The sequence below is a fragment of the Pristiophorus japonicus genome, chromosome 1 (genome assembly GCF_044704955.1).
Source record: "Pristiophorus japonicus isolate sPriJap1 chromosome 1, sPriJap1.hap1, whole genome shotgun sequence".
NCBI lineage: Eukaryota > Metazoa > Chordata > Chondrichthyes > Pristiophoridae > Pristiophorus > Pristiophorus japonicus.
Window position 1 is genome coordinate 43,214,020 of NC_091977.1, and position 144,179 is coordinate 43,358,198.

General features: G+C 46.6%; 1 pseudogene; it reads right to left on the bottom strand.

Moving 5' to 3' along the window:
• Window positions 1-1,594: 1,594 nt before the first annotated feature.
• Window positions 1,595-110,847, bottom strand: LOC139234928 (organic cation/carnitine transporter 2-like; annotated as a pseudogene).
• Window positions 110,848-144,179: the final 33,332 nt, after the last annotated feature.

The window sequence follows — 144,179 nt, forward strand, 5'->3', positions numbered from 1 at the left end:
GTTCGATGACAGAGGATGGGATGACCTTGGGTCTAGCCTGCCCTCAGTCAGGAGCTGAAGCCTGTGAGAGAGAAGCATTACCTCAAATCTCTCACCCCACTTTTCAGGTCTCGGATCTCTCACCACCTCACCGAAGGGCGCTGCTCAGCGCCGAGCTTACGGCTCGTATCCCGCCATAGGTAACTAGGCTCATACAGCAATGCCTGGCTTCCAGTCATCTTGGACCCCCTTGCCACTGGACTAAGACCTTGCTCTGCCAAGCCCGTGTGGCAATGGCCACCCCACGGTAAAAGAACTCATGCACAGGCATTTTCCACTCCTCAAAATGAAGTTCAGGACCTGGAATGTCAGGACCCTCATGGACAACCCCAACAGTGACAGATCGGGAACTCAGACGCTTCGACGTCAACATCGCCGTCCTAAGCGAGACCCAGTGGGCAGGGGAAGGCCAGCTCAAAGAACAAGGTGGAGGTTACACCTTTTTTTGGAAAGGAAGAACGCTACCTCCATGGAGCTGGCTTCGCCATCAAGAACGAGCTGGTCAGCCACCTCAGAGACTCCCCTGCAGAATTAGTGAACGCCTCATGATTCTCTGGTTCACCCTATCCCAGAACCAGTGCGCCACAGTCACCAGTACGCCCCAATACTCGCCACAACAGATGAGGCCTGTTATGTATGCAGCCCTATGTAACCAGTATTTTACCGCCATCAGAGGGCGTACCCATTGGCATCCCAAGGGATCCCAGCATCCCTTGGGAGCACTGTATATAAGCAGGCCTCCCATGCTGTACCAGCAATCTGGAGTTAGAATGAAGGAATGAAGGTCACACTTACTCACGTCTGCAATACTCAGTTACATTACTCTATCATGAACATAACAAGGCCAAAGAGGAATTCTACTCCAGCCTCGAACAATCCCTATCCCGAGTCTCTACGGATGACAACCTGATCCTCCTCGGCGACTTCAATGCCAGAGTCGGTAAGGACACAGAAACTTTGGGGAGACATGATCGGCAAAGAAGGGGTAGGGAAGACCAACTCCAGCGGTACCCTGCTCCTGACAAAATGCCTAGAACATGACCTTGTCATCACCAACACCTTGTTCCGCCAGAGGGACAAGTACAAGGCAATATTGGCAACACCCTCGCTCCAAACACTGGCACCTGCTCGACTTGTGACCAGCCATTCGGAGAGCATCACCAGTCAGCCACAGAGTGTGAAATTAGAGTCAGCTGAAGGCCAGGCGAGGAAGAAGTGGCAGATTCCTTTTCTAAATGACATTTACTGATTCTGTTATTCTCCCTCCTCCTGCCCCACCCAACCCCCACCACATTTATTCAAATTCAATGTCATAATTTGAACTCACCGCCTTTGGATTACAGGCCCACAACCACAACCACAACCATCGCCACCCGCGCTGTCCTTTAACTGTTTTAATCTGCAGCTCTCTAATTTTACACCAGTTCTCCCTTGGCTGCGTCTCTTGTGTGCCTGTGCAATTGGGTGGCTTCTCCTGTCCAGCTAATGTTTCTCTGCTCTGCCTTGCCTTCCGCTTCGTTCACTGAAGCGTCTTTCTGTTTTATATCACCATGCTTCAATGGCTGCCGGGCCGCCTTTTGTTTTTGAGGACCGCTCCCTCTTCTCTCATGGCCAGCTTCACAGCCTTCCCCGAGCCGGCAGTCTGTTGGGAAAACTTTTTCCAAAGTCGCAAAATAAGTCTTCTGAAGCCTTTCGTGCACACGGGCCTGGATCATGATAATCAGAAAAGCCCCAGGGTATGATCCATGTTCTAATGCCATGTTAGCTGATCTGTGTTCTGGGCAATGGTGGATACTTTTTTTAAAATTTCAAAATATACTTTATTCATAAAAAAATCTGTACAGTACATTCAAAGGCATTTCAATACTTTTAGCTGTGGTCAGCATTCCCATACACTATTATTTGAGTGCTGACGGCAGTTCCGTTCGTTACATTTCCTTGTTTTCCAGTTCAAGTGCAACTCGGTCCAATACGGGATACCTTGTAGTACATGCAAAGAGGAAATTAATGCATTAGTAAGGAAGGACATTGGCTTGGATGATGTGGAATCGGTATGGGTGGAGGTGCGGAATACCAAAGGGCATAAAACGCTGGTGGGAGTTGTGTACAGACCACCAAACAGTAGTAGTGAGGTTGGGACAGCATCAAACAAGAAATAAGGGATGTGTGCAATAAAGGTGCAGCAGTTATCATGGGCGATTTTAATCTACATATTGAGTGGGCTAACCAAACTGGTAGCAATGCGGTGGAGGAGGATTTCCTGGAGTGTATTAGGGATGGTTTTCTCGACCAATATGTCGAGAGAGCTGGCCATCCTACACTGGGTGATATGTAATGAGAAGGGACTAATTAGCAATCTTGTTGTGCGAGTCCCCTTGGGGAAAAGTGACCATAATATGGTAGAATTCTTTATTAAGATGGAGAGGGACACAGTTAATTCGAAAACTAGGGTCCTGAACTTAAGGAAACTTAAGGAACTTAACTTCAACGGCATGAGGCGTGAATTGGCTAAAATAGACTGGCAAAGGATACTTAAAGGGTTGACGGTGGATAGGCAATGGCAAACATTTATAGATCACATGGATGAACTTCAACAAGTGTACATCCCTGTGTGGAGTAAAAACAAAACCGGGAAGGTGGCTCAACAAGGAAATTTAAGGATAGTGTTAAAACCAAGGAAGAGGCATATAAATTGGCCAGAAAAAGCAGCAAACCTGAGGACTGGGATAAATTTAGAATTCAGCAGAGGAGGACAAAGGCTTTAATTAGGAGGGGACATAAAAATCGACTGCAAAAGCTTCTATACATATGTGAAGAGAAAAAGATTAGTGAAGACAAAAGTAGGTCCCTTGCAGTCAGACTCAGGTGAAATTATAATGGGGAACAAAGAAATGGCAGACCAATTGAACAAATACTTTGGTTCTGTCTTCATGAAGGAAGACACAAATAACCTTCCGGAAATACTAGGGGACCGATGGTCTCGTGAGAAGGAGGAACTGAAGGATATCCTTATTAGGCAGGAAATTGTGTTGGGGAAATGATGGGATTGAAGGCTGATAAATCCCCGGGGCCTGATTGTCTGCATCCCAGAGTACTTAGGGAAGTGGCCCGAGAAATAGTGGATGCATTGATGATCATTTTCCAACAGTCTATCGATTCTGGATCAGTTCCCTTTGGACTGGAGGGTAGCTAATGTAACACCACTTTTTAAAAAAGGAGGGAGAGAGAAAACGGGTAATTATAGACCAGTTAGCCTGACATCAGTAATGGGGAAAATGTTGGAATCAATTATTAAAGATGAAATAACAACGCATTTGCAGAGCAGTGACAGGATTCTGAAAGGGAAATCCTGCTTGACAAATCTTCCTGAAATCTTTGAGGATGTAACTAGTAGAGTGGACAAGAGAGAACCAGTGGATGTGGTGTATTTGGACTTTTAAAAGACCTTTGACAAGGTCCCACATAAGATATTGGTGTGCAAAATCAAAGCACATGGTATTGGGGGTAATGTTCTGGCGTGGATAGAGAATTGGTTGGCAGGCAGGAAGCAGAGAGTCTGGATAAACGGGTCCTTTTCGCAATGGGAGGCAGTGACTAGTGGAGCGCCGCAGGGATCAGTGCTGGGACCCCAGCTCTTACAATATATATTAATGATTTGGATGAAGGAATTGAGTGTAATATCTCCAAGTTTGCAGATGACACTAAACTGGGTGGTGGTATGAACTGTGAGGAGGATGCTAAGAGACTGCAGGGCGATTTGGACAGGTTAGGTGAGTGGGCAAATGCATGGCAGATGCAGTATAATGTGGATAAATGTGAGGTTATCCACTTTGGTGGCAAAAACACGAAGGCAGAATATTATCTGAAGGGCGGATTAGGAAAAGGGGAGGTGCAACGAGACTTGGGTGTCATGGTTTATCAGTCATTGAAAGTTGGCATGCAGTTGCAGCAGGCGGTGAAGAAGGCAAATGGCATGTAGGCCTTCATAGCTAGGGGATTTGAGTATAGGAGCAGGGAGGTCTTACTGCAATTGTACAGGGCCTTGGTGAGGCCTCATCTGGAATAGTGTTCAGTTTTGGTCTCCTAATCTGAGGAAGGACGTTCTTGCTATTGAGGGAGTTCAGCGAAGGTTCACCAGACTGATTCCAGGGATGGCTGGACTGATATATGAGGAGAGACTGGATCAACTAGGCCTTTATACACTGGAGTTTAGAATGATGAGAGGGGATCTCATAGAAACGTATAAGATTCTGACGGGATGGGACAGGTTAGATGCGGAAAGAATGCTCCCGAAGTTGGGGAAGTCCAGAACCAGGGGAGATAGTCTTAGGATAAGGGGTAGGCCATTTAGTACTGAGGTGAGGAGAAACTTGTTCACTCAGAGAGTTGTTAACCTGTGGAATTCCCTGCCGCAGAGAGTTGTTGATGCCAGTTCATTGGATATATTCAAGAAGGAGTTAGATATGGCCCTTATGGCTAAAGGGATCAAGGGGTATGGAGATTAAGCAGGAAAGGGGTACTGAGGTGAATGATCAGCCATGATCTTATTGAATGGCGGTGCAGGCTTGAAGGGCCGAATGGCCTACTCCTGCACCTATTTTCTATGTTTCTATGTTTCTATCTTTACCTGACACCTGTTGTGTATCTGTAAAGCATGCACTCCCATATTCCTCCACCAGGGAGCTCATCCCCTGAAGTCCCAATGAATCCCAGCATCCCTTGGGAGCACTGTATATAAGCTGGCCCCTAAGGCCTGTTCCTCAATCTGGAGTGTCTTATTAAAGACTGAGGTCACTGTTACTTTAACCTCTCTGTGTGCCGCCTCATCTGTGTTCGGAACACAATAACTGGCGACGAGAATACGAATCCAGCGCAAAGATGCAGCAAACTGGACATCCTGGAGAAGTTCTCGGAGGGTGAGGACTGGGAAGCCTATGTCGAATGGCTAGACCAGTATTTTATACCTAACGAGCTGGACGGAGAAGGAAGCGCTGTAAAAAGGAGAGCGGTCCTCCTCACCGACCTACAGCCTCATGAAGAATCTTCTGGCTCCGGTGAAACCCACAGGTAAGTCGTATGAGGAGCTGTGTACACTGGTTCGGGAGTATTTTAACCCGAGGGAGAGTGTGCTGATGGCGAGGTATCAGTTCTTCACGTGCCAGTGATCTGAAAGTCAGGAAGTGGCGAGCTACGTCGCTGAGCTAAGGCGACTTGCAGGACAATGTGAGTTTGATGGCTACCTGGAGTAAATACTCAGAGACTTTTTTGTACTGGGCATTGGCCATGAGACCATCCTACGAAAACTTTTGACTGTAGAGACACCGACCCTCAGTAAGGCCATTGCGATAGCACAGACGTTTATGTCCACCAGTGAAAACACCAAACAAATCTCTCAGCACACAATGCTCATAAATTAACTGGAACTGTGTTTGCGAGCAGAAATGTACAGGGCAGAACCCACGAGTCTGCAACTGCCAGCAGGCCTCAGGTGACCCAGATGATTCAGAGTCCCCAACAAAGGATGAATGCAAGGCAATTCACACCTTGTTGGCATTGTGGAGGCTTCCATTCAGCCTATTCATGCCGCTTCAAAGGGTATGTTTGCAAGAGCTATGGAACAATAGGGCACCTCCAACGAGCTTGAAAACGAGCTGCAAGCTCTGCAAAACCTGCTAACCACCACGTGGCAGAGGAAGATCGGTCCATGGTGGATCAAAGCAATTTCAAGCCTGAGAGAGAGGAGGCAGATGCTGAAGTACTTGGGGTGCATACATTTTTGATGAAATGTCCACCTATAATGCTAAACGTAAAATTGAATGGCTTACCCGTAGCCATGGAACTGGACACTGGCGCTAGCCAGTCCATCATGAGTAAAAAGATGTTTGAGAGACTGTGGTGCGACAAGGCATTCAGACCAGCCCTGAGTCCCATCCACACAAAACTGAGAGCGTACACCAAAGAGCTTTTCACTGCCCTGGGCAGCGCCATGGTCAAGGTCACCTATGAGGGCACGGTGCACGAACTGCCACTCTGGATTGTCCCGGACGATGGCCCCACGCTGCTTGGAAGGAGCTGGCTGGGCAAAATCCGCTGGAACTGGGATGACATCCGAGCGCTATCACATGTCGATGGTTCTTAACAAATTTCCTTCCCTTTTTGAGCCAGGCATTGGAAACTTTTCCGGGGCGAAGGTACGGATCCATTTGGTCCCAGAGGCACGACCCATTCACACAAGGCGCAAGCGGTACCTCACATGATGAGGGAGAGCGTGGAAATCGAGCTAGACAGGTTGCAACGCGAGGGCATCATCTCCCCAGTGGAATTCAGCGAGTGGGCCAGCCCAATTGTTCCAGTACTCAAAAGTGATGGCACGGTCAGGATTTGTGGCGATTATAAAGTAACTATTAATCGTTTCTCGCTACAGGACCAATACCCGCTACCTAAGGCAGATGACCTATTTGCAACGCTGGCAGGAGGCAAGACGTTCACCAAGCTCGACCTGACTTTGGCCTACATGACGCAGGAGCTGGAGGAGTCTTCGACGGGCCTCACCTGCATCAACACGCACAAGGGACTGTTCATCTACAACAGATGCCCGTTTGGAATTCGGTCGGCTGCAGCGATCTTCCAGAGAAACAGGGAGAGCCGACTCAAGTCGGTATCACATAGAAACATAAAAAATAGGTGAAGAAATAGGCCATCCGGCTGTTTGAGCCTGCACCACCATTCAATAAGATCATGGCTGATCATTCCTTCAGTACCCCGTTCCTGCTTTCTCTCCATATCTCTTGATCCCTTTAGCCGCAAGGGCCATATCTAACTCCCTCTTGAATATATCCAATGAACTGGCATGAACAACTCTCTGCGGTAGGGAATTCCATAGGTTAACAACTCGCTGAGTGAAGAAGTTCCTCCTCATCTCAGTCCTAAATGGCTTACCCCTTAGCCTAAGACTATGTCCTCTGGTTCTGGACTTCCCCAACATCGGGAACATTCTTCCTGCATCTAACAAGTCCAGTCCCGTCAGAATTTTATATGTTTCTATGAGATCCCCTCTCATCCTTCTGAACTCCAGTGAATACAGGCCCAGTCGATCCAGTCTCTCCTCATATGTCAGTCCTGCCATTACAGGAATCAGTCTGGTGAACCTTCGCTGCACTCCCTCAATAGCAAGAACATCTCTCCTCAGATTAGGCGACCAAAACTGAACACAATATTCCATGTGGGGCCTCACCAAGGCCCTGTACAACTGCAGTATGACTTCCATGCTCCTATACTCAAATCCCCTTGCTATGAAGGCCAACATACCATTTGCCTTCTTCACCGCCTGCTGTACCTGCAAGCCAACCTTAAATGACTGATGAATCATGACACCCAGGTCTCGCTGCACCTCCCCTTTTCCTAATCTGCCGCCATTCAGATAATATTCTGCCTTTGTGTTTTTGCCCCCAATGTGGATAACCTCACATTTATCCACATTATACTGCATCTGCCATGTATTTGCCCACTCGCCTAACCTGCCCAAATCACCCTGCAGCCTCTTAGCGTCCTCCTCACAGCTCACACCGCCACCCAGTTTAGTGTCATCTGCAAACTTGAAGATATTAGACTCAATTCCATCATCCAAATCATTAATATATATTGTAAAGAGCTGGGGTCCCAACACTGAGCCCTGCGGCACTCCACTAGTCACTCTGAAAAGGAACCGTTAATCCCGACTTTCTGCTTCCTGTCTGCCAACCAGTTCTCCAATACCATGTGCTTTGATTTTGCACACCAATCTCTTGTGTGAGACCTTGTCAAAAGCCTTTTGAAAGTCGAAATACACCACATCCACTGCGTCTCCCCTGTCTACTCTGCTAGCTACATCCTCAAAATATTCCAGAAATTTTGTCAAGCATGATATCCCCTTCATAAATCCATGCTGACTTGGACCGATCCTGTCACTGCTTTCCAAATGTGCTGCCATTTCATCCTTAATGATTGATTCCAACATTTTCCCCACTACTGATGTCAGGCTAACTGGTCTATAATTACCCGTTTTCTCTCTCCCTCCTTTTTAAAAAAGTGGTGTTACATTAGCAACCCTCCAGTCCATAGGAACTGATCCAGAGTCGATAGACTGTTGGAAAATTATCACCAATGCATCCACTATTTCTCGGGTCACTTCCTTAAGTACTCTGGGATGTAGACTATCACACAAGGTGGTCTTTCAGGACGACATATTAGTCACGGGCCGGGACACCGCCGAGCACCTACAAAACCTGGAGGAGGTCCTCCAGCGACTGGATCGCGTAGGGCTGCTGCTGAAGAGGTCGAAATGCATCTTCATGGCAACAGAAGTGGAATTTTTGGGGAGAAAGATCGCAGCGGATGGCATTCGGCCCACAGACGCCAAGACCGAGGCTATCAGGAACGCGCCCAAGCCACAGAACGTCACAGAGCTGCGGTCGTTCCTGGTATTCCTCAACTATTTTGGTAACTTCCTACCGAGGTTAAGCACCCTTTTAGAGCCCCGACATGTGTTATTGCGCAAAGGTGAGAACTGGGTATGGGGAAAAAAACAAGTAATTGCTTTTGAGAAAGCCAGAAACATTTTATGCTCCAACAAGCTGCTTGTATTGTATAACCCGTGTAAAAGACTTGTGCTAGCACGTGATGCGTCGTCGTACGGAGTCGGGTGTGTATTACAACAAGCTAACATTGCGGGGAAGTTGCAATCTGTCGCCTATGCTTCCAGGAGCTTGTCTAAGGCCGAGAGGGGCTACAGCATGATTGAGAAAGAGGCATTAGCGTGTGTGTTCGGGATAAAGAAAATGCATCAGTACCTGTTTGGCCTCAAATTTGAGCCCCTCACATCCCTGTTCGCTGAAAACAAGGGGATAAATACTCATGCCTCAGCCCGCATACAAAGGTGGGCACTCGCGCTATCAGCGTTTAACTATACCATCCGCCACAGGCCAGGCACCGAGAACTGTGCGGATGCTCTCAGTCGGCTACCATTGCCCACCACGGGGGTGGAAATGGCGCAGCCTGCAAACTTGTTGATGGTGGCGCAGCCCGCAGACTTGTTGATGGTCATGGAAGCGTTTAAAAATGATAAATCACCTGTCACGGCCCACCAGATTAGGACTTGGACCAGACAAGATCCTCTGCTGTACCTAGTAAAACACTGTGTACTGCATGGGCACTGGGCCAGCATCCCCATTGAAATGCAAGAGCCAATCAAGCCGTTCCAGCGGCGAAAGGACAAGCTGTCCATTCAGGCAGACTGCCAGATGTGGGGTAACCGCGTAGTACTACCAAAAAAGAGCACTCGGATCTCCACAGCACACACCCGGGTATAGTAATGATGAAAGCGATAGCCAGATCCGACGTGTGGTGGCCCGGTATCAACTCTGACTTAGAGTCCTGTGTGCGGCAATGCAGCGTATGTGCTCAGTTGAGCAACGCCTCCAGAGAGGCACCACTAAGTTTGTGGTCCTGGCCCTCCAGACCATGGTCGAGGATCCATGTAGACTATGCGGGCCCGTTTGTAGGTAAAATGTTCCTGGTGGTGGTGAATGCTTTTTCAAAATGGATTGAATGTGAAATAATGTCAGGAAGCACCGCCACCGCCACCATTGAAAGCCTGAGGGCCATGTTTGCCACCCACGGCCTGCCTGACATACTGGTCAGTGACAACGGCCATGTTTCACCAGTGCCGAATTTAAAGAATTCATGACCCGCAATGGGATCAAACATGTCACCTCGGCCCCATTTAAACCAGCCTCCAATGGGCAGGCAGAGCGGGCAGTACAAACCATCAAACAGAGCCTTAAACGAGTCACAGAAGGCTCACCAAACCCGCCTGTCCCGAGTACTGCTCAGCTACCGCACGAGACCCCACTCACTCACAGGGGTGCCCCCGGCTGAGCTACTCATGAAAAGGACACTTAAAATCAGACTCTCGCTGGTTCACCCCAACCTGCATGATCAGGTAGAGAGCAGGCGGCAGCAACAAAATGTAAACGATGGTCGCACCACTCTGTCACGGGAAAATGATCTGAATGACCCTGTGTATGTGCTAAACTATGGACATGATCCCAAGTGGATCGTGGGCACGGTGATAGCTAAAGAAGGAAATAGGGTGTTTGTAGTCAAACTAAACAATGGACAAATTTGCAGAAAGCACCTGGACCAAACGAGGCTGCAGTTCACAGACTGCCCTGAACAACCCACAGCAGACACCACCTTTATCGAGCCCACAACACACACCCAAAGGATCAACGACACCATGCCGGACCAGGAAATCGAACCCATCACGCCCAACAGCCCAGCAAGGCCAGGCTCACCCAGCAGTCCTGCAGGGCCAACAGCACACCAGCTCAGCGAGGGCACATCCAACACACCAGAACAGACATTTGTACCGAAGCGGTCCATCAGGGAAAGAAAGGCTCCCGACCGCCTCACCTTGTAAATAGTTTTCACTTTGACTTTGGGAGAGGAATGGCGTTGTGTATCTGTAAAGCATGCACTCCCATGTTCCGCCACGAGGGAGCTCATCCACTTAAGTCCGAAGGGATCCCAGCATCCTTGGGAGCACTGTGTATAAGCCTGTTCCTCATTCTGGAGTGTCTTATTAAAGACTGAGGTCACTGTTACTTTAACCTCTCTGTGTGCAGCCTCATCTGTGTTAGGAACACAATAACACCCACTTTCATTTGCTTTTTTCTTTGCCAATATATATTTTTAAAGGAGACAGCGAACTTGTCGTGATGATGTTCGTTGTTATGTTTTAGTGATTTACTTGAGCGTGGATCTTTCTTTGTTTAAATTCAGGTGTAAATGCTGTTCATCTGTAACTTGCCCCTCTCCATTTTATTTCTTCTTTTCCAGATGAAGAATGTTTTGATAAGTGTTTTCTATCAGTGATTCCACCAGTAATGGTCACACGGTGGAAATGTTATCATCTAGGCAGCGTTTATTTACTTCTACAATTTTGGTTTTGGTTTAATTTCATTAGCATTAAAATCAGAAATTACAATTTAAAAAATCTGTTTTGGATATAATCCTTCATATCTTTAATAACTGTGCTCCAAAATATGAACCATAGTTGTTATGCTATTGTGGTTAATTCTTACAGATTGATTTTTATTGTTGTTGATGAATCATCAAGGCAAAAGCTGTTAATGCTGATGAAATGGAACACTTCCCACTTCAGGCACCTGGTGTGAGAACAAACACTTCCAGGTCAGCTACAGTATTGCTGGATAAAGGCCCGACCTTGGAGGCACAGCCCCTACTGTGACATCTCTGTTTTCCACACCAGACATCCTCGAATTCTGAGAGAGGTAGTTCTTGGTTAAAAGAAAGTAGCAGTCTGCATTACTAAAGCTTATTTGCATAGAGGTAAATGTACAATAAAAGTGATTTTGTTCAGGCTTAATTTCTACATTAAGCAAGGAATGGTAATCTCTATGTGTGTGTGTATAGGAACAAGAGTCGGCCATTCAGCCCCTCGAGCCTGTATTTTTCTCTTCTTCTCCCTTCCTGTTATTCTTACATAGATTACAGCACAGAAACAGGCCATTCGGCCCATCTAGTCTGTGCTGGTGTTTATACTCTACATGAGTCTCCCCCTATTCCATGTACCTTATCTCAGACTTTCAGCATATCTTTCTATTCTATTTCTCTCATGTGCTCATCTAGTTTCCTTTTGAAAGCATCTAAGCTATTTGCCTCAACCATTTCCTGTCTAAGCAAATTCCAAATTCTAACCACTTCACTCTCCGAGTAATGAAATTTCTCCTTATTTCCCTATTGGATTTATTAGTAACTATCCTGTATTTATGGCCTCAGTTTTGGATTCTCCCACAAATGGAAACATTCTCTCCATATCTACCCTGTCCAATCCATTCATCGTTCTATCAGGTCTCCTCTAAGTCTTCTCTTTTCTAAAGACAAAAGCCTCAACTTGTTTAATTTTGCCCGATAGTTGTAATCTCTCAGTTCTGGTAAATCCTTCTAAATATTCTTTGTACTTTCTCTAGTGCTTCTATGTCCTTTTTATTGTATGGATTTTTAGTGTAAGGCCCATGCTTTCGGTACGCCTCGGTGAAGATGTTGACTATGATTTGGAGTTCAGCCTCCGAATGTGCGCAGACGCAAGCATTGTCCGCATAGTGTAGTTTGACGACGGAGGATGGGACGGTCTTGGATCTGGCCTGGAGGCGACAAAGGTTGAACAGGTTCCCACTGGTTCTATAGTTTAGTTCCACTCCAGCGGGGAGATTGTTGAGTGGGAGATGGAGCATTGCAGCGAAGAAGATCGAGAAGAGGGTTGGCGCGATGACGCAGCCCTGCTTGACCCCGGTCCAGACATGGATTAAATCTGCGGTGGATCCATTGGTCAGGATCACGGCTTGCATGTCATTGTGGAGCAGGCAGAGGATGCCAACATCCCCAGCATCGAAGCACTGGCCACACTCGACCAGCTCCATTGGGCAGGCCACACTGTTCGCATGCCTGACACAAGATTCCTAAAGCAAGCACTCCACTCGGAACACCTACATGGCAAGTGAGCCGCAGGTGGGCAGTGGCAATGTTTCAAGGACACCCTCAAAGCCTCCTTGATAAAATGCAACATCCCCACCGACACCTGTGAGTCCCTGGCCCAAGACCGCCCTAAGTGGAGGAACAGTATCTGGGAAGACACTGAGCACCTCGAGTCTCCTCACCGATGGCATGCAGAAAGCAAGCTCAGGCAACGGAAGGAGCGTGCTGCAAACCAGACTCCCCACCCACCCTTTCCTTCAACCACTGTCTGTCCCACCTGTGACAGAGACTGTAATTCCCGTTTTGGACTGTTCAGTAACCTCAGAACTCACTTTTAGAGTGGAAGCAAGTCTTCCTCGATTTTGAGGGACTGCCTATGAAGATGATTGTATGGAAACCAGAACTATGCACTGAACTCCAAGTGAAGCCTGTCCAGGGTTCTATACAAGTTATCTTTACTATCTTTGAATTCTATACCCCTAGCAATAAATGCCAGTGTTTTGTTAGCATTTTTAATTGCTTTGCTGATCTGCGATGCTGCTTTTAATGATTTGTTCACCTCTATCCTTAGATCCCTTTGCTCTTCTACGCCATTCAGTTTCTTATTTTGTAAGGTGTAGGTGATGTTTCTATTTTTCCTACCAAAGTTCACCACCTCACATTTATCTATGTTAAAGTTCATTTGCCAATTAATTGCCCAGTGTACAAGTTTTCTAAAGTCCTCATATATTTTATTGCATTTTTCCTCAATGTTAGCTATACCTCCAGTTTGGTATCATCTGATCATTTAAATATTGAGTTATTTATTACTAAATACAAATCATTAATGTAAATTTGGAATAACAGCAGTCCCAGCACTGATCCTTGTGGAACACTGCTTTCTACTTTCCTCCAATATGAATAACTACCCTTTACCACGACTCGCTGCTTCCTATTTTTTAGCCAATTTTCTATCCATTCAGCTATTTGACCCTGACTCCACATGTCCTAACCTTTGTCATGAGCCTACTGTGTGGTAGGCTATCGAAGGTCTTTTGAAAATCGAAGTACATATATATAAATATATTAAGCATAAAGTAGCCTTTCGGAAACCATGCTGACTATTTTTTAAATAATATTTTCTGTCTCTAGATGCTCTCCTATCACTTCTTCTAGTATAGTTTCATGTATCTACACTATTCCATTCCTTTGTAAATGTTGTTCATCTGTAATTTCTTCCAGTTTTGATGACGGGTTCATATTGCCTCAGGCCTCATTTCAATGGAGCCAATGTGGAAGGTACAGCGGGTGAGCGAAGAGTAAACCAAGGTCGGGCCTGCGGCTCACGTGAACAAGGGGCAGCTGCCTCCAACCTTCCCAAATGTTCTGCTGGTCCTTTTCTCTCAATTTTGCACTCACTGAACCAGAATATATTTTTTCCTATTGCCCTATTTTCACTATTCGCATGAATACAGCTTCCTATCCAGCCCATCTAAAAAGCCATCTTAAAGGCTGTCAAGCCTAAAATAGCTTTAGTTTCAAGAAAACTTATCGAAACACCATTCTTCACACCATAGACTTACCAACTCGTTGGACGCATTTGCTGAATTGTCTCCGGGAGAGGCTGGTCATGGGTTTCAGGCAGCAATAAGGTAAATAATCCAGATGTTCCCATTAAAGTGCCCATTAAAATGAAGGCCAAATTATCATGGTACGAAGCTAAAAAACAGAATGAGACAATATTAGAACTAAGGTGAAGCTACAGTATGCTGCTTTCTGAATTCTGTTTGCTCAATCATAATATAACAAGTTCATGATATAATCACAGAAAGTACAGTGCAGAGGGAAATAAAATATTCACCTTGATCTAAGAGATCTATTCTGAAATAATTGTACAATAACACATATAGCCAGGGGCATAGATTTAAAGTAATTGGTAGGAGGTTTAGAGGGGATTTGAGGGGATTTTTTTCACCCAGAGAGTGGTGAGGTTCTGGAACTCACTGCCTGAAAAGTTGGTAGAGGCAGAAACCCTCACCACATTTAAAAAGTACTTGGGATGTGCAACTGAAGTGCCGTAACATACAGGGCTATGGACCAAGAGCTGGAAAGTGGGATTAGGCTGGATAGCTCTTGGTCGGCCAGCGGGACCCGATGGGCCAAAATAGTCTCCTTCCGTGCTGTAAATTTTTATGGTTCTATGATTATACATGAACGCAACCCACCCAAAAATGACCTTATATAATTTCTCCATTGCCTCAAGTCTGTTATCAATTGGAATGAAAATGAAAAGTGCCAATGACTGGCACATCCTGTGCTGTCCAACAACTGTAGGGGTATATTTGGGATTTGGAAAGAGCACGATCCTGAGCTGGTGTCTGACTCAACAGGCTGCAGCAAGGACCCATCTGCATGGAGCTCAGAAAAACTGGTGGCATATACTGAACAAGTTCAATGAAGAATTTTTATTACGATGTTGCTATTAATTTTAAATTTGATTCACAAAGGGTTAGTCTACAGAAACACACAAGTTATCTGGGATGGCATTTAGAGCAGATTAACTGGAATGCCAGCCATCTCAGAACAAATAGAGCTGGAGCGCGGACCCTGGAACACGTGGGCTGCCCGACCTGTGTGAGAACACCACCGCAGGTCGGGGCTATGAATAGAGCTGGAGCGCCAGGCCCTGGAACATCGTGGGCAAAGGTCCGGCAAATGAGGATATGGGGTCTAGAAGAGCAGAGGGCCATGGGGCAGCACGGGCCTGCCCACACTGCGATATGTGTGTGCACTAGGTCCGTGCAGCAGAGGTCTCCAGTTGTCTTGGTTCAACCCTTGCCACTGGATGGCTGATGTGCAACAGTCACCACACGTTAAAAAAAATTCACGCACAGGCATCTTCCACCCCCTCAATTGGAATTTAGGACAGGAACATCGGGTCCTTCATTGAAACATCTGTGAACTCTTGTGGAAGCAAGTCATCCTCATTTGAAGGACCGCCTATGATGATGATGATCAGTTTGAGATCATGGTAGAAAAGGTCATTAGCACATTCCATTGATGTTTACACCTCATCGTGGCTGAAATTCGGTGGGTGATCATGGCGGAGTTTCGGCGAATATTTGGTGTGGGGCTGCGGTGGGAGATTGTGGCGGAGGTGCAGCGAGTGTTTTGTGGCGGAGGAGTGGTGAGAGATCAAGGTGGAGGTGCGACAATTGTTTTGTGGCAGAGAAGCACTGAGAGATCGTGGCGGAGGTGCGGCGAATGTTTGTGGCGGAGGAATGGCGAGAGATCATGATGGAGGTGTGGCAAATGAGGGCACCGGGCCCAGAAGAGCTGAGGGCCCAGGGGCAGCATGGGCCAGCCCACACTGCGATATGTGTGCTCTCGGTCTGTGCAGCAGAGCAGGTCTCCAATCATCCTGGTTAACCCTTGCCACTGGATAAAAGCCTCACTCTGTCAAGCCCGTGTGGTGGCACACGTTAAAAAAATCCACGCACAGGCATCTTCCACCCTTTCAACTGGAGCTCAGGACTGGAATATTGGGTCCTTCATTGAAACATCTGTGAACTCATGTGGAAGCAAGTCATCCTCGTTTGAAGGACCACCTATGATGAAGACACCTTAATAATGTATTGGTTTTATTCATTGAACACAGCAGGAAGCCCAAGCCATAGAAACAATGTAGTTGCCAAGCTTCCCAGGAGAGTAGGTTCCATTGCCTATGACCCTGCAATCTCTCTCAGTGCCCGGGCCCCCCTCCATCCCGATTGCCAGTCCGGTTTCCCCCCACTTATGCCCCATGATCACTCCCTGCCCCCTTCCCTCGTGTTTGTTGGTCCGACCCCTCCACCAAAGTCTGATCTTTCCCTATCCTTCTACCGCTGTCTTTCCCACCTAGTGTAAAATAAAATGATAATGAGGTCCTGCCATTGGCAGGACCTCCGTGTTCCCAGTATTTCCATGTTTCCCACTTGCAGCCATGCTCCCCCGCTCCCTCCCCATCTCCCTGTAAATATCGGGGCCTAAGTCTGTCTGTATTTCTTTCTTTCTTTCTTTTATTTCTTTTCCATAAGATTGAGAGGTGGTGCAAGCAGACGCCCGATTTTTTCATGGTGTAGTGTTCTGACAGATTGGTCACATTTATAAAAGACATGTTTCTTCCATGTTTGGGACCATTTGTTCCACTTTTACATTCCTCCCTGTGGCTAGTCCAATGCAGTAGGACAGGTCGCCCGTCCACCTTTCTGGTTGAAATAGGTATGTCATCTTAGAAGGAGTAGTAAGGTTTGGAAATTGGGAGGAAAGATAGTGACGCACGATTCTAAGGCTTTCATATTTCATTTTAAATAAAAACTTAAAGTGATTGTCAATTTAAAAGAACATTTCTGTCTTCTACATTTCTATTTTCATGAGAGAGGCTGATTCTATGCATTGTGCAATGTGATTATTTATCATAGACTTTATTAGAAAGGTGTCAGCCTTGGGTCAATGGTAGATCTTTTGCCTCTGTATCAGAAGGTTGTGGGTTTAAGTCCCAGTCCAGAGACTTGAGTATATAATCCAGAGAGACACCTCAGAGCCATATTGAGGGAGCGCTGCACTGTCAGAGGTGCCGTCTTTCAGTTGAGACAATGAACTGAGGCCTTTATGCTCTCTCGGGTGGATGTAAGATTTCCTGGCAATAATTGAAGAAGAGCAGGGGAGTTCTCCCCAATGTCTTGACCAATATTTATCCTCCAACCAACATCACGAAAAAACAGATTATTTGGTCATTGATTTCATTGCTGTTTGTGGGACCTTTCTGTGCAGATTTTTTTTCATTCACAGGATGTAGGCATCGCCGTCAAGGCCAGCATTTATTGCCCACCCCTAATTGCTCTTGAGCAGGTGGTAGTGACTCATCTTCTTGGCAACTGAGTGGCTTGCTAGGCCATTTCAGAGGGCAGTTAAGAGTCATTGGTGTGGGTTTGGAATCACATATAGGTCAGACCAGGTAAGGATGGCAAATTTCCTTCCCTAAAGGACATTAGTGAACCAGATGGGTTTTTCCAGCACTCCGCTAGTTATATGGGGCCCAGGTTTCCGGTTCTGGCGAAAACGGCGCACCTCTGAGACTTACGTGACATGCCTGGGCTCGAAGGTGTGCCGGAATCTTCTTCAGCAATTCTCCGGTCCTCCTGGAGCGTGGCATGGCGCAGCGTAGTCTCCCTGGGGCGGAGCAAGCCGATCGCAGCCTTCAGGGGGGCGGGGCTAGGGATCATGCCTTCTTGTCAGTGCCAGCAGCGTTGCACAGGCGCGTTGGAGCATGTGCGCCTGCGCAATGGCTCGGGGGAGCGTAGGTACCGGGGGGGGAGAAGCGTGGGTACCGGGGAGGGGGAGCATGGGTACCGGGGAGGGGGGTGGGGAGCGTGGGTATCAGGGAGGGGGGAGTGTGGGTGGGGGGGAGGGAGAGCGTGGGTACCGGGGAGGCAGGGGTACCGGGGAGTGGGTGCGTGGGTACCGGGGAGGGGGGAGAGTGTGTACCGGGGGCAGGGGGATTGTGGGTGGGGGGGGGGAGAGCGTGGGTACCGGGGAGGGGGGGAATGTGGGTACCGGGAGGGGGGGAGCGTGGGTACAGGGGAGGGAGGGGGAGCATGGGTACCGGGGGGGTCGTGGGTACCAGGGTGAGAGGGGGAACGTGGCAACAGGGCTGGAGGAGCGTGGGTTTGGGGGGGCACTCAAAATGACCGAAGGGCCGGAGGAGAGAGCAGGGGTGCCTCCTTCCAGCCTCCCCCCCGCCCTCCACACACACCCCCTCCATACACACCCCCACACACACACACACCCCCACACACACACACACCCCCCCTCCCCCCCCACACACACACACCCCCACACACACACACACACCCACACACACACACACCCCCCCTCCCCCCCCCCCACACACACACACCCACACACACACACACCCCCCCTCCCCCCCCCCCACACACACACACACACACACACACACACCCTCCCACCCCCTCACACCACCCCCCCACACACAGCCCCCCCTCACACACAACCCCCCCCCCCCCACCCCTCACTGTCAGATACAGAGAGAGAGACACACACTGCAGAGAGAGACACTGACAGAGACACCTTCCCTTCACATAAAGATAGGACTTCTATTTTTTATTGATTGATTGCTTATTACTTTGGTCTTGGTGCTTTAGGTGCAGGTTCCTTCTATTTTTTATTAATTAATTGCTTATTACTTTTTGAGCTTCGTTTAGTGCTTGATGCTTTAAATGTATTGCTTTGTTTAGTGCTTAGTGCTTTAAATGTACTTTGCTTCTTTAATGTTGTTGTGAAGGTGTTTATGGAAAATCCTCTAACTTCCCTTACCCCCCCCCCCCCGCTGTTGTGATGTTGATGTGTCCTTTGTGTTTAATGCTTCCCACCCGCCGTCTCTGGCTGTGCCTGCACTAAACTTAACTCTAGGTCAGGTTTTTCAGAACTTACAAAAGTGGACACTTACTCCATCCTCAGTTAGTTTGTAGTAAGTTTTCACTGCCGAAACTTGCAAAACAGGCCTGAGTGGCTGGACACACCCCCTTTTGAAAAAAAAATACCGTACCTAAAGCCAACCTAAACTAACTCACAAGAACTAGAGCAAACTAATATCCAAGAATTGCAATTTCTAACATACTCCAAACTAAACTAGTTGCTCCAAAAAACTAGGAGCAACTCCACCTGAAACTTGGGCCCTTGGGCCATTACAGACACTAAGCTTTTTATTCCAGATTGTTTTTTAATTAACTAAATTTGAATTCCCTAGCTGCCATTTGAACTTGTGTCACTGGATCATTCGTCCAGGGCTCTGGATTACTAGACCACTATGCTACCATACTCTTAGCTGCCGCCTTTCCTACGTTACAACAGTGGCTGCACTTCTAAAATATTTATTGACTCTATAGTGCTTTGGGAATTCCTGAAGTCATGAAAGGCGCTATATAAATGCAAGTTCTTTCTTTTGAAAATTATTTTTGTGTTGTCACAATTAGATTTGCCAGCTTGGAGGCATCTCAGTCAGCTTTCTTGAACAGTCCTTTCTGATTATTTCCTGCAGTAAACTAATTGTGATATCCTGATATGCCTCTGCTCTTTTGTTTGTGTTCAGATACTGTTGCATTTCGGGCAGCTCCATTATAAGAACGTGTAAAGAAAATAAGTTTATTATGGATGGATTTAGTTGCCTAAGGCACATAATATGCAGGCAAACCAATTCAGCTGAACTGATTTAAGCAAACTCTGCAATTAATATTATTATTTAGTTTATAGCTTCAAAAAATAGAATACATCCCACTATACTTCAGTTATTTTTAATGGCTGAATGTCAAGAATAAATATTTAAACATTGGTAATTCTAGAAGGATTATCTCTTCATCATTCAGTGAATTCAACCTTGTCAAATGAATAATAGGGACTAAGCCTGATTAATGATAGATGTGCTGTAGCACTCACCAAAAGGTGTCAGGTAACTAAAAGATAAGGGAAGAGATAGGGTAATTCAGGCCTAGCTCTGTACCATGCCACAAAATTGAACAGATCCAGTTCAGTGATCTAGTCATCAGGCCACTGGAGATAGAAGTGTAAGATCAGCTCCAAATTTCACAGTTCTCAGAGCAAATCCAAACAGGGACACAGGCAACAACTTTAGAAGCTTACTGCACAAAGTAAAAGTTCACGGGGTTGGGGATAATATATTAGCATGGATAGAGGATTGACTAACTAACAGAGAACAGAGAGTCAGGATAAATGGTTCATTCTCTGGTTGGCAATCAGTAACTAGTGGGGTGCTGCAGGGATCAGTGCTGGGACCCCAACTATTTACAATCTATATTAACGACTTGGAAAAAGGGACTGAGTGTAACGTAACCAACTTTGCTGACGATACAAAGATGGGCGGAAAAGCAATGAGTGAGGAGGACACAAAAAATCTGCAAAAGGACATAGACAGGCTAAGTGAGTGGGCAAAAAATTTGACAGATGGAGTATAATGTTGGAAAGTGTGAGGTCATGCACTTTGGCAGAAAAAAATGAAAGAGCAAGTTATTATTTAAATGAAGAAAGATTGCAAAGTGCCGCAGTATAGCGGGACCTGGGGGTACTTGTGCATGAAACACAAAAGGATAGTATGTAGGTACAGCAAGTGATCAGGAAGGCCAATGGTATCTTGGCCTTTATTGCAAAGGGAATGGAATATAAAAGCAGGGAAATCTTGCTACAGCTATATAAGGTATTGGTGAGGCCACATCTGGAATACTGCGTGCAGTTTTGGTTTCCATATTTACGAAAGGATATACTTGCTTTGGAGGAAATTCAGAGAAGGTTCACTAGGTTGATTCCGGGGGTAAGGGGGTTGACTTATGAGGAAAGGTTGAGTAGGTTGGGTCTCTACTCATTGAAATTCAGAAGAGTGAGAGATGATCTTATCGAAACGTATAAAATTATGAGGGGGCTTGACAAGTTGGATGCAGAGAGGATGTTTCCACTGATGGGGGAGACTAGAACTAGAGGGCATGATCTTAGAATAAAGGGCTGCCCAGTTAAAACTGAGATGAGGAGAAATTTCTTCTCTCAGAGGGTTGTAAATCTGTGTAATTCGCTGCCTCAGAGAGCTATGTGTGATATATTCACAGAGCACAGCACACACAGCTTCCTAACATGGCAGGCAGCTCTCTCGGAAGTCTTTGGAAATCTGCCTAGTTCTTTATTAACCCTGCACTTGCAGTACACAATACGTCCACATCCACAGTGTGGAGCTACAAACATTACAAGTTTACAGACATTACATTTCTTCCTCCTTAATGAAGAAGCCATCATAACAAATATCATACATAACTTTCATGTTTATACATAACACAGGATATAAACCTTTTTTTTATATTTACAAATTTAACTTTACCACTTGTTTTCAGTTTCGAAGAGGATACCTTCGCTCTCGAACAGAACCTTCCAAACATGGTGTCGATTTCACACTCATTCGAGGCTCGTCCTGAGGAACATTTTCCTCCACGGAATTTCCTTGATTTTCATTTGAACTCACTCTAACTTCAGGCTCTTTGTTTTCCTGACTCGGACTCAGACTTTAATTCTGATTCTCTCCTGGATTTGTTTCCAGTACATTGGATTTAGGATTTGCTACTGGTATATCAAAACTATCTGATGTCAGAAATAATTGAATCATTCCCACCTTCAACTCCTTCCATGTCTGTAGGCAAAATATGATCAATATGAACAAACCTAACCTGTCCATTATCAAACATCTTCACCAAATATGTGCGAGGACCACATATCTTCACCACTCTTCCTGGTAATCACCTTAACCATTTATGGTGATGGTTCTTCACTCTCACCTTCTGGTTTAATTTCACACTTCTCTCTTTTACTCTACCTTTATCATGATTCTCTTTCTGTCTGAATTGTGTCTCTTCTACGGACTGTGCCAAATTTGGCTTTAACAACGAGAATCTGGTTCGTGGCTGTCGTTTGAGAAACAACTCTGCTGGTGTCCTACCAGTAGTTGTATGAGGAGTATTTCGATATGTAATCAAAAAATTAGCCAATTTGTGATCCAATGACAACTGTAATTTCCTTGGATTTGGATCTAACATTTGTTTTATGAGGGCACGTTTTACAATTTGTACAGTGTGCTCTGCTGCACTATTCGAAGCAGGATGGTATGGTGGAACCTTGGTATGTTTCACAGCATTTTTGCTCATGAATTGTGCAAATTCTTCTGAACAAAATTGTGGTCCATTATCTGAAACAATTTCTTCAGGGAGGCCAAATGAAGAAAATAATTTCGTAAAATGTCCAATATTTTACTTGTTGTTATTTTCCACATTGGAAACACCTCAACCCACTTCGAATGGCTATCAATCACAATAAACAATTGTTGTCCTTCTAACTCAGCAAAATCAATATGTAGCCTTTGCCACACCCTGGGAGGCCATTTCCATGGCTGTAATGGTACTGATGGTGGTTGCTTGCTTACCGATTGACATGTCATACACTGACTAACGATGTACTCGATATCTTTATCAAGACCTGGCCACCATAAATAACTGCGTGCAAAACTCTTGGTCAAGCATATTCCCAGGCGCTGGTCATGGAGGTCTCCTAATAATTTGGACCTGAATTTATTTGGTATAACCACTCTTGCACCCCACATGATACAATCTTTATTGACTGATAATTCATTCCTACGAATGAAGAATGGATGTGTATCTTTGTCTGTTACCTGGTTTGGCCATCCATTTGCAATATACTCATACACCTTTGACATCACTGGGTCATGTTTGGTTGCTCTACCAATCTCTTCAGCTGTGACTGGCAGTTCATCAATGTATGAAAAATAAAACACTTCTTCCCTATCGGGTGTAACTTGTGATGGGGAAGGCAATCTAGTCATTGCATCAGCATTACTGTGATCAGCTGATCGTCTGTATTCAATATCATATGTATATGCTGACAAAATCAAAGCCCATTCGGCATTCGGGCTGCAGCTAATGCTGGAACTGGGGACTTTGGATGGAGGATTGCTGTTTGGGGCTTATGGTCCGTAACGATGGTAAACTTACGACCATACAAGTATTTGTGAAAATTTTGACCCCAAAAATTAATGCCAAAGCTTCCATTTCAATTTGCGCATAATTACTTTCACTGGCACTGAGAGTGCGTGAAGCAAAAGCAATTGGTCTCTCCTCCCTACTACTTAATACATGAGAGATTACTGCCCCAACTCCATACGGAGAGGCATCACATGCTAGCTTAATCTCCTTAGATATGTCATAGTGAACTAACATGGTGCTCTCTACCAATTTGATTTTACACTCCTTGAATGCTGTATCGCATTGTTTTGACCACTTCCAATGGACCTGTTTTTTCAAAAGTTCATTCAGTGGATGTAATACTGTAGCCAAATTTGGTAGGAACTTCCCATAATAGTTCAAAAGACCCAAGAATGAACGAAGTTCAATGACATTCCTGGGAATGGGTGCATTTCTAATTGCATCCAATTTTTCCATAGTTGTATGTAAACCATCTTTGTCTACTCTGTACCCTAAGTACTCCACTGAGTTTTTAAATAACTCACACTTATGAGCAGACACTAGTACTCTGTGCTTCTCTAGCCATTTGAGGACTTCATTCAATATGTTATTATGAATTTGCCTATTTGGTGCTGAAATGAGTATGTCATCCAAATAACAAACTACCCCTTCAATACCTTGCAAAATCTGGTTCATCACCCCTTGGAATATGGCAGGGGCGGAAGACACTCCAAACGGTGGCCTATTAAATTGATATAGGCCTAGATGAGTATCTATAGTCAAACATGACTTGGACTCCTCATCTAGTTCAAGCTGTAAGTAGGCATTCGTAAGATCCAGTTTTGAGAAGATCTGACCACCTGTCATGTCGTGAACAAATCTTCTATATTAGGCAATGTATTGGGGACAGTACCCTCTAGAACCTTCTGGTTTACGGTTACTTTATAATCACCACACAATCTTACCTTACCATTGGACTTAGGTACAACAACAATGGGTGTAGCCCAATTACATCGATCTATCTTACAAATAATGTTCTCAGTCTCTAGTCTTTTGAGTTCTTGCTCAACTTTCTCCTTGAGTGCATATGATACGGAACGTGGCTTGTAGTAAACCGATCTAGCGCCCTTCTGCACCCTGACACTTGCCTTGAAGCCTTGGATCAGACTACCCGTTTTGCAGAACACCTTCGGATACTTCTTGATAACCTCATCCATTGATGAAAAACTCGCTTCCACACAGAAAATCTTGCTCCAATCCAGCTTCTGTAAGCTCAACCAATTTCTTCCTAGTAAGGCAGACTTGTCTCCTTTCACTACTATTAGAGGCAAGTTCTGAAATTGATCTTTATATTTCACCGGTACGGTGATATGGCCTACTACAGGAATTTTCTTTCCCGAATAGCCACGCAGCTCTATCTTGGATTTCTCCACTTGAAAATCACGCAATTTGTTGCGATATACTGACTCCGGTACTACACTCACGGATGCACCTGTGTCAATTTCCATTGGTATCTTGAATCCCGCAACATCTATGTGGATTTTGATGCTTTACGAATCGCTGTCCGTTAACCTCGTGCTCCTGATGACGTGTAACTCTAACATCTCCTCGTCCTGTTGTTGTTCTTCCATGCTATGTAGTCTCTTGGGATTTGTAATCATAGCTTTGAACGCTGGACTCATAGCTTTAAAAACTGGTTTACCCTTCAGTCAGCATGCCTTCGCAAGATGCCCAGTCTTCCTGCAGAAGAAACACTCTGCCTTCACATATGGACAACTCTGAGCAATGTGTTGTTCCAGGCACCTATAGCACGACTTCGACGCTCTCTAAAAATTTCTAGTTTCTGAGACTTTCGGCCATGCCCGTCTTTTACTTTGAACTTGCAGGTGATTTACCTCAGTTGACTAATGACCGTAATCATTATTTAATTCTTGGGAATATTGTTCGGCCATGCTCATCGACCTCACTGTCTGACAAGCAATCTCAAAAGTCAAGTCATCCATCGTCAATAACTTCCTTCTGATCGTATCATTTTTCACCCACAAACAAAACGATCCCATAATGCTCGGTTTTGAAAGTTTCCAAAATTACAGTTCATCGACAGCTTTTATAATGCTACGATGTAATCACTGATACCTTCATCAGACTTTTGATTCCGAATCCCGAAATGATAGCTTTCAGCAATTTGTAATGGTTTGGGGTTATAGTGCTGTTCCAGTTTCGTTAAAATCTCTTTAAAGCATTGTGTCCTTTGGCTCATCAGGCACAAGCAGATTTACAAGGGTTTCGTGCAATGTCGGACCTGCCACTGATAAGAAGATTGCTTTCTTATGTTCCAACACAGCCTGGTTCTAGACTGCATTGTCTGGACCTTCGATCATGTTATTTGCAGTGAAATACATTTCTAGCCGATCCACATACGCTTTAAAACATTCCCGGTCGTGTTTATAATCACCCAAATGTCCCCATACACCTGCCATTTTAATCTCTAGCTGTTCGCACCGTGTGCTGTATTTTACCTCGGATTTTTGTAGCTTTTTTCAAAGACAAAGTCTTCTGTCGGCTGGCTGAATCCTTCACCAACAAAATTTCAGCTTTAAATCATCCAAAAAATCCCATCTCAGTCGCCAAATGTGATATATTCACAGAGCACAGCACACGCAGCTTCCTAACATGGCAGGCAGCTCTCTCAGAAGTCTCCGGAAATCTGCCGAGTTCTGTTTATTATTAACCCTGCACTTGCAGTACACAATACATCCACATCCACAGTGTGGAGCTACAAACATTACATTACAAGCTTACAGACATTACACGATGGAAGCTGGGACATTGAATAAATTTAAGACAGAAATAGACAGTTTCTTAAACGTTAAGGGGATAAGGGGTTATGGGGAGCGGGCGGGAAAATGGAGCTGAGTCCATGATCAGATCAGCCATGATCTTATTGAATGGCAGAGCAGGTTCGATGGGCCGTATGGCCTACTCCTGTCCTATTTCTTATGTTATGTTCTAAGTATACACTTCCTCCAAGGTGACTGGGGCGCGTCTGGTACACTTACAATTTTAACCTTAAAAATAGTATATTCTGGTCAATTTTAAAAGACTATTTAATTTCACAATTAATAATGTAATATTATCCTGGATTAGTTGGTTTTAAGAATACCTGTTTTATTATCTTATAATCATTAGTGATATCATCATCAGTAATGAATTTATAATCGCGTGTAAGAATTAAATGTAAAAGTCTGTAGTTATCAACAATATGCAAAGGTAACCTGAATTATATTAGGCATGTAACCCTTTTGCTTATAATTAAAATCTATGAGGAGGACGTAACACAGACAGCCTGGGGTCAGAAAAAGGACAGCTATTGATGAATTGGGAAGCTGTTGGGTAAATTAAAGAAAGTTAGATATTAGCCAACAGTAAGGATGAGTGGAGCTTGCTGTGGGAACCAAGGTCAGTTGTGGTTGCAACCGTGCTGTAATGTTATGATGTCTGGCAGTCAGCTAAAAACATAAGCCTTTTCACAGGACCATCAACGTCGCAATGGCCTAGAAATTCAAGCAGGTCAGAAACCTGCCGGCAGCCTGAAGTTAACGGCCACCCGCAATAATAGCATATTTTGGTGCTGCCTGTTGATTAACATTAGCACAGTGCAAAACCTGCAGTGCAAGACTATTTTTCCAGCATTAGTCTCAGCAGGAGGCCCAACGTAGCATGGCCATAGCACTCCTGGAGAAAGGCAATATTCTTTTAAAGCTAGCCTGTCATTTTCGAAAGCAGTATCGGTCCCTTAAAGGGGAACTGCCTGCTAAAATGAAAAAAATCAAAATTATTTAAAAGTAGACAGTTTTTAGCCCTTAGAGTTCAACTGCCCTCTGAAACAAAATGAACATTACAATTACTCTCAAATGGCAGTCTTCGACTCTTAAAGCAGAACTGCCTTCTACACCTAAAAGAAATGGTAAAGATGCTTCAGCACTAACACAAATGGCTCCTCAAGCCATGGAAGGGGCACCCAGGGTCTCATATGCAAAACTCCAGTTTTGTGCAGGGGGTCAACACTGCAAGAGAGCTCCTCTACCCATAGGGACCAGGAGGCCCTCCAGCAAAAATGATGCGGGAGTACATCGTGTCGCCCTCATGACATGGCTCCAATGCCCAAAGAAGCTTCATGCTCTCAGACCAGTGGTGATGGTCAGTCAATGCATCTTCAAATGCCGTCTCCTACCAATTGCACCACTAACCTCAAATACTGCTCATGGCACGACATCCGCCCCTCCCCCCCACCCCCCCATCACTAACCTACCAAAAATCTCTACCAAACATGAGGCACACATCACATTCCTAGCTTCACCTCACCCCTTGGAAGAGATGGTGCTGGCCATTCTTGGCAGGGGCATGGCTGAGGCCTTGGCCAGTGGTAAGGCTGAAAGGATACAAGATACTGGTATTCTCATACACTATCCTCCTTCTCACATCCTACTTTCCCCTCTTCCCACAATCTCTCTGATTTACAAGAAGTGCAAGCTGTAAGCATGCACCCCCTGCTTTTCTGCCGTCTCCTCACCACAACTCTACCCTCGTGTCTCCCTAATTTCACACACCCAAGAAAATGGAGAGGGAAGAGAGGGGGGGAGGGAGGGCGAGGAGGAGGAGACGTCATTTGCTTTGACACTCCCAGCCACCAGCTACTCGAGGTTTTCCTGCAAAGCCATTTGCAGTATCCCTCGCTGAAAGTCAGCAACCTTGCAGCAGCCATACTGCAACCAATGGGGTAGCACTGCGTGACATCACTAGGATAAGCAAAGGCAGCGCAAGACCATCACTAAGGGAATACAAAAGCAGAGAGGTCCTGCTGCAACTGTAGAGGGTATTAGTAAGGCCGCACCTGGAGTACTGCGTGCAGTTTTGGTCACCTTACTTAAGGAAGGATATACTAGCTTTGGAGGGGGTACAGAGACGATTCACTCAGCTGATTCCGGAGATGAGGGGGTTACCTTATGATGATAGATTGAGTAGACTGGGTCTTTACTCGTTGGAGTTCAAAAGGATGAGGGGTGATCTTATAGAAACATTTAAAATAATGAAAGGGATAGACAAGATAGAGGCAGAGAGGTTGTTTCCACTGGTCGGGGAGACTAGAACTAGGGGGCACAGCCTCAAAATATGGGGGAGCCAATTTAAAACCGAGTTGAGAAGGAATTTCTTCTCCCAGAGGGTTGTGAATCTGTGGAATTCTCTGCCCAAGGAAGCAGTTGAGGCTAGCTCATTGAATGTATTCAAGTCACAGATAGATAGATTTTTAACCAATAAGGGAATTAAGGGTTACAGGGAGAGGGCGGGTAAGTGGAGCTGAGTCCACGGCCAGATCAGCCATGATCGTATTGAATGGCGGAGCAGGCTCGAGGGGCTAGATGGCCTACTCCTGTTCCTAATTCTTATGTTCTTATTCTTATGTTCTTATGAATACACAAGGGTGATTAGTTAATTTCTGGAAGTCAGATTAACATAAGAACATAAGAAATAGGAGCAGGAGTAGGCCATATGGCCCCTCGAGCCTCCTCCACCATTCAATAAGATCATGGCTGATCTGATCATGGACTCAGTTCCACTTCCCCGCGTGCTCCCCATAACCCTTTATCATCTTATCGTTTAAGAAACTGTCTATTTCTGTCTTAAATTTATTCAATGTCCCAGCTTCCACAGCTCTCTGAGGCAGTGAATCCCACAGATTTACAACCGTCTGAGTTTTAAATGGGTGGCCCCTTAATCTAAGATCATGCCCTCTAGTTCTAGTCTCCCCCATCAGTGGAAACATCCTCTCTGCATCCACCTTGTCAAGCCCCCTCATAATCGTATCCATTTCGATAAGATCACCTCTCATTCTTCTGAATTCCAATGAGTAGAGGCCAAACCTACTGAACCTTTCCTCATAAGTCAACCCCCTCATCCCCAGAATCAACCTTGTGAACCTTCTCTGGACTGCCTCCACAGCAAGTATATCCTTTCATAAATATGGAAACCAAAACTGCATGCAGTAGTCCTGCGCCGGAAGCGAGGCAGCCGCCATTTTTCTCCATAACTAGCCAGATATGAATCTTGATGGTCACCCTTCTATCTGCATCCTCCTCTTCTGATTCCTCCTCTTCTGTGTCTTCCTCTTCCCTCTGCAAGCGGAGCTGTAAATGTGAAATGACAGCATTAAATGCTGGAAATACTCAGTTGGTCAGGCAGCATCGCGACCTGAGATGTGAACTCTGTTTTCTCTCCACGGATGTTGCGTGCCCTGCTGAGTATTTGCAGCATGTTCTATCTTCTCAAAGGCCTTCATTTACCATCCGAGCACTTGCAGGTGTCCAGCAGCACTTCCTACACATTTAAAAAACTTTTCACATCTATTGCAGCAAGCCACCACTTCAATAAAATCCCCAAAATGCAGACCAAAATCTTAATTCAATCTTACCTGCAGCCAGGAACAGCAGTAAGAAAATCATCAGGAAGTGGAATGGCAAAGATTTTCTGGCCAGATTTATTGGGGCTCAAAGCTCAGCTGCAACAGCTGAATTGCTGCCCATGGGGAATACATTGGCCCGGCTAAACATTTGGTTCCAACATTGATAGAAGGTAGTTAAACAATCGAATCTGACCGCATGATTTCTTCCGTTGATAAGGAAATATTCACGCAACGCATCTAGGAACAGAGGAATATAAGAACAGGAGTAGGCCATTCAGCCCCTTGAGCCTGTTCCGCCATTCAATAAGATCATGGCTGATCTGTGACCTAACTCCATAAACCCACCTATGGCCCATATCCCTTAATACCTTTGGTTAACAAAAAGCTTTCAATCTCAGATTTAAAATTAACAATTGATCAAGCATCAATCGCAGTTTGTGGAAGAGAGTTCCAACCCATTTGTAAGCTTGATGGCAGAAAAGCTACTAGGCCTGTTGGCACAGTGTTCCTGAGTGTTCTTTGGGGAATTGATTGCTTCCCCAGCACACTTATTTCAGGGAGAAAATTGACTGAGAATTTGGAAAAAATACACAGCATTTCTTTTACTGGCTATTGTATATAGATAATTAATATTAATGAACGACAAAGTGTTACAACATTCGAATAACCTCCTATCTGATCACTAATATCTCTTTACATCAATGTTCCTGGCTGGCCATCTTCCACCCTCCATAAACTTAAGCTCAGCCAAAACTCTGCTGCCTGTATTCTAAGTCACACCAAGTCCTATTCACCCATCAGCCCTGTGCTCGCTGACCTACATTGGCTCCCAGTCCGATATTGCCTCGATTTTAAAATTCACATTGTCATGTTCAAATCACTCCATGGCCTCGCCCTTCACTATCTCTGTAACCTCCTTCAGCCCTATAACCCTCTGAGAAATCTGCGTTCCTCTAACTCTGGCCACTTATGCATCCCCCACTCCCTTCATCCCACCATTGGCGGCTGTACCTTCAGCTCTCTAGGCCCTAATCTCTGAAATTCCCTAGCCAAACCTCTTTCTCCCCCTTTAAGATGCTATTTTAAATCTACCACTTGCAAATGTCTCTTGCTTTGGCTTGTGTCAATTTTTGTCTGAGTACACCTTGTGATGTGCCTTAGAGACTTTCACCGTGTTAAATCCAAGCTGTTGTCATTGTTGCAGGCACTAGGTTATAATAAATATTGCAATGCCAGTAAAATGTCACCAGTTCTAAAAACTATCCAGATTAATTTCATGAAACATCAATTGTTGTTTTGATTCTCTCTGGGTGCATTCTGATAAATATAGGGTTTAAAGTAATGCTTAGAAAACATGAAATGACATACATTATAAAAGAGGAATTAAGGAAAGGATTTAGATGTCATTATTGGGATCATTTACTGAAAGTAATGAGTGAAAGTGAATATTGATGTACTGTGATGTATTTTGATGGTGATTCATTATAAATGAAAACAAATGATTCCAGCCTGGCACAGATCATTGCTGAAACCACATTTAGAATATTTTGTGCACCTTTTGGGTATCGTATTTTGAAAAGGACATCAATACACTTCAGACACAATATAAATATCATGCCTAAATCATGAAGACTCAACAAAGTGAATTGGTTTACACTTGAGAGGAGGTATGAAAAACAAAAATGGGCGATCACACTGGGAGTGTACTATAGACCCCCAAATAGTGAGAGGGAGATAGAAGAGCAAGTTTCTGAGAAGTGCAAAACATAGAAACATAGAAACATAGAAACATAGAAAATAGGTGCAGGAGTAGGCCATTCGGCCCTTCGAGCCTGCATCACCATTCAATAAGATCATGGCAGATCATTCACCTCAGTACCCCTTTCCAGCTTTCTCTCCATACCCCTTGATCCCTTTAGCCGTAAGGGCCATATCTAACTCCCTCTTGAATATATCCAATGAACTGCATCAACAACTCTCTGCGGTAGGGAATTCCACAGGTTAACAACTCTCTGAGTGAAGAAGTTTCTCCTCATCTCAGTACTAAATGATTTACCCCTTATCCTTAGACTGTGTCCCCTTGTTTTGGATTTCCCCAGCATCGGGAACATTTTTCCTGCATCTAACCTGTCCAATCCCGTCAGAGTTTTATATGTTTCTATGAGATCCCCTCTCATCCCTCTAAACTCCAGTGAATACAGGCCCAGTCAATCCAGTCTCTCCTCATATGTCAGTCCTGCCATCCCGGGAATCAGTCTGGTGAACCGTCGCTGCACTCCCTCAATAGCAAGAACATCCTTCCTCAGATTAGGAAACCAAAACTGAACACAATATTCCAGGTGAGGCCTCACCAAGGCCCTGTAGAACTGCATTAAGACCTCCCTGCTCCTATACTCAAATCCCCTAGCTATGAAGACCAACATACCATTTGCCTTCTTCACCGCCTGCTGTACCTGCATGCCAACCTTCAATGACTGATGTACCATGACACCCAGGTCTCGTTGCACCTCTCCTTTTCCTAATCTGCCGCCATTCAGATAATATTCTACCTTCCTGTTTTTGCCACTAAAGTGGATAATCTCACATTTATCCACATTATACTGCATCTGCCATGCATTTGCCCACTCAGCTAACCTGTCCAAGTCATCCTGCAGCCTCTTAGCCTCCTCCTCACAGCTCACACCGCCACCCAGTTTAGTGTCATCTGCAAACTTGGAGATATTACACTCAATTCCTTCATCTAAATCATTAATGTATATTGTAAATAGCTGGGGTCCCAGCACTGAGCCCTGCAGCACCCCACTAGTCACTGCCTGCCATTCTGAAAAGGGCCTGTTTATCCCAACTCTCTGCTTCCTGTCTGCCAACCAGTTCTCTATCCACATCAGTAGATTACCCCCAATACCATGTGCTTTAAATCTGCACACCAATCTCTTGTGTGGGGCCATGTCAAAAGCCTTTTGAAAGTCTAAATACACCACATCCACTGGTTCTCCCTTGTCCACTCTACTCGTTACATCCTCAAAAAACTCCAGAAGATTTGTCAAGCATGATTTCCCCTTCATAAATCCATGCTGACTTGGACCGATGTGCTGCTTTCCAAATGTGCAGCTATTTTATCTTTAATAATTGATTACAACATTTTCCCCACTACTCATGTCAGGCTAACTGGTCTATAATTACCCGTTTTCTCTCTTCCTCCTTTTTTAAAAAGTGGTGTTACATTAGCTACCCTCCAGTCCATAGGAACTGATCCAGAGTCGATAGTCAAGTTGGAAAATGATCACCAATGCATCCACTATTTCTCGGGTCACTTCCTTAAGTACTCTGGGATGCAGACTATCAGGCCCCAGGGACCTTCAATCCCATCAATTTCCCGAACACAATTTCCCACCTAATATGGATTTCCTTCAATTCCTCCTTCTCACTAGACCCTCGGTCCTCTAGTATTTCAGGAAGGTTATTTGTGTCTTCCTTCGTGAAGACAGAACCAAAGTAGTTGTTCAATTGGTCTGCCATTTCTTTGTTCCCCATTATAAATTCACCTGATTCTGACTGCAACGGACCTATGTTTGTCTTTACTAATCTTTTTCTCTTCACGTATCTATAGAAGCTTTTGCAGTCAGTTTTTATGTTCCCAGCAAGCTTCCTCTCATACTCTATTTTCCCCCTCCTAATTAAACACTTTGTCCTCCTCTGCTGTATTACAAAATTCTCCCAGTCCTCAGGTTTGCTGCTTTTTCTGGCCATTTATCTGCCTCTTCCTTGGTTTTAACATTATCCTTAATTTCCTTTGTTAGCCATGGTTGAGCCACCTTCCCCGTTTTATTTTTACTCCAGACAGGGATGTACAATTGTTGAAGTTCATCCATGTGATCTTTAAATGTTTGCCATTGCCTATCCACCGTGAACCCTTTAAGTACCATTCGCCAGTCTATTCTAGCCAATTCACGTCTCATACCATCGAAGTTACCTTTCCTTAAGTTCAGGACCCTAGTCTCTGAATTAACTGAGTCACTCTCCATCTTAATAAAGAATTCTACCATATTATAGTCACTCTTCCCCAAGGGGCCTCACACAACAAGATTGCTAATTCGTCCTTTCTCATTACACATCACCCAGTCAAGGATGGCCAGCCCTCTAATTGGCTCCTTGACATGTTGGTCTAGAAAACCATCCCTAATACACTCCAGGAAATCCTCCTCCACCGTATTGCTACCAGTTTGGTTAGCCCAATCAATATGTAGATTAAAGTCGCCCATGATAACTGCTGTACCTTTATTGCACGCGTCCCTAATTTCTTGTTTGATGCTGTCCCCAACCTCACTACTACTGTTTGGTGGTCTGTACACAACTCCCACTAGTGTTTTCTGCCCTTTGGTATTCCGCAGCTCCACCCATACCCATACATATTCAACGTTATCCAAGCTAATATTCTTCCTTGCCATTGCATTAATTTCCTCTTTCACCAGCAATGCTACCCCACCTCCTTTACCTTTCTGACTATCCTTCCTGAATGTTGAATACTCCTGGATGTTGAGTTCCCAGCTTTGGTCACCCTGGAGCCATGTCTCCCTGATGCCAATTATATCATATTCATTAATTGCTGCCTGCGCAGTTAATTGGTCCACCTTATTATGAATACTCCTCGCATTGAGGCACAGAGCCTTCAGTCCTCCAGGACTAAAAGGCCCCCAGCCCCTGGTGCTGGTGCCGCTCTTATCCCTCTGCAAAAATAATTACCTCTCTCCGAAAGCTAACTCAGCTCTGCTAAAACAATGGCGTCTTCTCTGTGCCGATTTCCTTAAGTTCAGGTTAGGTTTTTCAGAATGGCACACTGCGCCGTTTTTGAAAAAATCCTAGCTGGTCAAACTCGCTTAAATGGCCAGAAATGGCACAGCCGGCACCCCCAGTGATGTCAAAAATTGGGGACCAAAGAAATCGGCCGTAAGTAGTTTAAGATGAAGCAGAAACTTGCAGATTTCCGTCTGCTCCAAAAAAATAGCGTACGGCAACAAAACAGGGCAGATTGGTGGCAAAAATTCAGCCCAAATTTCTCCCGTACATTATTTGATCGCTTGGGGTGGAGGGGGAGATCGTTGTGGTGGGGCGAGAGATCGGTGTGCAGGGGGAGAGATAATTGTGTGGGGGAGGAGATCGCTATCGGGGGGTGGGGGAGAGAGATCACTGTAGGGGAGGAAGAGATTACTGTGGGGGTTGGCGAGATTGTTGTGGGGGGAGAGATCGCTGGCAGGAGAGATCGCTGAGGGGAGGGGGGAGATCGTTGTTGGGGGGAGAGATCATTGTGGGGAGGAGAGATCATTGTGTGGGGGAGAGATCATTGTGGAGGAGGAGAGATTGCTGTGGGGGAAGATTGCTTGGGGGATGTTATATATGTAAATTTGTATTTATTCTGTACAGCCACCAGAGGGCTCATCCCCGGGAGTCCCAAGGGATCCCATAATCCCTTGGGAGCACACGTATTTAAGGAGGCTTCACAGGTTAGAGAGGCATCTAGAGACCTGAAATAAAAGACTACGGTCACACTTTATTTTGAGCTCACAGTGTTAAGTCTGACTCTTTCTCCATACACAACAACTGGCGATGTGATACAGATAGCAAACCCAAAGATGCAGAGAACAGTGGGCATCCTGGAGAAATTATCGGAGGGAGATGATTGGGAAACTTTTGTGGAGCGATTCGACCAATACTTCATGGCCAACCAGCTAGATGGGGAAGAGAGCGCTTCCAAAGGAAGGGCGATCCTCCTCACTGTCTGTGAGGCACCAACGATGGCCTCATGAAGAATCTGCTCACTCCAGCAAAACTCACGGAGAAATCATACGACGATTTGTGCACACTGGTCCGAGAGCATTTGAACCCGAAGGAAAGCGTTCTGATGGTGAGCTGCCGGTTCTACACCTACAGAAGGTCTGAAGGCCAGGAAGTGGTGAGTTAAGACGCCTTGCAGGACATTGCGAATTTGACGGACATTTGGAGCACATGTTCAGAGACTTTTTCGTACTTGGCATTGGCCACGAAACCATACTTCGCAAACTTTTGACAGTAGAGACGCCAACCTTGAGTAAGGTCATAGTGATAGCCCAGGCGTTCATTGCCACCAGTGACAATACGAAGCAAATTTCTCAATACACAAGTGCTACTACAAGTACTGTGAACAAAGTGATGTTGTTTTCAAATCATAACGTACAGGGCAGGTCACACATATACCTCTGCAGATGTCTCAGAGTCCACCATCAAGGGTGATGAATGTAAGGCCATTAACACCTTGGCGTGGCAGAGCTAATCATCGTTTTCATTCATGCCGAATCAAAGAGTACGTTTGCAAGGGCTATGGAACAATGGGACACCTCCAACGAGTGTGCAGGCGAGCTGCAAAGCTTGTTAGACCTGAAAACCACCATGTTGCAGAGGAGGACAGATCCACGGAGGAACACGATGAACCAGAGCCTCAGATCGAGGAGGCAGAGGTACATGGGGTGCACACATTCACCACGAATTGCCCCCCGATAATGCTGAATGTTGAACTAAATGGACTCCTGGTGTCAATGGAGCTGGACACGGGCGCCAGCCAGTCCACCATGGGCAAAAAGAATTTTGAAAGTCTTTGTGGTGCAACAAGGCCTCAAGGCCAGTCTTAATTCCAATTCGCACAAAACTAAGAACTTACACAAAAGAAGTGATTCCTGTAATCGGCAGTGCTACTGTAAAGGTCTCCTACGATGGAGCGGTGCACAAGCTACCACTCTGGGTGGTACCGGGCGATGGTCCCACGTTGCTCGGCAGGAGCTGGCTGGGAAAGATATGGAGGAACTGGGATGACGTCCGAGCGCTATCGCCCGCTGACTGACACTTCGTGTGCCCAGATCTTAAACAAATTTCCTTTGCTGTTCGAACCAGGCATCGGGAAATTCCAAGGAGCAAAAGTGCAGATCCACCTAATTCGGGAGGTGCGACCCATCCATCACAAGGCAAGAGCAGTACTGTACATAATGAGAGAAATGGTAGAGATCGAGCTAGACCGGCTGCAATGAGAGGGCATCATTTCCCCGATCGAGTTCAACAAGTGGGCCCGTCCTATCGTCCCAGTTCTCAAGGGAGACGGCACTGTCAGAATCTGTGGCAATTACAAAGTAACTATCAATCGTTTCTCCCTGCAGGACCAATACCCACTACCAAAGGCCAACAACCTCTTTGCAACGCTGGCGGGAGGAAAGATGTTTACAAAGCTGGATCTGACTTCAGCCTACATGACGCAGGAGGAATTATCGAAGGCCCTCACCTGCATCAACACGCACAAAGGTCTTTTTGTTTATAACAGATGCCCGTTTGGAATCCGATCAGCGGCGGCGATATTCCAGAGAAGCATAGAAATTTTACTGAACTCAGTACCGCACACCGTGGTCTTCCAGGATGACATCTTGGTCACAGGTCGGAACACAGTCGAGCATCTGCAGAACCTGGAGGAGATTCTTCGTCGACTCAACCGCGTGGCGCTCAGATTAAAATGCTCGAAGTGCGTTTTCCTGGTGCCTGAAGTGGAGTTCTTGGGAAGGAGGATTGTGGCGGATGGCATGAGGCCCACCAACGCGAAGACGGAGGCAATCGAGAACACACCAAGGCCACAGAAGGTGACGGAGCTGCGGTCGTTTCTGGGACTCTAGAAATACTTTGGTAACTTCTTACCGGGTCTCAGCACACTGTTAGAACCACTGCATGTCTTACTATAAAAAGGGGGCAAATGGGTTTGGGGCAAAAGCCTTTGTCAAAGCGAGAAAATTGTTATGCTCAAACAAATTGCTTGTGTTGTATGATCCATGTAAGCATTTTGTACTAACATGTGATGCATCATCATATGGCATCGGGTGTGTATTGCAACAAGCCAATGATTTCGGGAAACTGCAACCGGTTGCTTATGCATCCAGGAGTCTGTCTAAGGCTGAAAGAGCCTACAGCATGATTGAAAAAGAAGCTTTAGCGTGTGTCTATGGGGTAAAGAAAATACATTAAAGGGGGGGGGGGTCTTTATGAGGGGATCAGGTTCCCTTCTGACCAACTTGAGCAGTTCGAATCGCTCCCACTCCCTTGGGTTCTTTCTTTATCTTTCCTTTCTTTATTGCTTTCTTAGTCATTCTTTGCTGGAAAGAAAGATAGATTACGAGGGTAAACTTGCACAAAACATAAACAGATAGTAAAAGCTTTTACAGATAAATAAAACGGAAAAGAGTGACTAAAGTAAATGTTGCTCCCTTAGAAGATGAGAAGGGGGATTTAATAATGGGAAATGTGGAAATGGCTGAGACCTTAAACAATTATTTTGCTTCGGTCTTCACAGTGGAAGACACAAAAGCCATGTCAAAAATTGCTGGTCACAGGAATGTGGGAAGGGAGGACCTTGAGACAATCACTATCACTAGGGGGTAGTGCTGGACAGGCTAATGGGACTGAAGGTAGACAAGTCCCCTGGTCCTGATGAAATGCATCTCAGGGTATTAAAAGAGATGGCGGAAGTTATAGCAGATGCATTAGTTATAATCTACCAAAATTCTCTGGACTCTGGGGAGGTACCAGCGGATTGGAAAGCAGCTAATGTAACTCCTCTGTTTAAAAAGGGGGGCAGACAAAAGGCAGGTAACTATAGGCCGGTTAGTTTAACATCTGTAATGGGGAAAGTGCTTGAAACTATCATTAAGGAAGAAATAGCGGGACAGCGAGATAGGAATAGTGCAATCAAGCAGAAGCAACATGGATTCATGAAGGGGAAATCATGTTTAACTAATTTACTGGAATTCTTTGAGGATATAACGAGCATGGTGGACAGAGGTGTATCGATGGATGTGGTGTATTTAGATTTCCAAAAGGCATTCGATAAGGTGCCACAAAAAAGGTTACTGCAGAAGATTAAGGTTTGCGGAGTCAGAGGAAATGGATTAGCATGGATAGAGAATTGGCTGGCTAACAGAAAGCTGAGAGTCGGGATAAATAGGTCCTTTTCGGGTTGGAAATCGGTGGTTAGTGGTGTGCCACAGGGATCAGTGCTGGGACAACAACTGTTTACAATATACAAAGATGACCTGGAAGAGGGGACAGAGTGCAGTGCAACAAAATTTGCAGATGACACAAAGATTAGTGGGAAAGCGGGTTGTGTAGAGGACACAGAGAGGCTGCAAAGAGATTTAGATAGGTTAAGCGAATGGGCTAAGGTTTGGCAGATGGAATACAATGTCGGAAAGTGTGAGGTCATCCACCTTGGAAAAAAAACAGTAAAAGGGAATATTATTTGAATGGGGAGAAATTACAACATGCTGTGGCACAGAGGGACCTGGGGGTCCTTGTGCATGAAACTCTTTTTGGAGTTTATCTGCAAAAACAAAAGACATTAAACCGTGCCACCCTACCTGGGTGACACACCAGACATTTACAAGGCCCTTTTTTTTTCCTTTTTTTGTTTTTTTTTGTGTTTTTCTTTATTTTTTGGTTTTTTTTTGGGCACTAAAATCACAATTTTTCCCCAGTGCCCCCTATAAAAGGGAAGGGGGACACTAAAAGCACCGGCAATTAAAACAACTTAAACTTTAAAACATAAAATCAAATTAAAATTTGGTTGCCGGGCGTGATGATGCACTCCAGTCCCTCCGGTGCCCACCTCTCGCGGAAGGCCGCGAGCGTACCAGTGGACACCGCGTGCTCCAACTCCAAGGACACCCTGGACCGGATGTAAGAGCGGAAGAGAGGCAGGCAGTCAGGTTGAACGACCCCCTCGACCGCTCGCTGCCTGGACCGGCTGATGGCACCCTTGGCCGTGCCCAGGAGCAGTCCTACGAGGAGGCCTTCGGACCTACCCGCTCCCCTCCGCACAGGGTGCCCAAAGATCAGGAGAGTGGGACTGAAGTGCAGCCAGAATTTCAGGAGCAGCCCCTTCAAATAATGGAACAGGGGCTGCAACCTCGTGCACTCAATAAAAACATGGAACACGGACTCCTCCAGACCGCAGAAATTGCAGGCGGCCTGGGAGTCCGTGAACCGGCTTAAAAATTTATTGCATGGCACTGCTCCGTGCACCACCCTCCAGGCCAAGTCCCCGACGAATAGTGGGAGGACCCCTGCGTAGAGTGCCCTCCATCGGGGACCCCCGCCTCCTCCGGACGGCAGGATGGTACGCCATGGCGTGTCCGGACGGCCGGCGAGGATGGCAAAGTTGAGAGTGTGCAGGAGCAGCCTGTACAGGAAACCCCTCCGCGCGGAACTGAAAGGCACGGAGGGGATTTCCCCGAGGCGGCTCAAGTTGTGAGGCGCCGGCCCCCGAGGGAGGTTCCGGGGTTTGACGCCGATGAGGAATTCCGTCCGGACGGGGGTCAGTTCGGACGGGATCTCCCCACGTGCTTGAGCCTCCTCGATGCACCTAACAGAGTCAGGGCCCAGAGCTGTTTTTAGCGACTCGATGGCATCGGCTGCGTGGCGGACGTTGGCAGAATTTAGGCACCGCGCCAGCGTGTCTGGCGCCATCCAGCCCGCTCCTCCGCCATCGAGCAGGTCCCTGACCCTGGTCACCTCACCAGCCACAGCCCTCTCTTCCGACCGCCACATGAAACCTCGGTCGTGGAGGTACGGATTCCCGAGCAGCGGCTCCTGCAGGACGGCCGCCACTCCAGCCGGCGGAGAGCTGCGCTTGGTGGAGACTTTGTTCCAGACCCTGATGAGTTCCCTGTAAAAGACAGGCAGCTCCCGGAGGGCGGTCCTGGCACCCCCCAAGTTCACAAACAGGAGCTGCGTGTCATAATTGAGGTCGCGCTGCTGGCGGAAGAAATACCTCGCCAGAGCACACCACCTAGGAGGGGGCTCGACGTAAAGGTATCTCTGCAGGGTCTGAAGACGGAAATTCGCGAGCTGGGCGCTGACGCACACCAACGACTGACCGCCCTCCTCAAGCGGGAGACTCAAGACCGCAGCAGAGACCCAGTGCTTCCTGTTGTTCCAGAAGAAGTCCACCAGCTTCTTCTGTATCTTGGCGACAAACGCAGGGGGAGGGGTCAAAGTGACCAGCCGGTACCACAACATTGCGGCCACCAGCTGGTTTATGACTCGCGCTCGACCCCTGTAGGACAGCACTCGGAGCAGTCCTGTCCAGCGCCCTAGGCGAGCGGCGACCTTGGCCTCCAGCTCCTGCCAGTTCGCCGGCCAGGCTCCCTCGTCGGGGCTAAGGTAGACTCCAACCGGCCCTGGCTCTGCCCCGATCCCACCCCCAGGATTGTCGGCAGAGGAGTCCCCACTGGGCTCTTTTAAAAATGGTGCTGGGTCGGGAAATGACAGCGGAAGAGGTTCCCCCTCCGCCCCAGGAACCGGGGAACAAGGAGAGACCCGGCCATAGGAAATCCCCAGGCTCCCCAAGTGCTCCAGCTCCAAAGTGAGGGGCGAGGGTGGGTGTTCCTCCCCCTCCCCGCTGCCACCCCCCGGCCCAGCATGTACAGTATTATTAAAATTATTAATTTCATTTTCTGCCGGGTCGAGCGACTCCCGGGGGAAGTTGGATAATAGATGGGCGGGCTCAGGTTCGGCCTTTTCGGCCGCGCCCGCCTCAGTCCCCGGGACGCCCGGCCCGGCGGCAATGCATTCCTCCGCGGTCCCCACGCCCCCCACGACAGGCAGATCTTCCACGCCATCCCCGGGAGGCAGAGGCTGGGCCGCCTCGACTGTCTCACCCTCCCCGGGGACAGACTCCTCTCGCCTACGGCGCTTCTTGGGGGCGCTGGTGGGGGACGCGGGACACGCGGCGGGCACCGACTCCTCCGCGCAGGGATGTTGCTCCCCCTCCGCCTCAACGGAGCGGCGCCTCCTTTTGTTGCTGGAGGTGCGCTGAGGCAGGGAGACCTCCATGTCTGCCGAGGCCTCCCGCTCCGCCCCCCCCTTTTCCTTTTCTTGCCCGCGCCCGGGCCCCTCTGCGGTGTTGTTCAAGGGCTCGGGCACAGGCTCAGGGCACCCCGCGCTCGCCGGTGACTGGGTTGGGCTGAGCGCGGTGGTCAAACTTTCCGGCGCACTGAGGGGACCCGCCTCTAGATGTCTCGTCTTCTTCCGCGCCTTCTTTTCGATCGGACGCTCTCCCTCCCCCCCGCCGGAGGCCATGAAAACAAAGGCCCCCGACGATGCCCGCACACCTACGGCTCCCGGCACGCGGACGCAATTAGGGGGAGGGGTGGCGGCGGCGCCAGCCTTGGCCGCCCTCGGTGATTTGGCGGCCTTGGAGGCGGGGCAGTTCTTACGAACATGCCCCACCTCCCTACAGGCATGGCACCGCACGCCGTCCAACGTCCAGAAGACGCGGTAGGCAGTCCCCTCGTGCACCACATTGAAATTTCCCTCCGTCGTCTCCTCCCGCGCCAGCCGGACAAAAAGCTGGCGGCGGAAGGAGAACACGTGGCGCAGGCCGAGGCCGAGCGGTATGGGGTTGATCCCCGACCTTACCTCCCCCAGTTGGTGTAGGTGAGGGAGGAGGAGCTCAGCGGGAACAAAGGGCGGGACGTTTGAAACGATGACCCTCTGCGCGGTGGCCTCGAGAGGGTCCACCGGCAGGAACGTCCCGCCCACCGTGAGCCCCTTTTCGAGGGCCAGGGACACCGCCCGCTCCGACCCCAGGAAGAACACGGCCTTTCCAGACATCTTGGAGGCTGCGACAATGGCCGAGGGGCCGACTACCCCAGCCATCGCCCGCACGCACTCCTCAATGGTCATTGTGGGGTGAGTGTAGCTCTTGACCCCGTGTTTTTTTGTAATAAGTTGAAAAGGTGGCAGGGCAGCGGGTGGCGCAGGAGGTGCCGTGGAAGCGGTTGCCACCTGCGCATATGTCCTTGCTGGCCCTGCCACCGGCGTGGATGGGGTCGCCATCACGGGGTCCCTTTAAGGGCTACACCCACCCCAAAGTCACAGGCCTTAATGGTCTTAATTGGCCTCTTGTCTAAAGACTGAGCAGAGGAGCCCTTAACGAGGCACACCTCTCCCCTAGTTGGCAATTGGGGAGGGGCCTTGCTCCCTCTGCTCAGTTGTCTCAATTGTTTTTTTTAAATTAATTTGGGAGTAAAAGGGCTCTCAGAGAGAGAGGGGAGAAACAGAGAATAACAGAGAAAGAGAGAGGGGGGTGGGAAGGGGGGGGAACTGCGAGGGCAGGTCTCCCCTCGCAGCTGTGGGTGGGTGCAATCCCCAGATGGCAAAACACAAAAATAATCTTTGGGGTGGTCTTCAGGGTGAGGGGAGAAGATGTCTTCATCTGGGGCAGCTAGAGCCACCAGGCACACACTCCTAACGGTGTTAAAAATGGGTATTTAAAGAAAATAAATCTTCAGCCTGGTAGCTCCAGCTACCCCAGGCTAGGCAATTGGAGGGGGGGGGATTCAGTTGTGTGTGGGGCCTAGTTGTAAGCAAGGCCTCCACACACACTTCCACACACACACACCCCCCCGCGATGTTCCGGCCCTCAGTGGTCTTCTTTCCTCCCCCCACCGATACAACAAAGTATTTTTGGTACTGCACCAATACACCCACCTGTCGAAATGGTAGAGTCTCCCTCCTTCCACACTGGATGTTGTTTTGGTCTTTCCCCCTCTCTCCAACTCTTTGTAGAAATGGTAAAAAGTTGTAAGTTTTCTGCTTTTTCCTCCTCTCCCTCTGGGTGAAAGTTGGTGGTGAAGCCCCTTCCTTCCTTCTCTTCCTGGGCTGTTCTCAGGGCTCTCAAGGCCTTCCAGGCAGGAGCTAAAGTTGGTAGCTGCTCCTCTCTCAGCAGCTCAGCTCCTACTGAGCAGGACACGCCTCCACTGCTCCACAATTGGTCCTTGTGCATGAAACTCTTTTAGAGTCTACCTGCAAAACATAAACATTAAACCATGCCACCCGACCTGGGTGATTGACAGAAGGATAGTTTGCAGGTGCAGCAGGTAATCAGGAAGGCAAATGGAATGTTGGCCTTCATTGCGAGAGGGATGACGTACAAAAGCAGGGAGGTCCTGCTGCAACTGTATAGGGTATTGGTGAGGCCGCACCTGCAGTACTGCATGCAGTTTTGGTCACCTTACTTAAGGAAGGATATATTAGCTTTGGAGGGGGTACAGAGACGATTCACTAGGCTGATTCCGGAGATGAGGGGGTTACCTTATGATGATAGATTGAGTAGACTGGGTCTTTACTCGTTGGAGTTCAGAAGGATGAGGGGTGATCTTATAGAAACATTTAAAATAATGAAAAGGATAGACAAGATAAAGGCAGAGAGGTTGTTTCCACTGGTCGGGGAGACTAGAACTAGGGGACACAGCCTCAAAATATGGGGGAGCCAATTTAAAACCGAGTTGAGAAGGAATTTCTTCTCCCAGAGGGTTGTGAATCTGTGGAATTCTCTGCCCAAGGAAGCAGTTGAGGCTAGCTCATTGAATGTATTCAAGTCACGGATCGATAGATTTTTAACCAATAAGGGAATTAAGGGTTACGGGGAGCAGGCGGGTAAGTGGAGCTGAGTCCACGGCCAGATCAGCCATGATCTTGTTGAATGGCGGAGCAGGCTCAATGGGCTAGATGGCCTACTCCTGTTCCTCATTCTTATGTTCTTATGGTTCTCGACTCTGGATTTATTTGGGGGATGTGACAAAGTGCAAAGGACACTGGTTTGATGCAAAAGAACTTTGATTTTATTACAGTCAAGAAATTACAAACTTATAATTACTCTAATAAGAAAGTACAATGTCAAGACTTATTCAAACTTATTAAAGAACAATACCTTACACACTCAAAGGGGGTTACACTAGCTTATAATTATTCAAATAGAGAACAACACATTACATTCAAAGGTGGTCACAGTAGAATTACACTTCCCACCTCCCAATACCTAATCCTAGCTAGGTTAGACTCCAAGGCAGGCAGGGACTATGCTTACCAATCCTTTTGACAGTTAATGGTGGATCACGGTTTCAGGGTTCGCTGGATGTGGTAGGGTCTGCTTGCCGTATCCCGAAGGTCGGAGAAGACATCTTGCTTCGCAATCTTCAGTTGGGTTGAGTCCGCTGATGCGGTAAGGTGCGTTTTGGATCTGTGGGGTAAGTACCTGTTTTCTTCGGCTAGAAATAGGTTTCTACAGTCTTTTAGGTAATGTTTTACCCGTTGGTAGGTCAGGATTAGGTTGTAGAGTGGAAACTTTTCGATTCTTTGTTTTTTTCCCGTTGGAGTTTGTTTCGAGTTTGGTCTATCGCGGTGGTTTTTCGTTGATACCACGTTGGCTGTGGTTGGTTGCTGCCGCGATGGTGATGTTCTTCCTTCCTTCCGGACTACAGGACTTCGAGGCTGGAGAAGTTAGTTTACAACTGTCACGTTGGTTTCCCTTGTCTTGATGAGGTAGTAGCAACCTTGTAGCTACTTAGCAACCTAACCTCTGCTAAAAACAGGGGCTAGTTATACAGTTTGAGTGGTTCTAATCTTGGCGCCAAATCAGTTCAGAATTCTTTGCTTAAATTTGGCGGGCTTGACTTTTCTTTGTAATATTTTGGCGGGCTCGTTAAAAGTTAATATGCCTTGGGTGGGTTGAAGTTTGAAAACTGTTTCCTGATGGAAATATTAGTTTGGTAATTGCAATGTCCTATTGTACTTAATTTTTCGCATGTTGATGCACATAAGTCTCTTCGACGTCTCGACCAACTCCTGTGTCATATAGGCCGATGTCAAGTCCAGTTTTGTGAATGACTTCCCTCTGGCTAGCGTCACAAACAAGTCATCAGCCTTCGGTAACGGGTATTGATCTTGTTTCGAAACCCTGTTGATCGTGGCCTTGTAGTCTCCACAGATTCTGACTGTGCCATCACTTTTCAGCACAGGAACAATGGGGCTGGCCCATTTATTAAATTCGACTGTGATATGATCCCTTCATGCTGGAGTCTGTCCAGTTCAATTTCGACCTTCTCCCTCATCATATACGGCACTGCCCGAGCTTTATGATGGACAGGTATTGCATCTGAGTCCACGTGGATCTGTACCTTGGCTCCCGTGAAGTTGCCGATACCCAGTTTGAACAGCGAGGGGACCTTGCTCAATACTTGGGCACATGTATCTTCCTCCAATGACAACACCTTTATGTCATTCCAGCTGTATCTGATTTTCTCCAACCAGTTCCTGCCTAGCAGCGTTGGGCCATTGTCTGGAACAATCCACAGCGGTAACTCGTGAACCGCACCATTATATGACACATTAATTTGTGCACTGACAATCAATTCTTTGGTGTACGTGCGCAGCTTGGCGTAACAGGGCTCAGCCTGGGCCTCACAGTCTTAGTATCCCACAGTTTATAAAATTCCCTTTCGTTCATGATCGATTGACTCGCCCCCGTGTCCAGTTCCATCGATACCGGTATCCCGTTAAACTTCACATTAATCAAAATTGGAGTACAGTCCATACACTTCCTCCTCTGTGATCTCGGATTGCGTATCCGGATCCGCGCTAGTCTGACTCTCATCCGCCGCGTGGTGTGTCGCAGTATGCTTGCTCATCTGCGGACACTTGCGCTGGAGATGCCCCCTCTCAGACAGCCTTTGCAACTATATTGCTTAAATCTGCACTGCTGGTGCCGATGATTTCCCCCACAACACCAACACGGAGAAGTTGGATACATTCCCGCTGGCGGACTTTGGGCAGCCTCGGGTTTCGCGAACGCAACCAGATAGGCCTTGCCATGTGCCACTCTGCCGGACGCCGAATCAATCGCATTTACAGTACTTGACGAGATTCGGTTCTTCACCGCTATTTGCTTTAGACTCCTGTCCGTCGTCATACATGATTGAATGATCTGGATGGCCCTTTTTAAATCCAACTCCCCCACTGCCAGAAGTTTGCGCAGGATCACCTCGTGGTTGATACTGATAATAAAGAAGTACCGCAGCATGTCTGCCAACACCGTCCCGAACTTGCACGGTCGCGCTAGACGTCTCAGGTCGGCAACGAATTACACCGTGCTCTGGCCCTCTGATCGAACGTTTGTATTAAACCTGTATCTCGAGATGATGATGATGCCGTCTGGCTTGAGGTGCTCCCTTGTACATTTTCTCTGTTGGATCACCAGGCATTTGTAGATTCTTGATCAGACCGTAGGTCTTTGAACCGCACACCGTGAGGAACACGGCCCAGCGCCGATCTGCATCGTCGACCCCCTTAATTTTGTTGGCCATGAAGTACTGGTTCAAACGGCTCACAAAGTCTGCCCAATCTTCTCCCTCCACGACTTGCTCTAAAAATCCAATCATGCTCATTTTGCAAACAAAGGTTCTTATATTCTCGTCGCCAAATGTTATGTATGCAATAAAGGTTCAAACTGAGTACTGTTTAACTAAGCAAGGTACAACTTTGGCTCTGCTATATTTAGGCCGAAAGTGCCTGACTCTCAAAATGGCTGGCTTTTTATACCTGAGCAGCACCATGTGCGTACTGCTCAGTGGTCTCAAACCATGACGCCATCTGGTGGCTACAATCAGAATGTACATGCATGACAAGAGGGAAGATAGAAACATTGACATAGAAAATAGGTGCAGGAGTAGGCCATTCGGCCCTTCGAGCCTGCACCGCCATTCGAGTTCATGGCTGAACATGCAACTTCAGTACCCCATTCCTGCTTTCTCGCCATACCCCTTGATCCCCCCAGTAGTAAGGACTTCATCTAACTCCCTTTTGAATATATTTAGTGAATTGGCCTCAACAACTTCTGTGGTAGAGAATTCCACAGGTTCACCACTCTCTGGGTGAAGAAGTTTCTCCTCATCTCGGTCCTAAATGGCTTACCCCTTATCCTTAGACTGTGACCCCTGGTTCTGGACTTCCCCAACATTGGGAACATTCTTCCTGCATCTAACCTGTCTGAACCCATCAGAATTTTAAACGTTTCTATGAGGTCCCCTCTCATTCTTCTGAACTCCAGTGAATACAAGCCCAGTTGATCCAGTCTTTCTTGATAGGTCAGTCCCGCCATCCCGGGACTGATAGCATTATGAAAGCCCGGGACATAGATTATGAAAGCAAACTAGCATGAAATATAAAAACTGATAGTAAGAATTTCTACAGGTACATAAAAAGGAAAAGAGTGGCTAAATAAATGTTGGTCCCTTAGAGGATGAGACTGGGGAATTAATAATCGGTAATAGACTTTGAACAAATATTTTGTATTGTTCTTCACGGTAGAAGTTACTAAAAACATCCCAATAGTAGATTATCCAAGTAGATTTTCCCAAGAGATTGATTAAGAGGGGAAAAATAGAGTATGAGAGTAAACTTGCAAGGAACATAAAAACTGACTGCAAAAGTTTCTACAAGTACGTAAAAAGAAAAAGATTAGTGAAGACAAATGTAGGTCCTTTACAGACAGAAATGGGAGAATTTGTAAAGGAATAAGGAAATGGCAGAACAATTAAATAAATACTTTGGTTCTGTCTTCACGGAAGAGGACTCAAATGTCCCAGAAATGCAAGGGAATCAAGGGTCGAGTGAGCAAGAGGAATTAAAGGAAATGATCATTAATAAGAAAATAGTGCTGGAGAAACTAATGGGACTGAAGGCAGATAAATCCCCAGGGTCTGATGATCTGTATCCCAGAGTACTAAAAAAGGTAGCCATGGAAATAGTGAATGCATTGGTTGTCATCTTCCAAAATTCTATAGATTATGGAACAGTTCCTGCAGATTGGAGGGTGGCAAATGTAACCACATTATTTAAAAAAGGAGGGAGAGAGAGAACGGGGAACTACAGACCAGTTAGCCTGACATCAGTAGTAGGGAACATGCTGGAGTCTATTATAAAGGATGTGATAATGGCACACTTAGATAATATCAACGGAATTAAACAAAGTCAACTTGGATTTATGAAAGGAAAATCATGCTTGACAAACCTACTGGAGTTTTTTGAGGATGAAACTGATAGAATAGATAAGGGAGAATCAGTGGATGTAGTGTATTTGGATTTTTAGAAGGCCTTTGATAAAGTCCCACATAAGAGGTTAGTGTGCAAAATTACAGTCCCTACGATTGGGGGTAATGTTTTGGCATGGATTGAAAATTGGTTAACTGACAGGAAATAGAGAGTAGGAATAATCGGGTCTTTTTCGGGATGGAGGGCAGTGACTAGTGGGGTACCACAGGGATCAGTGCTTGGGCCCCAGCTATTCACAATATATATAAATGATTTGGATGAGGGAACCAAAAGTAATATTTCCAAGTTTGCTGAAGACACAAAACTTGGTGGGATTGTGAGTTGTGAGGACTATGCAAAGACGCTACAAGGCGATTTAGATAGGTTGAGTGAGTGGGCAAACACATGGCAGATGCAGTATAACGTGAAGTTATCCACTTTGGTAGGAAAAACATAAGAACAAAGTATTATTTAAATGATGATGACTTGGGAAGTGTAGATGTATAGAGGGACCTGGGTGCCCTTGTACACCAGTCATTGAAAACAAACATGCAGGTACAGCAAGCAGTTCGGAAGTCAAATGGTATGTTGGCCTTCATTGCAAGAGGATTTGAATACAGGAGCAAGGATGTCTTACTACAGTTAAACAGGGCCTTGGTGAAACCGCACCTGGAGTATTGTGTGCAGTTTTGGTCTCCTTACCTGAGAAAGGATATATTTGCCATAGAGGGAGTGCAGCGAAGGTTCACTAGGCTGATTCCTGGGATGGCAGGACTGTTGTATGAGAAGAGATTGGGTCAACTAGGCCTGTATTCACTAGAGTTTAGAAGAATGAAATGTAGAAAATTCTGACTGGGTTGGATAGACTGGATGCGGGGAGGATGTTTCCCCTGGCTTGGCAGTCTAGTCACAGTCTCAGGATATGGGGTAGGAAATTTAGGACGGAGATGAGGAGACATTTTTTCACTCAGGGGGTGGTGAACCTGTGGAATTCTCTACCACAGAAGGCTGTGGAGGCCAAGTCACTGAATATATTTAAGAGGGAGATAAATAGATTTCTAGAAATAAAAGGCATCAAGGGGTATGGGGAAAAAGCGGGAATATGGTGTTGAGATAGAGGATCAGCCATGATCATATTGAATGACGGTGGAGACTCGAAGCGCCAAATGCCCTACTCCTATTTTCTATGTTTCTATGGCCCCAAGTTTCCACATGATTTGCTCCTGATTTTTAGGAGCAACTGGTGTAGAACGGAGTATCTTAGAAATCGGAATTCTCCACATTTAGTTTGCTCCAGTTCTAGTCAGTTAGAACAGTTTCACTTTGGAACAGAATTTTTTTTTCAAAAGGGGGCGTGTCCGGCCACTTACGCCTGATTTCAAAGTTTCGTGAGTGAAAACTTACTCCAAACTAACTTAGAATGGAGTAAGTGAAGATTTTTGCACGCTCGAAAAAACCTTGTCTACACTTTAGAAAATCAGGCGTAGGTTACAAATTAGGCGTAGGGAACGAGGTGGGGGGGGAGGGGGGGGAAGGGAAGTCATTAAATTCTACAATCAATCCTTAGTTATACTTATACAAATATTATACAAATAAATCCAATCTGAATAAAAATTTATAAGCAAAGAAAAGATTAAATAAACCATGTTCCTACCTGTGTGAAAGTGCTTCAGGCAGGCCTTTCATGTTGGAGACAGGCAGGGGTGTGGCGTCAGTGTCTCGACGGCAGCGGCAGTAAGCTTCGAGCTGAGCTGCAGTGCTTGAGGCAGGCCTTCATTCTCTTCGTGGCTGGCCGCGAAGAAGCAGCACCGGACGGACCCGAGGCCATTCGGCCATGAGATATCAGCGGCGTCAGTGGCTGGCCGGCAGCCGAAGAATCAGTGGACCGATGTGAGGCCATTCGGCCATGAGATAGCAGCGGCGTCAGTGGCTGGCCGGCAGCCGAAGATACAGCAGCAGCCTTCGAGCTGTGAGGGGGACTGAGGCCATTTGGACAGGGAGAGGCAGCCACATCGACAGTTTTATATTTAAATTTGCAGAATGGGTGCTGCATTGTCAACACCACGTATTATTGCAAAGTTGAATTGGCACTCTTATTTCTCCAAACAAACAGTCCTTAATTTGCATGCACCAATGCAGCACCGGTTCTGCAAGTTTAGCAGAGAAAAGCTGAACTCACTGATTTCAGCAGGTGATTTATTCAGCAGTGCTGCTAAAAGCACTCCCTCACACACAGAAACATCAAAAAAAATTAAATTACAAGCCTTTGCAGGGGTCCAAGAAACAAATCTTCACTTTTTCTGCAGTATTTTTAAAAATGGCCGAGTGCCAATGTTTGTGTGAGACTGCGCGTGCGCGCACGCTCCAACGTGCACGCGCAGGGTTGCCGGCACCACGAAGGCTAATTTAAATCGTACCCACCCCCTGCTGCTTAGAAAATCGGCGCGAGTGTTAGGCTCCTCCCCCTGCTGCGAAGAGCGCGCCGCGCCAAGCAGACATCGAGCTCCAAGGAGCTCGAGAATATCGGACTTTTTTTAGGCGCAGTTTTTGGCACGAAAAACAGGCGCCCAGCTCGGTGGTGCGCCGTTTTCACCGCGGCACGAAACTTGGGGCCATAGTTTCTATCAAGGGGCTATAGTGAGCGAGGAACTTAATACAATCACTATCACTGAAGAAGTAGTGCTCGGTAAAATAATGGGACTAAAGGCGGACAAGTCCTCTGGACCTGATGGCCTACTTCCTAGGGTCTTAAAAGCAGTGGCTGCAGAGATAATGGATGCATTGGTTGTAATCTACCAAAATTCCCTGAATTCTGGGGAGTTCCCAGCAGATTGGAAAAACGCAAATGTACTGCCCCTATTTAAAAAAGGAGGCAGACAGAAAGCAGGAAACTATAAACCAGTTAGCCTAACATCTGTCATTATTAAGGAAGCAGTAGCAGGACAGAAAACAGAGAGTCGGGATAAAAGGGTCATTTTCCGGTGGTCAAACAGTAACTAGTGGTGTGCCGCAGGGATCAGTTCTGGGGCCTCAACTATTTACAATCTATTTTATTAATGACTTGGATGAAGGGACCGAGTGTAATGTAGCCAAGTTTGCTGATGATACAAAGATGGGTGGGAGAGAAAATTGTGAGGAGGACACAAGAAATCTGCAAAGAAATATAGACAGGCTAAGTGAGTGGACAATAATTTGGCAGATGGAGTATAATGTGGGAAAATGTAAGGTTATCCACTTTGGCAGAAAAAATAGAAAAGCAAATTATTATTTAAATGGAGAAAAATTGCAAAGTGGTGCAGTACAGAGGGACCTGGGGGTCTTGTACATGAAACACAAAAAGTTAGCATGCAGGTACAGCAAGTAATCAGGAAGGGAAATGGAATGTTGGCCTTTATTGCAAGGGGGATAGAGTATAAAAGCAGAGAGGTCCTGGTACAACTGTACAGGGTATTGATGAGGCCACACCTAGAGTACTGCGTACAGGTTTGGTCTCCATATTTAAGGAAGGATATACTTGCATTGGAGGCTGTTCAGAGAAGGTTAACTTGGTTGATTCCAGAGATGAGGGGGTTGACTTATGAAGATAGGTTGAGTAGTTTGGGCCTATACTCATTGGAGTCCAGAAGAATGAGAGGTGATCTTATCGAAACAGGGCTCGACAAGGTGGATGCAGAGAGGATGACTCATAGGGGAAACTAAAACTAGGGGACATAGTCTCAGAATAAAGGGCCGCCCATTTAAAACTGAAGTGAGGAGGAATTTCTTCTCTCAGTGGGTTATAAATCTATGGAATTCTCTGCCCCAGAGAGCTGTGGAGGCTGGGTCATTGAATATATTTAAGGCGAAGATAGACAGATTTTTCAGCGACAAGGGAATAAAGGGTTATGGGGAACGGGCAGGGAAGTGGAACTGAGTCCATGATCAGATTTTATTAAATGGCGGAGCAGGCTCGAGGGGCCAAATGGCCTACTCCTGCTCCTATTTCTTATGTTTTTGTGTTCTTATGTTCTAAAGGTAGCAGGCCAGGTAGATAAGGTGGTTAAGAAGACATATGGAATACTTGTCTTTATTAGTTGAGGTATGGAATACAAGAGCAAGGACATTATGCTTGAACTGTATAAAACACTGGTTAGGCCTCAGCTGGAGTACTGAGTACAGTTCTGGTCACCACGTTACAGGAAAGGTGCGATTGCACTGGAAAGGATGCAGAGGAGATTTATAAGAATGTTACATAGAAACATAGAAATATAGAAAATAGGTGCAGGAGTAGGCCATTCGGCCCTTCAAGCCTGCACCACCATTCAATAAGATCATGGTTGATCATCACCTCAGTACCCCTTTCCTGCTTTATCTCCATACCCCTTGATCTCTTTAGCCATAACGGCCATATCTAACTCCCTCTTGAATATATCCAATGAACTGGCATCAACAACTCTCTGCAGTCGAGAATTCCACAGGTTAACAACTCTCTGAGTGAAGAAGTTTCTCCTCATCTCAGTCCTAAATGGCTTACCCCTTACCCTTGGACTGTGTCCCCCGGTTCTGGACTCCCCAACATCGGGAACATTGCCTAGACTGGAGAATTTTGGCTATGAGGAAAGATTGGAGATGCTGGGTCTGTTGTCTTTGGAATGGAGGAGGCTGAGGGGAGTCCTGATTGAGGTATATAAATTTATGAGGGGCCTAGAGTGGATAGGAATGATCCTTTTCCCTTGGCAGAGGGGTCAACAACTACGGGGCATAGATTTAAAGTAAATGGGGTGAAGTTTAGAGGAGCTATGAGGGGAAATTTATTTACTCAGAGGGTGGTGGGGGTCTGGAACTGACTGCCTGAAAGGGTGGTAGAGGCAGAAACCCGCACCACATTTAAAAAATACTTGGATGTGCACTTAAAGTGCTGTAACCTACAGGGCTACGGACCAAGAGCTGGAAAGTTGGATTCGGCTGGATAGCTCTTGGTTGGCTGGCGCAGACAAGATGGGCCGAAATGGCCTCCTTCCCTGCTGTAAGTTTCTATGATTCCATAAAAAGTCTTGCTACAATCCATGTAGACTATGTGCTTCCCTCATGCACCCTCCTTGTTATCTCCTCAAATAATTCAATCAAGTTAGTCCGACATGACCTTCCCTTAACAAATCCATGCTGACTGTCCTTGATTAATCCGTGCCTTGATAAATGATGATTAATACCCTTCCTCAAAATTTATTCGAACAATTTTCCCACCAGCGCGGTTAGGTCGACTGGCCTGTAATTACTTGGTGGATCCCTTTCACTCTTTTTAAACAATAGTACTGCTACTAATCTCTTTCCTAGCTGCCTAAACTCGGCCAGTGACATCTTTGACCCTGGCACCATCCTGGAGTCACGTCTGCAGCCACTGAAATGCCTGTCTCTTCCCCTAACTATTAAATCTCCTATCACAATTGCTTTTCTGAACTTCCAACTCCCTCCTGTACAACTGAGCCACCCATGGTGCCATGGAATTGGCTGTGGCTGTTCTGCCCAGAGGAACCATCACCCTGAATTGGCTGAAGACAGGCTGCTGTGATGCTGGGGACCTCAGGAGGAGGCCTAATGATGTCTAAAGTGTGAAGCATGCAGCAAATCACCATGAAATGGGACACCCGCTCCGGCGAATACTGGAGGGCTCCGCCTGAGCGATCAAGGCAGCGGAACCGTTGCTTCAGTAGCCTGCTGGTCTGCTCGATGATGTTCCTGGTGAAAGCATGGCCCTCATTTTATGAGTGTTGGGCACATGTATTGAGGTTATGCGGGGGGGGGGGGGGGGGGGGCGGGGGGGAGGGGGGGAAGTCATGAGCCAGGTGAAGAACGGATAGCCCTGGTTTCTGAGTAGCCACATTCGAGTTTGCTGTGGTGGCTGGAAGATTGCTGGCACACCGGACTGATGCAGCATGAAGACATCATGGCACGGACCATCACGAAGGGCTGGGCGTGGTTGCACACCAATTGTACATTCAGAGAGCGATAGCCTTTGTGGTTATGGAAGATCTCAGGATTGTTTTACGGTGCCCACAAAGTCAATCGATGGTACCCTGCATCATGGAGAAGCCCGTTATCCTAGCAAAGCTACATGTCCTGCTTCTCTCTGCTCAGAGAGAAAACAAGGCAGTCCATTCTCCTGGTATAGAGAGTCTCTCTGTGACCTCCCAGATGCAGCGATGGATGGCGAACTGTGAGATATTAGCTACTTCTTCTGCTATGGTCTGAAAGGATCCACTGGCAAAGAAATTGAGGGCCACGGTGACCTTGACTGTCACTGGGAGAGCCGTGTTCACCCTGCTCTCAGGCTGCAGGTCTGGTTGCAGGAGGTGGTTGGGTTCTGTGACCACCCCCTTGGATGGATACAAGAGAAGTGCATATAAGACCCTAAGTGGGTCAGGCCTCATGTTGAGAGCCTTCCTGGCCCTCCTACTCTTCCTGCTGCGTGCAACTTTTCCCCTAGTTATGGAAAAGGACAAGGCTGGACAAGAAATAAAAGTTCTAAATTGGGGCAAAGCCAACTTTGCTAAGCTGAGAGGTGCTTTAGCCAAAGTGGACTGGAAACAGCTACTTGAAGGTAAATCAGTGTCAGAGCAGTGGCAGGCATTCAAGGAGGAGATCTGGATGGTTCAGACCAAATATGTGCGCTTAAAGAAAAAGGGTGTAATTAACAAATCTAGAGTCCCCTGGGTGTCTAGGGACATACAGGGTAGGATAAAGAAAAAAAGGAAGGCTTATGACAGATACCGAGGGCTAAATACTACAGAATCTCTGGAGGAATATAGAATGTGCAGGGATGAAATTAAAAAGGATACTAGGAAAGCAAAGAGAGAGCATGAAAAATTCTTGCCAAGTAAAATCAAGGAAAATCCAAAGATGTTTTACAAATATATTAAGAGCAAGAGGATAACTAAAGAAAGGGTAAGGCCTATTAGCGACCATGAGGGTAATCTGTGTGTGGAGGCGGGAGATATGGATATGGTTCTTAATGAATACTTTGCGTCTGTTTTCACAAAGGAGAGAGGCAATGCAGACACTGCTATCGGGGAGGAGGAGTGTGAAATATTAGATGAAAATAACATAATGAGAGAGGAGGTATTAAGGGGTTTAGCTGCTTTAAAAGTGGATAAATCCCCAGGCCCCGATGAAATGTATCCCAGGCTGTTAAGTGAAGCAAAAGAGGAAATAGCAGGGGCTTTGACCATCATTTTCCAATCCTCTCTGGCTTCAGGTGTGGGGCCAGAGGACTGGAGGACTGCTAATGTGGTACCTTTGTTTAAGAAGTGAGAAGAGGATAGACTGATTAATTACAGACCAGTCAGTCTAAACTTGGTGGTGAGAAAATTATTATTAAAAAGTCTGAAGGACAGGATAAATCTTCATTTAGAAAGACACGGTTTAATCAGGGACAGCCAGCATGGATTTATTAAGGGAAGGGCATGTCTGACTAACTTGATTGAATTTTTTGAGGAGATAACCAGGAGGGTCGATGCATTTGATGTAGTGTATATGGATTTTAGCAAGGCTTTTGATAAGGTCCCACATAGCAGACTGGTCACAAAAGTAAAAGTCCATGGCATCCAGGGCAAAGTGGCAAGCTAGATCCAAAATTGCCTCAAAGGCAGGAAGCAATGGTTGATGGGTGTTTTTGTGACTGGAAGGATGTTTCCAGTGGGGTTCCGCAGGGCTCAGTTCTAGGTCCCTTGCTTTTTGTAGTATACATCAATGATCTAGACTTGAATATAAGGGGTATGATTAAGAAGTTTGCAGATGATACTAAAATCGGCTGTGTGGTTGATAATGAAGAAGAAAGCTGCAGACTACAGGAAGATATCAATCAACTGGTCAGGTGGGCAGAACAGTGGAAAATGGAATTTAATCCAGAGAAGTGTGAGGTAATGCATTTGGGGAGGGCTAACAAGGAATGGGGATACACATTAAATGGTAGGACACTGAGAGGTGTAGAGGAACAAAGGGACCTTGGAGTGCATGTGCACAGATCCCTGAAGGTAGCAGGCCAGGTAAATAAGGTGGTTAAGAAGGCAAATGGAATGCTTGCCTTTATTAGCCGAGGCACAGAATATAAGAGCAGGTTGGTTATGATTGTACTCTATAAAACACTGGTTAGGCCACAGCTGAAGTACTGTGTGCACTTCTGGTCACCGCATTACAGGAAGGTTGTGATTGCACTGGAGAGGGTACAGAGGAGATTTACGAGGATGTTGCCGGGAGTGGACAGATTGGATAGGCTGGGTTTGTTTTCCTTGGAACAGAGGAGGCTGAGGGGAGACCTCATTGAGGTGTATAAGGTAGATATAGTGGATAGAAAGGGACTATTTCCCTCAGCAGAGGGGTCAACAACCAGGGGGCATAAATTTAAAGTAACTGGTAGAAGGTTTAGAGGAGATTTGAGGGGAAATGTTTTCACCCAGAGGGTTGTGGGGGTCTGGAACTCACTGCCTGAAAGGGTGGTAGAAGCAGAAACCCTCATCACATTTAAAAAGTACTTGGATGTGCACTTAAAGTGCTGTAACCTGCAGGGTTACGGACCTAGAGCGTGGATTAGGCTGGATAGCCTCGTGTTGGCCAGTGTGGTCATGATGGGCCGAAATGGCCTCCTTCTGTGCTGTAAATTTCTATGATTCTATGATTCTTTGCTGCCTTCACTCCCTCTCCCGAAGATGCTCGAGCTCGAGGTGGACTGCCAGTAGAGCCACCATGTCTGTGAGCAAGTGTTGTGAAGAGAAGGCTTTAAATAATAATGATGGCCTTCTCCACTTGCAACAGCTCTCCCTGTTACCTCAGAGCCTTGAAAGAAGTTAATAAAGCTGCTAGAGTTGCAGAATGTTGCACAGAGCAAGTCAAACTGCAGAAACATGTTAGATGCAACTAGTTGCTGGCGATCCCTTTAAAGTTCGCTACTGGAGCTTCCTTCCTCGGTTCTCACGCTTGCTCAGCTCGTCGCATTTAACGCAGGCCGATAAGTTGAATGGCGAACTCCAAACTTGCAAATTGGGCGTCAAGTGAACATTGCACACTCACTGACATCACAATCTGCATCATTTCCATGACTTTCGTGATCGCCAATATCGGCAGTGGTACCGGCCAGCCGAAAATGGCATCTGCCATGAGACTTGCCACCAGCTGGCGGAAGCCGCCAATTTTTCACACAATTCTTGTGGCAACGGGTGGCGCTAAACCCATCAATTTCTAGGCCCATGAGTTGGCTGCATAGATACAGAGAGGATCTAGGGAGTTCGTTGCTGGGATACAGTGAGGACCTAGGGAGATAGTGGCAAAGATACAGCAAGGTCCTAGAGAATTAGTTGCTAGGATATAATGAGGAGTGGAGTGGAGTTCCTATGGAGTGGAGGGTAGCCAATGTAACCCCACTTTTTAAAAAAAGTGAGAGAGAAAACAGAGAATTATAGACCAGTCAGCCTGACATCGGGAGTGGGTAAAATGATGGAATCAATTATTAAGGATGTCATAGCAGCGCATTTGGAAAGAAGTGACATGATAGGTCCAAGTCAGCATGGATTTGTGAAAGGGAAATCATGCTTGACAAATCTTCTGGAATTTTTTGAGGATGTTTCAAATAGAGTGGACAAGGGAGAACCAGTTGATGTGGTGTATTTGGACTTTCAGAAGGCTTTCGACAAGATTCCACACAAGAGGTTAATGTGCAAAGTTAAAGCACATGGGATTGGGGGTAGTGTGCTGACGTGGATTGAGAACTGGTTGGCAGACAGGAAGCAAAGAGTAGGAGTAAATGGGTACTTTTCAGAATGGCAGGCAGTGACTAGTGGGGTACCCAAAGGTTCTGTGCTGGGGCCCCAGCTGTTTATATTGTACATTAATGATTTAGACGAGGGGATTAAATGTAGTATCTCCAAATTTGCGGATGACACTAAGTTGGATGGCAGTGTGAGCTGCGAGGAGGATGCTATGAGGCTGCAGAGTGACTTGGATAGGTTAGGTGAGTGGGCAAATGCATGGCAGATGAAGTACAATGTGGATAAATGTGAGGTTATCCACTTTGGTGGTAAAAACAGAGAGACAGACTATTATCTGAATGGTGACAGATTAGGAAAAGGGGAGGTGCAACGAGACCTGGGTGTCATGGTAAATCAGTCATTGAAGGTTGGCATGCAGGTACAGCAGGCGGTTAAGAAAGCAAATGGCATGTTGGCCTTCATAGCAAGGGGATTTGAGTACAGGGGCAGGGAGGTGTTACTATAGTTGTACAGGGCCTTGGTGAGGCCACACCTGGAGTATTGTGTACAGTTTTGGTCTCCTAACATGAGGAAGGACATTCTTGCTATTGAGGGTGTGCAGCGAAGGTTCACTAGACTGATTCCCGGGATGGCGGGACTGACATATCAAGAAAAACTGGATCAACTGGGCTTGTATTCACTGGAGTTCAGAAGAATGAGAGGAGATCTCATAGAAACGTTTAAAATTCTGACAGGTTTAGACAGGTTAGATGCAGGAAGAATGTTCCCAATGTTGGGGAAGTCCAGAACCAGGGGTCACAGTCTAAGGATAAGGGGTAAGCCATTTAGGACCGAGATGAGGAGAAACTTCTTCACCCAGAGAGTGGTGAACCTGTGGAATTCTCTGCCATAGAAAGCTGTTGAAGCCAATTCACTAAATATATTCAAAAAGGAGTTAGATGTAGTCCTTACTACTTGGGGGATCAAGGGGTATGGCAAGAAAGCAGGAATGTGGTACTGAAGTTGCATGTTCAGCCATGAACTCATTGAATGGCGGTGCAGACTCGAAGGGCTGAATGGCCTGCTCCTGCACCTATTTTCTATGTTTCTATGACTCAGGGAGTTTGTTGAAGAGATACAGTGAGGATCTCGGGAGTTGGTTGCAGAGGATACAGTCAGGAGCTAAGATACAGCAAGGACCGATGGTGATTGTTATGGGAATACATTGAGGATCTAATGAGTTGGTTGCACAGATACATTGGGGAGCTGGAGAGTTGGCTGCTAATGGTGGCCTAAGGACTTGGCTTCAGAGAGAGGCAGTGCAGAGCCAGTGAGTCGGCTGCAAGGATCTTCAGGCCCTCAGAGGGAAATTGAACTGCTGTGTTTAAAATAAAATACATTATTCAAATTCTTACTTGAAGGAACAAACTGGATCAGAAGCAGAACACCACCACTAAGTAATAACATGGAAGCAGTGACGATCCATCGAGGTGAGACACGCATCAACCACCAGACTATCACACATACTATAATTTCACTGGCCGCGGAGGCAAAACAGTTGATGTAGGGGTCTCCATGCATGTTGGGAGTATTGAGAGATAATCCATAGTAACCAATGGCACAAGCCATCCTACAAGAAAATAAATATTATTGTTCATAATCCTTTAAATGTTCAGTAAAGTAAGATCATTTATATACAGATGGCAGGTCAGTCATGGAAAACCATTGTCTGGCTGCTGGGCACCAACTTTAAAGGAACTCTTCGATACATTGCGGGTGAAAAAAATTACATTCACAAAACTCAGTTAATTAAAAATTAAAAGCACAAACAGATGTAAATCTCAATCATGGGGGTGTTTCCCCACAAGCGTTTCCATCCTGATCTCATTGCTTTAGTAACTGGACATTTTATGGGCTCAAATTTCAAACAAGATCATGTATAACATACACCTGAATTTGTTTTGAATACAGTTAAAGCTGGTAACTTGTACTAGTTAGTCTGGGTGCTAGTACGATCATACAAAGTCAGACGTATCGATCAATGTTCTTCTGGTCTGTTTGAAATTACAGCCTATTTTTAATGTGCAACTTGAATGGACTGTCTACTAAGTTACAGCAATGTTTTATTATTTTTCACATAGTTACATTAAAGAGTTTTTAATACAATGTGATTTCCAATATAATATAAATGTTAAATAACTCTGCTGGATTATGATTTATCACGAAGCAATAATGATATTTGCCTTAAATTGCTGCTACGCCCAATATGTGTAACAGGTAGGGCTGGATTTTAGGCTTTGAAGTTTTCGGGGCGATAATGGCGGTGAGGTGGGAAAGTTAGCAGTTGGGAATAGTTTGCACATTAGTAGTTACCTTTGGGCATCTGGGCCCTGCGTCAGGGGGCGCAGCACTAAGGGGAGGCATTGTACTCAAGGAAGGGAAACTCCAAAGCTAAAGAGCCGGGCCATGAGCACTCTGAAAGACGCCTGGGGGGGGGGGCCGGTGGAGGGGGGGGGAAACTAAAAAAAAAACACGAAAACATTCCTGAAACATTGCCCACGCCATCACAACACAAATCGCTAAAAAAATTAAAAGAAAAAACAATCACACTTACCTTAGGAGTCCATTTCTCATCTCTTCGCCGATGGGCTGGTAGGACCACCATGCTTTTCCAGCCGTTCATTTCGGGATGCACTTCCGGGCGGACAGGTCGAGCAGGAGCTTAAGCTCACGCTGGTGTCACAAACAGAGGCATTGCACACCGGCGCAGCTCTTCCAGGCAGTGCTGCTCCGTGCCACCACAAAACCGGACCCAAGGATCGTTGCCACCGCCATTGCTGCTGCTCTGGGACAAAAAACGGAGCCCTGAAGACCGTAAAATCCAGCCCATAGAACATTGTAAGTGTTATGGACTAGATACTTTGCAATTGTGGAACAAATAAATTCTCTGGCCCCTGGATATCAAAATTATTACTTGGAGGGTGCGAGTCTAAATGGGGTAGAGGAACAAACGGATCTCGGAGTACAAACACACAAATCGCTAAAAGTTGCGACACAGGTTAGCAAGGCTATAAAAAAGCAAACCAAACACTAGGGTTTATTTCTCAAGGTATAAAATTGAGAAGTAGGGAAGTTATGCTGAACCTGTATAGAACCTTCGTTCGACCACACTTATAGAGCACTGCTTGCAGTTCTGGTCATATTATAAAAAGCATACCGAGGTACTGGAGAGGGCGCAGAGAAGATTTACAAGGATGAAACCAGAAATGCAAGGGTATACATATCAGGAAAGGATGAACAGGTTGGGTCTTTTTTCACTAGAAAAAATAATCTGAAGGGTGACATAATGGAGGTCTTTAAAATTATTAGATCATAATAGGCAGTCCCTCGGAATCGAGGAAGACTTGCTTCCACTCCTGAAGTGAGTTCTTTGGTGGCTGAACAGTCTAATACAAGAGCCACAGACTCTGTCACAGGTGGGACAGATAGTCGTTGAGGGAAGGGGTGGGTGGGACTGGTTTGCCGCACACTCCTTCCGCTGCCTGTGCTTGAAAATTATGAAAGGTGACAGAGTGGATACAGAGAGAATGTTTGCACTTGTGAGGAAGAGCATAACTAGAGGTTATTAATTTAAGATAGTCACCAAGAAATCCAATAGGGAATTCAGAAGAAACTTCTTTACCCAAAGGGTGGTGAGAGTGTGGAACTGGCTACCACAGGAAATGGTTGAAACGAATAGTATAGATGCATTTGAGGAGAGGCTAGACAAGCATATGAGGGAGAAGGGAATAGAGGGTTATGCTGATAGATTTAGATGAGGAAAGACGGGAGGAGGCTCGAGTGGAGCATTTTCGCTGGCATGGACTGGTTGGGCCTAATGGCCTGTTTATGGCCGTATATCCTTTGTAATATAATCCTATGTAATGTAAGATAAGGCCTGGGAGTTAATGCCTAGAAATTCGTTACGGGCAGTGGCGCAAAGCGGGCAGTTTTGGATTGGCCACATGTTATACGTAGTGTCTGATATTCAACTCCAATTTAGCCAATCCGATACCACCTGTTTTGCGTCACCACCCAAAATGAATTTGTGGCCCTTCAAAATCTCTCCGGACCTCGACATACGAGCTTGTTGCTCACCCAGGTCCCTCGCATGGACTGATCCCGCCCTGACTTAAAATCTAGGCCGCTGCGTTTCAATTGGCAGATGCAGTCACCTGCTGTGTCAATGTATTAAAGAAAGCAGGATACAGTAGATAAAAGGGCACAAGAACATTCCAGAGCTGAAAGAGCTGCGTCATGGAAGGTGAACCAGCGAATATGTTTCAGGTTTTCAATCTGTATGTGGAATACTGACGATTGAATAACTAGGGCTATAGATAGGGCTTTCAACTAAATGCTGGTCGGGGGGGGGGGGGAGGAATCAGGTGAATGGAAATTTAAAAAGTCAAAGAGAAAGGAAAAGGCAAAAGTGCAGAGTAGCGATAAGGGTAATGATAACGAGAGTGTGACAGGAAGGGACAAAGCTCTATATCTGAACGCATGCAGCATTCATAACAAGATAGATGAGTTCACGGCACAAATAGAAATAAATGGGCATAAAATCATAGGCTCCGAAATTGGTGACCTGTAAGGCCTGCCCATTTTTCGGCGGTCCCCGGGCAGAACCTACCTTTTTGAGGCCCGCTGCCGCTGGGACCAGGCGGAAGCGATTTTCATCGCAGTTGTGTCAGCGGCAGGCAGCGGGGTCGGCGAGCAAGTGCAGGCGGCAGCGGGTGACGGCAGCAGTGGGTGGGGGGGTGCAGACCTCACGAATCGTAAAACTTTGAAGGCCGTGCACCAGGCATGCCCAAGACTTGGGGGCGGGGGGTGGGGGGGCGTAATTTTATTAAGCAGCTGACGTCAGACTTGCTGCGAATGGGCCTGCTGGGACATCTGTGCATGCTCTTAAATTCTGCTCACTCCCTTGCAACTGCCAGCTGGAGACTGGAGAGCGTTAGAAATAGACAGGACCAAATTTATCCTCAGCCATCCAAGGCCAGAGCTCCCTGGTTTAATGATGAAGGACTGGAGGGGCTTGTATCAGAGGTCAAGCTCGCCCGGGATGGTCATGGCAAGCCTCCACCACCCCAATACAGACAGATTTGGAGTGGGATTGGTGAAGCCATGTCCTCAGTGGGCAACATTGTGCAGGCTGGAGACTAGTGTAGGAAATGTTGGAACGATGTGTCAGCAAGAGTGAGTAACCATTTATTGGCCACAGAACGCCAAAAGGCTCTGTGCCAGGTGTGTCTGTGAGTGTGCGTGTGCTGTATGAGCAAAAGGGGTCAAGGCTGGCACTTTTCTTTCTACAGAAGAAAAAGACACCCAAGGGAGCAAGCCTGAGTGCCACGGGAGGGGGCCCAGCAGAGCTGATAGAGTTGAGCAGCCTGGAGGAGTGTGCGTTGGCATTGGTGGGTGACCGCCGGCGTGCAACCACAAAGGGTGATACAGATCCTGTGCTAGAGCATGGTAAGGGTATACTAATCTCTGCTGTGCGTAACGCTGATGGCATGAACGCTCATGCAATGTTAAGTGGGATTTTTCGCACATTTTGTCGGCCATTGGTGTGCCCATGTAGAGATGGAACACCTCACATGTCAGCATCACCAATCCCAACCCCCTCCCACATAGACTGAAATGTTGGCCTCTACTTGCAGATGGTGAGTCGGACAGCACCGACCAATGCACACCAGCCACCTCTGGCACACAAAGGAGGAGTGTGGCCCCAACTTCTCCCACCCCGACGTTGTCACCAGCCCAAGATAGCGGCTCCTTCCTTCACCTACACGCACCCCCCCCCCAACCCAAGATCACCCATATCCACCGCACCCAACTCCACCATACAGTGTCTGGAAGAACAGAAAAGAGATGAGGGAGAAGGGCGTGTGGTCGAGCCACTTGAGGTAGAGGAGCTGGAAGAGGAGGACCGCAACCTCTTACATGTGTGCCACCTATCCGGAGATCCTCGGCGTCCGGGTCTGAATTCACGAGCTTTAAACCGGAAGAACCAGGAACAAGTCCTGGCAGGCTCAGAAGCCATGGCTCTAAATCAGCCAAGGTGCGTGAACCCACAACCGCCCAACAACCACCTGAGGATGCAGGACGGCTCGCAGCTATTCATGAGATGGTGCAGCTATAGAGGACGAGCATGGAGATAGGTTACGACCTGCTGCAGACCATGGCTGGGGTAGCTGCCACCATCGAGACCGTTGCTCAGCAGCATACTGACAGGATAGAACGGCTCATTACTGCGTTGGAGCGCACCAGCGATTCTGTTGGGGCGATGAGGCAAGTGATGGCTTCTGGCCAGGTTGTGCAATCCCCCGAGCCCACACCCTCAAGGCAGGCGAATCCCGAGGAGCCGGAGATGCCGGGGCCTTCAATCATGCCCCCTACCTTCTCACCAAGACGGACACGTCTGCAGAGATCCGGCTGCCCACCTGCACAACCTGCTCAAGCAGAGGCGGGGAGGGGCAGGGGCGTGGCGCAACATGTTGAAGGCGGGGCGAAGAAGAAGACCAAGGGCCTCACATCGAAAGGGGGGAAGAGAGGTTATGGTAGCAAGTAGAGCGGTGGGTGTTGGTGCTGCAAATGTTTTTTATGTTATTATGTTATGTCACTTTTGGTATGCTGGGATTTTCAATACAGTCACATTGTGCACCCTCTCTTGGTAAATGTCTCATTTTTACATAATGTATGGTGCCTTCTGAGAAAAACACAGCTCTCCCTCAGTTGTTCTGCTCTATCTTGCCCTACACATATGACTGCACTTTATAATGGGTCCTGTCATCAGGCCATAGCGTAACGACAAGTAAAGGATACCAATGCTGGAAGGCTGCCATTCAATGCCAGTCAGTTGAACTACTTACAGGGCACACATTAAGGCTTGTACTTCAACCCACCTTTTATTACAACATACATCGCAGAGTGCCACCCCAGAGATGACATGGTCATCAGTGATATTGCAATCCATTATATGTATTTTTCTGTCTTCCATACCTCATGTCATGCTGCTCTCACTATCACTTGCAGTATGCTGCCATAGCTTTACATCTTCTAACTGTCGCTTATTCACTCTGACGTAGGCTCATACCATCTGCGCAGTCGCAATCTGTCACTAAATATGGTCCACCTGAAATGGTATCAACACTCTTGTAGGGCATCACCAATGAGCCTTTAACATCTCTCCGCAAGATCCTGCAACTCCCCTAGGAGGACAGACACACCAACGTCAGTGTTCTTGATCAGGCCAACATCCTCAGCATCGAAGTACTGACCACACTCGACCAGCTCAGTTGGGCATTCCACATTGTTTGCATGCCTGATGCAAGACTCCCAAAGCAAGCGCTCTACTTGGAACTCCTACACGGCAAGCAAGACCAAGGTGGGCAGAGGAAATGTTTCAAGGACACCCTCAAAGCTTTTTTGATAAAGTGTAACATCCCCACTGACACCTGGCAATCCCTGGCCAAAGACCGCCCTAAGTGGAGGAAGTGCATCCAGGAGGCCGCTGAGCACCTCGAGTCTCATCGCCAAGAGCACGCAGAAACCAAGTGCAGGCAGCGGAAGGAGCATGCGGCAAACCAGTCCCACCCACCCCTTCCTTCAACTACTGTCTGTCCCACCTGTGACAGAGACTTTAATTCCCGTATTTGGACTGTACAGCCACCAAAGAACTCACTTTTAGAGCAGTCTTCCTTGATTTCGAGGGACTGCCTATGATGATGATGAACATCTCTCGATACTTATTGCCGCTTCCCTTACCACACCTTACCTTCAACGGACTCATATGGATTTACATTTCCCAACTGTCTGCATGTGGGTTAAGGTCCATTCCATCAAGATTTCACAGCCACTTATAATTCTCCAGCATCTGCACAATACCCGGGATGTGGAGCGTTGCAGCAGTCCCAGCATTTCTCCCTGCCGCCCGACTCACAGCCAGCTCAGACCAGCGTTTTGCCGGCGGTCCTTCTGGCGAGCGGCAGGGCGATCTTCGTGGATCGCAACGGAGGAAAATGCCGGATTTCCTGCCTCTGGCATGGGCGGGCGGCAGCACCTTGCTCCGGCAGGAACTCCGCGACCAATCTCCCGCCGGGCGACAAGTGGACGGCAGATGGGCGGTACCGGAGGACTCTCTAAAAAACATATATTTTCGGCGGAACCTCGGCGGCTGAGGGCAGCACTTCCACCAATTTCGGCTCCATAGAAAGTTACAGCACGGAAGGAGGCTATTTGGGCCCATCTTGTCTGCGCCGGCCGACCAAGAGCTCTCCAGCCTAATCCCACTTTCCAGCTCCTGATCCGTAGCCTTGCAGGTTATGGCACTTTAAGTGCACATCCAAGTATTTTTTTAAATGTGGTGAGGGTTCCTGCCTTTACCACCCTTTCAGGCAGTGAGTTCCAGACCCCCACCACCCCTTGGGTGAAAAAGTTTCCCCACGTATCTCCTCTAAACCTCCCCCCAATTACTTTAAATCTATGCCCCCTGTTGACCCCTTTGCCAAGGGAAACAGGTCCTTCCTATCCACTCTATTCAGGCTCCTCATAATTTTATACACCTCAATCAGGTCTCCCCTCAGTCACCTCTGTTCCAAAGAAAACAGACCCAGCATCTCCAACCTTTTCTCATAGCCAAAATTCTCCAGTTCAGGCAACATTCTTATAAATCTCCTCTGCACCCTTTCCAGTGCAATCACATCTTTCCTGTAATGTGGTGACCAGAACTGTACGCAGTACTCTAGCTGTGGCCTAACCAGTGTCTTATACAGTTCAAGCATAACCTCCTTGCTCTTGTATTCCATGCCTTGACTTATAAAGGCAAGTATTCCATATGCCTTCTTAATGACCTTATCTACCTGGCCTGCTACCTTCAGGGATCTGTGGACCTGCACTCCAAGGTCCCTTTTCACTGCCGTAGCATTTAATGAGTATTTCCTTGTCTTTTTAGACATCCACAGATGCAATATCTCACACTTATCTGGATTGAATTCCATTTACCACTGTTCTGCCCACCTGACCAGTACATTGATATCTTCCTGCAGTCTGCAGTTTTCTTCTTCATTATCAATCACACACCCTATTTGGAGAAATAACACCAACAATGTCTCCGCAAGATCCTGCAAATCCCCTGGGAGAACAGATGCACCACATTAGCGTCCTCGATCAGGCCAACATTCCCAGCATCGAAGCACCGACCACAATCGACCAGCTCCGCTGGACGGGCCACACTGTTCGCATGCCTGACACAAGACTCCCAAAGCAAGCGCTCTACTCAGAACTCCTACACGGCAAGCGAGCCCAAGGTGGGCAGGGGAAACATTTCAAGGACACCCTCAAAATCTCCTTGATAAAATGCAACATCCCCACATACACCTGGGAGTCCCTAAGTGGAGGAAGTGCATCCGGGAGGGCGTTGAGTACCTCTAGTCTCATCGCCGAGAGAATGCAGATACCAAGCGCAGGCAGCAGAAGGAGCATATGGCAAACCAGTCCCAGCCATCCTTTCCATCAACGACTGTCTGTCCCACCTGTGACAGAGACTATAATTTCTGTATTGGACTGTTCAGTCTCCTAAGAACTCACTTTCAGAGTGGAAGCAAGTCTTCTTCGATTTCGAGGGACTGCCTATGATGATGATGATGATTTAGTATCATCTGCAAACTTCTTAATCATAACTCCAACATTTAAGTCCAAGCCATTGATATATACCACAAAAAGCAAGGGACATAGTACTGAGCCCTGTGGAACACCACTGGATACAGCCTTCCAGTCACAAAAACACCCATCAACCATTAACCCTTGCTTCCTGCCTCTGAGACAATTTTGGATCCAACTTGCCCATGGGCTATTACTTTTGTGACCAGTCTGCCATGTGGGACCTTATCAAAAGCTTTGCTAAAATCCATATACATTAAATGCACTGCCCTCATCGACCCTCCTGGTTACGTACTCGAAAAATCCAATCAAGTTAGTCAGACACGACCTTCCCTTGATAGATCCATGCTGACTGTCCTTGATTAATCTATGTCTTTCCAAATGAAGATTTATCAAGTTCCTCAGAATTTTTTCAAATAATTTTCCCACCACCGAGGTTAGGCTGACTGGCCTGTAATTATTCAGTCTATCTCTTTCTCCCTTTTTAAACAAAGGTACTACATTAAGAAGGGACTGAGTGTAATGTAACCAAGTTTGCTGACGATACAAAGATGGGAGGAAAAGCAATGTGTGAGAAGGACACAAAAAATCTGCAAAAGGACATAGACAGGCTAAGTGAGTGGGCAAATATTTGGCAGATGGAGTATAATGTTGGAAAGTGTGAGGTCATGCACTTTAGCAGAAAAAAATCAAAGAGCAAGTTATTATTTAAATGGAGAATGATTGCAAAGTGCTGTAGTACAGCGGGACCTGGAGGTACTTGTGCATGAAACACAAAAGGATAGTATGCAGGTACAGCAAGTGATCAGGAAGACCAATGGAATCTTGGCCTTTATTGTAAAGGGGATGGAGTATAAAAGCAGGGAAGTCTTGCTACAGCTATACAGGGTATTGGTGAGGCCACACCTGGAATACTGCATGCAGTTTTGGTTTCCATATTTACGAAAGGATATACTTGCTTTGGAGGCAGTTCAGAGAAGGTTCTCTAGGTTGATTCCGGAGATGAAGGGGTTGACTTATGAGGAAAGGTTGAGTAAGTTAGGCCTCTACTCATTGGAATTCAGAAGAATGAGAGGTGATCTTATCGAAACGTATAAGATTATGAGGGGGCTTGACAAGGTGGATGCAGCGAGGATGTTTCCACTGATGGGGGAGACTAGATCTAGAGGACCTGATCTTAGAATAAGGGGCCGCCCATTTAAGATGGAGATGAAGAGAAATTTCTTCTCTCAGAGGGTTGTAAATCTATGGAATTCGCTGCCTCAGAGAGCTGTGGAAGCTGGGACATTGAATAAATTTAAGACAGAAATAAACAGTTTCTTAAATGATAAAGGGATAAGGGGTTATGGGGAGTGGGCAGGAAAGTGGAGCTGAGTCCATGATCAGATCAACCATGATCTTATTGAATGGCGGAGCAGGCTCGAGGGGCCGTATGGCCTACTCCTGCTCCTATTTCTTATGTTCTTATGTTCTTATATTGTCTGTTCATCACATTGCCGCAAAATCTATGTATTCCAATTGAGTAACCTTAATTACTTCAATTTCATAGCAATTTTCATTAATGTTACTTGTAATTAAAGCAATTTGATACAACTTGCTTTTTTTTATTCGTTCCTGGGATGTGGGCGTTGTTGGTAAGGCCAGCATTTATTGCTCATACCCAATTGTGGAGGAAAGCGGCCTTCTTGAGCCATGCAATGCATGTGGTGAAGGTATTCTCACAGTTCTGTTAAGGAGGGAGTTCCTGGATTTTGAACCAGTGGCGATGAAGGAATGGTGATATACTGCTAAGTCAGGATGGTATGTGACTTGGAGGAGAACTTGGAGGTGGTAGTGTTCCCATGTGCCTGCTGACCTTGTCATTCTAGGTGGTATTGGTCGTGGGTTTGGGAAGTGCTGTCGAAGAACCTTTGGCGAGTTGCTGCCATATACTTTGTAGATAGTACGCACGGCAGCCACGGTACGCCGGCGGTGGAGGGAGTGAATGTTTAAGTTGGTGGATGGGGTGCCAATCAAGCGGGATGCTTTGTCCTTGATGGTGTCGAGCTTCTTAAGTGTTGTTGAAGCTGCACTCATCCAGGCAAGTGGAGAATATTCCATTAATGGCAGTCACTCTCACCTCACCTCTGGAATTCAGCTCTTTTGTCCATGTTTGGATCAAGGCTGTAATGAGGTCTGGAGTGTAGTAGTCCTGGCAGAACCCAAGTTAAACACCAGTGAGCAGGTTATTGGTGAGCAAGTACCGGTTGATAGCACTGTCGATCACACCTTCCATGACTTTGCTGATGATTGAGAGTAGACTGATGGGGCGATAATTAGCCAGGTTGGATTTGTCCTGCTTTTTGTGGACAGAATATACCTGGGCAATTTTCCACATTGTCGGGTCGATGCCAGTGTTGTAGCTGTACTGGAACAGCTTGGTTAGAGGCGCGGCTAGTTCTGGACAAGTTTTTTAGCATGACAGCCGGGATGTTGTCAGGGCCCATAGCCTGTGCTCAGCCGTTTCTTGACATCATGTGGACTGAGTCGAATTGGCTGAAGACTGGCTTCTGTTAAGGTGAGGACCTCAGGATGAGACCGAGATATACTCAGCTCTTCTACCTTCAGCCTTGTCTTTTGCACTCACGTGCTGGGCTCCACCATCATTGGGGATGGGGATGTTCACGGAGCCTGTAGTTGTTTAATGGTCCACCACCATTCACGACTAGGTGTGGCAAGAGTGCAGAGCTTTGATCTGGTCCATTGGTTGTGGGCTTGCTTAGCTCTGTCTATAACGTGCTATTTCCACTGTTTAGCATACATGTAGTTCTATGCTGTAGCTTCATCAGGTTGGAACTTCATTTTTAGGTACAACATTAAGAGATACTCGGGGGAAATTCGGTGGGGGGAGTAACACTTGCGCGGAAGTCTCACCCCTTGCGAGAAATTGGGGTTACCGCCCCAGAAATGAAATGGAACGCTAAATAAAGCACGGTAGCGGGGCGGATGCCTCGGGAGCAGGGAGCAGCGCTACGCACTGGGCCGTGTAGCGCTACCGTGTAGGAGGTGCTCTTCCCTGAATTAAAGGGAAGGGCCCAAGCTGCAAACTCTGCAGGACAAAAAAAGGGCCCTGGCTGGACCATCGGGGTGCGAGGGTGCCGCGCCAACTCAAGCATCATGCCAGGCTGACCGATTGCGACACGGACCCCACGGTTCCCCTGAAGCTGTCGCTGTCATCGCCCGCCGCAGCTTCATGTGGCGATACCCAATTTAGGCTCCGGGGTGCTGCGCAAGCTGATGGTGGCAACATCGCCGGTGCAGCGGAGCGGGGAGCTACGGGTTACCGTCGGCACTAAACTCCCGCCGATTTTAGCGGGAGTCGTAAGTGGTGCCGCGCCCGGTCACAAAGTCGTTTATGCCCCATTAGCGCCGCTAACAGGAGGCGCAAATGACACGAATTTCTAAGCCTTTAGTTCCAAATTTCCAGGGAACTAGCATAACTGTAATGGGCAGGGAAGAAAATCAGGCAGGCAAGTAGGGATGGATAATTGAACAGGGCAACACTTCACCAGCTCCCAGGCACTAACGGCCTTTTGGCACTTTATGCCTGAAGTAATGTTGGCACTCAATATGTCTGCCGAAATAAGTGAGAGTATATTACAATCAGAGACAAATGAGGAAAATAAGTTGTATGATTTTTCCCTTCAGCACCACTTGCATTTTTATAGCACCATTAATGTGGAAAACATCTTGTTCTGAAATTCTGCAGAGGTTCTCCTGGGCTCCTGCCATAACTACAGTGGTTCATCAGCGAACCCCCAGGAAAATGGTATAAATGGTATAAAATAGCCATTTCCCCGGGGGCTCTGCTGGTTTCTCACTAAAGTTACAGCAAGCAATCGGAAGATTCCCTGCAGAATTACAGGGGCCCTGCTTTTTTAGCTCTTGCAGTGCTGGAGACAAAGGTCAACTGTGCATCCTGGGGGTTGAAATTCGATTACGGTAACCGAGGTGAGACGGGACTTCCTGCGCCTGGCGCCGAAGTCCCATCCCAGCCATGAAATTCCAGTTACCACCCTCAGAGGAAGTGGAGCACAATGCCGCGTGCTCCTCTTTCCTTTGAGGCGGGTTCAGGCACACTATGCGTGTGGGTTCGGGAGCACTGCATGGTCTCTCCGCATTTCGCTGACGTGTTTCAATGCCCCTCCCCTCCGTTAAAGGGGAGGGACGCTGCGAACTCTGCAGGCTCTTTGACGGCCTCCACTAGTCCACCAGAGATAAGGGGTGCCGTGGCCGCAACTCGGCACTGAGACAGAGTGCCGGGCTCCACGATCCCGCAGGAGGAGCAGCAAACTGCCCGACCGGCAAACATAGCATATAGCACAGCACACCTCCCCTTTAAGTTTCGCCCCACGATGGTTGTGTGGCCCAGTTAGTGACCCACAAGACCTCACGGGGCATTGGCCAATTTCCGCTGCGGGGCGAAAAGGGGTCAGCGTGCACGGTGCAACGGCCCGAGGTGCTATCCGCAGGGCGCGACGTTAATGTATTCGTGCCTCCGCAAACTCACACGCAATTTTGGTGGGAGCCAGTAGCGCTCCCACCCCGGGGTGAAAATACTATCACACAACAGGAGAATTTCGGCCCCCTAATCTTTTCTGGCCGTTCCCGCACTGAGAAGGTCAGCAAACAGGAAAATCGGAGAATGAGGTGGGAAGCAAGGAACACCCACTTCTGGGGCATTTAACTAATATTGTAAGGCCTGTGCCATTTGCCGGCTCAGACCAGGCTGCACCTTCACCCCAGGAAAGGTTTAGAATTCCCGGAGTTATACTAAAGTGGTGGAGATTGGCAATTCAGATGTCCACCATGTTTTCTGGACGTTTGTGCCCAGGGAACTGAGCGTTTTCCTGGGGGCAGGGGCTTGGATAATCGGGCCCCATATCTTTTGCTCACAACAGTACTTCAGTAAAGTTTATATGATTATGGGAAGGGAAATTCTTTATTAGTTAATCAATTAGACTGAGAATTGGATATCTTAGCCTGCAGCAAGGATCATTTCACAGCAGGAGTTTACCACTCTTCTTTGCCACAAAAAAACTCTGATTCAGTTTATTAGCTGCATGTGACCTAAATATCTACATAAGTGGGGGTTGGTGATGATGAAAGGGTTTTATTGAAAACAGGTAACCAAACCAGACCAAATATCTAACAAGGCTATAGCCTGTTCTGAATTCACACTATTAATCAGGATCTGTGAGCTAAAAGTCCCTCATTAAATTAAAGAAGTAGTCGCAACTTGTCTTCTACACAGTAATAATTATATTATACAGAAATTTGACAAACATTATTAGAAGTATTAGAACTGAAGAGCACTTTTGGGAGCTTTGAGCTTGCACGTGAGCTTGCACAGCTGCTAGCTGACTAGACTACCAGTTAGCTTAGTTTCAGTAAATTCACCAACAAGGGGAAGTCTAACCACCTCCCCTCGATGGCATTACCATCACCGAATTCCCCACCATCAACAGCCTGAGGGTCACTATTGACCAGAAACTTAGCTGGACCAGCCACATAAATACTGCGGCAACAAGAGCAGGTCAGAGGCTGGGTATTCTGTGGCGAGTGTCTCACCACCTGACTCTCCAAAGCCTTTCACCGTCTACAAGGCACAAGTCTGGAGTGTGATGGAATATTCTCCATTTGCCTGGATGAATGCAGCTGCAACAACACTCAAGAAGCTCGGCACCATCCCGGACAAAGCAGCCCGCTGGTTTGGCAGCCCATCCCTCCACCACTGCGCACTATGGCTGCAGTGTGTACCATCAGTAAGATGCACAGCAGCAACTCGCCAAGGCTTCTTCGACAGCATCTCCCAAACCCGTGACCTCTACCATCTAGAAGGACAAGGGCAGCAGGTGTATGGGAACACTGTTATAAATGCAGACTATAGATATACTCTCTGTGTAGTCACTGTATAGTTGCATAAGATGGAGACTTGTTTACCTGATGTACTATCAATAAGGTTTACACTGTGTATATACTATGCTGGCACCACTAGAGGGTGCAACTGGTGGAGACCGGGGTTTCCTGCCCTGGTGGCAAGGGCTGTATAAAAGGGGAGCCACCATGTGGCTGCCTCACTCTGGAGTTACGAATAAAGGACCAAGAATAAATGACATCACCTCGTGAAGTCATTCATAAATACATTACAGACACAACAAACACCATCACCTCCAAGTTCCTCTCCAGGTCACACACCATCCTGATTTGGAAATATATTGCCATTCCTTTATCATCACCGAGTCAAAATCCTGGAACCATACCTAACAGTGTCATCCCTGTACAGACTGCAGCAGTTCAAGAAGGCAGCTTACCACCATCTTCACAAGGTGAATTAGAGAGGGGCAATAAATGCTGATCTTGAATGAATAATAATTTAAAAGAACTGAAAATATTGATAAAAGTATGAATTATGAATAAAGTTTAAAAATAGTTTTGAAGTAGTTTTACAATTAGGCAGGATTTTCCACTGATTTTCCACCAGTTTACCCACAGATGAACATTGGAAAAAAGACAAGTAATAACCAACTGGTCCATCGAGTCTGTCCCATCCTGACAACATAACCCGCTTCCCCAGCCCTCACCCACCAAAACTTGTGGAAGAGGAAAAAACCAGAGAAATTCATTTTTGGAACAATCTTAGGGAAATTCGTCTGTGACCTCGAAAGTCATCAAGCAAACTCCAAGAGACCATAGTAACTGAGTGACACAATTCCAATGACCCACCTATCTTTTATATCTCTCAGGAACACATCTAGCTTCCCTTGGAATACTTGCAGAGAATCCACAATGTTAATCCGCCCATTATCCAACCTAAGCTGTCAGCTATTGTCCAACTTCTCCACCTCGTACTGCCTCTTCAATGTGTTTGCCCAGGACTTGTATGGTTTCCTCCACATGCCCACCTCAAGGGCCTTATAGTTGCCATTCCTCCACTTGTAGTATTTTCTTACCGCTGATTATAGGTGACCTTTTAACGTGCAAACAAAATAAAGATAGATACAGGATTTGTTTGGGGGTTCCCCCAATTGGCTGCCTCCCTCCAAATTACCTGCACCATCCTTTTCTAGGGCTTCCTGTCTTCAGATCCAAATAGGATTTCCCTCCTTGCTCTTAATCCCTAGTGACAATAAATCCCTTCTATCACTCCTTCCAAATAAACCGCTGGGATGCATGGCTTTGAAACACACAATTTCTGAGAATGCATTTTCGTTGGAGAAAACCAATCTTCTTTAAAAGTGGAATTATATCAGGATAATATTTTTTACTGTTCTTTCAGACTACACAAGTTTAAACTCTGAGTTCTGATGGAAGTTCTTAGCTAATGAAGTCTCCACTCACCATATAAACAATAAAAGGATTGTGACGTTCCTTATGTTGGAAGTGATAACCAAATCCAGATAATTGTGCGCATGCTCATTTCTATCCACAGGATCCTGGGTGAAAAAATGCGATTCAAAAAGTGCGGATGTGTTTCACATACCAACAACGCAAACACAAGCTTGGTGGACCCTGATCTCCACCTCTGGATTTGTTTCATCCTTTATTTTTTTCAGCTTTGTCAACACTTGGTCTATGACCCTTAGGGCTAGACTTTTCCTCGAGCCCCTCAATGCCCGATTGCCCATCCAGAAAAACCGCTAACGTTTTGCAAGTAACGCTGGCAAAAATTCCCATTATTAAGTTAAAAATAATCGCCCGGCGAGAAAATGGATCTTGCACCAGTATTCTCGGCGGTTTCTCGGTGGTTAAAGGCGAAACTAAGTGAAATGGGCGGTTCGTAAAATGTTTTGAAAAATTTACTCCGACGCTGCGGTTGGGCCTAGGGAGGGGGGAAACTTTAAAAAAATGTCACTAAAAGTTTAGCCCTTGGTTTCTTAATTTAGTTCTAAAATAATCTATTGTGACAGATACATAACATGTTGGAAAGCCGAATGAATTTTAAACTCAGCACGACAATGACAAAAACTAGTAACAATAAAAAAACACTTAGTTACCATATTGCTGCACGTGGTATCAAATATTGGCCCGAGATGTGTAATACCATTTTTCTTAGCAGCAGCTTTCAATATTATTTCAGCTTGTTCCACTTTCCCTTGAGTGAGTAGCCATCGGGGAGATTCAGGTATATACCTACAATTTAAACCAAAACACCTTGGTGAATTAGAAAACTGTCCTTTACCTTTGCCAACTGGATTGAAACCCACTCATCCGGTTGTAAGTTGAGATAAATGAAATTATTTTTGGCGGTTTTACCCTATTTCCTAGTAAGAAGCACTCAATTGCCTCTTGCTCATCCCTGATTTTAATTGCTCCAGCATTGGCGGTCATGCCTTCAGCTGAGGCCCTAAACTCTGGAATTCTCTACCTAAACATCTCTGCCTCTCGACCACTCTTTCCTCGTTTAAGACGCTCCTTAAAACCTACCTCTTTGACCCCTATCTCCTTATGTGGCTCGATGTCAAATTTTTTTTGATAATCGCACCTGTAAGGCGCCTTGGGACATATTTCCCTTGTCTTGTTAGCCCAAATGCATTACCTCACACTTCTCCGGATTGTATTCCATTTGCCACTTTTCTGCCCACCTGACCAGTCCACTGGTATCTTTCTGCAGTCTACAGCTTTCTTCCTCACTATCAATCACATGCCCAATTTTTGTATCATCTGCAAACGTCTTAATCATGCCCCTACATTGAAGTCTAAATCATTGAACCATACCACAAAAAGCAGGGGACCCAGTACTGAGCCCTGTGGAACCCCACTGTAAACAGCTTTCCAGTCACAAAAACACCCATCGACCAATCCCCTCTGCTTACTGCCACTGAGCCAATTTTGGATCCAACTTGCCAATTTCCCTTGGATCCCTTGGGCTCTTACTTCATTGATCAACCTGCCACGTAGGTTGTCAAAAGCCTTGTTAAAATCCAGGTAGACTACATCAAATGCTTTACCCTCATCGACCCTCCTCATTACCTCATCAAAAAATTCAATCAAGTTAGGCAGATACGATCTTCCTTTAACAAATCCTTCGTTATTCTCTTGCTCTTTATAAAACATCTTTGGGTTTTCCTTGATTTTACTTGCCATCAAAGAGTCAAGGGTGTAGGCTTTTACCCAAGGATGCAAATGACCCAACCCACCAAATTTGAGTGTTTGGAAGCCAGGTCTGGGGTTGGATGACTATCCTGGCCTACATTTAGTGTATTAGCCTCAATTTTCTTCTGCCTACCAGCCAATCTTTGGGCAGTATTCGGGCGGGCACAGGTGGGAAATGAGGCACGGAACCTTCACACTAGATTCTCACTCTGCTAAATTTCCCACCATCATTTCTGGAGGGCAGTAGAATCTCATTTTTGGGCAGGAGCATTCTAATGAGGTAGTTATACATGGCGATGGCATAAGTTCTATTTCTTGTCACTCCCACCTCAATTGCATCCAGCCACGTATAAATTGTATAAAAACTACAAAAAAGGCAAAGGTAGGTTTCAAGGACCCAACCGAACAGCTACAGTTCAAAGCATTATCAAAACTATATTTCTCATGTAATTTGGGTGATTTAAATAAAAATCACTGCTGACAATTGCTTCACCATTTAAGCAATTATAAGGCCTTTTGCTGTGTGAAAAGGAACAAATGGTCAATCAGAAAGTAATGGTTAGGTGACAGCAGGTTTTGTAGGAAGACTGAAAAATAGAGGAACGGAGTTCCAGAGTTTTGCGATTCTGGGATAGAATGAGTTAGGACATGCAACTTATCTTGATTTTAACGCTGTGCAGATAAAAGGAGTAAGATGGTACATTTGTAGCTCAGAAGGAACACGAGAGGTAGGTTTAGGAGGGCTCTGATCTTAGCAGCACCAATAAAATAGAGACAGAGAGACCAAAAAGATTGTTTGGGGAGAGGGAAAGATTGGCGACGAGAAGCGATAGATGAATTGGCTAATAGATAACAATCTTTTGCCTTTACTTGTATACTGTTGAGGAATATTAGAGGTGTTGAAAGAATCTCCCCAGATTTGGAAGCAATATTCAACTTTTGGCTGAACTTGGACTTTATAGAGTGTTACGGGTCGTTGAGAAGAAAATAAAAGATTAGTTTGTTTTGGAACATGGGAACATGGAAACATGGAAGAGACAGAGAGGTTGATAGGAAATTAAGGCTAGCTTAGCATTAGCTTATGAGGCAAATAGCTTGAAGTTTAAATTAGTATTTCCTTACAGCTAGAACATTAATTAGTTTCAAGGTCTCCATTAACTGTTGAATAAAGGAAGTTTGTAGGAAGTGAAAAGCAAGGATAAGCAACGTCTCTGTCTAATTGATAGAGCTAGCCACAAAAGTATCCATAGATAGGCCAGAATCTTACCGGCACTGTGAGTGCAAGTTTGGAGATGGGCCCACTGTCAAAATAGCGGTGATTGACAGTGGGGCGGAAGTCCACCCTGAACCCATTTCCATGTTAGATCCTCATGTGCCGGCTCTGCCTGTGGGTTGCAGACCCGGCACTAAGGTAAGTCAGGCAATTAAGATACTTAAGAAGCTGCTTATAGGTATTTAAGCAGCATTTTACAATGTCCTAATGATTTTTCCAAGTTTTTTTACGAGGTTCCTGGTGCTCGGGGATCACGTCAGGTAAGTTTGTCGGGTTCTCAATGCTTCTCCATTGCTGTGAACAGTTGACAGCTGCAAAAATGGTACAAAAGCTACAATTTAACAGCTGTTCAATTTCCAATCTTAGAAGCTGGAGCCTTCAGGATTTGGAATATACTTTTCAGCTTGAAAGTGGTTTAAAGTGTTTGTAGTGAACTCTCTATCCTTGGAGCAACCTCTCTCACCATTGACAGATTATTTCTGTCATCTCAACTTCAGCTGCCATCTATTCCATCAGCATTGGTGCCCTTGAAAAAACCTTACCTTGGTCCTCAGAAACCCACCACAATCAGCCACAACACCAACATCACGAGGCACACCAGCATTACCAACAACACCAACCTTCTCCGCAATCACCTGATGCTGCACAGGACACAGGGCATCAGCACCCGACCACATTGCTGCCCGGGAGGCCAGGGATGGCCTCACCATGGCCACTTTTACTTCACTTGACATTGCTACATGATGCGCGAGGTTAGCACCACTCCATACCAACACCATAAAGGCATTCCTACAATGCCCAAGCCATTAATTTCACACTCATCACCATTAGAGTGAGTACCATTATGTCTCACCATTCACTGCACTCACTGAGCCACTTCCAAAGGTGCACACTGATCGTTCCAAGAAGGCAAAGTGTTGAAAATAAAGATTTCAATGTTTGACAACACATTAGCAGAAACATTACAACAACGTTGGTGACAACACCCAAGTGCCTACCCTTGTGTGTTGTTCGTTGGTATGATTGGACAAGGATGAGTGTGAGGGGTGGTTAGTGAGATCGGCAAGTGATAATGTAGATAGAGACAGAGGGATGGGTGGAGGTGCAAGGTAAGTTGATGTGAGTAAGGATGTGCAGGAGTCAGGTAGGGAAGGCAGAGTGATGGGGATGTGATGAGAGGCACAGCAGGATGAGGTTACATAAGAACATAAGAAATAGGAGCAGGAGTAGGCCATACAGCCCCTCGAGCCTGCTCCACCATTTAATAAGCTCATGGCTGATCTGATCATGGACTCAGCTCCACTTCCCCGCCCGCTCCCCATAACCCCTTATCCCCTTATCGTTTAAGAAACTGTCTATTTCTGTCTTAAATTTATTCAATGTCCCAGCTTCCACAGCTCTCTGAGGCAGCGAATTCCACAGATTTACAACCCTCTGAGGGAAGAAATTTCTCCTCATCTCTATTTTAACTGGGCAGCCCCTTATTCTAAGATCATGCCCTCTAGTTCTAGTCTCCCCCATCAGTGGAAACATTCTCTCTGCATCCACCTTGTCAAGCCCCCTCATAATCTTATACATTTCGATAAGATCACCTCTCATTCTTCTGAATTCCAATGAGTAGAGACCCAACCTACTCAACCTTTCCTCATAAGTCAACCCCCTTATCCCCGGAATCAACCTAGTGAACCTTCTCTGAACTGTCTCCAAAGCAAGTATATCCTTTCGTAAATATGGAAACGAAAACTGCACGCAGCATTCCAGGTGTGGCCTCACCAATACCTTATATAGGTATGGATTTGCCGTAACATTTCGTGATCCATTGAGATCATTGAAAAGTTTGCGCTACTGCAGCTTGGTCCTCCTGACGACATACCCTGCTTGTGTGCCCTCCTGTACAATGTGTTGGTATCCTGGGGAGGTCTCTTCTGCCCATACAAAGGGAAGAGAACCTCCCTGCATGTTGTGACTCCCTCCATAAGTATATGGAGGGAGTTATGGGAGAGCCTGGGTGCAGCCGTGCATCTTTGAGCAGTATTTGTCATCAATGCTGCAGAACACTGAGAGCACAACTGTCAAAATGAATGTGGACATGGTCCCTTTAAGGAAACCGGCTGATGGCGCGTCATCAAATGACGTCATCAGACCCGCTTCCTTTTAATTGGCCAAGAACCTCACGGGGCGGGCTTAACAAGCCCCATCATCGTTAAATCACCTCGACAGAGGCGGATGAAGAAAGGAGTGAGGTTCCAGCCCGCACCCGAATTCGCCCACCTCGCTTCCGAAAAATCGCTGCCATAGTGTTTGCGTAAGCTTCTTAGCAATCAATTGAACAAAAGACATGGGCTAGAAATTGGGTGCATTTGCATCTCCCCTTTGCGACCGGGCGCGGTGCTGACATCGACTCCCGCCATATTGGGCGGGGAGTTTAGCGATGCTGCTACGGCGTTGTGCCCCAATCTCCTGCGCTCGGAGATCGTGACGCCTTCGCCGTGCGCATCGTCCCGTTAGCGCCCCCGGGCCCTAAATTCACTTTCGCCCCCTGCAGCAACATTGGGCAAAAACACCGGCAGCTGCAGGAGGCGAGGATCGGGCGGCCGGCCGCCACTGGGGCAATGCTTTCCTCCGACCACTGTCTGTCCCACCTGTGACAGAGACTGTAATTCCTGTATTGGACTGTACAGTCACCTGAGAATTCACTTTTAGAGTGGAAGCAAGTCTTCCTGGATTTCGAGGGACTGCCAATGATGATGATGATGATTAAAGGCGAGGTGGCCGAGGTAAGTAAAATAAAACTTACCTTTGTTGGTGCCATTTTCTTCACGGGTTCCTGCCCACGATCATTCAGCCGGCCGCTCTGCTTGAGTGCCGGGCTGATCGGGTGGGTTTGCTGCTACCTGAGGGGTCCAGGTAGGTCTGTTTTAAATTGCAGAGCCTGCAGCGATGGCCCTTCCCATTAGGGAGGAGCTAGGCCTGCCCCACATAGGAATCTTCAGCAGCCAGTAAGTTTAAAAACATTTATTCCAAAACAGAGTTCCCCACCTCCACTGTACTCCTAATTGCAGCCCCCACCCCTTGCCATTCCACCCCTTCTAATACGTCCTTACTATACAGTATAAATGCACACGAGGCCCATACTTGAGAGAAGGTCACTCTGTGACCAGTAACATTTATTAGCCAGCACTGAAGTGATGAAGGTGGGTGGAGCTTCCCTTTTTATACCTGAAAGTCCAGGTTAGGAGTGTCTCCCACAAGTTCACCACCTAGTGGTCAATGTTCTCATGGTGTACAACTTGGGTCAGTTTATACATGGGTTACAATGACAGTTGAATACATGACATCACCTCCCCCCCCAAAGTCTTATTGGGATCACAGGTTAATCTCTCTTGTAGAGCGCCTGAGTTGGGGCTCCGGTTGCTGGGTGCTGGCCTGAGTGTCTGCTGTTTGTGGTGCCTCAGGCCTGTCTGGACTGCCCATAGTGACTGGTCTCTCCTCCGCTTGGTTCCGATGTTCGGTCACCTGTGGAGGAGTGAACTCTACATCGTGTTCTTCTTCTGCTTCTTCTGTGGGGTAGCTGAACCTCCTTTTTGTTTGATCCACGTGTTTGCAGCAGATTTGTACATTGGTAAGTTTAACTACCAGAATCCTATTCCCCTCTTTGACAATCACAGTGCCTGCGAGACATTTAGGCCCTGCAGTGTAGTTGAAGACAAAGACAGGGTCATTGACATCAATACATCGTGTCCTCGCATTCCCGTCAGAGTAGTCACATTGTGACTAGCGCCTGCTCTCAACAATTTCTTTCATGGTGGGGTGTATGAGGGATAATCTGGTTTTAAGCGTACTTTTCATTGGCAGCTCTGCGGGTAGGACCCCTGTGAGCGAGTGTGGTCGGGATCTATTGGCCAACAGGAGGCGTGATAAGCGGCTTTGTAGGGAACCCCCTTGGATTCTGAGCATCCCCTGTTTGATTATCTGCACTGCTCGTTTCGCCTAGCCGTTTGAGACCGGCTTGAACGGTGCCGTTCTGACATGGTTGATACCATTTCCTGCCATGAAGTCCTGGTATTCAATGCTTGTAAAGCACGGACCATTGTCGCTGAACAAGACGTTCGGTAGACCATGGGTGGCGAACATTGCCCGTAGACTTTCTACCATGGCAGAGGATGTGCTTGAATTGAGAAAGTCACACTCGATCCATTTGGAGTAGGCGTCTACTGTAACCAAAAACATTTTTCCCATGAAAGGACCTGCGTAGTCCACATGGATGCGTGACCATGGCTTGGTGGGCCAGGACCAAGGGCTAAGGAGGGCTTCCCTGGGTGCATTGCCCAGCTGGGCACACGTGTTGCACCTGCGAACACAAAGTTCCAGGTCTGCATCTATCCCTGGCCACCAAACGTGTGACCTGTCAATTGCCTTCATCATGACAATGCCCGGGTGCTCATTGTGGAGTTCTCTGATGAACATCTCTCTGCCCATCTGGGGCATGACTACTCGGTTTCCCCATAGTAGGCAATCGGCCTGAATCGAGAGTTCATCCTTGTGCCTGTGAAATGGTCTGAATTCCTCAGGGCATGCCCCATACCCAGTCCCCATTCAGGACACATTTCTTGACTAAAGACATTAGCTGGTCTCTATTTGTCCAGACTTTAATCTGACGGGATGTCACGGGTGAGCCTTCGCTTTCGAAAGCTTCAAGAGCCATGACAATCTCAGCAGCATGCTCGGTTGCCCCCTCGGTGATGGCTAGTGGGAGCCTGCTGAGTGCATCGGCACAGATTTCAGTGCCCGGTCTGTGCCGAAATATATAGTCATTGGCGGCAAACGTGAGTGCCCACCTCTGTATGCGGGCCGATGCATTTACATTTATGAACTTGTTGTCGGCCAAAAGGGACGTTAGGGGTTTATGATCTGTCTGCAGCTCAAATTTCCTGCCAAACAGGTACTGGTGCATTTTTTTTTACAGCACATACACATGCAAGCGCTTCCTTTTCTACCATCCCGTAGCCCCGTTCTGTCTGGGACAGACTTCTGGAGGCATAAGCTACCGGCTGTAACTGACCCTTGGCATTAACATGCTGCAACACACACCCGACCCCATAGGACGACATGTTGCACGTTAAAACAAGTTTCTTACATGGGTCATATAGCATTAACAGATTGTTGGAGCATAACAAATTTCGTGTTCGATCAAAAGCCCTTTCCTGGCTGTCCCGCAGACCCATTCGCGACCTTTGCGCAGGAGCACATGTAGCGGCTCTAACATCGTGCTCAATTTGGGAAGAAATTTAACAAAATAGTTCAGGAGCCCCAGGAACGAACGCAGCTCCGTCGTGTTACGGGGTCTGGGTGCTCTCTGGATCGCTTCTGTTTTGGACGCAGCAGGTCTCATCCCGTCTGCTGCTACCCTCATCCCCAGGAATTCTATCTCTGGAGCTAGGAAGACGCACTTCGCCATTTTCAGTTGCAGACCTACCCGGTCCAGTCTGCGTAGCACCTCCTCCAGGTTGCGGAGGTGTTCTTCAGTATCACAACCCGTGATGAGGATGTCGTCTTGAAAAACCACCGTCCTTGGAATCGACTTGAGGAGGCTTTCCATATTTCGTTGAAAGATCGCGGCGGCCGAGCAAATCCCGAACGGACATCTGTTGTACTCAAACAACCCCTTGTGTATCGTGATGGTGGTCAGCTTCTTCGACTCACTCGCCAGCTCCTGGGTCATGTAAGCTGAGGTCAGGTCCAATTTTGAAAAATGTTTGCCACCGGATAGCGTCGCAAAGAGGTCCTCCGCTCTTGATAGCGGGTACTGGTCTTGGAGTGACACCCGATTGATGGTGGCCTTGTAATCACCACATATCCTGACCGACCCATCCGCCTTGAGCACCGGCACAATTGGGCTCACCCAGTCACTGAATTCGACTGGCGAGATGATGCCTTCCCTCAGCAGGCGGTCCAATTCGCCTTCTATCTTTTCCCGCATCATGTACAGCACCGCTCTGGCCATGTGGTGTACTGGCCTGACATCCGGGTTTATGTGAATCACTACCTTGGTCCTCATGAAAGTGCCAATGCCGGGTTAAAATAGTGAGTCTAATTTGTCCAGGACCTGTGAGCATGATATTCGCTCCACATAAGAAATTGCATTGACATCGCCCCATTTCCAGTTCTTGACAGCCAGCCAACTCCTCCCCAGCAGTGCGGGACCATCCCCCGGGACAATCCAGAGTGGCAATCTTTTCTCCGAATCTTTGTGGGTCACGACTACCGTGGCGCTGCCTAGCACCGGAATGGTCTCCTTTGTATATGTCCGTAGCTGTGCGTCAATTGGCAATAATTTTGGCCTCCTGGCCTTGGACACCCACAACTTGTGGAACTGTTTGATACTCTTCAGGGACCGGCTAGCCCCTGTGTCTAGTTCCATTGATACTGGGATGCCATTGAGGAGCACTTTCATCATTATCGGTGGCGTCCTGGTGTATGAACTGTATACGTGCTCCACATGAACTCGCTGAACCTCAGCTTCCAGCGATTTCCCCCAGTGTCCATTTGGCCTCGTAGGGCTTACATTGTCCCCGTCCTCCTCGTACATCAACCTGGCTGCAGGCTTCCTGCACATACGCGCCAAGTGACCGCTGACGTTGTAATTTCTGCAGGTATATTGCTGATACCTGCAAGCTCTGGCTGTGTGTTTGCCTCCACACCTCCAACATGAGCCGTTGTTGGAAACAAAAGGTCCATTACCAGTCGATCGTCACTGACTGTCTCTGTAACTGTCCTTAAGCGCACCATTGACAGGTGTTGATGGCCGCATTTTCCCTTGTGATGGCATGAATCACTGTTCAGCTAGCCATTGTCTCTGTTGAATACCCCCTTTGGGTTTGACTACATGCTCGGGCATGTCCGATTGCCCCTGTCTGCCTGGAGAACTGTGTGCCACGTTAACAATGTTGACTCCCTGTCCATTTGTTGCATTTAAACCAAGATTTTTGTCAAACATCACTTTGGTCTCTTCCTCACCTGAGATAAATGTCTGGGCCACCAAAGCCGCCGTTTCCAGGGTCAAGTCTTTGGTCGCAATCAGTTTCCTGAAAACCCCAGCGTGCTCGATGCCCTCAATAAAAAAGTCTCGCAGTATCTCCCTCTGCATGTATCTGGGAACTTACATAGGCTCACCAGTTGCCGGAGGTCTGCCACGAAGTCTGGAACGCTTTGCCCTTCTCGCCGCCGGTGCGTGTAAAACCGGTGTCTCGCCATGTGCATGCTGCTTAGCAGTTTAAAGTGTTCCCCGATCAATTTACTGAGCTCTTCAAAAGTCTTGTCCGCCGGCTTCTCTGGCGCTAGAAGGTCCTTCATCAGGGAGTATGTCCTGGATCCACAAACCGTCAGGAGATGAGCCCTGCGTTTGTCGGCCGAATCCTGTCCCAGCCATTCCTTAGTGATAAAACTTTGCTATAGTCTCTCAATAAAATCGTCCCAATCATCACCAACACAGTACCTCTCATCTGTGCTGCTAGTGGCCATGCTCGCGTGGTTTAAATCCCAGTTTCTCGTTGCCAATAATAAGTCCTTACTATACAGTATAAATGCACACGAGGCCCATACTTGAGAGAAGGTCACCCTGTGACCAGTAACCTTTATTAGCCAGCACTGAAGTGACGAAGGTGGGTGGAGCTTCCCTTTTTATACCTGAAAGTCCAGGTTAGGAGTGTCTCCCACAAGTTCACCACCTAATGGTCAATGTTCTCACGGTGTACAACTTAGGTCAGTTTATACCTGGGTTACAATGACAGTTGAATACATGACACCTTCCCTGGGACATATCCTCAGGCCGCTGCCAGCAAGAACAAGTGACTGACTTTCGTCTTCTGAAAATGTGCGAGCTGCCTGTGGAGGTGCAACAGAAGCCGGCAGCTCACCCAAGTAATATTAATGTCGCCTGAGGCCCAATTTTGGGATGCATGCTTTGTGCGTGTCACCCATTTGAGGCTGAAAAATGGGCGTAAAGGAATTTTCAAAGTGCCCTGTGTCTTTACTTTTCACAGCCAAATTAACTTATATAAATGAATAATAAATTTACTCACCACCATAGAGGCACATATAAAATCTCTGGGAGGGTCAAAGTTAATAGTAACATCCTCCAATCTCGGATATAATACGCTCAAAGTGGCAGAAGACTTTGGCCTAAGGCATAAGATAGGCAGATACCAACCGTTGTGTAAGCAATCCTCTCAGATTTGCCAAACAGTTCACTTCCTGTTCAGTGAGAAAAGAAAGTCATTGAAGATAATTAAATCATGATTAACAAACAAAACATGATGCCTGCAGCTCCCGCTCAATTGTGCTGTTTTTAGGCGAAATAGGCGTAACCAGCGCAACAGAACGCAGAATTTCAAGCGCAAAGTGAGTTTGGCGGAAATCGATTTATCGCGATTTTTTGCGCTAGTTTTAAAAACATCATGCTGGAATCAGGCCCCGCCCACAAAAATTAATCACCATTGGGACTATCTGTTAATTGCGCTCATTTGCAGGCCTTCAGGGAGGTTCTTTGGGGTGCAGAAATACTAAAAGGTATATTTTTTTTTAATTTGAATGTCGTTTTTGTTTCAATTTACTGAGAAACTGACTAATGTACCACAATATAACTAGAAAATAGTTTTATATATTTTTTTAAAAGTGAATTTCAGGAATTTAAAATTAGATTACTTAGAGGAGCTGAAATTCTTATTTTTTGTGATAAACCGATTTTCAGCTGTTTTAATCAAAGTTCACCAAGTTATCACGTTTAAATATATCAAATAAATTATTTTCAGCAACATTTTTTCAACAGTAACAACTTGTATTTATATAGCATCTTAACGTAGCAAAATGTCCCAAAGTGCTTCACGAGAGCGTTATCAAACACAATTTGACACCGAGCCACAGAAGGAGATAGTAGGGCAGAGCAGTAGGTTTTAAGGAGAGTCTTAAAGCAGAAATAAGAGATAGAGAGGTGGAGAGATTTAGGGAGGGAATTCCAGAGATCAGGGCCTTGGCAGCTGGAGGTGCTGCTGCCAATGGTGGAGTGATTAAAATCCGGAATACGCAAGAGGCTAGAATTGGATAAGCGCAGATATCTTGGAGAGTTGTAAGACTGGAGGAGGTTACAGAGATAGCAAGGCCGAGGCCATGGAGGGATTTGAAAACAAGGTTGAGAATGCTAAAATCGAGGCGTTGCATAACTGGGAGCCAATGTAGGTCAGCGAGCACAGCGGTGATGGGTGAGTGGGATTGATGCGAGTTAGGACGTGGGTAGCAGAGTTTTGGATAACCTCAAATTTATGGAGGAGGGAAGATGGGAGGTCATCCAGGGTAGTATTGGAATAGTCAAGTCTAAGGTAACAAAGGCATGGATGAGGGTGTCAGCAGCAGTTAAGCTAAGGCGGGGCGGAGTCAGACAATGGTACGGAGGTGGAAATAGGCGGTTTTAGTGATGGTGCGGATATGTGGTCGAAAGCTCATCCCAAGATCAAATATGACACCAAGGTTGCAAACAGTCTGGTTCAGCTTCAGACAATTGCCTGGGAGAAGGATGGAGTCAGTGGCTAGGGAACGGAGTTTTTAAAAATTCCATTTCAAAACTATTATGTATGCAACCCTAGGTAACCTGTATCATACCGCCACCAGAGGGCATACCTGTTGGATTCCCAAGGGATCCCAGCATCTCTTGGGAGCACAGGCCTCCCATGCTGTACTAACACTCTGGAGTTTGAATAAAGGAGCTAAGGTCACACTTAGGCATGTCTACAGTACTCAGTTGCATTACTTTATTGTGAACATAGCCAAAGTGCTGCCTGATTGTGCTGGTTCCTGGTATATTTTGCATTCCGCGATATGCATATGAGTTTGAGGAGAAATTTGGGAGAAAAAAACACTTACCAAAACGCGCGCAATTTTGAGCATCAATTGGGGGGAGGGCAGGGGCTGCAAGCTCAGGCTCCAGACCACGAAGGATTTTCTGGCTGCCCATGGAGTGATGGGATGTTTTCTTGTGGGAGGGGAATGGCAGAGGTAATGGTTGGGAGGGAAGGGGAGAACATAATAACATAAGAAATAGGAGCAGGAGTAGGCCATACGGCCCCTCGAGCTTGCTCCGCCATTTAATACGATCATGGCTGATCTGATCATGGACTCAGCTCCACTTCCCTGCCCGCTCCCCATAATCCTTTACTCCCTTATGGCTCAAAATTCTGTCTATCTCCGCCTCAAATATATTCAATGACCCAGCTTCCACAGCTCTCTGGGGCAGAGAATTCCATAGATTTACAACCCTCTGAGAGAGGAAATTTCTTCTCATCTCAGTTTTAAATGGGCGGCCCCTTAATCTTAGGGAGATGAAAGCGTGGGAATGGTGAAACAAAGCAGGAAAAGTGGAGAAGAAAAGGCCACCAGGAGAGGTTTTAATTTTTATTTTGGTGCATCCTCTTCTGCACCTATTTCAACAGGTGTTGGGCATCTTAAGCACTGCTGGGTGGTCCAATCATATTAGGGCCAAGCTCCCCAATTTGAGTAACTTTCTCGGCTCTAATGAAGATGCACAGGATTCCTGCAGCCTTCTCTTTGGACAGCTGTAATGGATTGTGCTGAGCCCATCAGGCGAGTTGAAGGCTTCAGAGCGGACAAGCCTGATTATATGAGGAGTGAGCACCGGATCACTCTGTGCATCAGTTGCCTACCATCATGTTACCGGCCCTTAAAAATACTTCATCTTGTGAAGCCTTTTGCGATATTTTGACCTGATACAATTTTACAAAATTGCAAGTACTTTTTAGAGGCTGTGCCTCCAAAAAGAACAACTTTTTTTCCATACCTTTAAACAGCAAACATATATTTAATTTCAAACACTAAAAAGTTAAGATTTAACTTTAAACAACAAACATATATTATATTTAATTTAAAGCGCATGTTATGCTTGAAGTATCTTCAACGGTTTAGCTCGGATGTGCCTTTAGAAGGTAGATCAGAATATGCTCTGCAGTAAGGCACTTCAGTTATCCTGGTGTTAAAAATATCGAACAGGTCTAAATCAATAATCACATTTGGATCATAAAAGGGTACAAACAGATCAGATGCTATTTAGAAAAAAAAGCAAAACCTGGATTAAAACTGAAAATTTGTCTCAGAGAATTTTAATTCATTAGATCTTGCTGCAAAGTTATCGTGCATAGTGTACAAAGTCTGTCTGATTTGTTTTTTTATTTTGAGAGTGATCAGCAATTGGAATGGGCTTTGGATGGGGTACTGGAGGTAAAACCCTGGAAACATTGAGGAAACAGTTGGATACTGAGAATAAGGGGCCGCCCATTTAAAACAGAGATGAGGAGAAATTTCTTCTCTCAGAGGGTTGTAAATCTGTGGAATTCACTGCCTCAGAGAGCTGTGGAAGCTGTGACATTGAATAAATTTAAGACAGAAATAAACAGTTTCTTAAACAATAAGGGGATAAGGAGTTATGGGGAGCGGGTGGGGAAGTGGAGTTGAGTCCATGATCAGATCAGCCATGATCTTAGTGAATGGCGGAGCAGGCTTGAGGGGCTGTATGGCCTACTCCTGCTCCTATTTCTTATGTTCTTATGGTGGAGTGCACTCTATGTCGTGTTCTTCCTCTGCTTCTTCTATGGGGTTGCTGAACCTCCTTTTAGTTTGATCCATGTGTTTGCGGCAGATTTGTTCATTGGTAAGTTTAACTACCAGAATCCTATTCCCCTCTTTGGCAATCACATTGCCTGTGAGTCTTTTGGGCCCTGCAGCGTAGTTGACAGTGTCATTGACATCAATACATCGTGCCCTCGCATTCCCGTCATGGTAGTCACATTGTGACCAGCGTCTGCTCTCAACAATTTCTTTCATGGTGGGGTGTATAAGGGATAACCTGATTTTGAGCGGCCTTTTCATTAGCAGCTCTGCAGGTGGAACCCCTGTGAGCGAGTGTGTTCGGGATCTATTGGCCAACAGGAAGCGTGATAAGTGGCTTTGTAGGGAACCCCCTTGGATTCTGAGCATCCCCTGTTTGATTATCTGCACTGCTTGTTCTGCCTGGCCATTTGAGGCCGGCTTGAACGGTGCCGTTCTGACATAGTTGATACCATTTCCTGCCATGAAGTCTTGGAACTCAATGCTTGTAAAGCACGGGCCATTGTCGCTGACCAAGACGTCCGGTAGACCATGAGCGACGGACATTGCCCGTAGACCTTCTACCGTGGCAGAGGATGTGCTTGAATTGAGAATGTCACACTCGATCCATTTGGAGTAGGTGTCTACTACAAGCAAAAACATTTTTCCCATGAAAGGACCTGCGTAGTCCACATGGATGCGTGACCATGGCTTGGCGGGCCAGGACCAGGGGCTAAGGAGGGCTTCCCTGGGTGCATTGCCCAGCTGGGCATACGTGTTGCACCTGCGAACACAAAGTTCCAGGTCTGAATCTATCCCCGGCCACCAAACGTGTGACCTGGCAATTGCCTTCATCATGACAATGCCCGAGTGCTCCTTGTGGAATTCTCGGATGAACGCGTCTCTGCCCATCTGGGGCATGACTACTCGGTTTCCCCATAGTAGGCAATCGGCCTGAATCGAGAGTTCATCCTTGCACCTATGAAATGGTTTAAATTCCTCAGGGCATGCCCCGTACGTGGCTGCCCACTCCCCATTCAGGACACATTTCTTGACTAAAGACAGTAGCGGGTCTCTATTTGTCCAGAATTTGATCTGACGGGCTGTCACGGGTGAGCCTTCGCTTTCGAAAGCTTCAATAGCCATGACAATCTCAGCAGCATACTCGGTTGCCCCCTCGGTGGTGGCTAGTGGGAGCCTGCTGAGTGTATCGACGCAGTTTTCAGTGCCTGGTCTGTGCCAAATTGTATAGTCATAGGCGGCTAACGTGAGTGCCCGCCTCTGTATGTGGGCTGATGCATTTGCATTTATGGCCTTGTTGTCGGCCAAAAGGGACTGTTAGGGGTTTGTGATCTGTCTCCAGCTCAAATTTCCTGACCAACAGGTACTGGTGCATTTTTTTTACTGCATATACACATGCAAGTGCTTCCTTTTCTACCATCCCGTAGCCCCTTTCTGCCTGGGACAGACTTCTGGAGGCATAAGCTACCGGCTGTAACTGACCCTTGGCATTAACATGCTGTAACACACACCGACCCCATAGGACGACGCATCGCACGTTAACACAAGTTTCTTACATGGGTCATATAGCGTTAACAGATTGTTGGAGCATAACAAATTGCATGCTCTGTCAAAAGCCCTTTCCTGGCTGTCCCCCCAGACCCATTCGCGACCTTTGCATAGGAGCACATGTAGCGGCTCTAACAGCGTGCTCAATTTGGGAAGAAAGTTACCAAAATAGTTCAGGAGCCCCAGGAACGAACGCAGCTCCGTCGTGTTACGGGATTTGGGTGCTCTCTGGATTGTTCCATTTTGGACGCAGCAGGTTTGATCCCGTCTGCTGCTACCCTCATCCCCAGGAATTCTACCTCTGGAGCCAGGAACGCACTTCGCCTTTTTCAGTCGCAGACCTACCCGGTCTAGTCTGCGTAGCACCTCCTCCAGGTTGTGGAGGTGTTCTTCAGTATCGCAACCCGTGATGAGGATGTCGTCTTGAAAAACCACTGTCCTTGGAATCGACTTGAGGAGACTTTCCATGTTTCGTTGAAAGATCGCGGCGGCCGAGCGAATCCCAAACAGATATCTGTTGTACCCTTGTGTGTCATGATGGTGGTCAGCTTCTTCGACTCACTGGCCAGCTCCTGGGTCATGTAAGCTGAGGTCAGGTCCAATTTTGAAAAGAGTTTGCCACCGGATAGCGTCGCAAAGAGGTCCACCGCTCTCGGTAGCGGGTACTGGTCTTGGAGTGACACCTGATTGATGGTTGCCTTATAATCACCACATATCCTGACCGACCCATCCGCCTTGAGCACCGGCACAATCGGGCTCGCCCAGTCACTGAATTTGACTGGCGAGATGATGCCTTCCCTCAGCAGGCGGTCCAATTCACATTCTATCTTTTCCCGCATCACGTACGGCACCACTCTGGCCTTGTGGTGTACTGGCCTGGCGTCCGCATTTATCTGAATCACTAGCTTGGTCCCCATGAAAGTGCCAATGCCGGGTTGAAATAGTGAGTCAAATTTGATATTCGCTCCACAGAAGGAATTGCATTGACATCGCCCCATTTCCAGTTCATGACAGCAAACCAACTCCTCCCCAGCAGTGCGGGACTGTCCCCCGGGACAATCCAGAGTGGCAAGCTGTTCTCCAGATCTTTGTGGGTCATGATTACTGTGGCGCTGCCTAGCACCGGAATGACCTCCTTTGTATATGTCCGTAGCTATGCGTCAATCGGTAATAATTTTGGCCTCCCGGCCTTGGACACCCACAACCTTTTGAATTATTTGATACTCATCAGGGACTGGCTGGCCCCCATGTCTAGCTCCATTGATACTGGGATGCCATTGAGGAGCACTTTCATCATTATCGGTGGCGTCCTGCTGTATGAACTGTATATGTGCTCTACATGAACTCGCTGAACTTCAGCTTCCAGCGATTTCCACCGGTGTCCATTTGGCCTCGTAGGGCTTACATCGGGCCCGTCCTCCTCGTACATCAACCTGGCTGCAGGCTTCCTGCACATACGCGCCAAGTGACCACTGACGTTGCAATTTCTGCAGGTATATTGCTGATACCTGCAAGCTCTGGCTGTGTGTTTGCCTCCACACCTCCAACATGAGCCGTTGTTAGAAACAAAAGGTCCATTACCAGTTGATCATCTCTGACTGTCTCTGTAACTTTCCTTAAATGCACCATTGACAGGTGTTGATGGCCCCATTACTGGCCGCATTGTTCCTTGCGATGGCATGAATCGTCGTTCAACAAGCCATTGTCTCTGTTGAATTCTCCCTTTGGGTTCGACTACATGCTCAGGCATGTCAGCCTGGAGAACTGTGTGCCGCATTATCAATGTTGACTCCCTGTCCATTTGCTGCACTTAAACCAAGATTTTTGTCAAACATCATTCTGGTCTTTTCCTCCCCTGAGATAAATGTCTGGGCCATCAAAGCCACCGTTTCCAGGGTCAAGTCTTTGGTCTCAATCAGTTTCCTGAAAACCCCAGCGTGCCCGATGCCCTCAATAAAAATGACTCACAACATCTCCGCTCTGCATTCATCTGGGAATTTACAAAGGCTTGCCAGTCGCCTGAGTTCTGCCACGAAGTCTGGAACACTTTACCCTTCTCGCCGACGGTGCGTGTATCACTGGTGTCTCGCCATGTGCATGCTGCTCGCCGGTTTAAAGTGTTCCCCGATCAACTTACTGAGCTCTTCAAAAGTCTTGTCTGCTGGCTTCTCTGGCGCTAGAAGGTCCTTCATCAGGGAGTATGTCCTAGATCCACAAACTTTCAGGAGATGAGCCCTGCGTTTGTCGGCTGAATCCTATCTCAGCCATTCCTTAGTGACGAAACTTTGCTGTAGTCGCTCAATAAAATCGTCCCAATCATCACCAACACAGTACCTCTCGTCTTTGCTGCTAGTGGCCATGCTCGGGTGGTTTAAATCCCAGATTCTCATCGCCAATAATATGTCCTTACTATACAGTACAAATGCACACGAGGCCCATGCTAGTGTGACCAGTCCTTTATTAGCCAGGACTGAAGTGGAGAAGATGGGTGGAGCTTCCCCTTTTATACCTGAAAGTCCAGGTTAAGAGTGTTTCCCACAAGTTCACCACCTAGTGGTCAGTGTTCTCACGGTGTGCTACTTAGGTCAGTTTATACATGGATTACAATGACAGTAGAATACATGACAGATTCTGACAGCCCCACTCCAGCCCTGCTTGTGGCGTGTGAGTAAAAAAAAATGAAAACTTCAGAAATCCAAGAAACTTCCATGTACTCCGTTGAAAGGTAAAAAAAATTGAATTGTATTATGGATATTTCAAGTGTTAGAGACTCCCTCCAAAAACTTTGATGTAAAACAATGACTTCTTTCAGCACCGATTTTTCAATGTGCACTGCTTTCTGTTAACTCACCAGAAGGTTTTTCGGGAGTGGACCTAGGATAAAAACATTTTGGGAAAACTGCGAAAAATGCTGAAAACTGGTGCAGACATGAAGTAACTATGTTGTCAAAAAATCTTAGCGTAGAAAAATCGCAACTAAAGCAGTTACGTCGGAGCAGATTCCAGGGGAAAACTTTGAATTAAATAATTATGCCAGAAAAAACGGCGCACGGCAAAAAAATGGCTCAAATGACCCGGGAAAATTGAGCCCATTATTTTGAAGATTGCGAGAATTCAACCCATGTACAAAAATGTGCAATATCGACACATAGAATGAGAGTTTCTTACCTCACTGACAATAGTAGAGATGTATCTGTCTGTGCTGCACACCCAGCCATCCACACAGGGCTCTGTTTCACGTGCTGTGTCATTGAAACCGTCTTCCATGTGAATTCTGTACCTGGTGCATTTACTGTATGTTTGCTCACCATCCACTTCCTCCATGGGCAGCACTAAGCTCAGATTCATAGAAACATAGAAACATAGAAAATAGGTGCAGGAGTAGGCCATTCGGCCCTTCTAGCCTGCACCACCATTCAATGAGTTCATGGCTGAACATTCATGAAGGAAGGTTCTCCAGTGGTCACATTTGAAGAGATAGGCAGACGGCAGTGGTGCTGAGGGATATCTGCCAGAAACACCATAGACAGAACCATATAGCCATTTGGAATAATGGTGGCACTTAGGAAAAAGAAAATTGTCCGTTGGTAGGGTCCCCATTCTCCCAGGAAAGCAGTCGCTTCTTCGTAACTTTGCATTTTCTCTTTTTTTCCACCTCCTAAAACAAAATCTTTTCTGTACAGTTGATGCTTTATTTTCAATTATGCTTCCTGTGAAAACTGATTCATTCAATCTCCAAATAGATTCCAGTCAGAAAGCTATTGCCCTTGTTCCTGATAAGAATGCTCAAATCTCATAATCTGGTGACACATTTAGAAACCACTTTTAGACAACTGCATCTTTTTAAAAAAAAACTGTTGCAAAGCTGATTGAGGATCAATTTAAAAAGAGATCTTCATATCTTATTGAAATAATAACAACTATGTAAGTTAATACTTTGTCAGACTAACTCTAAAGCCATACTGTGCCTGAGGAAAATCTTGCAAATGAGTCAGAAGCCTTGCACTTCCCTCAGATTTCGTTCGGGGCAGTGCAAACATTTAATTGGTTCCTTTTTTTTGTCCATCAAACCATGCTATCACATCTTTACAGACAAACAGTCCAATATTTTATAATGATGTTTAGAGTATGTGAATGAAACCAGCAGCTGCAGAATTGGCTGACAGCAGAATTTTGCCTTGAGGCTAAATGATGACAATTCAATTATTTTTCAAGGTATAATTTGATGCGTTTTTACAATAGGAATCATAATTTATAAAACATACAACTTTTATGCTTGATCCTGTTGGAAAATAAATTTGATTAACAAAAACTCCTCAAGTGCAGTTTGCTGTGATTTGAGTTAAAAAGGGGGACAGGTCCGACTGCGGTAGCTGCAGAGTAATCTCCCTGCTGTCGGCCACTGGGAAAGTCATTGCAAGAATCCTCCTCAATCCTCTTCTCCCTGTGGCTGAAGAGCTCCTCCCAGAGTCGCAATGTGGATTCCATCTACTAAGGGGTACAACGAACATGATCTTCACCGCATAACAACTGCAAGAGAAATGCAGGGAACAGCACCAATCCCTGTGCATGGCCTTCTTTGATCTCACAAAAGCCTTTGACAACCATGAGAGATTATGAAGTGTCCTCCTCCGTTTCGGCTGCCCCCAAAAGTTTGTCACCATCCTCCACCTGCTCCACGATCCTGACAAGCTGTGATCCTGACAAACGGATCCACCACAGACCCAATCCACGTCCGGACCGGGGTCAAGCAGGGCTGCGTCATCGCACCAACGCTTTTCTCGATCGTCCTTGCTGCAATGCTCCATCTCACTCTCAACAAGCTCCCTGCTAGAGTCGCACTAAACTATAGAATCAATGGGAACGTGTTCAACCTTTGCCGCCTCCAGGCTAGATCAAAGGTTGTCCCATCCTCTGCCATTGATCTACAGTACGCGGACAACACTTGCGTCTGCGCACACTCAGAGGCTAAACTCCAAGCCATCGTCAACACCTTCACCGAGGTGTATGGAAGCATGGGCCTTACATTAAACATCCATAATACAAAGATCCTCCATCAACCTGACCCCGCCACACAGCACTGCCCTGGGTCATCAAAATTCACTTGCTGCCTTGGACAATGTAGACCATTTTCCATGCCTCGGGAGCCTACTATCAACAAGGGCAGACATTGACAATTAGGTCCAACACCGCCTCCAGTATGCCAGCACAGCCTTCAGTCGCCTAAGGAAGAGAGTGTTTGAAGACAGGGGCTTCAAATCTGGCACCAAGTTTATGGTCTACAGGGCAGTAGTGATATCCACCCTCCTATATGGCTCAGAGATGTGGACCATATACAGCAGACATCTCAAAGTGCTGGCGAAGTACCACCAATGCTGCCTGCACAAGATCCTGCAAATCCACTGGGAGGATAGATGCACCAACGTCAGTGTTCTCGCTTGGGCCAACATCCCCAGCATCGAAGCACTGAGCACACTCGACCAACTCCATTGGGCAGGCCACATTGTCCGCATGCCCGACACGAGACTCCCAAAGCAAGTGCTCCACTCGGAACTCCTACATGGCAAGCGAGCCCCAGGTGGGCAGAGGAAACGTTTCAAGGACACCCTCAAAGCCTCCTTGACAAAGTGCAACATCCCCACCGACACCTAGTAATCCCTGGCCCAAGACCGCCCAAAACAGAGGAAAAGCATCCGGGAGGGCACTGAGCACCTCAAGTCTCGTCGCCAAGAGCATGCAGAAATCAAGCGCAGGAAGCGGAAGGAGCAGACAGCAAACCAGGCTCCCCACCCTCCCTTTCCTTCAACGACTGTCTGTCCCACCTGTGACAGAGACTGTAATTACCGTATTGGACTGTACAGTCATCTGAGAACTCACTTTTAGAGTGGAAGCAAGTCTTCCTCGATTTCGAGGGGCTGCCTATGATGATGATGATGATGATGATAAGTTAAACATTTTTCATACTAACCTCCAATCTGCCTTTCTTTCCATATATATCGAAGAGTGTTTCAGTCTCGGCTGTATTTCTCTTATTTCCCCCGCCCCCAGTATTCTCCGCCCCCCTCCCCCCACCCATCCCATTTGTCCATGTGTCTCAGCTGTGGCTCAGTTGGTAACGCATTCCCCTCTGAATCAGAAGGTTGTGGGTTCAAGTCTCACTCCAGAGACTTAAGCCCAAAAATCTAGGCTGACACTCCAGTGCAGAGCTCAGGGGGTGCAGCACTGTCAAAGGTGCCAATTTTCAAATGAGACGTTAAACCGAGACCCTGCCTGCTCTGGTAGATGTAAAAATCCCATGGTACTATTTTGAAGAAGAACAGGGAGATATCCCTAGTTCCTAGCCAATATTTATCTCCCAATCAACATAACAAAACAGATGATCTTGTCATTATTACATTGCTGTTTATGGGAGCTTGCTGTGCACAAATTGGCTGATGTGTTTCCTACATTACAACAGTGACTACACTTCAAACGTCTTTCTTTCTTTCTCACAAATGTTCGAACGTTGCATTGAAAAACTTCATCAATCTGATTAGAGTTAGTCCTTGTGAAAGAAACAACATTTACATTTATATAGCGCCTTTCGTGTCCTCAGGACATCCCAAAGCACTTTACAGCCAATGAAGTACTTTTGAAGTGTGGTCACTGTTGTAATATAGGAAAGAAAACAAGTGAAGGATTAATGGCAGATGGAAGGGATGAAAGAACAAGGATAGAAACAGCAAGACAGGAAAGGGAAGATTAAAAGAATACAAATGATAAAAATAGAGACATGATAAAAATTAAAAAGTTGGTGTATATTTTACAACAGTTAAATAACCAAAGACTTCTTGCAGACACTGCCTTGATGTGGAAAAGCAATGGTGCTGTAATCAGCACGATTCAGCCCAGACTGGGCCAAAAGGCAAAGATTATTAAGTGAATGATGGCATATGGAAGAAGATACTTGTTTCATCTGACTGAATCATTTATTCTTTTATAGAGTCAATAGTGACTAGTTTTTAACCCCGTTGGATGAATTTAATATACAGATCTAGGTGCCCCTGGAGAACTCTAACCCCTCGCCAAGGCGGCTGTTACAAAATGTTTGCTTAAATTGCCTTCATTTTCAGTGGTCCAGCCGGCTTTCCTGGATCGCTTGTGCCTTTACGGAGACCGGCACATCTAATTAGGATATAGTAGATTGTTGGGTATTTACTGGATAAATAATTCAGAGGGTAAATCCCACCTTGCAGTTCGAGAATTTGAATTCATCTTTAAAAATCATGACCATGAAGCTGTCGGATTGTCATGAAAAATCTAACTGGTTTACTAATGTCCTTTAAGGGAGGAAATCTGGCTTTTATTTGACTCCAGTCTCACACCAAAGTGGTTGACTCTTTACTAAGAACATAAGAAATAGGAGCAGGAGTAGGCCATTTTCCCCCTCGAGCCTGCTCCGCCATTCATTAAAATTATGGCTGATCTGATCTTGGCCTCAGCTCCACTTCCCTGCCCGCTCCCCATAAACTTTGGCTCCTGTATTGTTCAAAAATATGTCCAGCTTCACCTTAAATATAGTCAATGACCCAGGCTCCACAGCTCTCTGGGGTAGAGATTTCCAAAGACTCACGACCCTCTGAGAGAAGAAATTCCTCCTCATTTCCATTTTAAATGGATGACCCCTTATTCGATGCCCCCTAGTTCTAGATTCCCCCTCGAGGGGAAACATTCTCTCTGCATCTACCCTCTGCATCTATCTTATATGTTTCAATAAGATCACCCCTCATTCTTCTAAGCTCCAATGAGTATAGGCCTAACCTGCTCAACCTTTCTTCATAAGACAACCCCTGGTGCTGTTGGGGGGAGTGGGGGGGGAATAGTGCCATGAGTTCATCTGGAAGCTTCTCCTCATCCTCCTCCCCCTTATTTTCCTCTTCTTCCTCCTCCGTTTCCTGCACTCTCTCCTCAGGTGGTCCCGCAGTCCCCTGTGGCAATTCCTGTCCCCCCATGATCGCTAAATTATGCAACATGCAGCACACCACTGTGAACTGAGCAACCTGCTCGTGTGGTATTGCAGCCTGCCTCCGGTTATATCTTTAGATGCTCTGATAATGACTCCACGAGGCAAAATATTGTACTTGCTATGTAGTGACCTTAGTCCATTTAATATAACTCCAGAGTGAGGATACCACAAGGTGCACTCCTTTTTATACCTGGGTACCTGTGGTGTACAGGTGACCCCTGGGCCTCCACCAGTTGCACCTCTGGTGGTGCCAGCATAGTGTATACAGTGTGAACCCTGTTAATGGTACCTCCGGTAAACAAGTCTCCATCTAATGCAACTATACGATGACTATACAGAGAGTATGTCTATAGTATACATATATAACATCACTCGCCCCCAAGTCTTTTATGCTAAAAACTTTGCACTATGTGTTCTGGCTTAGCTCTCCCCAGACCTAAGTACCAATAGCCCTTGCACCTTGGTTGTGCTTTGGCTTGGCTCTCTCCCTGTTAACCCCCAAGTCCTTATTGCCACAACATTGGGTAGTGGTTACCAGTTGGGACGGTTCCATGGCTACATACATCCATTTTCGCTCCCAACATATAGATCATGGGGGTAGCTCAACATTTTCATATACATTCATAAACATTCAAGTCCAGAAAAGGAAATTTGCATTTACATTATTGCATTTGTGGTACAGTTGTGAGGCAAGTACATTTGACTGGTGAGATACATTGATGGTACATCTTTGGGATCAGTGCTGGGATCAGCACCGGTGCGTGAGGACAAGCTAGTTCCAGAGCTGCTGGATGGTGTCCAGGTAGCCTGGTGGCGGCGCGTTGCCCAGTGCTGGCAGTGGGAACCCGGTTGGCTCGAATTACCAGCTCTCAGCGCCTTTGCTGTTGCTCCTGACGTTGGGCAGATTCACAGATGCCTGTGACTTCCCTGTCCTCTCTTTGCGCCCTGGGTCACTACTGCTCCCAGAGGAGAAGTCATCTAGCAGGGCACAGGGAACTGCTAACTTGCTTGCTCGGGCGTTATTTGGTTTGGGATCCTGGCTGGTCCCGGTCCCAATTGGGAGAACTGTTGCAGGTGACTCTTCGTTCCCGGGTGTAGCCTTGGTGGCGATGGGGTCTGGGGGCTGCGCCTTAGCACAGTTTGCTCTTTCAGGCCTGTGGCGGTTGGTGCCATCAGGTGCCTGAGAGATGGAGCCGATCAGGGGCAGGGTATCGATACCGGTGCCGTTGCCCTCCTGAGATCGCTTGCTCTGCAGCTTGTCTATTTTAGCTGCTTGTGGCCACACTCTGTGGTGCATCACTCTGGTCCCAGGGGCGCAGGCTACAGCATCGGGTAGCCCGCTGGACCTGTGTGCTTCCGATGGGTGTTTGCCCGCTATATTATCAGAATACAGTTGAAATCCTGCATTGCACAACGTTTCATTGCTTATTGTAGATAAACATTAGCTCCGAACGCAATCGCCCGACTTTTCTTTGCCTATTACATGTATAAAACTCTGATCATTAATTACAAGCTTTACATTTAGCTCACAGTTGTTATTACATTGAGTGAGAATGTGGGAATATCCCTTTAAGTGTGGCGGATTGCTGGCCTCCTTTCAGAGAGCCTTGCTATCTTTACCCCAATCCTCTTCTTCTCTTGGTATCACGTGTTGCTCCATCAGCAATGCACCTCGTGGTCTGGCCGCCACCATCTTTTCCTTCAGCGCTTCACCTCGTGGTTTGGGCACCATCTTTCTTCCATCCACGATGTTGGCTGCTGTGATCCTCTTCTCCCCGGGTTCTGCCACCGAAGCTGGAAAGTCGCCTTTGGATCTGATTTTCTTCCTCCAGAGTCCTGCCACTGGAGCCTGGAAGGTGCGTCGGGGTCGTCTCAGCTGGATCATCTCCACGCAGTCGTGCTGAGCGGTCTGTGCCTCGGGTGCTGTGCTGGTCTGCTCTCTGGTGTCGGATCCAACTTCAGGTGGGGGCTTGTTTTGCCTCTGAGCACGGGGGACGCGATCACTGGAGGGATGAAATCTTCCCAACTCCAATGGATCTTCTCCATCCACCATCTTCTGAGTAGCGTAGGCCCATCACCTGCAACAATCCACAATGGTAACTTGTGCATCGCGCCATCATGGAGTACCTTAACATTCGCACTGCCAGCGACTGGGATAAGTTCATTGGTGTAGGTAAGCAGCTTTGCATGAACCGGGACCAACTTGGGTCATTCAGTTTGATTGTCCCATAGCCTCTCAAGGCTTCTTGATTCATTACTGACTGACTCGCCCCCATGTCCACCTCCATGAAGACTGGAGTGCTGTTCATCTCGACTTCACAGATAGTAAAAGCTTTTACCGATATATAAAACGGAAAAGAGTGACTAAAGTAAATGTTGGTCCCTTAGAAGATGAGAAGGGGGATTTAATAACGGGAAATGTGGAAATTGCTGAGACCTTAAACAATTATTTTGCTTCGGTCTTCACAGTGGAAGACATAAAAACCATGCCAAAAATTGCTGGTCAAGGGATTGTGGGAAGGGAGGACCTTGAGACAATCACTATCACTAGGGAGGTAGTGCTGGACAGGCTAATGGGACTTAAGGTAGACAAGTCCCCTGGTCCTGATGAAATGCGTCCCAGAGTATTAAAAGAGATGGCGGAAGTTATAGCAGATGCATTCGTTATATTCTACAAAAATTCTCTGGATTCTGGGGAGGTAACATCGGTTTGGAAAGCAGCTAATGTAACGCCTCTGTTTAAAAAAGGGGGCAGACAAACGGCCGGTTAGTTTAACATCTGTAGTGGGGAAAATGCTTGAAGCTATCATTAAGGAAGAAGTAGCGGGACATCGAGATAGGAATAGTGCAATCAAGCAGACGCAACATGGATTCATGAAGGGGAAATCATGTTTAACTAATTTACTAGAATTCTTAGAGCATATAACAAGCCTGGTGGATAGAGGTGTACCGATGGATGTGGTGTATTTAGCTTTCCAAATGGCATTCGATAAGGTGCCTCACAAAAGGTTACTGCAGAAGATAAAGCTACGCGGAGTCAGAGGAAATGTATTAGCATGGATAGAGAATTGGCTAACTAACAGAAAGCAGAGAGTCGGCATAAATGAGTCCTTTTCAGGTTGGCAATCAGTGTTTAGTGGTGTGCCACAGGGATCGGTGCAGGGACCACAACTGTTTACAATATACATAGATGACCTAGAAGAGGGGACAGAGTGTAGTGTAACAAAATTTGCAGATGACACAAAGATTAGTGGGAAAGCGGGTTGTGTAGAGGACACAGAGAGGCTGCAAAGAGATTTAGATATGTTAAGCGAATGGTCTAAGGTTTGGCAGATGGAATACAATGTTGGAAAATGTGAGGTCATCCACCTTGGAAAGAAAAACAGTAAAAGGGAATATTATTTCAATGGGAAGAAATTACAACATGCTGCGGTGCAGAGGGACCTCGGGGTCCTTGTGCATGAATCCCAAAAAGTTAGTTTGCAGGTGCAACAGGTAATCAGGAAGGCGAATGGAATGTTGGCCTTCATTGCGAGAGGGATGGAGTACAAAAGCAGGGAGGTCCTGCTGCAATTTTACAGGGTATTGGTGAGGCCGCACCTGGAGTACTGCATGCAGTTTTGGTCACCTTACTTAAGGAAGCATATACTAGCTTTGGAGAGGGTACAGAGACGATTCACTAGGCTGATTCCGGAGATGAGGGGGTTACCTTATGAAGATAGATTGAGTAGACTGGGTCTTTACTCGTTGGAGTTCAGAAGGATGAGGGGTGATCTTATAGAAACATTTAAAATAATGAAAGGGATAGACAAGATAGAGGCAGAGAGATTGTTTCCTCTAGTCCGCGAGACTAGAACTAGGGGGCACAGCCTCAAAATACGGGGGAGCCAATTTAAAACCGAGTTGAGAAGGAATTTCTTCTCCCAGAGGGTTGTGAATCTGTGGAATTCTCTGCCCAGGGAAGCAGTTGAGGCTAGCTCATTGAATGTATTCAAATCACAGATAGATAAATTTTTAACCAAAAAGGGAATTAAGGGGAGCGGGCGGGTTAGTGGAGCTTAGTCCACGGGCAGATCAGCTATGATCTTTTTGAATGGTGGAGAAGGCTCGAGGGGCTAGATGGCTTACTCCTGTTCCTAATTCTTATGTTATGTTCTAGGACCGAGATGAGGAGAAACTTCTTCAACCAGAGAGTGGTGAACCTGTGGAATTCTCTACCACAGAAAGTTGTTGAGGCCAATTCACTAAATATATTCAAAAAGGAGTTAGATGTAGTCCTTACTACTAGGGGGATCAAGGGGTATGGCGAGAAAGCAGGAATCGGGTGCTGAAGTTGCATGTTCAGCCATGAACTCATTGAATGGCGGTGCAGGCTCGAAGGGCCGAATGGCCTCCTCCTGCACCTAATTTCTATGTTTTATGTGTAACTAATTTACTGGAATTCTTTGAGGATATAACAAGCATGGAGGAGAGAGGTGTGCCGATGGATGTGGTGTATTTGGATTTCCAAAAGGCATTCGATAAGGTGTCATACAAAAGGTTACTGCAGAAGATAAAGGTACGCGGAGTCAGAGGAAATGTATTAGCATGGATAGAGAATTGGCTAACTAACAGAAAGCAGAGAGTCGGCATAAATGAGTCCTTTTCAGGTTGGCAATTGGTGTTTAGTGGTGTGCCACAGGGATCGGTGCAGGGACCACAACTGTTTACAATATACATAGATGACCTGGAAGAGGGGACAGAGTGTAGTGTAACAAAATTTGCAGATGACACAAAGATTAGTGGGAAAGCGGGTTGTGTAGAGGACACAGAGAGGCTGCAAAGAGATTTAGATATGTTAAGCGAATGGGCTAAGGTTTGGCAGATGGAATACAATGTTGGAAAATGTGAGGTCATCCACCTTGGAAAGAAAAACAGTAAAAGGGAATATTATTTCAATGGGGAGAAATTACTACATGCTGTGGTGCAGAGGGACCTGGGGTTCCTTGTGCATGAAATCCCAAAAAGTTAGTTTGCAGGTGCAACAGGTAATCAGGAAGGCGAATGGAATGTTGGCCTTCATTGCGAGAGGGATGGAGTACAAAAGCAGGGAGGTCCTGCTGCAACTGTACAGGGTATTGGTGAGGCCGCACCTGGAGTACTGCGTGCAGTTTTGGTCACCTTTCTTAAGGAAAGATATACTAGCTTTGGAGGGGGTACAGAGACGATTCACTTGGCTGATTCCGGAGATGAGGGGGTTACCTTATGATGATAGATTGAGTAGACTGGGTCTTTACTCGTTGGAGTTCAGAAGGATGAGGGGTGATCTTATAGAAACATTTAAAATAATGAAAGGGATAGACAAGATAGAGGCAGAGAGGTTGTTTCCACTAGTCGTGGAGACTAGAACTAGGGGGCACAGCCTCAAAAAATGGAGGAGACAATTTAAAACCGAGTTGAGAAGGAATTTCTTCTCCCAGAGGGTTGTGAATCTGTGGAATTCTCTGCCCAAGGAAGCAGTTGAGGCTAGTTCATTGAATGTATTCAAATCACAGATAGATAGATTTTTAACCAATAAGGGAATTAAGGCTTATGGGAAGTGGGCGGTTAAGTGGAGCTGAGTCCACGGCCAGATCAGCCATGATTTTGTTGAATGGCGGAGCAGGCTCGAGGGGCTAGATGGCCTACTCCTGTTCCTAATTCTTATGTTCTTATGTTCCATTCTCAACCGGGAACACTCGATGGTGCAGGTAAACATTCCGTACACCTCATCGTGGGACTGGGCTGCCTCTCTGACTATCGCTTCATAATCCACGCTGGAATCATGGCCCTCTGCAGACTCTTCATCAACACGGTGACTCCTTTTTCTTTTACACATTCACTAGAGGTGGCTCTTTGTGCTGCACCCTTTGCACAAATAGTCCTTAAAACGGCATCGGTGAGCCCGGTGATTTCCTCCGCAACGTCAGCATGGTGCTAACCGATTAGCCCCCCTCAGCAGACTCAGAGTTAAGGGACACTGGGGCCTGTTCTCTCTCCCCTGAGGAGGTTCACGTTCTACAGTCCTGCCTCTAAAAGGCGCCAGTCTGTGTACAGTACTTGCCGGGTTTGAGTAATCCGCCTAGAGGTCGCGGTCATGAATGCCTAGCTCATGGTGATGACCTTCTGCAGTGTGACTGTGGTATCCGCAGATAGTAGCCTGTGAAGAAGGCCCTCGTGGCTGATTCCGATGAAAAGATATCCCGCAGTGCTTCAGTGAGGTGTTCGCCGAAATCACACGGTGCCACCAGCCTCCTGAGGTCTGCAGCATATTTCGCAATTTCCTGGCCTTCGGGCTGACGGTGGGTGTAAAACCGGTGTCTGTCTGTGAGGATGCTCTCTTTGGGCTTGAGTTGTTCTTGGATCAGCGTTACAAGCTCCTCGTACGTCTTGGTTGTTGTCTTCGCTGGTGCCAGCAAGTCCCTGACGAGGCCATAGACGTGGGCCCACAACTGGTGAGCAGGATAGCTCTGTGGTTATCAGCCAGTGTGGCCGGATCATCGCCTGTCAGGTCGTTTGCTGTGAAGAAATGGTCGAGCCGCTCCATAAAGGCGTCCCAATCATCCCCATCGGCGAACTGCTGCAACGTACCAAAGTTAGCCATTTTCGCGTGAATGTCCATAATCTCGTCGCCAATTATTATGCCTTTAGATGCTCTGATAATGACTCCGCAAGACAAAGTATTGTACTTGAACTGTAGCGACCTTAGTCCATTTAATATAACTCCAGAGTGAGGATACCACATGATGCACTCCCTTTTATACCTGGGTACCTGTGGTGTACAGGTGACCCCTGGGCCTACACCAGTCGCACCCTCTGGTGGTGCCAGCATAGTGCATACAGTGTGAACCTTGTTGATGGTACCTGCGGTAAACAAGTCTCCATCTTATGCAACTATACAGTGACTACACAGAGAGTATATCTATAGTCTACATATATAATACCTCCCAAGTGGTCCAAGCATCAAAAGCTCTGCTTCAGCTCCAATTGTTTTTTCAATAATATTATGTGTGACTATATGGCTCTTATTATATCGTTGTTCGGCTTCTGTCTGAGGGTTCCGCAGGAGGGTCAAGAGCCGTACCCTTTGTCCCCTAGCACCCAGCATTTACTTGTGGCTCAGACTTCAACAGGTCAGACACAGTGCTCTCACGCAAGATGTGCGCATCATAGATGCTCTCTGGAAATTAGGCACGTTGAGGGAGTGGAATCCCTTACGGTTTCGGTACACCTCCACCTCCTGTAATGGTGCTCGCGGGGCAATAAGGGAACAATCACCAGCATTCTGCACCTTGAGGAAGCCGACAATGCGTGCAAATCCCAAAGCCCTCTTACTCTGTGCCTCCCTGGTAATTGGGAAGTTTATAAATTCCATCCGCCGTGCATACAGTGCTTCGGTTACCTGTCGAATGCAGTAATGAGTAATGTCCTGGGAAATGCAGCATATGTCCCCAGTTGATGCCTGAAAAGAGCCGCATACATAAAAGGAAAGTGCCACAGTCACCCTTACCTCGACAGAGAGTACAGAAATGTTGGTGGTACTGGGCTGCAGGTCTGCCTTAATGAGCTGGCAAATCTCATTGATCACCTCTTTTTGGAAGCACAGCCTTTGAACGCACTGTCGATCGGTCAGGTCCAAGTATGAGCGCTTCTCACCGAAAATCCTTTGGGTGTAAGGCCTCCATCTCCTCATCAGTCTGCGACCTTCGACATTACCCTGATAATTCTGCTCAATAGACTTTCTCTTATCTGACTGCTGCATTAGACAAGTGGTCAGCATTACAGGCTGAGATAGTACAGACCCCATTCTTTTTAAATCTCCAGAATCTCCTCAAATATCCTGAGATAAACTCAAATTATTTTTCAATTAAAAAAATATTCAATCAAATGCCTTGTATCTTAATAATGTACTCAGTACCAGTAGAAATACCTTTACCACTGTAAATCCCACTGTAAAGTCACTGTTCACCTCTGAAATACTGAGGTCTACTTTTGCTGACTGTTCCTGAATTCAAAATTACGGCATCGAACATTACCGCCCACTTAAGATTGAGTAAAACCATCTTCTCCAGGATGGTATGCAGCTCCAGTGGTATGTCGTCGGTATGTCAGCAAACTTGCACTTTTTGAGCTGTATGCAGGCGGTTCTACATGGTTTTTAGTGTCTTCTGCTGTGAAGAATGATATAAAATATTTGTTCAAATCTCCGCCATTTCCCTGTTCCCTATTATCAATTTCCCAGCTCATCCTCTAAGAGACCGACATTTACTTTAGCTATTCTCTTCCTTTTTATATACCTGTACAAGCTTTTGCTATCTGTTTTTATATTTCTTACAAGTTTATTCTCATAATCTATCTTCACTCTCTTTATAATTTTTTAGTCATCCTTCGCTGATTTAAAAAAATTCCCAACCCTCTGGCCTCCCAATAATCTTAGGAACTTTGTATGCTATTTTTTTCAATTTAATACCATCCTTTACTTCCTTAGTTAACCACAGATGGTTCTCCCTTCTCTTAAAGTCTTTGGGCTAGACTTTCCATTTCAGATCGCTGGGCTAGTGCCCATATATCAACCAAAAAGGCAGGCTATCGCCCATTTTGCTTAAAAAATAGAAAGTTGGGCCGGTACATCGGCGGAAAATTGCTGGCCCAACTTTCGTGTCACATCGCCGAGGTGATCGCTGGGGTGATCGCCCACACATTGCCCAGCGCAACTTTTGGCACATCGCCCACATGTCGCCGGGCTGATCACTCGCCGAAAAGATCGCTGGACATCACTGGAGAAAAGCTGCTTTTACCTGGCCTTCCTCACAGAACTCGGCACTACAGACGCCATTTTGAAGATCAGAGGAAGTGAGGAGGCTGCTTAAACAAGGGGCTTATAATTTGTGAGTTATTTAAGGGCCTTTTACTGATCGATCCACTCACATTTATACTTATATTTATAATTTATATTTTATAAATAATTTTTAGTAAAATGGTATTTATAACAACAGTGATAGTGATAGTGATAATAGTGATAGCGATGGGGCCTGTAGCTTCTCTACCATTACTTGTAAATGCTCACATGCTGGCGTCTGAAGTTGAGTTAAGTAAAGGGTTTAGTGAAGGGGCCAATCGAAGGGGTGGCAGACTAATGCGGAGGTGGAGGTGGAGGAGGAGAACGTACAGCCGACGAACTTACAGGGAAAAGCGATCTTACCTCAACTTGTCTGATAACGTGTGTATTAGGAGGCTGCGCTTCCGGAAGGAGGTCATCGATGAGATATGCCAACTCAACAAGAGGGATCTGCCACCTACCAGCACCAACAGGACCACACTGCCCGTTGAGGTTAAGGTTACTGCGGCACTATCCTTCTATGCATCGGGCTCCTTTCAGGCCTCAGCTGCCGACATTTGTGGTATCTCTCAGCACGCCACACATTGCTCCATTCAACAGGTGACTGAAGCCCTTTACACTCGCAGGATGGACTTTATAAAGTTCCCTGTGACCAGGGAGGCACAGACTGGGAGGGCTTTGGGTTTCTCAAGAATAGCAAATTTCCCCAAGGTGCAGGGAGCAATAGACTGCATGCACATTGCCCTGAAAGCACCTTTACAGAATATGGAGGTGTTTCGTAACCGAAAGGGATTCCACTCCCTGAATATGCAGCTCGTTGTCGACCACAACCAAATAATCATGGCAGTAAATGCTAAATTTCCAGACAGCATCCATGATGCGCACATCCTGCATGAGAGCACTGTCTCTGACCTGTTTGACAGTCAGCCAGAAGGTTATGGTTGGATGATGGGGGATAAAGGATATGGCCTTACCAGCTGGTTCATGACCCCCACTGCGTAATCCCCTGATGGAAGCCGAGAAGCGTTACAATGAAAGCCACATAGCTACAAGCAATATCATCGAAAAGACAATTGGAGTGCTCAAGCAGCGCTTCAGATGCCTGGACATCTCTAGAGGCAGCTTACAGTATGACCCTAACCAGGTCGCTGAGTTTATTGTGGTGTGCTGCATGTTGCATAACCTAGCTATAAGGAGAGGACAAGAATTGACAGAAGGGGCTGCCAGTCCACCTCAGGAAGGAGTGGAGGCGAAAGAGGCAGAAGATGAGGAGCAGGAGGAGGAGGAGGAGGCTGGTAAGGACCTCGGGGAGGACAATCAGCCTGCCGATGAATCCATGGTCCCACCCCTACCACTCCCCCCTCCCCCCCCGAAGACTGGAGAAACCCCGTGGGAGTTACGCGGCTGCAAAGCTGTTGTGCCAGCAGCTCATAAATGAACGCTTTGCATGAACGTACATTGGGGACAATCACAGTTACAGTTACGGTTAGACAACAGTTGCATTTGAGTTGAGTTACATTTCATCCTTGCCTGGTCTGGCCTGGCCATTGTTGTACAACAGTTGCATTCATGTTTTACCTTAACTTACGTTATTACAAGACACCGCACAGCAATTGTAAAATTCAATAAATGTTTTTATTAATTTAACAATATTGTAATTAATTTTTTTTGAACTGTAACTACCCCCCCCCCCCACCACCTCCGAACAATCATCCAACAACAATAAAAAAAACAAGAATAATAACAATAACAATTAAACACCCCCCCTCCCGCTACCTGCGGCCATGTTTCCCTCCAGATCCTGTACCTCCCGCATCTTAACACCACCCTGTTTTGGTCCCAGGGTAGCACGACGAGTCAGGCATGCAGCGGATGACGGCAAGACTTCCTACAGTGGTGGGGGTGATGGTGGTGCGATCGCCTGTTGGGGGGTTGTTGCAGGGGAAGACGAAGCTGGGGCATCGCCTTCCGAGTCAGAAGGAAGTGCTTCCTCCTTACTCGCTTGTGTGCTGGTGCTCGTGGTGATTCCGATCACGGCACCCTGTGTGCAGTGCAGTGACCCACCAACAACGCATGCTGCAAGGCATCGATGGAGGTGGTCGGCACATGCATCTCCAAGAGCATCTGCTGCGAAAGCCCCCACTTGGCAAGCACACACCCGGGACATGTCTCTCGTGAACACCACGAATGCCTGGAGATGCTCGCGACTAATCGCGACACTCTCTTCGCACAGTCTGGTCAAGCCCTCTATCCGATCGGGCAGAGGATGCGTGTGCTGACCTCGCTGACCCAACCTCCATGGGGTTGGCATGTGTACTGTTAAACGTCTTGGCGTCGCCGGCTGCACTCCGCTTGGTCCCCCTACCTCTTCAGTTGAAACCGACAAAGTGGCCGCAGGTCCCACATCAGCCATGGTGATGGCAGGGGCATCCTCTTCTGATTCCGTGATGGTCTATTCCTCCTACTCCTCATGGTCGCTGCTCTCTTCCTCCTCCCCTCCCATGGTGAGGGCCACCTGCAGCTGGAGGGGGAGGGCTTCTGGTCGCGCCTCGCTGTGCATGGGCATTGGTGGACCTGCAAAACACAATTGAGCTTATTGAGCTTATCAGAACAGAAGGGTACACATTCTTGCGCTGCTTTGCGCTGGCATACGAAGGAGGAGCAGCAGTATTACAATAAATGAGACCAGAGACGTTACATAACAACGCATCACACGATAGTCCTTATGGTGGTAAATCCAAGTTGAAATTCAGTGACCCAGCGAGCTCTGGAGGCTGGATCAGTCGGAGAAAGACAGAATGATAAGGGAGCAAATATTTATGGGGAGCAGACAGAGAAGGGTATAGATGACCAGATCGCCTGCTCCTGCTCTTATCTCTTGTCAGCCTGAGAGTAGCACAGAGGCTTCATGGGAATCAGGATAGCTGCATGCATAACATGACATCATTCTTATATTATAATGAAATGATATACATTACTTTAACACTGCTTGACGCAAGCAAGAGCTCTGCCTCACCACGGGTGGCCGACCGAGTGTGGCCCCCAACCAGTGCCACTGCCCGTTCCTCTAACTCCGTGAGCGAAATTAGCTCGGCAGGGCCTCCTCCGGTTCGCCTTCGCTCAGACCTATTCTTCGCTAACTTCTTCTGCAAACGTGAAAAGAGCATGGCATAAGCTCATTGACTAGGTAATATCCTGGAAAGACTGCAGTTGTCAACGTTATATGCTAATAGGGTTTTTTATCCACAATTAATGCACGGTTGTAACAAAGATCATGTTCAGGAGCTAATGTTTGACAAAAACATCTCTCTCAACTACAACCTCCATTGAACTCTGCAATGACAGGATGTTCCAAAGTGTCCCAGGGCAGACAGTGAGCAAGGGCAGCTCTCCCCCAGTCCATGCTGGTCACTGAGTAAGTGACAGCAGCCAGAGAGACTTAAAAAGGGTGCAGGTTCATAGCCCTGTCCAGATCTTAGCAGGGAATATATGTAATATGTATGTAAGAATAACAAGCTTAAATTCAATCCAGGAGATTTATAATTATAATTAGAATTTGCATCGTTACAATATAAAATCTATACTTACTCTTGCCAAAGTTCCAACGCTTCCGGCACTGGTCGGAACTCTTCGGCTCATGGAACGCCGACAAAACCACGTCGGCAATCTCACCCCAAATTTTTCTGTAGGCCCAGGGTGGAGGTTTCCCACACCCACCCCGGGTTAATTGGACCCACTGGGAGTGCACCTCCTGGACGAGGGCCTTGTTCGCCTCATCAGAAAAGGGCTTTGCCCTCCACCTGCCCCCTGCCACATCTTGCACACTGTTTTCTGAAGAAGACATTTTTGTGACAGTTTCTCTTTATCTCTCTCTCTCTCTTTCTCTCTCTCTCCTCTGCGACTCTGCTTTCCTCTCCTCTCTCTATCCTCTCTCTCTCTCTCTCTCTCCCCCTCCCTTTGCCTTCTGCACGTGTGGATGACCCCCGACCTCCCGAAACGCGGGAAAACCTGTTTACCAAAAAAAACGATGCGCAGAAGGCCGTTGCTAGGGAAGCTTTGCCTTCCATATCGCTCGGCTATCATTTCGCCCATTTCACATCGCTGGCTTATCGCTGAGCCGAAAGTCGCGATCCCAAAAATGGACGATGTTCCAGTGATCATGAAGGCTGACACATCGCCAAGGCTGGAACTTCGCCCATTTTTTGGGCCCTAGCAATCTGAGTGGAAAGTCTAGCCCCGATCCTTCTCACTGGAATATATTTTTGTTGAGTGTTATGAAATGTCTCCTTAAATGTCTGCCACTGATTATCAACCGTCTTACACTTTAATCTATTTTCCTAGTCCCCTTTAGCCAACTCTGCCTTCATACCTTTGTAATTGCCTTTATTTAAGATCTGGACACTGGTTTGAGATCCAACCTTCTCACCCTCCAACTGAATTTGAAATTTAACCATGCTATGGTCACTCTTTCCTGAAGGATCCTTTACTATGAGATCATTTATTAATCCTGTCTCATTACATAGTACCAGATCTAAGATAGCCTGCTCCCTGGTTGGTCCCACAACGTACTGTTCAAGGAAACCATCTCGGATACACTCCATGAACACTTCCTCAAGGCTACCCTGGCGAATTTGATTTATCCAATCAATATGAAGATTAAAATCACCCATGATTATTACAATACCATTCTTACTAGCCTCCATTATTTCTTTATTTATACTTCGTCCAACAGTGTAGCTACTGTTAGGGGGCCTTTAGACTACGCTCACCAGTGACTTCTTCCACTTACCGGGGTCAAGTTTCGGGCCGCGCCTAGAACTGCGCAGCCCCACGAGCCACGCCTGATTTCCGTGCTCAAAAGCGCGTCGAAAACTTATAGAGCAACTCTCCGGTTCACTGCTGCTCCTGTCCAGCTCGGTGCGGCGTGGCGAGATCTGCAGGGGGCGGGGCCAAAGCGGGGCGCCGATTCTGAGACTGCGGGAGTGGGGGAGTGGGGGAGTGGGGGGGCTACATCCGAGAAGACGACATCGTGCCGGCAGCCCTGCGCACGCGCACTGGAGCGTGCAGCTTGAAGGCTGCTTGCTGCCGTCCCGCCCCTGTCTCCTGGCCGAATGACCTGATGCTCCGCCGCAGCTCGAAGGCTGCTTGCTGCCATCGTTGCACTGACGCCGCCCGTCTCCTGGATGAAAGGTCTGAAGCTCCACAGCTCGAAGGTTGCTGCTGCTGCTGCTTCACACAGATAGGAAAATTAATAGATTTTTTATTTGCTTTATTTATAATTTTTTATTCAGGATGGCTCTTTATTTGTATAAGTTAGACTGTTGAATGCTTGTAGAATTTAATTACTTCCCTTTCTCCCCCTCCCCCCCAACCCCCCTCGTTCCCTACGCCTGATTTGTAACCCAAGCCTGATTTATAAGTGTAGGCCAGGTTTTTCTGAGCGTACAAAAATCTACACTTACTCCATTCTAAGTTAGTTTGCAGTAAGTTTTCGCTGCCTAAACTTACAAAACCGGTGTAAGTGGCCGGACACGCCCCCTTTTGAAAAAAAAATCTGTTTTAAAATGAAACTGTTCTAACTCACTAGAACTGAAGCAAACTAACTGCCGAGAATTGCAATTTCTAAGATACTTCATTCTAAACTAGTTGCTCCAAAAAAATAGGAGCCACTCAGGCCGAAACTTGACCCCATAATTTCTTATCCACGCAAACTGATTCTACGGGCCCAAGTTTCCACAGGATAAAAAACGGGTGCCCCTCCGAGCTGGGCACCCGTTTTTCACGCCTAAAACAGCGCCAGAAAAAAAACGCGCTATTCTCGAGCGCTTTGCATCTCCTTGTCTGTTTGGCGCGGCGCCCAGGGGGGGCGGAGCCTACACTTGCGCCGATTTTGTAAGTGGAAGGGGGCGTGTACTATTTAAATTAGTTTTTTTCCTGCCGGCAATGCTGCGCGTGCGCGTTGGAGCGTTCGCGCATGCTCAGTGTGAAAAAAAACATTGGCAGTCGGCCATTTTTGTAGTTCTTTGTAGCTGTTTAATTTTTGAAAATTTTTTAATAAAATCACATTGCCATCAGCACATCAGCACTGAGGCTACCCTTCTCACTGTCTCCTTCCCCTCCCTCCCCTCCGCAGCAACAAACGGCTGTCTCCTTCCCCTCCCTCCCCTCCGCGGCAACAAACGGCTGTTTCCTTCTCCTCCCTCCCCTCCACAACAACAAACCGCTTTCTCCTTCCCCCCCCCCCCCCCCCGCTCAGCGGCAACGAACGGCTGCAGAATTCTCCCTGGCTGAAGCACTTTCACACAGGTAGGAAGATGGTTTATTTAATCTTTTCTTTGCTTATAAATGTTTATTCAGGTTGGATTTATTTGTAGAAGTATAAATAAGGATTTATTGTAGAATTTAATGACTTCCCTTCCCCCCCCCCCACCTCGTTCTGGACGCCTAATTTGTAACCTGCGCCTGATTTTTTAATGTGTAGAACAGGTTTTTTCAGTTCTACAAAAATCTTCACTTACTCCATTCTACTTTAGTTTGGAGTACGTTTTCACTGTGGAAAGTTTCAAACCAGGCGTCAGTGGCCGGACACGCCCCCTTTTGAAGAGAAAATTCTGTTCCAAAGTAGAACTGTTCCACCTGACTAGAACTGCAGAAAAAAAAATGTGGAGAATTGCAATTTCTAAGATAGTCCGTTCTCCACCAGTTGCTCCTAAAAATCAGGCGCAAATCATGTGGAAACCTGGGCCCATAATCTTGATCTTTTGAGCTAATATCATTCCTCATTACTGCACTGATCTCATTCTTTATTTGGCAGCTTATTTGGCAGCACCTCCCAAACCAACGACCTCTACCACCTAGAAGGACAAGGGCAAGTGGGAACACCATCACCTGCAAGTTCTCCTGCAAGTTACACACCATCCTGACTTGGAAATATATTGCCATTCCTTCGTCGTCGCCGGGTCAAAATCCTGGAACTCCCTCCCTAATGGCACTATGGGAGTATCTTCACAACAGGGACTGCACCGGTTCAAGAAGGCTGCTCACCACCACCTTCCCAGGGGTATTTAGGGATGGGCAATAAATGCTGGGCTTGCCAGCGATGCCCACATCTCATGAACGAATAAAAACACTTTTTTTTTTCCAATTTATCTCCCCCGTTCCATTCTCACCGCTCAAAATCAGTTTTTTGATAATCTATTACCCTTGTCGTTTGCCTGGTTGTTCCCTTAAGCTCACTTCTCTTATCTGCTCTGATTTATTTCCCATTGTAGATCCATCAGTGATTCCTCTATTTTTGGGCTTCTTATGGACTGTGTGAGAAAGGAATGTGAGAAATGCAGTCGAAATACTCCATTCCCTTGTCCCCTCCCTCATTCTTCTGCATGGCTGTTTATTTAGGGATTGTTGAAATATCCCATAATTATTATGTTATATCTTTTAATCATTTAATTGATTTGCTTACATATTTTTCCTCAGTTTCCCTTCCACTATTAGATGGTCTGTAGAATAACCCTGTTGGTATAATTTTAACTGAGCTGGAATCTATGATCCCCCAAGGCACCTGTGTCCTATATGGAAAAACGCAATTATTCAAAAGTTTCAGTTAAATTAAGAAAATGAACAAGTTGCTTCAGTTACAGAGACAGTCTGACAAAAGTTAGCGTAACCTAATCTTGCTCGTTACAGGTGGCAGTGTTTTGGATGAGCTGACGCTACAGAGCCTGGAGGAAGGGAGGCCTGCCAGAAGAGCAACAAAATATTCAGCTGTGTATTCAATTTGGCACCCGCAGCTTGTCAACACCGATGGCAGCAATTTGGGTGGGCAGCGGCCCATACTTGTTCTCTGGGCCCAGGGTGAGCACTCCTGCTTCTTTGCAGTAGCCTCTAGTGCTCCTTTCAGGACCATTGGTTCAGCCTCTGTAGATCGGGAAAAACGAGTTGGAGCTTGCGAGGCACAAACACTGCCTAGTCGCTGTCCAATTTCCTAAAACCAGCATAGGCCTGCAGGCACCCTGGGTGACTAAAGGTCTGCCTGATTCCATGTTGCGCAAGGGTCAATCGGACGCAGGGGATCGCGACCTGAGTTTGGACCCCGTTTCACCTATTTCATGTCCAAAAAACGGGTCTTTGGAAATGTTAGCATTTCAAGAAGATTTGGAAGACTTACACATTGGATTTTCAAATATTGTTTCTTCTCTTCTTTTCATGCTTAATTGCCTCAGTCATGATGCTGCTCATGTCTGTAACCTGTAACAAGAAAAGTGTAAGCACAACTAATGAAATTAATATGATTTACTAAGTTCAATCGGCACCGCCCATATATGGACGATATTTCCGATGGTAGTGGTTGTCCCACCTTTAAGAACCGCCGGAATATCGCCCATTTTAAAAACTGCTAGTTTCGCATTTTTTTATTTGGGCGGTAACAGTAGCAATATTAAGTGGGCATTAGTGATCTATTCAGTCGTGCAAGGCCAGCATCCCCAGCAATGGCCGTTCTACGCATGCGCGATTTTTTTTTTCCGGTAGGAAGGTCATGGGTCGCCTGCGCATGCGCAGAAGAGAAAGGGAAGGAGAGAGAGCGCGCGAAACACACAGGCTTGCAGCCAGATCAAGTGGAGGAAGAATATTCGAGGTTTTAAAAGTTTGAAATAAATTATAATACATTTCAAAGAGAAATTATGGACATTGAAGAAGTTGTAATGAATGACATGGGTGTGGTTGGAGGGAGAAAAAGGGCCAAGCGATTTTCGGATGAGGCCAACGCAGCCTTGGTCCACGAAATGGAAAGCAGATGGAGCCAATTAATCTAGGGTGGGCATGGGAAACACCCCCCCCCCAAATGTGTACCAACGTGTATGGGCGGAGATCGTGAAGGTGGTGTCGTTGGCCACCCACGATTATCGGGAGCCGAGCCAGTGCCGCAAGCGCTGGAATGACCTGGTTGCGTCTGCGAGAGTATGCACTAACTTTAATAGCTTTAATAACTTTAAGTATGCACTGACTCATTACTTAAAAATGTAAATCTGCCAGATTGTAATTAAGCTTGATGAGCTGGGTAATCTTGGTGTCACGCATTACTTCCTATCCACGATCTTATTACATTGCTTCTCTGAACGTAGATGTGTTAATCATGCATCAATTGCATCCAAACTGTATTAACATATAACATAAAACATATAGGGCTAGATTTTCCTATCATTTTCAGTGGATTCTCGGCGATTTTCTCAGTGGTACAGCTGTTTTTCCGCCCGGCGAAAGTTTCCCCCTTAGTTTTTTAATGGTATCGTCCACATCTGAACACGCCTGCCGGGCAAACTGCCGATGTGCAACGCCAAGAAAAATCACCAGGGCGTAAGTTTGGCCTCAATCGCCGATATCCAGATCACCGAGAGAACCGACCTGTAAAAGTTGCTTAAACAGGGTGGTAGGTGAGTAAAGGAAAGATAAGTTAAATGTTCTTTATTTATTTCTTTTTTATTTTAAAATGGCGATTAGGTAAAAGTGTCTTGGGAATGCTTTTTACGTTTTTATTTAATTTTTAGTTATTTTTTTTAAAAGTTTTTCCCCCTCCCTATTTAATTTTTAGTTATTTTTTTAAAAAGTTTTCCCCCCTCCCTAGGCCCAACCGCAGCCTCGGACTAAATTTTAAATACTTACAACTTTTTAAAAAAGGAGGGAGAGAGAAAACAGGGAATTATAGACCGGTCAGCCTGACCTCAGTAGTGGGTAAAATGATGGAATCAATTATTAAGGATGTCATAGCAGCGCATCTGGAAAATGGTGACATGATAGGTCCAAGTCAGCATGGATTTGTGAAAGGGAAATCATGCTTGACAAATCTTCTGGAATTTTTTGAGGATGTTTCCAGTAAAGTGGACAAAGGAGAACCAGTTGATGTGGTATATTTAGACTTTCAGAAGGCTTTCGACAAGGTCCCACACAAGAGATTAATGTGCAAAGTTAAAGCACATGGGATTGGGGGTAGTGTGCTGACGTGGATTGAGAACTGGTTGTCAGACAGGAAGCAAAGAGTAGGAGTAAACGGGTACTTTTCAGAATGGCAGGCAGTGACTAGTGGGGTGCCGCAAGGTTCTGTGCTGGGGCCCCAGCTGTTTACATTGTACATTAATGATTGAGACGAGGGGATTAAATGCAGTATCTCCAAATTTGCGGATGACACTAAGTTGGGTGGCAGTGTGAGCTGCAAGGAGGATGCTATGAGGCTGCAGAGTGACTTGGATAGGTTAGGTGAGTGGGCAAATGCATGGCAGATGAAGTATAATGTGGATAAATGTGAGGTTATCCACTTTGGTGGTAAAAACAGAGAGACAGACTATTATCTGAATGGTGACAGATTAGGAAAAGGGAAGGTGCAACGAGACCTGGGTGTCATGGTACATCAGTCATTGAAGGTTAGCATGCAGGTACAGCAGGTGGTTAAGAAAGCAAATGGCATGTTGGCCTTCATAGCGAGGGGATTTGAATACAGGGGCAGGGAGGTGTTGCTACAGTTGTACAGGGCCTTGGTGAGGCCACACCTGGAGTATTGTGTACAGTTTTGGTCTCCTAACTTGAGGAAGGACATTCTTGCTATTGAGGGAGTGCAGCGAAGATTCACCAGACTGATTCCCGGGATGGCGGGACTGACCTATCAAGAAAGACTGGATCAACTGGGCTTGTATTCACTGGAGTTCAGAAGAATGAGAGGGGACCTCATAGAAACGTTTAAAATTCTGACGGGTTTAGACAGGTTAGATGCAGGAAGAATGTTCCCAATGTTGGGGAAGTCCAGATCCAGGGATCACAGTCTGAGGATAAGGGGTAAGCCATTTAGGACCGAGATGAAGAGAAACTTCTTCACCCAGAGAGTGGTGAACCTGTGGAATTCTCTACCACAGAAAGTTGTTGAGGCCAATTCACTAAATATATTCAAAAGGGAGTTAGATGAAGTCCTTACTACTCGGGGGATCAAGGGTTATGGCGAGAAAGCAGGAATGGGGTACTGAAGTTTCATGTTCAGCCATGAACTCATTGAATGGCGGTGCAGGCTAGAAGGGCTGAATGGCCTGCTCCTGCACCTATTTTCTATGTTTCTATGTTTCTATTCCGGTAAGAACCACCCATTTTACTTAGTTTCCCCTTAACCGCCGAGAAAACCGCCGACAATAAAGGTGCAAAGCCCATTTTCTCACCAGGCGATTAGTTTTATTTAATTTAAACATAAAAGTGGAAATTCTCACCAGCGTTACTCACCAAACGTTAGCCTTTTTTCTGAGCGGGCAATCAGGCGTTGAGGGGCTCATAGGAAAGTCTAGCCCATAACATTAATGGGACATTGAAGAAAAGCATTGACGATGACTAATTGTGGATTGTTTATCTGTGTGTTCCATAATAGTACCTGGGCAATTAGCTAATACGATGCTCTTGTCATCTTTGCAGAAGAAGATATCTGCAAATCATGCAGATATCTTCTTCTGCATATGAGGAGGGCCCTCAGAGTTGGCAGACTTCACCGACCTGGAGGAGCGGGCCGCAGCCCTCGTTGGGGTCCATAATCGCTCGGCCACCCGTGGTGGTGCAGATCTAGTTGTGGCTCCATGTAAGTAATGTATAACTCCCAGGTAATTTAATGTAATTTCATGCTATTTGAATCTAATATATGAATAATGTAATGTAATGTAATTAATATTGGGATCATGAAATCTTATTATAATGCCATGCAGTTTCTGTACTTTCTGTTCATGTTAATTAAATGTAATGTATGTCGGTGATATCTAATGCAGTAGTGATGCTCCTCCTACATATGCCTGCGCAGCGTAAGCATTCTCATGTCACGCTGGCCCTCCCCTCCTCTTCTACTAACCTCTCATATTATATTTTCTAGTTGCCCAGGAGCATCGCAGAAATTTGGAGCCTCCTGGAGCGTTGCTCCTTTTACTTCAAGTGGTGCTCATCACTGGAGATGAGACCACCGAAGAGGAGGATCAGATGGATGGTCCTCAACCATGCTGCTCAACACCAAAATGTGGAGGAGGGGGATCCGGGGACTCAAGGGTCCAATCTCCCTGCGGCCACCTCTTCCTCAACTGAGGAAGTAGCAGGGTACACCGAGTGGTCCAACAACAACGCCAAATCTGCGGAGGTTGATTCGGGGAGGAAGGCATTCTCAGAGACAGACAAATATCAACCTGGTCATGGTATCACTGTCGACGGAGAGCGTCGGCATCAGTCGAGAGCTCCTCCAGGCAATAGGTGGGTCGACCGGCAACATTGCCGCACTTTCAGCTCATCATTCGGAGGACATGGCGCAGCTGATTGCGGTAATCCGGCAGACAATGGACTCAGTATACGGCACTGCACCCCAAGGTACCTATGCCGGCGGATGAGAGTCAGGAGGAAGCAATTGCTTCTGATTCTGGAAACAAGTCTGCGGCTACCCAGGCTTCTCCGGGATCCCAAGATGTGACTCTGTCACTGTCACCCGCACCCCCCCCCGCCCCCCCCCCCCACAGCAGCAGCGTTGAGGTACCCTGCTGCAAGACGGCTTGGAGTAAATGCGGGTAGGACCAGGGGCAGGGGCAACATTAGGGAGAAAGGGTGTGTTAAGGTCAGCGGAGGTAGAGGCAGAGGGAACGGTGGCCGCAGGTCGAAATTTTGCCTGGTTGGCGGGGGCGGGGGGAGGTGTTGTTGTTGTTATAGTTATTTAAGTTGTTATTAAAAAATTGTTGACTGTTGGGTGGGTGGGTGGGTGTTTCTATTCTGTAATGTTTGTATCTGTTATTTGTTTTTTCCCATTTAAAATTTTTATATGTAAGTCTAAAATTTCTTTAAAAGTTTTTTTTTCAATTGTTAAATTATAAAAGATTTTTATTACACTTACAATTGTTGTGCAGTGTCTTTTACAAACAGAAAGTTAACCATCAATACAAGGGTTACAAACAATGGCCAGGCCAGCCAAGGATGAAACATAACGTAACATAACTGTCACCAATTTAACTTCAAGCAAAGCGTTCAGTTATGAGCTGTTAACGCAACAGTCTTGCAGTTGCGTAACTACCATGGGGCTTCTCCTGTGTTGTGCGGAGGGGAGGGGTGGGTGATGCGGTGAGGGCATGGGTTTATCTCCAGGCTGATTGTCCTTCCCGGGGTCCTTGTTCACCTCCTCCTCCTCCTCCTCCTCCCCTCTCTCCTGAGGTGGACCGGCAGCCCCATCTAACAATTCCTGTCCCCTCCTGATAGCTAAGTTATGCAACATGCGGCACACCACAATGAATTCAGTGACCTGCTCAGGGTGGTATTGTAGGCTGCCTCCAAAGTGGTCCAGGCATCTGAAACTCCAATTGTTGTTTCGACAATATTGCGTGAGGCAATATGACTCTGATTGTAGCGATGCTCACCATCTGTTTGGGACTTACGGAGGGGGTTCAAGAGCCATGTAGCGAGGCCGTATCCTTTGTCACCCAGCATTGACCTTGTGGCTGACTGTTAAAAAAGGTCAGAGACGGTGCTCTCACGCAAGATGTGCGCATCATGAATGCTCCCTGTAAAATTGGCATTTACTACCATGATTATTTGCTTGTGGTGGACAATGAGCTGCACGTTCAGGGAGTGGAATCCCTTTCGGTTATGGTAAACCTCTGACTCCTCTAAAGGTGCTCGCAGGATGATGTGCATACAGTCTATTGGTCCCTGGACGTTGGGGAAGTTTGCTATTCTCGAGAACCCCAATGCCCTCTCACTCTGTGCCTCCCTGGTCATAGGGAAGTTTATAAAGTCCATCCTGCGTGCGTAAAGGGCTTCAGTCACCTGGCCAATGCAGCAATGTATGGTGCGCTGAGAGATGTAGAAAATGTCGCCAGCTGAGGCCTAAAAGGAGCCCGATGCGTAGAAGGAAAGTGCCGCAGTAACCTTAACCTCAATGGGCAGTACGGTCCTGATGGTACGCGTAGGCTGCAGGTCTCCCTTAATAAGCTGGCATATCTCACTGATGACCTCTTTTCGGAAGTGCAGCCTTCTAACGCACGTTCTGTCGGACAGGTTCAGGTATGATCGCTGCTCCCTGTAAATGGGTTGGGTGTAAGGTCTTCTACTCCTCAGCAGTCTGCCACCTCTTTGATTTGGCATATAATGCTCTTCAAAGGGCTAGAATTTCCACAAAACCCGCCTGCATCTGATTGCCGCCAAAAAAGACGCTAAACTGGGAAGATTATCGCCGGTGAAAACTTACCAAAAAAAAATGAAAATCCGCCCATAGAAAAATATGGGCCTTGCACCCCCAATCTGGGCGGAAAGGTGCAATTACACCGAGGCTGTGGGTTGGGCCGAACACCAAAAAAGAATAAAAATAATTTTTTTAAAAGCTAACTAAAAAATCCCCAAAACATTCCCAAGACACTTCTAAATTAAATCACCGCAATAGATTTTGAAAGTAAACATTAAAAAAAACAGTCACGTACTTTTTTCTTGCAGACCTACTTACGTACCGCCCAGCTCCGCTGATCCTCGAGAGCGTTTAAATAAAAACTGTTTCTATACTTGCCTACAGGTCCCCGCTCAGCCAAAGACCGCGCCAGGGCGATCTGTGGACGGTGCACGCCGGTGGTCTGCTCCTCAGCGGGACTTCGAAACCACCGGCATGCCTCAGCTGTGGAAAAGTTCACCGACCCGGTTCTCACCCAAAACGGCCAATAGCGCCGAGAAACCGGACGGAGAAAGAGTGCAAATTCTAGCCCACATTGAACTTTCTCCCATCTCGATTCTGCAGCATGAGTAGTCAGAAGCACTGGATAACAAATTACAGGTCCCATTATTATCAATGCCCTAATCTTCAAAATTTACTCAAAATTGACCACAATGTGGTCAGATGATTGTCAAGATTTTAAAACAACCTTAAAATCACTCACAAGTTACTTCAATGTTCCCAACATCTTTAAGTAGTCTTTTCTTTAACTTCATCCAATTTACATCATGGCGTCCATACCATCAGGTTAAAGTCAGGTGAGTGCAACTTTTTCTGAGCCTTTCTGTGCGCGTGCGGTAATTTGGGCGGTACATGGGCGAAATGCCAAAAGTAGCGCTCGACGATAATTTGGGCAGTAGTTTCCATTATAAACAGTCTTACATAGAAAAATAGCTGCAGGAATAGGCCATTCGGCCCATCGAGCCTGCACCACCATTCAATAAGATCATGGCTGATCATTCACCTCAGTACCCCTTTCCTGCTTTCTCTCCATACCCCTTGATCCATTTAGCCGTAAGGGCCATATCCAACTCCCTCTTGAATATATCCAATGAACTGGCATCAACAACTCTCTGTGGTAAGGAATTTCACAGGTTAACATCTCTCTGACTGAAGAAGTTTCTCCTCATCTCAGTCCTAAATGGCTTAACCTTTATCCTTAGTCTATGTCCCCTGGTTCTGGACTTCCCCAACATCGGGAACATTCTTCCTGCATCTAACCTGTCCACTCCCGTCAGAATTTTATATGTTTCTATGAGATCCCCTCTCATCCTTCTAAACTCCAGTGAATACATGCCCAGTCGATCAAGTCTCTCCTCATATGTCATAACATAAGAACATAAGAATTAGGAACAGGAGTAGGCCTTCTAGCCCCTCGAGCCTGCTCCGCCATTCAACAAGATCATGGCTGATCTGGCCGTGGACTCAGCTCCACTTACCCACCCGCTCCCCATAACCTTTAATTCCCTTATTGGTTAAAAATCTATCTATCTGTGACTTGAATACATTCAATGAGCTAGCCTCAACTGCTTCCTTGGGCAGAAAATTCCACAGATTCACAACCCTCTGGGAGAAGAAATTCCTTCTCAACTCGGTTTTAAATTGGCTCCCCCATATTTTGAGGCTGTGCCCCCTAGTTCTAGTCTCCCCGACCAGTGGAAACAACCTCTCTGCCTCTATCTTGTCTACCCTTTCATTATTTTAAATGTTTCTATAAGATCACCCCTCATCCTTTTGAACTCCAACGAGTAAAGACCCAGTCTACTCAATCTATCATCATAAGGTAACCCCCTCATCTCCGGAAACAGCCTAGTGAATCATCTCTGTACCTCCTCTAAAGCAAAAATATCCTTCCTTGAGTAAGGTGACCAAAACTGCATGCAGTACTCCAGGTGCGGCCTTACCAATACCTTATACAGTTGCAGCAGGACCTCCCTGCTTTTGTACTCCATCCCTCTCGCAATGAAGGCCAACATTCCATTCGCCTTCCTGATTACCTGCTGCACCTGCAAACTAACTTTTTGGGATTCATGCACAAGGACCCCCAGGTCCCTCTGCACCGCAGCATGTTGTAATTTTTCCCCATTCAAATAATATTCCATTTTACTGTTTTTTTTCTCAAGGTGGATGACCTCACACTTTCCAACATTGTATTCCATCTGCCAAACCTTAGCCCATTCGCTTAATCCATCTAAATCTCTTTGCAGCCTCTCTGTGTCCTCTACACAACCCGCTTTCCCACTAATCTTTGTGTCATCTGCAAATTTTGTTACACTACACTCTCTCCCCTCTTCCAGGTCATCTATGTATATTGTAAACAGTTGTGGTCCCTGTAGCACACCACTATCCATCGATTTCCAACCCGAAAAGGACCCATTTATCCCGACTCTCTGCTTTCTGTTAGCCAGCCAATTTTCTATCCATGCTAATACATTTCCACTGACTCCGCGTACCTTTATCTTCTGCAGTAACCTTTTGTGTGGCACCTTATCGAATGCCTTTTGAAAATCTAAATACACCACAACCATCGATACACCTCTATCCACCATACTCGTCTGTCCTGCCATCCCGGGAATCAGTCTGGTGAACCTTCGCTGCACTCCCTAAATAGCAAGAACGTCCTTCCTCAGATAAGGAGACCAAAACTGAACACAATATTCCAGGTGAGGCCTCATTAAGGCCCTGTACAACTGCAGTAAGACCTCCCTGCTCCTATACTCAAATCCCCTAGCTATGAAGGCCAACATACCATTTGCCTTCTTCACCGCCTGCTGTACCAGCATGCAAACTTTCAATGATTGATGTACCATGACACCCAGGTCTCGTTGCACCACACCTTTTCCTAATCTGCCACCATTCAGATAATATTCTGCCTTGTGTTTTTGCCACCAAAGTGGATAACCTCACATTTATCCACATTATACTACATCTGCCACCCGTTTGCCCACTCACCTAAACTGTCCAAGTCACCCTGCAGCCTCTTAGCATCCTCCTCACAGCTCACACAGCTCACACTGCCACCCAGTTTAGTGTCATCTTCACACTTGGAGATATTATACTCAATTCCTTCATCCAAATCATCAATGTATATTGTAAATAGCTGGGGTCCCAGCACTGCGCCCTGCAGCACCCCACTAGTCACTGCCTGCCATTCTGAAAAGGACCCGTTTATCCCGACTCTCTGCTTCCTGTCTGCCAACCAGTTCTTTATCCATGTCAGTACATTACCCCCAATACCATGTGCTTTAATTTTGCACACCAATCTCTTGTGTGGGACCTAGTCAAAAGCCTTTTGAAGTCTAAATACACCACATCCACTGGTTCTCCCTTGTCCACTCTACTAGTTACATCCTCAAAAAATTCTAGAAGATTTGTCAAGCAGGATTTCCCTTTCATAAATCCATGCTGACTTGGACTGATCTCGTCACTGCTTTCCAAATGTGCTGCTATTTCATCTTTAATAATTGATTCCAACATTTTCCCCACTACTGATGTCAGGCTAACTGGTCTATAATTATCTGTTTTCTCTCTCCCTCCTTTCTTAAAAAGTGGTGTTACATTAGCTACCTTTCAGTCAATAGGAACTGATCCAGATTTGATTGATGGTAGAAAATGATCACCACTGCATCCACTATTTCTAGGGCTACTTCCTTAAGGACTCTGGGATGCAGACTGTCAGGCCCTGGGGATTTATCGGCCTTCAATCCCATCAATTTCCCTGACACAATTTCCCACCTAATAAGGATTTTCTTCCGTTCCTCCTTCTCACTCGACCCTCGGTCTCTTGGTATTTCCAGAAGGTTATTTGTGTCTTCCTTCGTGAAGACAGAACCAAAGTATTTGTTTAACTGGTCCGCCATTTCTTTGTTCCCCATTATAAATTCGCCTGAATCTGACTGCAAGGGACCTACGTTTGTTTTCACTAATCTTTTTCTCTTCACATATCTATAGAAGCTTTTGCAGTCAGTTTTTATGTTCCCAGCAAGCTTCCTCTCATGCTCTATTATCCCCCTCCTAATTAAACCCTTTGACCTCCTCTGCTGTATTACAAAATTCTCCCAGTCCTCAGGTTTGCTGCTTTTTCTGGCCAATTTGAATGCCTCTTCCTTGGATGTAACACTATGCCTTAATTTCCCCTGTTAGCACGGTTGAGCCACCTTCCCCGTTTTATTTTTACTCCAGACAGGGAAGTACAATTGTTGAAGTTCATCCATGTGATCTTTAAATGTTTGCCATTGCCTATCCACCGTCAAACCTTTAAATATCACTCGCCAGTTTATTCTAGCCAATTCACGTCTCATACCATCGAAGTTACCTTTCCTTAAGTTCAGGACCCTAGACTCTGAATTAACTGTGTCACTCTCCATCTTAATAAAGCATTCTACCATATTATCGCCACTCTTCCCCTTGGGGCCTCTCACAACAAGATTGTTATTAGTCCTTTCTCATTACAAATAACCCAGTCTAGGATGGCCAGCCCTCTAGTTGGTTCCTCGACATATTGGTCGAGAAAACCATCCCTAATACACTCCAGGAAATCCTCCTCCACCGCATTGCTACCAGTTTGGTTAGCCCAATCAATATGTAGATTAAAGTCGCCCATGATAACTGCTGTACCTTTATTGCACGCATCCCTTATTTCTTGTTTGATGCTGTCCCCAACCTCACTACTACTGTTTGGTGGTCTGTACACAACTCCTACTAGAGTTTTCTGCCCTTTGGTATTCCGTAGCTCCATCCATACCGATTCCACATCATCCAAGCTAATGTCCTTCCTTACCATTGCATTAATTTCCTCTTTAACCAGCAATGCCACCCCAACTCCTTTTCCTTTCTGTGTATCCTTCCTAAATGTTGACTACCCCTGGATGTTGAATTCCCAGCCTTGGTCACCCTGGTGCCATGTCTCCGTGATGCCAATTACATCATATCCGTTAACTGCTATCTGCGCAGTTAATTCATCCACCTTATTCCAAATACTCCTCGCACTGAGGCACAGAGCCTTGAGGCTTGTCTTTTTAACACACTTTATCCCTTTAGAATTTTGCTGTAATGTGGCCCTTTTTGCTTTTTGCCTTGGGTTTCTCTGCCCTCCACTTTTACTTTTCTTCTTTCTATCTTTTGCTTCTGCCCCCATTCTACTTCCCTCTGTCTCCCTGCATAGGTTCCCATCCCCCTGCCATATTAGTTTAACCCCTCCCCAACAGCACCAGCAAACACTCCCCCGAGGACATTGGTTCCAGTCCTGCCCAGGTGCAGACCATCCGGTTTGTACTGGTCCCACCTCCCCCAGAATCGGTTCCAATGTCGCAGGAATTTGAATCCCTCCCTTCTGCACCACTCCTCAAGCCACGTATTCATCTGAGCTATCCTGCGATTCCTACTCTGACTAGCACGGGCGGTACAAGAGTGATGTCAGATTTTAGAAAAAAATGGGCGGGCGGTTTCGCTCATCGCCGGCGGTAATTGAAAGCTGAATGTACTGCTGCCGATAAATGGGCGGTAAACGGTGGTAGTTTCCATTTATACACAAATATGGGCGGTAAAGATCTTCTCGATGGTAATATGGGCAGTAAATGGGCGGATGGCTGCCGTAAGTCTAGCCCAGTCGTTGATCAGTTGGTAGCACCCTTGCTTCTGAGTCAGAAGGTTGTGGGTTCAAGTCCCACTCCAAAGACTTGAGCACAAAAATTTAAGATGACACTCCAGTGCAGTGCTGAGAGAATTCTGCACTGTCGGAGGTGCCATCTTTCAGATGAGATGTTAAACTGAGGCCCCGTCTGCTCTCAGGTGGGCATAAAAGATCCCATGGCACTATTTCGAAGAGCAGGGGAGTTCTCTCTGGTGTCTTGGCCAATACTTATCCCTTATTCAACATCACTAAAACAGATTGCTTGATCATTATCACATTGCTGTGTGTGATTTGACTGCCGCATTTCCTACATTACAGCAGTGGCTGCACTTCAAAAAGTACTTCATTGGCTGTAAAGTGCTTTGGGACATCCTCAAATATCTACATCTTGTTATGAGGAATAAAACTGCAGTTAGCAAACTAAGATAAAAAGGTAGACAAAGCAAGTACTCCTGAAAGTCGTTTTATTTTGACGTTGGGTATCAATGCCTTGGAATTTGCTGATAGTGAGAGAACATTCACTGACATACCATCCACAGCATTCAGCTCAGGATACCATGCACAATATCAATCAGCAAGCACACAGAGCAACTGTCTGTAATGTACTTATGAATAACTCCACGAGGCAATGTGCTCTATACAAACTGTAGTGACCTTGGTCCTTTATTCCAAACTCCAGAGTGAGGCAGCCGCATTGTGGCTGCCCTTTTATACAGCCGCTGCCACCAGGGCAGGAAACCCCGGTCTCTACCAGTTACACCCTCTAGTGGTGTCAGCATAGTATATACACAGTGTAAACCTTATTGATAGTGCATCAGGTAAACAAGTCTCCATCTTATGCATCTATACAGTGACTACACAGAGAGTATCTCTGTAGTCTGCACATATATAACATCACTCTCCCCAAGTCCTTTGTGCCAATTACCTTTGCACTGTGTGCTCTGGCTTAGTTCTCCCCAGACTTAAGTGCCAACAGCCCTTGCACCTTAGCTGTGCTTTGACTTGGCTCTCCCCCTGTTAACCCCCAAGTCCTTTTGCCACAATGTTGGGTAGTGGTGACCAGTTTGGATGGTTCGATGATGCAGTGATGGTTCCAGAGGTTTCTGGGTGTGATCCATGTACGTGTCCATGGCTACATACATCCATTCCGCCCCCCGCCCCTCCAAAGCGAGATCATGCAGCTGGCCCATTACATTAACATACAGGATCAGACACAGTGCAATTCAAAGAAAGGAAGAAAAAAAATTTTTTTTTTTTTTTAGTTTGTATCATGACATCTTGGTTCAGTGACTTACATTCATTATGTTTTATGGTCGTGTGCCCAGATTGGGTAGATTGCATTCATGGTTCAGTTATGGTCACTACTGAGGTACTGCGAGGACGCTAGTTCCAGAGCAACCGGACGGGGTCCTAGTCGTCTGATGGCGGCGCTGCGCCCCCTGCTAGCAGGGTGGGCTTGGTTCGCTCACTTTGCCAGGACTCAGGGCCTTTGCCGTTCCCTAGTGGTGGGCAGAGCCACAGATGTGTGTGGTCTCCTTGTCCTCCTTTGAGGGCTGCAGAATCTTCTGCCTGCTCTCTAACGGTGTTGGGAACCTGGCTGTTCCAGATCCCGTTTGGGGAACTCGTTGGTTCTGACCTTTCGCTCCCGGACATGGCCGGGTGGTGGGCAATGGCGGCCGACTGCGCGTATTGGCGTCATTTTTGTTTCCAGGTCCATGGTGAATAGTGCCATCGGGTGTCTGCAGCGTGGGATAGACCTGGGGCAGGGTATCAGGATCAGTGCCTTCACCCTCCTTAGGTCACTGGCCTATAACTTGTGGGGACACCTGGGGCAGGGCATCAGGATCAGCGCTTTTAACCCTCCCGAATTCGCTCGCTTGCTACTTTTGGGGACACTCTATTCCCGACATCTCGCAACAACATTTTGTTCTTTACATTAGGAAAAGTACCGACATCTCGCAACAACATTTTGTTCACAATCTTAGTCATTTTGTTACATTGATTGCCATGCATACAATGTCTCGTTAAGTTCAGTTGGTTGCAGGTCTCCTTTAAGGGAACTCTGCTGGCTTTACCCCAATCAAACCCTTTGTTAGACACCACGTGTTGGTCCCTCAGCGTTGCACCTCGTGGTATGGCCGTGGCCATCTTTTTTTTCAGTCACGCTGCACCTCGCTGCAGCAGGTACGCCATCTTGCCTCTGTCTTTGATGTCGACTGCATTAATCCTTCTCTCCTGCGATTCTGCCACAAAAGCTGGAAGAGTGCCTGTGAATTCGATCTTCCTCCCCAGGAGACCTGCCACTGGAGCCGGGAAGGTACGTTTAGCTTGTTCCGGTCGGATCATTGTCACGCAGTTGTGATGGACGGTCTGTGCCTCAGGTGCTGCACTGGTCTGTTCTCTGGTGCCTGGCCCAAGCAAAGGTGAGGTTTTGCTCTGCCTCTGAGCACGAGGGATGTCGATTGCTGGAGTGAAGAGGTCTTCCCATTTCCACTGGATCTTCCCCATCCACCTTCTTCTGAGTAGCTTTGGACCATCACCTGCAACAATCCACAGAGGTAACTTGTGCACCATGCCATTATGGATTACACTTACATCCGCATTACCAAGGACTGGGACCAGCTCCTTGGTGTAGGTGCACAACTTTTCCTGTACTGGAACCAGCTCAGGTCGTTTTTTGTTCCATAGCCTCTCAAAGGCATCCTGGCTCATCACTGACTGGCTCGCTCCCGTGTCCACTTCCATGAAAACTGGAACGCCATTTATCTCAACTTCCATCTTCACTGGAGGACAATCGGTGGTGCAGGTATACACTCCATACACTTCTTCTTGGAGCTGAGCTGCCTCTCTGGCCAAATCATCATACTCCCCGCTGGATTCAAAGTCATCTACCGACTTCTCTGCTAGACGGTGAGTTGTATTTCCTTTACACAAATGCTGGAGGTGGCCCTTCATGTTACAGGCTTTGCATACGTACTCAGAAAACTGACACTGGTGAGCCCTATGGTTTCCTCCGCAACGCCAGCATGGTGCTACTCGATTAGCACCCCTCGGCGGACTCTGAGTTCTGGAACCCAGAGGTCTGTGATCTCTGCCCTGGGCAGAGCCATGTTCTGCAGTCCTGCCTGTGAAAGGCACCATTCTGTGTACAGTACTTGCCAGGTTTGAGTCCACACGATGAATAATTTGCTGGTACTGCAGGTCAAGGTCATGAATGCCTGACTGATGCTGATGGTCTTCTGCAGGTTGACTGTGGTGTCGGCAGATAATAGCTTGTGAAGGAGGCCCTCGTGGCCAATTCCCATAACGAAGATGTCTCGCAATGCTTCGTTGACGTGTGTGCCAAAATCACACAGTGCCACAAGTCTCCAGAGGTCGGCAGCATATTTTGCAATCTCCTAGCCCTCAGGTCTGCAGTGAGTATAGAATCTGTGCCTGGCTGTGAGGATGCTCTCTTTTGGTTTTACTTGGTCGCAAATTAGTTCAGTTAGCTCATCATATGTCTTATCCTTGGCCTTTGTGGGTGCCAGCAAGTCCCTGACGAGGCGGTAGACCTCGGGCACACAACTGGTCAGCAGTATAGCCTTGCGCTTCTCTGCCAATGTGTCCATCTCCTCCGCCAGGTCATTTGCCACAAAATATAGCTTGAGCCTTTCTATGAAGGCAACCCAAACATTACCATCTGCGAAGTCTTTTAGTGTGCCAAAGGTAGCCATAATCGTGTGAAAGTCCATATTCTCATCGCCAGTTATTATGTCTCAGGTGGCCGAAGGCTGCGCTGACGCACTGAATGCGATGTTGAACCTCATCGTCGATGTTTGCCCTTGCTGATAATAAGCTCCTGAGGTATGGAAAGTGGTCCATGTTGTCCAGGGTCATGCCATGGATCTTGATGACTGGGGGGCAATGCTGTGTGGAGAGGTCAACATAAGAACATAAGAACATAAGAACATAAGAATTAGGAGCAGGAGTAGGCCATCTAGCCCCTCGAGTCTGCTCTACCATTCAAAAAGATCATGGCTGATCTGGCCGTGGACTCAGCTCCACTTACCCGCCTGCTCCCCATAACCCTTAATTCCCTTATTGGTTAAAAATCTATCTATCTGTGATTTGAATACATTCAATGAGCTAGCCTCAACTGATTCCTTGGGCAGAGAATTCCACAGATTCACAACCCGCTGGGAGAAGAAATTCCTTCTCAACTCAGTTTTAAATTGGCGCCCCCATATTTTGAGGCTGTGCCCCCTAGCTCTAGTCTCCCCGACCAGTGGAAACAACCTCTCTGCCTCTATCTTGTCTATCCCTTTCATTATTTTAAATGTTTCTATAAGATCACCCCTCATCCTTCTGAACTCCAACGAGTAAAGACCCAGTCTACTCAATCTATCATCATAGGGTAACCCCCTCATCTCCGGAATCAGCCTAGTGAATCGTCTCTGTAACCCCTCCAAGGCTAGTATATCCTTCCTTAAGTAAGGTGACCAAAACTGCACGCAGTACTCCAGGTGCGGCCTCACCAATACCCTGCACAGTTGCAGCAGGACCTCCCTGCTTTTGTATTCCATCCCTCTCGCAATGAAGGCCAACATTCCATTCGCCTTCCTGATTACCTGCTGCACCTGCAAACTAACTTTTTGGGATTCATGCACAAGAACCCCCAGGTCCCTCTGCACCGCAGCATGTTGTAATTTCTCCCCATTCAAATAATATTCCCTTTTACTGTTTTTTTTTCCAAGGTGGATGACCTCACACTTTCCGACATTGTATTCCATCTGCCAAACCTTAGCCCATTCGCTTAACCCATCTAAATCTCTTTGCAGCCTCTCTGTGTCCTCTACACAACCCGCTTTCCCACTAATCTTTGTGTCATCTGCAAATTTTGTTACACTACACTCTGTCCCCTCTTCCAGGTCATCTATGTATATTGCAAACAGTTGTGATCCCAGCACCAATCCCTGTGGCACACCACTAACCACCGATTTCCAACCCGAAAAGGACCCATTTATCCCGACTCTCTGCTTTCTGTTAGCCAGCCAATTCTCGATCCATGCTAATACATTTCCTCTGACTCCACGTACCTTTATCTTCTGCAGTAACCTTTTGTGTGGCACCTTATCGAATGCCTTTTGGAAATCTAAATACACCACATCCATTGGTATACCTCTATCCACCATGCTCGTTATATCCTCAAAGAATTCCAGTAAATTAGTTAAACATGATTTCCCCTTCATGAATCCATATTGCGTCTTCTTGGTAGAGGTTGATAGAGGACCTTTGTCTTACGGATGTTTAGTGTAAGGCACATGCTTTCGTATGCCTCGCTGATGTTGACGATGGCTTGGATTTCAGCGTCCAAATGTGTGCAAATGCAAGCATCGTCCGCGTACTGTAGTTCGACGACAGAGGAAGGGACGGTCTTGGATCTGGCCTGGAAGTGATGAAAGTTGAATAGGTTCCCACTGGTTCTATAGTTTAGTTCTACTCCAGCGGGGAGCTTGTTGAGTGTGAGGTGGAGCATTTCAGCGAGGAAGATTGAGAAGAGGGTTGGCGCGATAAGAACATAAGAACATAAGAATTAGGAACAGGAGTAGGTCATCTAGCCCCTCGAGCCTGCTCCGCCATTCAATAAGATCATGGATGATCTGGCCGTGGACTCAGCTCCACTTACCCGCCCGCTCCCCGTAACCCTTAATTCCCTTATTGGTTAAAAATCTATCTATCTGTGACTGGAATACAGTCCTGCTTGACCCCGGTCTGGACATTGATTGGGTCTGTGGTGGATCCGTTGATCAGGATCACAGCTTACTTGTCATTGTGGAGCAGGTGGAGGATGGCGCCAAACTTTTGGCAGCAGCCGAAACGGAGGAGGACGCTCCATTTTCCCTCACGGTTAACAGTGTCAAAGGCCTTTGTAAGTTCAAAGGCGGCCATGTACAAGGGTTGGTGCTGTTCCCTGCATTTCTCTTGCAATTGTCACGCCGTAAAGAGCACGTGGTGTCAAGCACGTGATGAGCACAATGGCTGTGGTCATTCTGACCTATTTGACCTCTCCTCCTTCCACAATGTGGACCTCTGACCATCCCAATGCCTGCCCTCAGCCAGGCCTCGGTTTTCTAACCACCTCACTGAAAGGCGCTGCTCAGCGCCGAGCTTATGGCTTGCATCCCGCCGTTGGCAACTAGGCTCATACAGCAGTGCCTGGTCTCCAGCTGTCTGGGACCCCCTTGCCACTGGACCAAGACTTTGCTCTTCTAAGCCTGTGTGGTAACCGGTGTGCAACGGCCACCCCATGTTAAAAGAACTCACGCACAGACATCTTCCACCCTTCAAAATGAAGTTCTGGACCTGGACAAGGACAAGGACCCTCATGGACAACTCCAACAGCGACAGACCGGAACACTGCACCAGCATCGTTGCCCGGAACTTAGGCGCTTCGAAGACGATCTACTTCTACCTCTGTAACACTGCCCATTTCCATCCCTGTCTCAGTTTATCTGCTGCTGAAACACTCATCTATGCCTTTGTTACCTCTAGCCTTGATGCAGGAAGAATGTTCCCGATGTTGGGGAAGTCCAGAACCAGGGGACATAATCTAAGGATAAGGAGTAAGCCATTTAGGTCTGAGATGAGGTGAAACTTCTTCACTCAGAGAGATGTTAACCTGTGTAATTCCCTACCGCAGAGAGTTGTTGATGCCAGTTCATTGGATATATTCAAGAGGGAGTTAGATATGGCCCTTATGGCTAAAGGGATCAAGGGGTATGGAGAGAAAGCGGGAAAGGGGTACTGAGGGGAAGTGTTTGCTAGTGCTGTTGGGGAGGAGTTAAACTAATAAGGCAGGGGGATGGGAACCTATGCAGGGAGACAGAGGGAAATAAAATGGAGTCAGAAGCAAAATATAGAAAGGGGAATAGTAAAAGTGGAGGGCAGAGAAACCCAAAGCAAAAAACAAAAAGGGCCACATTACACCAAAATTCTAAAGGGGCAAAGTGTGTTAAAAAAACAAGCCTGAAGGCTCTGTGCCTCAATGCGAGGAGTATTCGGAATAAGGTGGATGAATTAACTGCGCAGATAGCAGTTAACGGATATGATGTGATTGGCATCATGGAGACATGGCTCCAGGGGCACCAAGGCTGGGAACTCAACATCCAAGGGCATTCAGCATTTAGGAAGGATGGACAGAAAGGAAAAGGAGGCGGGGTGGCATTACTGGTTAAAGATGAAATCAATGCAATTGTAAGAAAGGACATTAGCCTGGATGATGTGGAATCGGTATGGGGGGAGCTGCGGAATACCAAAGAGATGAAAACGCTAGTGGGAGTTGTGTATAGACCACCAAATAGGAGTAGTGAGGTTGGGGACAGCATCAAACAAGAAATAAGGGATGTGTGCAATAAAGGTACAGCAGTAATCATGGGCGACATTAATCTACACACTGATTGGGCTAACCTAACTGGTAGCAATGCGGTGGAGAGGATTCCCTGGAGTGTATTAGGGATGGTTTTCCAGACCAATATGTCGAGGAACCAATCAGGGAGCTGGCCATCCTAGACTGGGTGATGTGTAATGAGAAGGGACTAATTGGCAATCTTGTTGTGCGAGGCCCCTTGGGGAAAGTGACCATAATATGGTAGAATTCCTTATTAAGATGGAGAGTGACAAAGTTAATTCAGAAACTAGGGTCCTGAACATAGGAAAAGGTAACTTAGACGGTATGAGGCGTGAATTGGCTAGAATAGATTGGCAAGCGATACTAAAAGGGTTGACGGTGGATAAGCAATGGCAAACATTTAAAGATCACATGGATGAACTTCAGCAAATGTATATCCCTGTCTGGAGTAAAAATAAAACTGGGAAGGTGGCTCAACCATGGCTAACAAAGGAAATTAAGGATAGTGTTAAAGCCAAGGAAGAGGCATATAAATTGGCTAGAAAAAGCAACAAACCTGAGGACTGGGACAAATTTAGAATTCAACAGAGGAGGACTAAGGGTTTAATTAAGAGGGGGAAAATAGAGTACAAGCGGAAGCTTGCACAGAATATAAAACTGACTGCAAAAACTTCTATAAATATGTGAAGGGAAAAAGATTAGTAAAGACAAACGTAGGTCCCTTGCAGTCGGATTCAGGTGAATTTATAATGGGGAACAAAGAAATGGCAGACCAATTGAACAAATATATCGGTTCTGTCTTCACGAAGGAAGACACAAATAACCTTCCAAAGGTACGAGGGGACAGTGGGTCTAGTGAGAAGGAGGAATTGAAGGATATCCTTATTAGGCGGGAAATTGTGTTAGGGAAATTGATGGGATTGAAGGCCGATAAATCCTCGGGGCCTGATAGTCTGCATCCCAGAGTGCTCAAGGAAGTGGTCCTAGAAATAGTGGATGCATTGGTGATAATTTTCCAACAGTCTATCGTCTCTGGATCAGTTCCCACGGACTGGAGGTTAGCTAATGTAACACCACTTTTTAAAAAAGGAGGAAGAGAGAAAACGGGTAATTAGCTTGACATCAGTAGTGGGGAAAATGTTGGAATCGATCATGAAGGATGAAATAGCAGCGCATTTGGAAAGCGGTGACAGGATCGGACCAAGTCAGCATGGATTTATGAAAGGGAAATCATGCTTGACGAATCTTCTGGAATTTTTTGAGGATGTAACTAGCAGAGTGGACAAGGGAGAACCAGTGGATGTGGTGTATTTGGACTTTCAGAAGGTTTTTGACAAGGTCCCACACAAGAGATTGGTGTGCAAAATCAAAGCACATGGTATTGGGGGTAATATACTGATGTGGATAGGGAACTGGTTGGCAGACAGGAAGCAGAGAGTCGGGATCAACGGGTCCTTTTCAGAATGGCAGGCAGTGACTAGTGGAGTCCCAGGACTCGGTGCTGGGACCCCAGCTCTTTACAAAATACATTAACGATTTGGATGAAGGAATAGAGTGTAATATCTCCAAGTTTGCAGATGACACTAAACTGGGTGGCGGTGTGAGCTGTGAGGAGGACGCTAAGAGGCTGCAGAGTGACTTGGACAGGTTAGGTGAGTGGGCAAATGCATGGCAGATGCAGTATAATGTGGATAAATGTGAGGTCATCCATTTTGGTGGCAAAAACACGAAGGCAGAATATTATCTGAATGGTGGCAGACTAGGAAAAGGGGAGGTGCAACGAGACCTGGGTGTCATGGTTCATCAGTCACTGAAAGTGGGCACGCAGGTACAGCAGGCGGTAAAGAAGGCAAATGGTATGTTGGCCTTCATAGCTAGGGGATTTGAGTTTAGGAGCAGGGAGGTCTTACTGCAGTTGTACAGGGCTTTAGTGAGGCCTCACCTGGAATAATGTGTTCAGTTTTGGTCTCCTAGTCTGAGGAAGGACGTTCTTGCTATTGAGGGAGTGCAGCGAAAGTTCACCAGACTGATTCCAGGAATGGCTGGGCTGTCATATGAGGAGAGTCTGGATCAACTGGGCCTTTATTCACTGGAGTTTAGAAAGATGAGAGGGGATCTCATAGAAACGTATAAGATTCTGACCGGACTGGGCAGGTTAGATGCGGGAAGAATGTTCCCAATGTTGGGGAAGTCCAGAACCAGTGGACATAGTCTTAGGATAAGGGGTAGGCCATTTAGGACTGGGATGAGGAGAAATTTCTTCACTCAGAGAGTTGTTAACCTGTGGAATTCCCTGCCACAGAGAGTTGTTGATGCCAGTTCACTGGATATATTCAAGAGGGAGTTAGATATGGCTCTTATGGTTAAGGGGATCAAGGGGTATGGAGAGAAAGCAGGAAAGGGGTACTGAAGGAATGATCAGCCATGATCTTATTGAATGGCGGTGCAGGCTCGAAGGGCCGAATGGCCTACTCCTTCACCTATTTTCTATGTTTCTATGTTTCTATGAGGTGAATGATCAGCCATGATCTTATTGAATGGTGGTGCAGACTCGAAGGGCCGAATGGCTTACTTCTGCACCTATTTTTCTGTGTTTCTATGGTTCTAATGCTCTCCTGGCTGCCACCCTACATTAACTTGAGCTCATCCAAAACTCTGCTGCCCATATCCTAATTTGCACCAAGTCCCACTCACCAATCATCCCCCTGCACGCTGATCTACATTGGTTCCTGGTCCGGCCACGTCTCCCTTTTAAAATTTTTATCCTCGCTTTCAAATTCCTCCACAACCTTGCTCCTCCCTATCTCCAAGATATCTGCGTCCCTCCATTGCAGGCCTCTTGCTCATCCACGATTTAAATTGCTCCAGCATTGGAGGCCGTGCCTTTAACTTTCTGGGCCCTAAGCTCAGGAATTCCCTCCCTAAACATCTCTGCCTCTCTATCTCTCTCTCATCCTTTAACATGCTCCTTAAAACCTCCTTCTTTACCTGTCCTAAAATGTCCTTATCTGGCCCGGTGTCATATTTTCTTTTGTAACAATCCTGTGCAGCGCCTAGTGATGTTTTACTACATTAAAGGCGCTATATAAATACAAGTTGTTGTTGTTGGTGTTGATGAATTTTCCTGGTGCGCTCTGACCAAATCACACCAGCAGAAACAAATCCAGCAGCTGGAAATCTTTCACACTAATCTTTCCCTCATACCTGACTGTATTGCTTCTCTGAGATCTGCCTGATCTTCTTTCAGGCCTGGCCCCTGGGGTTAGAATTCATCTGTGCACTGGTGACATGTTTCTCTGCACTATTTTAATAAAGCCACTAATGGGTTAAAGAAAAATACGTGAAAATAGCAGCGAAATTTCCACACATGTGCTACTCCCTACATAAGAACATTAAGAATATAACAAATAGGAGCAGGAGTAGGCCATATGGCCCCTCGAGCCTGCTCCGCCATTCAATAAGATCATGGCTGATCTGATCATGGACTCAGGTCCATTTCCCTGCCCACTCCCCATAACCCCTTAGTCTCTTATCATTTAAGAAACTGTCTATTACTGTCTTAAATTTATTCAATGTCCCAGCTTCCACAGCTCTCTGGGACAGCGAATTCTACAGATTTATAATCCTCTGAGAGAAAAAATTTCTCCTCATCTCAGTTTTAAATGGGCGGCCCCTTATTCTAAGCCTCTAGTTCTAGTCTTGCCTATCAGTGGAATCATCATCTCTGCATCCACCTTGTCAAGCCCCCTCATAATCTTATACATTTTGATAAGATCATCTCTCATTCTTCTGAATTCCAATGAGTAGAGGCCCAAATTACTCAACCTTTCCTCATAAGTCAACCCCCTCATCCCCAGAATCAACCTCGTGAACCTTCTCTGAGCTGACTCCAAAGCAAGTATATCCTTTCATAAATATGGAAACCAAAACTGCACGCAGTATTCCAGGTGTGGCCTCACCAATACTCTGTATAACTGTAGCAAGACTTCCCTGCTTTTATACTCCATCCCCTTTGCAATAAAGTCCAAGACTCTATTGGCCTTCCTGATCACATGCTGTACCTGCATACTCTCCTTTTGTGTTTCATGCATAAGTACCCCCGGGTCCCGCTGTACTGCAGCACTTTGCAATCTTTCTCCATTTAAATAATAACTTGCTCTTGGATTTTTTTTCTGCCAAAGTGCATGACCTCACACTTTCCAACATTATACGCCATCTGCCAAATTTTTGCCCACTCACTTAGCCTGTCTATGTCCTTTTGCAGATTTTTTGTGTCCTTCTCAGACATTGCTTTTCCTCCCATCTTTGTATCGTCAGCAAACTTGGCTACATTACACTTGGTCCTTTCTTCCAAGTCATTAATATAGATTGTAAATAGTTGGGGTCCCAGCACTGATCCCGGCGGCACCCCACTCGTTACTGATTGCCAACCAGCGAATGAACCATTTATCCGACTCTGTTTTCTGTTCGTGAGCCAAAGAGAATAGTGCAGCAAGTACCATAGTAATCAGCACTGCACCTTTCTGGAAATATTTTCAAATCTTTGATCTAAGCCTTTGTGGAAATGCTCTGCTACCTGGTACATATCCTGTTCATCCATTTAAACTTGTCGCTTTGAAGACTTGCCAACTAATATACAAAACCACGTGCTTGTGCTCATGCAATAACAGTTTGTGATTCCTGTAATGATCAAATTTACCTTCCTCAACTGATACTGTAAGTGAAAAGAGCAATGAGCAGGCGCGTGCAGTTTCAGTTATGGGCAGTGCAGATGTTGCTGGAGATGGGAGATGCAGCTGTTGCAGATGTTGCTGAAGACATCTGACTGGTGAGAAGCTCCAGATGGATCTGTGGTGGGAAAAGAATGAAGTTCATAGTGTATCATTTTATCTTCAGAATCTTTACATCCGCACAATTATAATTGCATGTCACTCAACAATAATTAACAGTTTGAATTGAATAAACGAATGTTATCTATACTGGATTCACTACAGTTGAGAAAGTAACATATATTATAGAATTTTGTTTAATATACGAAACATGATATACTTACTAATCCCTGGAGGCAATTCCTATAACAAACCTTTTGCAGCTTTGATCGGAGAAGAGTTGTCGAACTTCCCCTTCCGTCATTGTTCTCATTTTTGGCTCTTCAACATATCCATCAGACTCATTTGCTGAAGTTACTTTTTACGTTGCGGCCCATTTAATATAGTCCTCTGGTGACCCTCTTCACCATTAACTGCATTGTTTCGGACATTTTCCACCCAATTTTGCAATCATATTTCTGGTGGAGAATCTCTGTGACAAAAGTGAAGTATTTTTGTCCATAGTTTGTAGCTCTTTGTACTACATTTCTTAGCTTAAAATAGGCTCTTTAAGAAAGATAGCAGCCTCAAAGTGGCTTCTGTAACTGGCACGCTGGCAGAATGGGATTCTTTTCTTTCAACTCTGCATGAAGTACATGAAAACTATTAATTATCATAGATAGACATCTGGCAAGATAAGTCACCCAGTGCTAGGAACAATTGATGTACATTACCAGGCTATTCATCAGCAACAAAATCTAACAAGGATGGCCCTAACATAGATAGCACTTGTCAGATACCACAAGCAGCCATCGGCCGCTTTTGTGTCTGTGTCACGGAGCTTGCTGTCTGTCCACTGCTCATGTAAAACACCTTTGTATTGAAGGTTGTTTTTTCAACGGCAATATTGTACTCCAAAGGGTATTATGGGTATAGGAATAAGACACTGTGGATACACCAGTCTGTATGAGTTTACCGTATGGCTTGTTATGGTACATAAATATGCTTTTGCTGCAATTTTATTATTTTGGGTGCTGATTATCAACCCTTTTCACCTGCAATTCTGGGTTCAGAAACAGCAGCAAGAAGACCTCCACCTCCAGATAGCTGTCCCACTGGCCCTCTTAAAGGAATATGCACATCTTTTGGGCCTTCCATATACTTCCTGTCTGTCCCTCTCAAATCCTCCGATCTGAGTGGCTGGACACACACAGTAATGCCACTAACTTTCGATGCCGTTCTATTTAGACTTCTGCCAAGTGGTGACCTGGGGAAGTGCAGCAGCAGGCATGGTGACATCACTACTCTCTGATTTGCATTTGATCACAATGCTTGTTCCCCCTTCCCGATGGGAATCCGAAGATGAATGCATGCAGCCTAAGGGGACTCAGTGCCGGCATCACGGGTCTCCATCCCTTTTTCTTCTGCTTTGCAGCCTTTTGATACGTTAATTTTTTGATCAATGGGAAAACTATTCTACAACTGAAAATTGTTGTATCATTATAATGAATGGCTTGGCAGAGAATACCAAGGCTGTATCTTTCACCAGAGTGGTGAAAAATGCAGAAAGAAATGCTCTTTCATCAGCAACCTCGACAATAATACACTGCATGCTGCCAATATGGGGCCAAAATTCAGTCTCTCAAAAAGGCCTCTTACTGCCAGAAAGCAGCGGCCAAGCGGCGGAGGCGAGTGGCCAAGCGGCAGAGGGGAGGGACCAAGCGTCGGAGGCGAGCGGCCAAGCGGCGGAGGCGAGCAACCAAGCGGCAGAGGCGAGCGGCCAAGCGGCAGAGGCGAGAGGCCAAGCGGCGGAGGCGAGTGGTCGCCGATTTGCAGTCCAATGGCCGCCACCAGCGAAATCCTCCTCGGGGGTTTTTGCAGCAGTGTTCACTGCCGCCCCGATCCCCCCACTTCCACCGTGGTCTTGTGGATGCGGCCTTAAAGACCATCATCAGAGTGCGCACCGCTGCCTCTCTGACCCAGAAACGATATTTAGTATAAAAAATCCAACCTGCTTCCTGACGGTGCCCCCGACAGGTTTTTGTGTTGGAGCACTGTGCCGGCCTGCTCGAGACCACCAGCGGAGGTGAAAGCAGTGTTGGGTGAATCGCATATTTTTGGACCAAACTTTTTCGGACTTGGCAAAACTTTTGCGGACTTGTGAAAAGTTTCTCACTCGCCCTTTTGAGATCGGCAGTGAATGCTAGTGGCCTGGAGGCCTCAATCTGTACTCCACGGAGGCCTGATAGTGAGGGTTGAGCCTGCAGACCCAATGGGCCCAATGCTAGCAGGGGAATGCCTTGTGCACATTGTGCGCGGCAGGGAGGCATGCAGGAGAAGGCGGCGTCGTCAGCAACGAGTCCAGAGGCAGCGGCCAAGGGAGGCAGCAAACAAGGTTGCCCAACATAGAGAAGGGCCTGGAGATGGCCACAGACTCAAGGCAGAGAGGATGGCCAGGAAGGAGCTGGCGTGAGGAGGAGGGCCAGGTACGCTGAACCCCCACACCAGATAGTGGGCGATGAGGCAGATGCTTGCCAGCAGCAGCCTGCAGAGGCTGAGGAGCATGAAGAGGATGATGGAGAAGGCAATCAGCCAGCTGCTATAGGAGGGGCCCAGCATAGAGTTGGGGGAAGAAGGCCCTACCGTGCAAGGGTGTACCACCAGCAGTTTTCCTTCATGGAGTTCACAGATGAGCAATGTCTGCGAAGACTCCGATTCAGGAAGGACATCCTTCGGGAGCTGTGCAATCTCCCACGCCCAGATCTGCAGCCTCAGACAAGGCTGAGGACAGCTCTGAGCGTTGAAACCAAACTGACCATTGCACTAAACTTTTATGCAACTAGCTCTTGCCAATCTGCAACTGCAGACATATCTAACATATCTCAGTTGTCCGCCCATCACCTCCATCCGTCAAGTCACAGATGCTCTTACAAGAGAAGGCTCGAATACATTTCGTTCCCGATGAGCAGGGAGAAGCAGATAGAGCGGCAGATCGGATTTGTGCAGATTGCGGGATTCCTGAGGGTTCGTGGCGCCATCGACTGCACACATGTGTCGACAATTCGGAAGGCGGATTCCTCCACACTCCTGGCCACTTCCGACAACCTGTCCGGCACCCTTACCACTGCTCCCAATATCTGGGAATGCATGGTCTCCACCCTTCTTTCATAAGCCCCAACATCGATGGGCTCGTTTGAGTCCTCTTCAGCAGAACTCCCCTGCGGACTTGCCCCCCCTGGAGAGATGGCAGCTGAGGTTACCTAAGCCCATCACAATGCTGCAGCCTGCTATGTCTACTAGGTTCGACCGTGTACTCCCAGTATCTGAATTGGTGTGTGTGACTGTAGGAAGCAGTGACGCCGTGATGCCAGCAGTGTCCCCCTCTTCCTCTGCCTCATCTAATATGGCGCTAACAGATGGAGTGGGCTTCAGGCTCTCATCCAGGCTCCAGCCCCCAATGTCCTCCAGGGTGTCAGGATCACTTTGGCTGTCATCGCCCTCTTGGCTGTCCTCCAGGCCTTGCCTCTCAGTCGCAACATCAGCCTCTCCCTAGCCTCGGCTGCCACTGCCCTCAAGGCTGTCATCCTGCCTTACCCGCTCACTCGCACCAGCGCTACGACCCTCACCTTGGCTCTCACTTGGCCTCTCATCTGCAAACATAAATGGCACAAGG